Source organism: Lepus europaeus, chromosome 6, assembly GCF_033115175.1.
Source record: "Lepus europaeus isolate LE1 chromosome 6, mLepTim1.pri, whole genome shotgun sequence".
In the NCBI taxonomy this organism is placed as follows: domain Eukaryota; kingdom Metazoa; phylum Chordata; class Mammalia; order Lagomorpha; family Leporidae; genus Lepus; species Lepus europaeus.
In genome coordinates, this window is record NC_084832.1 from 97,122,050 (window position 1) to 97,265,172 (window position 143,123).

At 45.3% G+C, this 143,123-nt stretch overlaps 3 protein-coding genes and 1 long non-coding RNA gene across 9 annotated transcripts; 2 read left to right on the forward strand and 2 right to left on the reverse strand.

Moving 5' to 3' along the window:
* Positions 1-39,961: 39,961 nt before the first annotated feature.
* Positions 39,962-63,148, reverse strand: KLRG1 (killer cell lectin like receptor G1). Its single transcript, XM_062195427.1, has 5 exons — positions 63,054-63,148; positions 59,134-59,225; positions 56,796-56,965; positions 40,403-40,503; positions 39,962-40,073 (listed from the first exon to the last, which is right to left on the reverse strand). Exons 1-5 carry the CDS (start codon positions 63,146-63,148, stop codon positions 39,962-39,964), a joined length of 570 nt encoding a protein of 189 aa, XP_062051411.1.
* A 12,717-nt stretch (positions 63,149-75,865) lies between these two features.
* Positions 75,866-86,459, forward strand: M6PR (mannose-6-phosphate receptor, cation dependent). Of its 3 annotated transcripts, none has more exons than XM_062194652.1 (7): positions 75,866-75,954; positions 79,736-79,909; positions 80,898-81,064; positions 82,542-82,651; positions 82,899-83,029; positions 84,506-84,632; positions 85,054-86,459. In XM_062194652.1, exons 2-7 carry the CDS (start codon positions 79,737-79,739, stop codon positions 85,174-85,176), a joined length of 831 nt encoding a protein of 276 aa, XP_062050636.1. In that variant the 5' UTR covers positions 75,866-75,954; position 79,736; the 3' UTR covers positions 85,177-86,459. The 3 variants fall into 3 exon arrangements, with proteins under 3 accessions (XP_062050636.1, XP_062050635.1, XP_062050637.1); XM_062194651.1 differs by lacking the exon at positions 75,866-75,954 and adding an exon at positions 76,183-76,325; XM_062194653.1 differs by lacking the exon at positions 75,866-75,954 and adding an exon at positions 76,451-76,549.
* Positions 85,521-114,695, reverse strand: PHC1 (polyhomeotic homolog 1). 4 transcript variants are annotated; one of them, XM_062194648.1, is made up of 15 exons: positions 114,608-114,695; positions 111,747-111,904; positions 109,113-109,223; positions 105,749-105,829; positions 105,088-105,237; positions 104,034-104,189; positions 96,786-97,278; positions 94,701-95,479; positions 94,069-94,216; positions 93,601-93,812; positions 92,959-93,073; positions 90,079-90,187; positions 89,756-89,906; positions 89,145-89,376; positions 85,521-87,598 (listed from the first exon to the last, which is right to left on the reverse strand). In XM_062194648.1, the coding sequence occupies exons 2-15, from the start codon at positions 111,858-111,860 to the stop codon at positions 87,444-87,446; spliced, it is 3,006 nt and encodes a 1,001-aa protein (XP_062050632.1). In that variant the 5' UTR covers positions 111,861-111,904; positions 114,608-114,695; the 3' UTR covers positions 85,521-87,443. The 4 variants fall into 4 exon arrangements, with proteins under 4 accessions (XP_062050632.1, XP_062050633.1, XP_062050631.1 ...); XM_062194649.1 differs by lacking the exon at positions 114,608-114,695 and adding an exon at positions 113,795-113,813 and having other exon boundaries at positions 104,034-104,165; XM_062194647.1 differs by lacking the exon at positions 114,608-114,695 and adding an exon at positions 113,795-113,813.
* LOC133761804 (uncharacterized) lies at positions 114,205-121,134 on the forward strand. The gene is made up of 3 exons (XR_009866224.1): positions 114,205-114,479; positions 117,171-117,302; positions 120,696-121,134. It is a non-coding gene; the product is annotated as an uncharacterized LOC133761804 (long non-coding RNA).
* The last annotated feature ends 21,989 nt before the right edge of the window (positions 121,135-143,123 follow it).

Consider the following 143,123-nt stretch of genomic DNA (forward strand, 5'->3'; position numbering starts at 1 on the left):
AATGATAATCAAGAGGGGACATAATTGGCTTTACGAGAAAAATCACACGATGTGTTCAATTTATGAAACTCATTGGGGATTCTATTGGGCATTATTAATAGACATTTGGATATATAGTTCCAGCCCTCAGCAAAGGAGTCTGATGAAGAGAACGTTACATATGAAGAATCTTCAAAAAGTCTATGGAAATACATTGCATGAAAAAACTATGAATGGATTTCAAAATTTCTGTACCAAAATAAATTTCTGTTTTAATTCCATTTTCCCACAAACTTTGTGAGGTACCCTTATACATACCTTGGCCTGTTTTCTTCATCATTTGATTTAGAAAGTGATTTTCCATTTGCAGTGGAGGCAATGTCCCCAGTCTGGACTGAAGCACCCATCCACTTAACCACTAAAAACTTTTCAGTTGGATTGTTGCAGTTCTGCATCTCAGAACCACACTCTCTTCCAGGCACCAGCTACATCAAATGACTTCATCGTGTGGGACCATCAATGCCTGGACTTCTTGCCTTCTATTAGGATAAACATGAAGGGCCACTCAGTTCTAGAGCCCCTTGTGTCATCTTTTAAAGCCATTGTTGGGTCTGCATCACAGTCCAACATTTTTCTCTGTCTAATCCTTTCTTTCTTACCCATAGGTGTTAATTTTGAGATTCCCTTCCTAAATAACACACTATATGCAAACCTACATCTGAAGATCTGTTTTCTGAGAAACCTGATCTACAACACAATCAGATGAAATGCTGGGAACACATCTTAGGAAAAACTGTAATATCATCTTTGATCTCTGTACTCTTTGGATGACACGTGTAATCTCTACATGTATCAATATCAGTCACTCCTACAAAGGAAGGAGTCAAAGTAAAATTTCTCAGCAGTCTATATCTCAAAAATATATGCTTCTACAATTCCTTGCATTTCAAATTTTGGTTAACTAATCCATTTATTTTTATTTATTTGAAAGGCAGAGAGACAGGGAGAGAAACCGAGAGCTTTTCCATCCACTGGTTCACTCCACAAATTTTTACACCAGCTGGAGTTGTGCCAGTCTAAAGTCAGAAGCCAGAAACTCAATCTAGGTTTCCCACTCCGGTAGCAGGACCTCAGCTGCTCAAGCCATCATCTTCTGTCCCCAGAGTGATGAATAACAGGAATTGGGAGAAGAGTGGAGACTCAAACCTAGATACTGCGATATGGAATGTGCGCATCACAAGCAGCATCTTAAACCAAATATCTTGCATCTGGCATTTCATCCACCACATTCTTCATTGTTGATTGAACAAGTTCCCGGGGTTCAAAGCAGCAGCAACAACTGATTAAAAGATTGGTTTAAAGGATAGGAGTACTGGGGCCAACATCATGGCCCAGCAGGTTAAGCCTCCTCTTGCAATGCTGGCATCTCATATGACAGCACCAGTTAGAGTCCCAGCTGTTCTGCTTCAGACCCAGCTTCCTGCTAATGCACAAAGAAGGCAGCAGGTGATGACTCAAGTACTTGGGTCCCAGGTGGGAGGCCCAGATAGGATTCCTGGCCCCTGTGTTAGGTTTGGAATAGCTCAGGGTTCTGGCCTTTCCTACCCCAAGAAAGGAGAGACAGAGACCGACCTCAACAGAGACAGGTTGTTTTATTTGAAGCAAAGATATTGGTGACCATCTGTTCTTGGTTAAGGAGGGAATTTGCCATTAGGCAGGAGTGGGGGACAGAAGGCACCTGGAGTAGGGGGCTCTTTGAAGCCTCAGGGAACTTTCCCATTATCTGTTTCACTTGATGCCCTGTGCAGCTTATCGGCTTTGCCATTTGCACTGCAAGGAGTATGAAAGGGTCTGGTTTGGCACCAAGGGCCTCAACAAAAGGGAGGATGTGGAGCAGAGAGTGGGGAAGGAGAAAGAAAGGGAGGAGGGGAAAGGTGCCACAGGTCCTTTACCCTGGATTCAACCTGCCCCGGTCCTGATTCTTGCAACCATTTGGGGATTGAACCAGCAGACTGAAGATCTCTCTCTCTCTCTCTCTCTCTCTCTCTCTCTCTCCCTCTCCCCACCCCCCTTCTCTCTGTCTCTACGCTATCACTCTGTTATGGGTAAAATGGTAGTGAAGAAAGGCAACCCCAGTTCTTGTCTCACATGAAAGAAGAATTTCCACATGGGCAAGGCAGAGAGCAAAGCACAATTTATTTAAGTCCAAAATCTCCTGCCACAGCAGCCAGGAGGGGGCTCCAAGAGAGGGAAACCCAAGAAACCAGTGGAAGTGGAGTCTTTGAAGCACAATTTCTGGGGAAAAAAATATAATAGCAGCTAACAATCAATCAGGGGGTGGGACAAAACCCATCAAAAGGCTGAATCTGTAGTCCTGTTTATCCAGTCTAGCTTGCTCATGATAAAACAAAAGGCCATCAGAGGCTATTTTCATGATAAACACAACCTCTTAAAGATAAAATCAGTACTTCCTTGTTGTTTTTGTGATAAAAGCTTTTGGGGAGAAGCAAGCATTCTTAAAGAGATTTCCCCTTTCCTCATTCCAACTGGGATCAACCTAACTGCCTATTAGTCCCTCTACCTCCTCCCCTCTCCGTCTTTCAAATGAAAAAAAATGTCTAACAAAAGAATAGTAACACTGAGGTGAATGTGGTTGAGTGGTAAAGTCAATGTGTCTAGTATCCAGAACTAGATATGCAGAATTAAAGTGATGAATAAAATAGGAAATATTTTTACCCAAATTTTAACACAAAATGCACAATTTTCTCAAGCTTCACAATGAATACTGGAAAAATAAGAACTATTTTTTAAATATTTATTTATTTATTTGAACGTCAGAGTTAGAGAGAGGAGAGGCAGAAAGCGAGAGTGAGAGCGAGAGCGAGAGCGAGAGCGAGAGAGAGAGAGAGAGAGAAAGAGAGGTCTTCCATCAGCTGGTTCACTCCCCAATTGGCCACAATGGCCAGAGCTGAGCTGATCCAAAGCCTGGAGCCAGGAGTATCTTCCTGATCCCCCATGCAGGTGCAGGGGCCCAAACACAAGCTTCCACTGCTTTCCCAGGCCATAGCAGAGAGCTGGGACTCGAACCAGAGCCCATATGGAATGCTGGCACTGCAGGTGGCGGCTTTATCTGATACAGCACCACAAAGGCCCAAAATAAGAACTATTGAAATGGGATAAGGCAGGTAGCTAGATTAGGGCCACAAGCTGGAAGCCACATCTCTCCTGCCCCATGCAAGCCTATCCACCCACCTATCAATCAAAAAGCAAGGAATAGCCCTGGGTGTTCTCCCCAGTGGACTACTTTTCCAAACACTGAATTCAGTGGCCACAGGATGGCCTACATGCTTGACAGAAGCTGTTGCTACTGTACTTTGTGTGGAAGAAACCACGCCCCTTTCCAAGCTCAAAAGAAGCCCAGCAACAGGGATGGGCTCTCCTTCTACCCATGGACCCAGAGGAAGCAGGGTACTGAAATCTCCCATCTTTCCCTTCCTGGCCCATTCTTCCTGAACAAGCCCATGTGTATGAGTGTGTGTATGTGTGAGTGTGTGTGTGTTTCTCACCTTTTAAATAAACTTTATCACTTTATATGTTGTATTTGTGCCTGTACTCAGACTACTTCTCCAAGTAAGATGCAAAAACCTGAAGTAGGAATTCAGACCCCACCTGGCCCACAACACTATGAGAGGTAACGGATGAATAGCATACTTCCTGCTCTCTGTCTGCAGTCTAATTTTAGATATAATCTTATAAATAAATCATTTGACATAAAAAACCAATTATGAAATGATATAACTACACAAAGTGGTAAAAGGGAGAAGTTAATAAAAAACCTTGCTAAGGGGTTGCATGATAAATTGTAGGCAATACCTGGATAATCTCGTTTTCAAGGTTAGAATGACTTTCCTGGCATCCTGCTTTCAGAAAAACTCACCTTTCCCTTTTCATTAAAATGTCAGAATCCATTTGCAACTAGATGAGTGTGAAACTCCTATTTATCTGCTTGCTGAACACGGATCTCCTTGTCACCACAAAAGCTACATCATTTATAGGAAGTCAATTTGGCTTCTTAGAAACAAGAAGTTACAGATTTCAAGGGTATTGGGGGGGCAGGTACTGGAAGTTTACAGTTTTATTCAGGGTTTAAGAAAAGAATTGTTGGGGGCCAGTATTGTGGCATAGCTGGTAAAGCATCCTCCTGCAAAGCCAGCATCCCATATTGGCACTGGTTCATGTCTCAGCTGTTCCACTTCCCATCCAGCTCCCTGCTAATGGCCTGGGAAAGGGGGCAGAGGATGGCCTGAGTGCTTGGACCCCTGCCTTTCAGGCTCTCCAACTTGGGAGACCTGAAAGAAGCTCCTGGCTCCTGGCTTTGACTTGGTCCAGCCCGGGCCATTGTGGCCACTTGGAGAGTGAACCAGCAGACAAAAGATCTCTCTCTATCTCTCCCTATCAGTAATTTTGCCTTTCAAATAAATAAACAAATCTTTTAAAAAAGATGCACACCTGAGCGTGACTTGGGACATATTCTGACCCCAGGCAAGCAGGTCCTCTCACTTAAACAAAAGGAAGCTACACTGTGTTGGGAGCCACTGTGCTGGGTTCCCTGTGTAGGCCTTTGTTCAGACTAACCTTGAACTGTGTTCCTGTAAGGAGGAGTCACTAGAAAATTCCATGTGTACAGTTCACTGATGTGGTTAGCGCCTGGCCATCTGGCTTCAGTGCTCTCTTTCTTGTACCTTGATAAGCATGTCTGCCAGCTGTGAGACCTCGCTGTAACTCCCTTTGTCAAATTGATTCTGATTCCTGTGAAATTATTCCTTTAAACTATGTTGTGAGATGACACCTGCTTGCCCTCGACTGTTACAATCCTTGCCTTGTATTATATAAGCTGCTTCCTTCTCCAATAAAGTGAGACCTTGATCAGAATACTGTCTTGGTCTCCCTTCTCGTGTCTGGTTTGTCTCTCCATTCAGGTCTGCCCTCCTCATGTCCTAGTTGATTACCCCGCGGGCCGGGGCACACTGTGTATAGGGCCACCACAAAGAAACAGCTAAGGACATTCTTGGGAATAACGGGCTTCCGCAGGATCTGGACTCCAGGATCTGGGTTGGTGGTCAAATCCTTGTGTGAGACATCGAAGGGCCCTGACACTGACCCACCTGAATGGACAGGAGAACAAACGAGGCCTTTCAAAAGATTATGGATCTACTGACAAAGGCCCCTGAACTAGGAATCCCTAAATCTAGACAAGCCCTTCACTCTGTAGCAGAAAAGCAAGGAATAGCCCTGGGTGTTCTCCCCAGTGGACTACTTTTCCAAACACTGAATTCAGTGGCCACAGGATGGCCTACATGCTTGACAGAAGCTGTTGCTACTGAACTTTGTGTGGGAGAAACCACTAAGTTGTCTTTAGGCCAGTCCTCCGATATTCAGATTCCATGTATGGGCATGGATTTGTTCTAACGTTTTCCCAGGTCTTTTTCTCAACCAAAGATAAGCATGATTTTTTTTAAAGATTTTATTTATTTGAAAGGCATCATTACAGAGAGAGAGAGAGAGAGAGAGATTTTTCCATCTGCTAGTTCACTCCCCAAATGGCGGCAATGGCCGGGGCTGGGCCAGGCCAAAGCCTGAAGCTCCATTTGGGTCTTTCACATGGGTGCAGAGGCCCAAGTACTCAAGGACTTGGACCATCTTCCACTGATTTCCCAGGGGCATTAGCAGGGAGCTGGATTGGAAGTGGAGCAGGAGACTTGAACCAGTGGCCATACAGGATATCAGCATGAGGCAATGGCTTAACCCACTGTGCACAATGCCAGTGTCCAAAGATAAGCATTTCAAGTTGGGACATGTAGAAGGTGTACAACGTGATAAGATTTATTTGAAAGGCAAGAAAGTGAATACACGTTAGCATGAGTGTGGGTTGCCTCACATGGAGAAATACCTGTTACAAGTGGGCCTGAGTTCTGTCCAAAGTGGGGAGGGACAGAGAGAGAGCACCTCAAACCATGATCCATGGTGAAAAAGAGAGAGCTCTTTCCTATTTTTAGCCTCTTTTATGAGGTAGGGATGGTGCCTCTACATATGTGAAGCCACCTGGGTATTTTATGATACCTGCATATGTTCCATGTGGAGCTTAATTTTCTATGTTTATGGCATCACTCTGCTTCTAGGTCCCGGATAAGATGCAGGAACATATTGGGAAGGTGGCATCTTGATTGACAGGTAAAGGGATAGCATTACACCCCAGGTGTGGGGGGTGGGAGGAGTGATGGCTTGCAGGGACTTTCCAGCTCACTCAGACCTATCTAGCTGCCTGCCTATTGACCCACACCAGGGACAAGGCACTCTAGAGGTTAAAGACCACCAGTGGTTAATAGAAGTTATTAGCATCACTAAGTACCAGGCTCTTCTTTTGGGCTCACCTGAAGTAACTCTGAAAGTGTACCAAGTCCTCAATCCAGACACTCTCCCACCATCTGAAGGTACTGAAAAAGAGATCTCACTCTTATATAGAGATCACAGAGCCGTTCTACTCCACTAGGCTTGATCGCTGAAATGAACTTCTGGAAAACCCAGAAGTTAAACGGTTCACTGACAGCAGTAGTTTCATAAAGGAACTAATGAAATAAGTTCATAATAGATCTTACTCAAGTGGTGGAAACCCAGGTACTGCACCTAACAACTTCATCCCAAAAGGCTGGCCTTATTGCCTTGACCAGAGTTTTCGACTGAGAAAAGGCCAAAGTCAATATTTACAGACTCCAAATGTGCTTTTCTGGTGCTATACACACATAAAACACTTTGCAGAGAGAAAGGCCTACTGACTACAAAAACTCTCCTATTAAACACGGGCAAGAGATTTTAACCTCTTCTAGGCAGTGTTAGAGCCTCTAGAAGTGGCTGTTGTCCATGGCAGGGGACACCAAAAGGAGAAGAGACAAAGGAATTGCTCCGGCATATAGGGCTGCAAAGAAGGCTTCCACTCAGGAGGTTTTGGAAATGGTTTTGATACTCTATAGAGGAAACTAGAAATCTCTACTATACCATGCCTGAGCTAGGCTCAGCAATGAGGTTACACTAAAGATTCCAGTGAGTGGTGGACTTCAAATCATAACCTCGTGCTCCAATGGCTTCTAAATAGAAGAAAAGATTATCAAAGAAATGCATGGCTCTATCTATCTGAAGGAGGGCCCCAATGCAGATATCTTCTTGTGTCTTTACAAAGAATGGACTACATGCTGTTACCGGGAAAGTAACCCCATACTGTCTCTTCTGTCTACAACATAACCATGGTGGTCACATCGGACAACCTCCCTTACCCACTTGTTTACCAAGAAAAGGAACCCACCTTGGTGAAGACTGGCAGATAGACTACCGGCAGCCCCCTAGCAAATGGTCACAGATACCCATTAGTCTTCACTGATATTTCACAGCATAGACTGACGCTTTTCAAACCCAAGCAGAAAAAGTACAAGAAGTATTTGAAGTCCTGCTATAGGAAATAATCCCATGTTTTGAGTTCTTGGGGTCTCTCCTAGGTGATTATGCTCTGAAGTAACTCAGCAGATAGCCACTGCTTTAAGATTGCCCTACCATTTCCATGTCTGCTGAAGATCCCAATCTTTTTTTTTTTGACAGGCAGAGTTAGACAGTGAGAGAGAGACAGAGAGAAAGGTCTTCCTTTTCCGTTGCTTCACCCCCCAATGGCCGCTGCGGCCGGTGCGCTGCGGCTGGCCCACCACACTGATCCGAAGCCAGGAGCCAGGTGCTTCTCCTGGTCTCCCATGCGGGTGCAGGGCCCAAGGACTTGGACCATCCTCCACTGCACTCCTGGGTCACAGTAGAGAGCTGGACTGGAAGCGGGGCAGCCGGGACAGAATCCGGCGCCCCGACCAGGACTAGAACCCAGGGTGCCGGCACCGCAGGCGTAGGATTAGCCTAGGGAGCCGTGGCGCCGGCCGAAGATCTCAATCTTCAGGTAAGGTCAGTGATAGGGGCCAACGCGTTTCCTTTGGAATAGCAAAGGCGGGCTCCAGCCTTTTTGGGTCTAAGTGTAGACTGGGAATTAGCTTTTTTGATTGGGTCCTGTGAGTTCCCACAAAGATCTCAGAATAGAGGCTAGCATTGAGATACTAGCAGGCTACCAGAGGGGCAATTCAAATCTTAATTTAGAGCCTCTTGCCCTTACATCATTTAATCAGTTCATCTCTACAGAGGAAATACAAGCTAAGGAAGAGTTGTGGGGGCTTGGTAAAGTAAATATCAAAGGACTTAAGGGGGAGGGGGCTTTAATATCAACTGCTTAACCTCTCTACGTCCATATCAAATGGGCATCTTGAAATTAAAATGTTCAAAACTTAAAATTCTTTCTATATCAGCTTATTCTCCAATTTTTGGTATCTCCATTATGGTAGTTTCATCACAATAACTTAGGCCAAAAACTCTTGAGTCATTTTGGTTTTTTTAATCTTAAATGCTACTTTTTTTAGATTTTTATTAATTTTTTTATTTTTCTTATTTGAAAGAGTTACAGAGAGAGGTAGAGACAGACAGAGGTCTTCCACCCACTGGTTCACTCCCCAGATGGCCTCAATGGCCAGAGCTGCGCCGATCTGAAGCCAGGAGCCAGGAGCCAGGAGCTTCTTCCAGGTCTCCCACGTGAATGCAGGGGCCCAAGGACTTGGGCCATCTTCTACTGCTTTCCCAGGCCATAGCAGAGAGCTGGATTGGAAGAGGTGCAGCCAGGACTAGAATCGGCACCCACACAGGATGCCAGCGTTTCAGGCCAGGGCTTTAACCCACTGTGCCACAGCACCAGCCTCTTAAATGCTACATTTAACTCATCAGAAAACCCCTTGATTCTTCTTTAAAAGTATATACACAACTATGGGGCTGACACTGTGGAGCAGCAGGTTAAAACCCCAGCCTGCAGTGCCGGCATCCCTTATGGGCACCAGCTCGAGTCCCGGCTGCTCCACTTCCAATCCAGCTCTCTGCTGTGGTCTGCGAAAGCAGTAGAAGATGGCCCAAGTCCTTGGGCCCCTGCACTCATGTGGGAGACCCAGAAGAAGCTTCTGGCTCCTGGCTTCAGAGCAGCTCAACTCCAGCCGTTGCAGCCATTTGGAGAGTGAACCAGCAGATGGAAGACCTCTCTCTCTCTCTCTCTCTCTCTTTTTCTCTCTGTAACTGTCTGTCAAATAAATAAATCTTTAAAGAAAGAAAAGTATATACACAACTAACACCTTCACTGCTGTCACTGTTTTAATTTAACAAATATTTTGTCTGCTATTTAAGTATTCTAATTGTGATCTTCATGCCTCTGCTCTTATACAAAGTGAATATTACACATTTTAATTCCAGACCTTGCTTTATTTTTCTTCAAAGCACTTCCCCATGAACTGAATGATTATTTAGCTGCTTATTTTTTTTATTATTATTTTTTTTACTTTTTTTGACAGGCAGAGTGGACAGTGAGAGAGAGAGACAGAGAGAAAGGTCTTCCTTTGCCGTTGGTTCACCTTCCAATGGCCGCCGCGGCTGGCGCACTGCGGCCGGCGCACCGCGCTGATCCGATGGCAGGAGCCAGGTGCTTCTCCTGGTCTCCCATGGGGTGCAGGGCCCAAGTACTTGGGCCATCCTCCACTGCACTCCCTAGCCACAGCAGAGAGCTGGCCTGGAGAGGGGCAACCGGGACAGAATCCGGCGCCCTGACCGGGACTAGAACCCGGTGTGCCGGTGCCGCAAGGCGGAGGATTAGCCTAGTGAGCCGTGGCGCCGGCCTATTTTTTTTTTTATTTGCTTCCATTTGAATAAAAGCAGCATGGGGGCATCAATTCTGTTGTATTCATTGCTGTGTCCCCAATGTCTAGGACATTGCCAGGCAGATAAGGGATGTTTAGTGCTTAATTGTTGGATTCATTAATAAATCAATGTGAGCAACACAGTGAAATATCAAAGGGGATCACATTAGGAAAGATGATCATAGGGGACTTCTCTGACTAATTTAGGACATTTCTTCAAGGCTTCTCATTTGTAGCTACAGAAGTGTTGTGGGGTTTGGAAGTTTCCCAGATGGATTTATTCCAAGTCCTTAGCATGAGAGAAAAATTCAAAGCAGACATAGCTAGAGTGCAAGAATGGGAGCAGGATTTATTTAAAGAGATTATATAGATAGTACACACTCAGGAGTGTAGGCAACTTCGTGAGGGAGAATTTCCCCCACCCCAGTTTATTCACCCCCTTCGTCAGGTAAGGAGTGGTGCCCCAACTGAATACACAAAGGGGATGGAGCTTGGGCAGGATGCGGTGCACAGAGTTATCTCTGGAAAGGGTTTGTGGCACCTCCACAGGAAACTCAGCACACACGTGTTCATCACGGCATCTTTGGCACGATGGAGGAGGCTCAGGTGCATCAAGGGAAAGTGGTTGTGCCAACTTGGCAGAGATGGAGTTGATGTTTTAGTGGTGCAGGCCTTTGAAAGGAGACAGCTAAGAGCCCCCTTGCTCCTTTGTTCACTAACTAGCTCCCTGCCCAGCCCTTATCAGCATTTCCCATGACAGATTCAGATATTGCAGAACTGATGTGAACATAGCAAATGCAAGAATTAAGACACAGAAACCCTCTAAGTTGGAGTGCATACATTCTCTGTAGTTGTGGCCTGCTTGGAAGGGTACAGGACTCTGTATGTAGGCCTCTAATTTTTATTTCTAATGGTCCAACATATACCCAGCTTGATCTTGTTGAAATTTTTCCTTTTTTTTTTCCCCAGGCAGGTCATTTTGCATCCTGGCATGGAGGCCAGCCTGAGCAATGAGTTTTTCATACAGTTTGTATTGTGTTATCCACCAAACATTTATCATGATTTAAGTTCTCAAGACTTTGCCTGTCTTCTCCATTGGAGCACAGTAGGAATATAACAAGAAGCAGTACGTAAACTACTGGGATAACTGTAGTGACAAACACATTGGCTATTGCATAGGTTCTAGGCAGGACCTGCATATCGATAGTGTCAGTCTTCACATTCAATCTGACAATTCAAAAATTAAAGAACAAGCTAAGATCTGGGTGGTGATTATATTTACACTTGGGAGGGCACTGTGATTATTATTGTTGCTATTATTTAATATTTGATAGTTGAAAACGCCACCATGTTGTTCTTATGGGGGAAAAGAAATAACTTATTCTTCTAGAATAATGATAGAATCTTTTTTTTTCTCTGTTTGTCAAGATCATTATTGATCTATTTATTTCCATTCAAGTCTGAGTCCCTTTTCTCATCGGTTATCTCAGAACAATTTCACACAGTTTATCCTTCCCTTTCTTTACATACTTCCTTCCTTTGAATTATAGAAAAAGTGTTGTTAACAACATTAATATCAAAATCACCAGCTGGCCAGCACCGCGGCTCAATAGGCTAATCCTCCACCTTGCGGCGCTGGCACACCAGGTTCGAGTCCCAGTCAGGGTGCCAGATTCTGTCCCGGTTGCCCCTCTTCCAGGCCAGCTCTCTGCTGTGGCCCAGGAGGGCAGTGGAGGATAGCCCAAGTGCTTGGGCCCTGCACCCCATGGGAGACCAGGAGAAGCACCTGACTCCTGCCTTCGGATCATCGGCGTGCCGGCCACGGCGGCCATTGGAAGGTGAACCAACGGCAAAGGAAGACCTTTCTCTGTCTCTCTCTCTCTACTGTCCACTCTGCCTGTCAAAAAAAAAAAAAAAAAAATCACCGCTTCACCATTGTTAGCACACCCACTGACTCCACCACTATCAATCTTCTCATGTGATTTTGCATAAATCTTGTTCACTGTCTTCTATTAGCTTTCTTGGGTGCTTTCTTTAAATTAGTTACATTGGAAAGTACAGTATGTAGCTCATTATGTGATCTGATTTGACAGTGGAGGACTGATGTGGAATATTATTTTCATGAGCCTGTGCGGAAATTCTACCTTCACTTGTTAGGTATGTTTTTTGTTTTGTTTTATTTTTTTTTAATCTATCTTAGAACTTCAAGCAAGATCCCAATCAGACATGTAGTAGCATTAGTTTACTTGGGTGCAAAAATTTAAAAATCCATGCATAGTTTTTCTATAATATGCCTTTTCCATTAACCTTTTGTAGCCCCCTTTCTCCCTTTCTCTCTCTGCAAGGCCCAAGGACCTGGGCCATCCTCCACTGCACTCCCTGGCCACAGCAGAGAGCTGGCCTGGAAGAGGGGCAACCGGGACAGAATCCGGTGCCCCGACAGGGACTAGAACCCGGTGTGCCGGCGCTGCAAGGCGGAGGATTAGCCTAGTGAGCCGCGGCACCGGCCTCTACTTTGTTTTCTTAGTGGAATGCTTGCTTGCACTTAGTCCAGTTTGTTGAATTGGTGCCCTCTAGTGGTTGTGAGATGACTTAAAGAAGAGGTTGCTTCTACTGTACTGGGATACACTTGTCCACGCGGAGAATGAAGGGCGAGGCTCTCCTATTGCTTACTTGCAAACACTTTGCTTTCCCCATCTGATACCTACACCAAATTCTATCTTTCCATACAATCATTACCCAAAAACTCATGGAACAAACAAGTGGAGTAGACACTGATGGGAGTTGGAAATACAAAAAGAAAAATCATTTTGCCAATGGTGAAATCTCCCCACCTGAACATGCCAAAACAAGCTTCTTTTAATTCCATTTCCATTAACTTTATGAAATTCCTTCATGTTAATTAAAATTTTTTTCCACTGGTTACTGCTGTCAAAAATTAGCATGCTCTCAAGATTTGATATATGTACTGTAGCTTTCAACAATCCAAGAGTATTATCATTGTTAAATTAAATAAATGTACATACTGTTCTATTAGCCCTTAGGCTTTTGATTTCCATTATCCTTTGGAATACAGAACAAAGATCCTATAAAATCCTACCATCACAATTGTTAATACTGCTCAAAATTATACTTTTCTAAGCTAAATCAAATGACTAATCTCTTAGATTGTTCAGTGATGCTGAACTGGTATAAATCCTGTTGGGAATATCTGGAACAGCAAAGGGTATTCAGACTTCAATTTTGCTATCACTGCACCTGTTAGATAAATTAGAAGATCTTAATCAAACTGTCAAAAGTTAAAGACAAAGAGAGAAACCTAAAGACAGTGAGAGAACAATGTCAAGGAAAACCAATTAGGTTAACATCAGACTTCTCAGCAGAAACCCTACAGGTCAGAAGACATTGGGATGATATATTCAAGGTCTTAAAAAAAAAAAAAAAACCTTCCAGCCAAAAATATTAAATCCATCAAAGCTACCCATTAAAAGTGAAGGAGAAATAAAGTACTTTCCAGATAAGCAAAAACAGATAATTCATCACCATCAGACCAGCCTTACAAGAAATTCTGAAGGGCACCCCAACATTAGAAGTAAACCTGAAAACACACGACACCATCAAATTCACTGCAGAACATGTAGAATCATTATCCAATCAACAAAATTACAAGTCTTAGTTCTTACCTATCAGTATTAACCTTGAATGTAAAAGGATTAAATTCACCAACCGAAAGACTTAGGTTGGCTAAATGGATTTTTAAAATCCCACTATATGCTGCCTACAAGGAACTCACTTCACAAAGGTACACACTGAAGGTGAAAGGTTGAGATGCTGGTGCTGTAGCATAGTGCATAAAGCCACTGCCTGCAGCACCAGCATCCCTTACAGGCAGAAGTCCAAGTCTCGGCTGCCCCACTTCTCATTTATCTCCCTGCCAATGCACCCAAGAAAGCACTGGAAGATGGCCCAAGTACTTGGGCACCTGCACACACGTGGGAGACCTGGAAGAAGCTCCCAGCTCCTGGCTTTGGATCAGCCCAGTTTGGGCCATTGAGGTCATTTGGGGCATGACCTCTCTGTCTCTCTGTAACTCTGCCTTTCAAGTAAATAAATAAGTCTTTAAAAAAGAAAAAAGAAAGTGAAGGGTTGAAAATGAAAAAAGACATACCAGGTAAATGGAAACCAAAAGCAAGTAGGGATAGCTATCCTGGTATCAGATAAAATAAACTTTAATCAAAAACTGTAAAAACAGACAAAGAAGGACATTATATTTTGATAAGAGGTTCAATTCAGCCAGAAGACACACATAACAACCATAAATATTTATGCATCCAACACAAGATCACCCAGATAGATACAGAAAATACTATTAGACCTTAAGGGAGTGAGAGACTCCAATACAATAATACTGGGTGACTGCAACACCCAACTCCCATCAATGGATAGATCATTCAGATAAAAAAATCAATAAAAGATACATCAGAGTTGAAACATACTATACAGAAAATGGACCTAACAGACATTTACAGGACACTTCACCCAGCAGCTACAAAACACAAATTCTTCTTTTTTAATTAATTAATTTATTTGAAAGGCAGAATTACAGAGAGAGAGAAAGAGAACGAGATCTTCCATCTACTAATTCATTCCCCAAATTGCAGTAGGAGCTAGATTGATCCAAAGCCAGAAGCTAGGAGCTTCCTGTGGGTCTCGTACATGGGTGCAGAGGCCCAAGTACTTGAGCAATCTTCCACTGTTTTCCTAAATACATTAACGGAGACTCAGATCAGGAGTGGAGTAGCCAGGACTCAAACCAGCATCCATATGGGATGCTGGAGCAACAGGCAGTGGCTTTATCTATTATGCCACGGAGATCTTCTCATCAACACATGGAATATTTTCTAGGATAGACCACATACTGGGCTACAAATCAAGTCTCAGCAAATTTAAAAAGATTGAAATTGTACCATGTATCTTCTCAAAACATAAAGGAATAAAACTAGAAATCAACAACAAAAAGAACAATAGAACACTCATAAAATACTTGTAAATTAAACAATATGCTACTGAATGATAAATGGGTCATTGAAGAAATTAAAAAGGAAATCAAAAACTTTCTTGAAATAAATGAAAAGGACAACACAGCATATCAAAACTTGTGGGATACAGCAGTAGCATTATTAAGAGGGACGTTTATAGCATTAAGTGCTTACATTAAAAAAGGGAAATGTCTTAAAGATCTAATGATGCATCTTGAAGACATAGAAAAGCAAGAACAAACCAAACCCAAAATCTGCAGGAGGTGAGAAATAATAAGGCTCAGAGAAGAAACAAATGAAATTGAAACTGAAAAAAAATACAAAAGATCAACAAAACAAAAAGTAGGTTTTTTGAGAAGATAAACAAAATAGATAAACCTCTAACCAGACTAACAAAGGAAAAAACTCAAAGAAATAAAATTAGAGATGAAAAAGGAGATATTGAAATATCTGAAATACAAAGGATCATAAACTACTAAGAAGAACCATCTAAAAAACTGGAGCGCTTCAAAGAAATGGATAAATTCCTGGATTCAGATAACTAAGATTAAATCAGTAAGATCAGGCAACCTAGACAGACCAATAACAAGCAACAAGATTGTAGCAGTAATCAAAAGTCTTCCATCAAGGAAAAGTCTGGAACCTGATGGCTTTACTACTGAATTCTACAAAACATTCAAAGATGAAGTAACTCCAATACTCTCCAAACTATTCCAAAATATTGAGTAGGATGGAACTATGTCAAACTCTTTTTATGAGGCCAGCATCACTTTGATATCAAAACCAAATTAGGCCAGCGCCGTGGCTCACTAGGCTAATCCTCCGCCTGTGGTGCTGGCACCCCAGGTTCTAGTCCCGGTTGGGGCACTGGATTCTGTCCCGGTCGCTCCTCTTCCAGTTCAGCTCTCTGCTGTGGCCCGGGAGTGCAGTGGAGGATGGCCCAAGTGCTTGGGCCCTGCACCTGCACAGGAGACCAGGAGGAAGCATCTGGCTCCTGGCTTCAGATTGGCACAGTGTGCCGGCCACAGCACGCCAGCCGTAGCAGCCACTTGGGGGATGAACCAACAGAAAAAGGAAGACCTTTCTCTCTCTGTCTCTCTCTCTCTCTCTCTCTCTCTCTATATATATATATATATATATATATATATATATATATAACTCTGCCTGTCAAAAATAAAAATAAAAACAAATTAAGACACGACACAAAAAGATAAATACAGACCTATAACGAACTTAGATGCAAAAATTCTCGATAAAATACTAGCAAATAGAATACAAAACCATAACAAAAAAGATCATACATCATGATCAAATGGGATTTATCCCAGAAATGCAAGTGTGATTCAACATTTGCAAATCAACAAATGTCATAAGTCATATTAATAGAATGAAGAACAAAAACAATATGGTCATCTCAATAGATGTAGAGAAAGCATTTGATAAATTCAACGCCCCTTCACAATAAAAATCTTCCACAAGGTAGACAGAGAAGGAATATTCCTCAAAATTATAAAGGCTATATATCACAAACCAATATCAATATCATACTCAACAGGGAAAAACTGAGAGCATTTCCCCCCAGATCTAGAACAAGACAAGGATGTCCACTTTCACCACTCTTATTCAATATAGTACTGGAAGTTTTAGGAAGAGCAATTAGGAAAGAGAAATAAGTAAAGGGCATCAAAATTAGAAAAGAGGAAGTCAAATTATTCATGTTTGCTGACAATATGATGTTGTACATGGAAAAACCTAAACACTCCACCAAAAAGCTATCAGAATTGATAAACTATTTTAGTAAAGTTGCAGGTTACAAAATAAATATATAAAAAAGTAGCTTTTTTCTATACTAATGATGAACTCAAAGAGAAACCAAAAAAGAAATCACAATCACAATAGCCACTAAAAAATCAAATATTAGAAATAAATTTAACCAAAGAAGTGAAAGGTCTCTACAATTAAAATTATCAAACACTGATGAAAGAAATCATCATGAACATAAAAAATAGAAAGATAATCCTCATTCATGGATCAGAAAAATCAATATCAACAAAAATGCCTATACTACCTAAAGCAATCTACCGATTCAATACAATCCCTATCAAAATACCAATAGCATTCTTTATAGAATTAGAAAAGTAATCCTAAAATTCACAAAGAATCACAAAAGACCCAGACTATCCAAAGCAATCCTGAACAAGAAAAATCAAGTTGGAAGCATCACAATACCTTACTTCAAAGCATACTAAAAAGCTTCAGTAAACAAACAGCTTGGTACTGGCATAAAAACTGATCTGTAGATCAAAGGAACAGAATAGAGAGCCCAGAAATTAACCTACATACATACAGCCAACTGATTTTTGACAAAAGTGCTAGGACCATAAAGTGGAGTAAGGATAATCTCTTCAACAAATGATGCTTGCAAACTGGTTGCATATGTGCAGAATAATTAAATTAGATCTACACCTCTCACCATATACAAAAATCAACTCAAGATGGATCAAAACCTAAATTTAAGGCCTGAGGCTATGAAGTTGCTTGATGAAAACGTAGGGGAAACATTCTAAGACTTTGTTGTAGGGACTGACTTCTTGGACAAGACTCACAAAGCATAGGCAACAAAACCAAACTGAACAAACGGGAATATATCAAATTCAGAAGCTTTGCACAACAAAGGAAATGCTCAGTAAAGAGACACCAACAGAATGGAGAAAAAATTTGTAAACCATGTATATAACAAAGGACTAACATCCCAAATATATCAGCAACTTCAAAAAAAAAACTCAACAAAAAAAACAGCCAATCCAGTCGAGAGCTGGACAAAGGACTTCGATAGACAATTCTCAAGAGAAGAAACACAAATGGCCAACAAACATGAAAAAATGCTCAGTATCACTAGCTATCAAGAACATTCAAGTCAAAACCACATTGAGATATCACCTCACCCCTGTCAGAATGGTTAAAATCAAAAATGCAGAAAGTAACAAATGCCAGAGAAGATGTGGTTGAAAAGGGAACACTTACACACTGTTGGTGGGAATGTACATCAGTGCAACCACTGTAGAAAACAGTGTGGAGATTTCTTTAAAAACTAGAATTTGTTTCGCCATATGATCCAGTAATCCCACTACTGGATCTACACCCAAAAGACTTGAACACATTGTATAAGAGATGCCTGCACCACTATAAGGAACTATTGAGCCAAAATAAAGGAACTAAGACTAATGCTAGCCGCATTTTTTTCCTGCTTCTGTGTAATAGCTATGCTTGCAGGACATGTGTTGTCTTTAGAGAACAAAGAAGAAAGAAAAGCTTCTAACTCTTATCCTGTTGTGACCTATTCCCCCAACCCCTTATCTTGTTTTATTGCTTTACTGCTGCCCTGCAGCTCTTCTTCCTGTTGAAACATACCAAGGTCTTGTTGCCACCCCCCCCCCCCCGCCCTGATGGAATTTTCCCAAGCCCCTCATCCTGTTACCCTGCCATGCTCATCGACCCCTCCTTCCCTGCTTAATTAAACTGCTTGCTTGAGCTGATAAGGAAAGAAGAAAGACTGCAGAGCATGGACAGCCCGTACCATCCTCCGCCCTGCTTCCTCAAGCTGATAAGAAGAAACTACCCTCGACCCCCATCCCAAGCCCCTTACCTTGGCAACCATTGACTTACCCAATAAAATGCTAGTAACCTGTAGCTTGCCCAATAGAATTGTAACACAGTTAAGTATGCTAATATTGTAGTTTTAGCTTTAAATACTCTGTAAACCTATTGTTCGGGCCGCTCGCTCTCTATCTGCACCTCACTACAGGGTGCTGCTGAGACGGCCCATTTGCAAATGAAATAAACTTTCCTCTTGCCTTTGCATCGATTGGAGTGGAGTCTGTGTTTCTGGGGTCCGGTTTGTGGGACGCCTGCTTAAGGGGTCTTACACCACCAAGTTTACAACAGCACTGTTCACAATAGCCAAAATTTGGAATCAACTAAGATGTTCTTCATCAGATGAATGGATAAAGAAAATGTGGAGAGCGTAAAGATGGTGGGAGCTGCAGGCTTCTCAGGGCTAGGGAGAAACAGTGAGGAGAAGCACAGGAGATACACACTCGACAGAGATTGAGAAAGAAAACCTGCCAGGAAGCCCCATGGATGGAGGAGAATCAGCTTGAACCAGCATGGTGAGTGTTTGCCTGAACCCAAAGAGCTCAGAAAACCGAAGTCCCCAGAGCTGGCAGCATGTTTGAGACAAGAGGGAGGGAGTAGCATGGATGGCAGCAATCCGTGGGTCACGGGTCTGGTCAAGAACCCAGGGAACTGCTGGCTGCTGGTGGACACCTGAGGTCCAAGTGGAAGTGGAGAGAGTCGGCCGATTCAAACCAATTTCTCTAAAACAAAACCCACCACCCCACCAAGAATGGGTGGATACCATTTTAAATCAGGACTACAACCAGAGGAGCCTGCACATGAGCACATAACAGCCCACTGAGATGGGACGCCTGAATGCAGCACTGGTGGCAACAGTGGGCAGGCATTAAGCCAGTGACTGTAGTGTAAGACCTGGAGCTAGGAATGGAGGGTACAGCCTGCAGCCCCCACTGTATCAGAGACAGAGCATTAGGTGGCTGGGCAACTCTCTGCTAAGGCCTGGGAAAGCAGTAGAAGATGGTCCAAGTCCTTGGGCCCCTGCACCCGCGTGGGAGATCCGGAAGAAGCTCCTGGCTCCTGGTTTCGGATCGGTGCAGCTCCGGCCGTTGCAGTCAATTGGGGAGTGAACCATCGGATGGAAGACCTCTCTCTCTCTCTGCCTCTCCTCTCTCTTTCTGTATAACGCTGACTTTCAAATAAATAAATAAATCTTTAAAAAAATCGATCTTAGTCAAAAATAAGAGTGGGAATAAGAGAGGGAGGAGGAAGGGGATGGGAGTGTGGGTGGGGCGGTGGGCACAATGGGACGAATCACCATGTTCCTAAAGTTGTAATGATGAAATGTATGACGCTTACATTCATTAAATAAAAGGTTCTAGGGTAAAGAGAGAGAGAGAAAGAGAGAGAGAGCGAGAGAGAGAGAGCGCGCCTCAGCCCCTGGGAGTGCGGGCATAGGAAACAGAACTCAGGACCCGAGAACCTGCCTCTCCTCTCATACATTTCTCTCCCTGTCAGTCTCCATTTTCCTCCTTCTCCCAGCCTCTCCCTCTTCTCTCTCCTGAGCACCTCTTCTCCCATTTCCCAGCGCCGCTGCTTCCTTTGGCCGCTCTCCCTCCCCTCCAGTCCGGCTTATCTCAGCGGTGTCAGCCTGCACGCCCTGCGCCGCCACAGCCTCGGCCACAGTGCCCTGGCTGCGGCCCCTTCTCTGCCGGCAGGAAGCGGAGCCACCACCCGCAGCCAGGACGGGGAGGCCCCAGCGCCCTGTTCTCGCCCTCACGGCGGCTGTGAGTCTCCGTGGCGCCAACGCGGCGCCTGAGGCGGGTAGGAGGCTGCGGCTCCCCAGTGACCCGGCGCTGCCCGCCGCCCGAGCAGGCAGACGAAGGCAGGCAGGGCGCAGGCGGCTGCAGGCGGCAGGGAGAACCTGCTGGAGAACCCTGTGCTTTGCCCCGAGGAGCTCACGGCCATCGTGCAGAACCAGCAGAGTCTCACCCACACGCAGCGTCACCGCACTGACAAGCAGGAGCGGCGACCGGGCGAGCTGAGCGCCGAGAGCCCTAGCCTGGGAGAGCAACAGCTGCGGCAGCAAGCCCGCCCTCCGCCGGCTCTGTCGCGGGCCTCAGAGCCACGGACGGCGCCAGGCGTGTCCGATCCCGCCCGCGTTCAGCACCGCGGACAGCTCACAGCGCAGCCCCGGTCAGGCCCCAGCAGCAGGGCTCGGGCACCGCAGTCGCCCCGGCAGCCCGCGGGAGAGCTCGCGGCCGGCGCCAACTAGGACAAAGAAGCACAAATTCCCCGCCGCCCTGGACAAGAACGTCCTGGGCAGGAGACCTGAGTGGGTGGGGCAGTAGAGAAGGGGCAGTTGTGGAGGGAGAAAGGGAAGCAAATGTATATAAGGAGGAAGTGGGGTGTACGGTGTACCTAGCGGTGGGAAGGGAGGGTATTGGGGAGGAAAGAGGTGACATGCTTGGGACTAGAAGAGGAGATTTGGGAGAAAGCAGAGAATAACATCGGGTTTGAGGTCTGAAAGATGTTGCAGCAAAAGAAAGTGTCCAACCCATCCCGGGGAAAAGGTGTGAAATGGTATTGAAGAGTATGGAGTGACCTCTGTCACCAACCACTCCCCACACAACCTCCCACTTAGGCCTGGCCCTCCCCACACACTCCATTCCAGAAGGGTCAGAGCAGAGATATTACCCCAGTTTCACTTTCCCAGTGTGGACCCTACCTGCAGACTACAGATGCCGGTATTCTTGGGACAAAACATTTGCTCAGGAATCAGTTGTTTTAAATAAGTTTCTTCCTACCTGGCTGGACCTCGTGCTCTTACCCAAATCTGTCTCTGCTCTGAAGTAGACACAGAGGGGGTTATTTTGACATTGGCTCTCAGCATCTTTATCTTAATGCCATTCTGGCACTCCCAACTCCCTGCGATTTACATCTCCCCCAACTGTCTCTGTTCTGTAGGTGTTTTGGACTGACTGGGGACCCTGAAAAGTGGGAAAGGGGAACCTAAGAAGCTTCCTGAGTATTTAGGGGGTGGCCTTGTGTCTCTTCGGCTCAGAAATGACAGGAGAAAACAAGGCCCACGGCTGGGAGAGAGTAAGATTGAAGACCATTGCCATCCTGTTCTAAAACAACTTTGAGATTGCCAAGGTGGGGGGCAGGGCCAGAGACAAAGTTGGAGCACCTAGGACTCTCATTTACCTACTGTTTCAGATCTCTGGCGAAGGACTCTCCTCCCACCTGCCTTCCACCTCCCTGGCTTCGTCTTTGTGGAAGACTGTCCTAGGCCATGGAAGTCATGCTCCAGGGGCTCTCTCTTGAGCCACATGGGTCGTGGTCCTTTTTTACTGTCCCACAGAAGAATTTGGTTCATGCTAATGATGCTCTGTGAGTGATGTACAGACCCAACTCACAGCTCAGAGAGATGTCACTAGGGGTCTTAACTCCAGCCCCCGACCAATGCTGTGCCTCTGTGGCCTTGATATGAGATAAGGTAGCTAGTTAGATTCTGGCCACAAGTTGAAAGACACACCTCCCCTTCCTGACCATCTAACTGTCAGTCAAATAACCCCTTCACCTGGGACCCAAGGTAGGTACCATGTAACCACTGTCCTTCCAACTTCATAAAAAGAGACTAGCAACTAGTAGGGGTTTCTCTCTCTCTCTCTCTCTCTCTCTCTCTCTCTCTCTCCCTCCCTCCCTCCCTCCCTCTCCTCTCTCTGCAGAGGAGGATGAGACAGGGTGCTGAGGCCCTAACTGTCTCTCTACTTCTCTCCCTTTCCCTTCCTGGTCCACTCCTGAACTATGCCCACAGGTGTGTATGTTGTAATGTGTATTTTTACTTCCTCACCTTCTATAAATAAATGTTTATTAATAATTGTTACCACTTCGTGCACCATATATGTGCCTGTACTTAGAATGCTTATCTAGGTAGGAGGCAAGGACATGGAATAGGAATTTAGACTCCACCTCTCCCACAACAGCCTCAGTCCTCAGAGTCACAGATTGCACCTGAGGTTGCTGTTCTCACCTCCCATCCCCAAACACTGCCCCTAGTGAAAGTGTCCTCTAAAAACTCAGTAGGCAACACAGGCCTAGGACAAAAGTGCATCTTGATCCCTCATCCTGTAACCAGGAGGGCCAGCCCAGGTCATCTCAAGCAGGAGGTCCCTGCACGCCCAGACAGATCTCCCTGGTTGCAGGCATTGCCAGATTCACCATCATCAACTGGTGCTGGTGGCCATGGAGAGGTGGATGGATAACCAGGCTGAGGTGTCCCTGGCCACAACCCAGCTGATGAGTACAGTCATGAGACAGCAAGGCAGAGACATGGTGATGGTTGTGTGACAATCATGACAAAGGACCTGCCTTGCAATTAGGAGGCCTGCGTTCTCACCCAGCTCTATTACTAACCAGCTAGAGAGTCTTGGGTAAGTCCCTTGTCCTGACTTTAACTGGCTCACCTGTACTATGTAAACTTGGACTAAATTTTCTCTGGGCCCCCTGAGCTCTGATGTTTGTAATCCTGAGTTTGTAATGGCTTCCTGTCTTCAGAGCCAGTTCCCCAGTTAATGATAAACTTGTGCAGGACTATAGGCAGCAGGAGGGCCTAACTGCCAGAACACAAGGAGGCATTATTGGGAGGGATTCATCCCAGTTCCCTGGGGCTTCAGGGCATTAGACTGCGTTGCAAACCGACAAGTTCATGAGAAGGCTCTAACCTTTAAATATGTATACATTTTTTAGGCTAACATAAAAAATGGGAAGATTTCACATAAAAATCTTCATTTCCTACTTCATCAGAAAAAAAAAAAAAACTTGAAAATGGAGTCACATAGGGGAAGTTTCTAAGTGCCCACTGTGCATTTTATGTGGGACATGGACTCTCTCAGGCCCTCTTACTCTGTATGATTCCTCTGATACCCAAAGACTCCACCTATGTATGTGACATCTCTGAGGTACTGCACTGGAATGGGCTTCCTAGGAGCCACATACCAGGAATCTAAGGGAGGAGACAGAACCCTGTGGTGCTTCTTCCTCAGAGAGTCTTGCCCCTCCTGAGTTATCTGTGAAGCCCTCAGTGGCCTTTGGGGCTATAGGCAGGCACTTGCTACAGAAGGCCTTGGCCCCAGTTTCTGGAATTCATTCTATGGTCCCTGCTGAACTGTCTGACCTCAGGCATGCCAGAACTCTGCCTTGAGTTGAAAGTCACTGGCAGGATTGCTGCCAGGCCCTTTGAATTTGGGGAGAGCATCCTCAAACAGCTCAACTCACAGCTGCAGCCCAGCATGAGTGAGACAATGCAGGCCATGTGCTCACTGCCAGGCAACTGCACCCATACTGTGCTGCCTCTGCTGCTCAACATGCCCCTGCCTTGGGACTGGTGCCTCTCCCATGGCCAGGGGCTCTCTCTGTGGCTCAGTCAACCCTCCCCTGCCCAACCCCACATCCTGAATGAAATCACTGCCCAACAAGGCTTTCTCTTGCACTCCCTTCTCTTTGGTCCCAGTCAAGCCTCATCTCCATGTTCTCTGGTCAATTCCTCCTTGGTCTTCCTTCCTCTGACCCCTGTCAAGTGGCTCTTCATGGGTCTGAGACCAGAATAGTCTTAGGATCATGGTCATTAGGGTCTGTGACATAGCTGTCCCTGGGTCCAGCAAAACTAATCTGGCACCCAGTGACAGAGGACAGTCAGCTTCCTGAAGGTGCACATGGACATCCTGGAAACAGTTATTCCAGAAGGGACTCTCAGGAGATGGACTTCGAGCTGTGGCGGTCAGTACACAGTACAAAAGGAGGCCTAGAACCTGCTGTTTGTGGAACATGAAGGTTGAGATAAAGATCAAAGGGCTTGGCCAGGGGAATCTAATGGGCCTGAGATGAGCACTTTGGCCTCATTTTTGTACTTTTCTAAGAAGTAGAAGGTGGAGGAGGAGCAAGCATCAATCCCTTTGATGGACTTGCCATTGACATGCAGGATCTCCTGATTCCGGGGTTGGCATGATTTTGCTACAGCCCTGGTGGTGGGGGTGGGGGTGGGGTGGGGTGGCATGGAGGATTGGGGTGGACAACCCGTACCAAAGGCCATCTTCTGCTGAGTCAGTTCCCCTTTCATTCTTTTTTTTTTTTTTTTTTCCAGCAACATTGCAGTTTATTTGAGTCAGAGACAGAAAGAAGGAGACAGAGAACGGGGCAGAGGAATAGTGCCCACCCACTGGTTCACTCACCAAGTGCCCTGCCATGGCCAGGGCAGGCCAGGCCAAAGCCGGGAGTTGGGAACTTGATCCATGTCTCTCATGTGAGTGGCAGGGACTCAATTGCTTGAGCCATCTCCTGCTGTCTCCCAGGATGCACTTCAGCAGAAAGCTGTTATCAGGAGCCAGAGACTTGAACTCAGGTACTCCGTCAGAAATGGGATGTAAGCATCTGCTAGAACAAACACCCCTCCCCACTGCCCCACTTCTAATTGTAATGGCACGTGGGAGAAGAGAAAGCAGACTGCATATGTGCCCCCCGACACTCCTCTCGGCTAAGATGTGGGTTTTCAGTCTTCGGATTTTTTTTTAAGGTTTATTTATTCATTTGAAAGTCAGAGTTAGAGAGAGAGAGACAGAGAGAGAAATTTTATTGACCAATTCACTACACAAATGGCCAAAACGACAAGGGCTGGGCCAGGCCAAAGCCAGGAGCCAGAAGCTTCTTCCAGGTCTCCCATGTGAGTACAGGGGCCCAAGCGCGTGGGCCATCCTCTGCTGCTTTCATAGGCACATTAGGAGGAAGTGGAGCAGCCAGGACTCAATTGGCGCCCATATGGGATGGCAGCATTGTAGGCAATGGCTTTACCCGCTGCACCACAGTGCCAGCCCCTTTGTTGTGTTTTTACAAGCCTGAGTCAAAGTGAGCTATGCCTACAGGGCAGGGTCAGGGGAAACAGGCTCAGATTCCAGCCCAGATTTTGGGGGGTAAAGGTTTGTGACCCAGGCCTGGTCACCTCTGCTTCCCTATCTTCCAGGTCACACACGTCTTATGAGAAATGTCATCTGAGCCCCTGTGCCAAGAGGCCGTACAGGAGCTCTTCCCATGTCTGTTGCTGGCTTTGCTATGGCACCTATCCCGGGTGATGGCACAGAAAGTTCCCATGTAGATGGTGATTTACAGAGTAGAGGGGACTGGGGGCAGTAAGGAGAACTGTGACCCTACTAGGTAAGGCTCATGGAGAAATTAAAGCCGTCAACTCCTGAGAGCCCTGGACAGTTAGAAAGCAGTCAATTCCTGATGCCCTTGGACTCCCAGGAAGTGAACAGTAGAAGAGGGAAGGTGGAACATGGGTGTGGATGTTGCAGTGACATGCGCTAGAATATTCTCACAGTTTCCCATTTCCCATCCATTTTTGCTTGTATGCCCTCATTGCCTGACTCACACCCAGATCATTTGCATGTCCATAATGGTATGCCTGAAGAGATTCAGGGTCAGACTGCCTCCTTGGAATCAGGCTGCTTAGCCTCTGTCTTGGCTTTGTCACAAACTGTCATACAGCAGTAACTACTAGAATCCCATTACCTCATCTGTAAAATGGGAGCTGGGCTCCTACATAAATGGTTGCCATACTCTTGAAACTCTAGAATATCTGATCCAATGAAATCTTATATAGAAATGAAAAATAGGGGCTGGCATGTGTCATAGTGGATAAAGCCACCACCTGCAATGTTAGCATCCCATATGGGTGCCGGTTCGAGTCCTGGCTGCTCCACTTCTGATCCAGCTCTCTGCTAAGGCCTGGGAAAGCAGTGGAAGATGTCCCCGGCCCTTGGGTTCCTGCACCCTTGTGGGAGACCCAGAAGAAGCTCCTGGCTCCTGGCTTCAGATCCGCGCAGCTCCAGTTGTTGTAGCTGTCTGGGAAGTGAACCAGCAGATGGAAGATCGTTCTCTCTCTCTGCCTCTGATCTCTGTAACTCTGACTTTCAAATAAATAAATAAATCTTTTTTTAAAAAAAAGGCAGTTTTAATGAGGATGAACATAGAAAATTCAAAACATAGTTAACCGAGAAAAGTTATATTAGGAATAATGTTATACCATACTATGACTTGAGTTAAATACATGTGTGTATTTGTATAAGGATGTACTTATACATTGTTCTATGTAAGCAGAATATATCTGATAAGGCACACAAAAAGTCAACAGTGTTTTTCCCCAGGAAATGAAACTGGGTGGGCGGGGCATCAGGGGTGGGAGCAGACTCTGTTTTCCCTGATAGAACCCTCGGTAACATTTTAATTTCCTACTGTGAGCACGCCCATGTTCAAAACATGGTAATGATTGTAAGGACGCAGCACTGTAGGGACTCTGCTTGACATTACTTCAGCCACTTTGGACATAATCACCATCTTGCTCTTTAGGTATCCCTAGAGGTCATCCCAAGGCTTTATCTGATGCCTGGTTTGTTGCTATTTCTTGAGAAAGTCCAGGAGCACGTACGTGAGCCCGGGGCCGCTTCTGTCCAGCTTAACATGCAGACCCATTAACACTGACTGAGATTTCTTGGATCCATTGTCTTGCGGTTGCCCAAGACCACACTTTCGTCCATGAGTCCCCCCAATAAATGAAAGCCCATGTCATCGTGGATCTGTCCTCTTTCTTTGGTCTCACAACACCTTCTGCCTTTGGTGGCCAGTTTCTCACACACCAGGATATCCCGAAACAAACACACAGGGAACAGTCACAGACTGTGAAAAGAGCTTTCCAGGAACCAAGCAAGTGGATGATTAGACACAGGCTCAGAGCTGGGAAGCATTTCGCCCGGTGCCACACAGCAAGTATTAGAAGCAAGAATTCAAATACAAGTTTGTCTTATTGACTCATGGGTGTTCTTCCCAGTGTTCCTAACACTCTCAAGTAGGGATAAGGCACGACTTTTAAAAAGAAAGAAAGAAATTTTTATAGAGTGTCACACTTCACTTAAGAACAGAGATGTGTTCAAGAAAGTGCACCATAGGTAATTTTGTCACTGTTTTCACATCAGAGTGTAGCTGGATGGTACAGTACCCAACCTGGCCCCTTGATTCAACTATGACACAGGCAAGTACAAGGTGTATGAGGCTGCTGTCAGTGTCATACGATATATTGTTTCACAGCACATGTTATTTCTATAGAAGCAGAAAGCATCTCTAAAACAATGATTAAAATACCGTATATATATATAAACTAGTGACAGTCATTTTTATCATAAAGTATTATGTGCTGTATACCATTGCATTGCTGCACTTTTTTTCAGACAAAATATTATAGGCTTATTTAAAACTTCTCACCTTGTGTATCCAAAATGTTCAATTTTTTAACTGTAGCTTACAGACATACAAAATAGAAGTTTGCTTCACTTTGTATTACATATTTATCAAGGCAAGAAACTACATAATAAAAACATTTGTTCTGCTTTAGGCATCCTTGGGAATAAACCATTGTACAAATTATTGCACATCTAAAGCTACAGTGCATCGAAACGTTAAAGAAATTAAAGTAGGTGTGTTTACCTGAACTAGGTCGTACATGTAGATCGGAAGACAACAACACACCGTCCTTGTCAAAGCAGGCAGCAGCTTCAGAACTTGGGCTTCCTCACTGGGCACCTATACCACCAGGACTCACCAAGCACCCTCATTCGGGCTATGCACACACATTTTCTGTAACTGAATTTCTTCCTCGTCTAACATGGGAACAATGGCTTTTAGAAGGCAAAGAGAACACAAGGTGATCTTTGTGCTTACATGGCACCAAAGCTCGATCCACGGCAATTCTGGTCTTCCCTTGCCCCAAGGCTTGGCTCTTCTGATACCCTGATATCCACAACTTCCAGGCAGGCCCTGGGCGGTCCTCCTGAGTCCAGAAACACTCAAGTTGAATTAGAATTGGAATGACAGAAGATCCGGCCGCAGACCCCACAAGCCCTTAGATTTTTGTCTTCTGGATTCCTCCTCTCTCCTGATTATCAATTCAGGAGTTGACTCCTTGGGAACCTGGCCGGGAGTGTAGTGCTTTCTGGCTGTGCTTCCCTCGCGTCTGGAAAACAGTGCGAAAGGCGAAAAATACTGAATTCTCTTCCAGCAGCGTGGGTCCTGGCCACTGGCTGGGATTTCAAGCGCCTCTTCCTGAGTAAGGCGAAACAATCCGACCCGAGAAACGCCCGAGCCCACCTCTGGCACTGGAACGGCCGATGCCTGGTCGGTTCATCCGAGCGACTTCCACTCACAAGCCATCCCGGTGACGGCGGCACGGTCCCCCACCTGTGTGGGTTCGCAGGTGTGCCTGGAGACGAGAACGCTTTACGTGGACTTTGCCACGGCCCGCGCAATCGGAAGTGTGGGTGGCCGTCCCTTTCGGCAGCCACGACCTACTTCCCCTCTTTGGCTTGGACTCCTCCGCGAGGCAGGAACCGGATGCCACAAGCTCTTGGTGCCGGAGCGGCTGTACCTGCGGCTGCATCTGGTCGGGCAGGAAGGGCGAGTGCTTGAGCCCAAGGTGGGGCTGGAAGCCCGGGGGAGGCGACAGGGCGGGGTGACAGTGCCCGCTGCTCCGCAGTTCCTCGGGGCCCCGGGGCCGGGGTAGTCCTGCTGGGGAGCTGCCGCCCCAGGGGGAAGTCGTGTGCAGTCGGCCGCTGGCCGTGGCTGAGATCCAGGGGCCCATTGCGCAAGTGGGCCTCTAGGGGCCGGCTGACGGCCTCGGGCTTGCTTTCGGGCGCTGTGGGGCGCCGCCAGAGCCGCCGCTGCCAACACGGACGACCGCGGGGCTGCCGGAGGGGCGCTCACTGCCTTCAGCCCTACAACCTGGCGGGACGGACACGGGCTCCAGTTCCGGCTGCAGGAAGCCGCCCGGCGGGCTCAAGTCGTGGCCGTCCGCCAGCGTGGAAGGGAGCCGTGGGAGGGGGCGCAGGCTCCAGGCCAGGGTCGCCCCCGGGTCGCGCGGGTCCGGTGGCTGAAGCTGGCAGGCGGGGCGCGCGCCGGCGGGGAGGCCGAGGCTGAGCGGACGCCGAGGAGGACGCGGAGGCGGCCCCGAGTCTTGCGCCGCCAGGGCGTGCGGGCGGCCGGGGGCGGTCGCTTCGTGCGGGAGCGCTCCTCCCGCCGGCGGTTACCGGGCTCCCGCGGGGCGCAGTGTCTTCCGCCCTCCCGCCGCGCCACACGCGAACGCGGGGAGGCACGGGAGCGGCCAGCCGCGTCACACTCGCCCGGGGGCCGCCTCACGCATGTGGGGGCCCGGGTGGTCCTCAGGAGCCCGAAGCAGCCAGGGTCCCCGAACCCCAAAGTCAGCGAAGGAGGGGGGCGGGGCTTAAAAACGAAGCCACAACCTTAATGGCCCGGGATGCGGCTGCTTTCGATTAAATACAAATTGAAGACGTCTCTTTAAAATTCTTTTGTAGACAGTTATTAGTGATACACTCTTCTTTTTTTTTTTTTTTTTTTTTTTTTTTACAGGCAGAGTGGATAGTGAGAGACAGAGAGAAAGGTCTTCCTTTTTGCCGTTGGGTCACCACCCTCCAATGGCCACTGCGGCCGCCGCACCGCGCTGATCCGAAGCCAGGAGCCAGGTGCTTCTCCTGGTCTCCCATGTGGGTGCAGGACCCAAGCACTTGGGCCATCCTCCACTGCCCTCCCGGGCCATAGCAGAGAGCTGGCCTGGAAGAGGGGCAACCGGGATAGAATCCGGCGCCCCAGCCGGGACTAGAACCCGGTGTTTCGGCGCCACAAGGCGGAGGATTAGCCTGTTAAGCCACAGCGCCGGCCAGCAATATACTCTTATAGACAGTGAGCAAGGCGCATAGGCAGGTCCGGTGGCCACGCTGCCCTCTGGGCGGCGTCCCCGACCGGGATCGTGGTCTCTGTGGCCGGAGAGGCGGTGGCGGGCGGCGCCGCCGGGGGAGGACGGGCGCGGCGGCGTGGAGTCCTGGGGGCTGCGCGGGGCCACGGCCGAGGGCCCAGGGGAGCGGCAGAGGGTGGGCAAGGGGCGACTTGGCGGCTCCTCTCAAGGCCCTGGAGCTGCCCCACTGCTACGCTCGTGTACAACTGGCAGAGCAGCCAGCGCCATTATACACAGGTAAGTAATGTGTTGGAAACGTCACCAGTCAACAGGGATTTCTCAGCTTCCGCCTGAGGCCACTGTCACCCATGAGATCCTTAGTGGACAGAGACACTAGTAAGAGGCACAGGACTGCATTTGATCTCAAGTTGGGGGAGGGGGGATGGCTTCATCCCATCTGGCCACCCACTTCTCCTCCTCCTCCTTGTCACAGTCTTCTCCCTAACAGAGATCCAACACTTCCGCCCACCACGTAGTCATCAGATTCTCCACTCTTGAGCTGTACCAGTACTCACAACAGCAAGAATGAGTTAAGGGTTGAAAGTAAAATAAAAGTAAAAAAAAAAATTTTTTTTAAAGTGAAATAAAAGATATAAACTTATAAGAAAGCATTTTGGAATAATTTATGTATACTTCCAGGTAAGCGATTTTGGGTGGAACTCTAGAATCTAACCATGGGGGTAGGGGAAATGAGTTCTGACTTCAAAGTAGTAGGGTAGGGCAATGTCTGGAGGAGAAATTGCTCAATGAATACAAATCTTCAGTTAGATAAGAAAAATAAGTTTAAGAGGCTTCTGGACAACATGGTGGCTATAACGAATAACAGTGAATAGTATTCTTAAAAAGTGCTAAACAGGGGCTGGCATCCTGGCATAGCAGGTAGAGGTACCACCTGCCACCCTGCCTCTGATACGGCTGCTGGTTCCAGTCCTAGCTGCTCCACTTCTGATCTAGCTCCCTGCTAATGAACCTGGGAAAGCAGCAGAAAACAGCCCAGATGTTTGGATCCCTGCCACCCACATGGGACATTGGGATGGAGTTCCTGGCTCCTGGCTTAGGCCTGGCTCAGCCCCAGCCATAGCAGCCATCTGGGGGAGTGAACCAGCCAATGGAAGATCTCTCTATCCCTTTCTGTGTAACTCTGACTTTCAAATAGATAAATAAATCTTTTTTAAAAACTACGTGTAACTATTGCTAAATGAGTGGATTTTTAAGTGTTCTCATCACAAAGAAATGATAAATATGTGAGATGATGCATGTTAATTGGTCCAATTTAGTTATTCCACAACATACACATATTTCAAAACATGTACACAATAGGTATATCCAATTCTTATCTGTCAATTTAAAAATACATAACTTTTTCAGCCGGCACCGTGGCTCAACAGGCTAATCCTCTGCCTTGCGGCGCCAGCACACCAGGTTCTAGTCCCGGTCAGGGCACCGGATTCTGTCCTGGTTGCCCCTCTTCCAGGCCAGCTCTCTGCTATGGCCCGGGAGTGCAGAGGAGGATGGCCCAAGTGCTTGGGCCCTGCACCCGCATGGGAGACCAGGAGAAGCACCTGGCTCCTGGCTTCGGATCAGCACAATGCGCCGGCCGCAGCGGCCATTGGAGGGTGAACCAACGGCAAAAGAAGACCTTTCTCTCTGTCTCTCTCTCTCTCTCACTGTCCACTCTGCCTGTCAAAAAATAAAAATAAAAAAACATAACTTTTTATTTACAGTATATGAATATAAACAAAAAACTTTTCATAAGGTTTAAATGAAAAAATAACAGAAAACATTTGCAACACATACTAACAAGGAGTTATTATCACTGATGTGCAAAAAGTGCCTACAGATTAATAAGAAAAAGAAAAAAAAAAGACAGTTAAAAACCTGACAATAAATGGCCACAAGATAAGAATACATGACTCAGAGGAAATACAAATAACTCACTTGAGAAGATGCTCAAAGACAACAGAAGCCAGAAAAGCAGAAACTAGAATGAAGATATGTCACTCCTCCTCCCTGCAAACAATAAAAACCCAAAATGTAGGCCATTCGGAGCTTGAGGCGCTGAGAAGGGGGAGGACCGCCTGTACCCTCTTCCTTTGCTACTGGAAGTAAAATCACTTCAGCTTTTTAAAAAAATAACTTGGCAAGCCGGCGCTGCGGCTCACTAGGCTAATCCTCCGCCTGCGGCGCCGGCACACGGGGTTCTAGTCCCAGTTGGGGCGCCGGATTCTGTCCCGGTTGCTCCTCTTTCAGTCCAGCTCTCTGCTGTGGCCCGGGAAGGCAGTGGAGGATGGCCCAAGTGCTTGGGTCCTGCACCCGCATGGGAGACCAGGAGGAAGCACTCGGCTCCTGGCTTCAGAATGGCACAGCGGCGACCGCTGCAACACGCCCGGACGCCAGCTGTAGTGGCCACTTGGAGGGTGAACCAACGGAAAAAGGAAGATCTTTCTCTCTGTCTCTCTGCCTCTCTCTCTCTCTCTCTCTCTCTCTCTCTCTCTCACTGTCTAACTCTACCTGCCAAAAAAATAATAATAATAACTTGGCAGTGCTTTTAAAAATTCTTAATTTGTCATCCATTCTACTTTTAGGAATCTTAGAGAAATCAGGCACATGTACAAAAATGTTCACTAAACCATTTTATTTCATCTCCTACACAATGACTCTCAAATCTTTTCCTATCCAACATGTTCCTCATTTCAGGGTGCCTACTATTTGGGTTTCTTGTCTACTTCTGGCTACATCTATTTCTTACATGTGTTTCCTTTCCCTGAAAAGCCCTGCCAAATCCCCACTCTTCATTGTTCTTACCTTTTGACCTCGTAGAACTACAGCTAATCGGATACAGGCTGTGGCCAAGAATCACGCCATAGCAACAGACCACAGCTGTTACCAAACCCAGATGAGTCCGTTTGCCTACATGCATCAAAAGGCCAAAATACAGAAGCCATGATCTTTTGCAGAGAGCAAGGTTATTACAAGGTTGCCGAGTGCAAAGTCAGGAGTGATGCTCAGATCTGACTCCCTGAGCAGGGGTCTGGGGAAAATTGCCATGGATTAAGCAAGGGGCAGCTGGTAGGCAAAATCCGGGCATGGCAATTTCTCATTGGAAGGACTTGGCATCAGCCAGCACAGTGTAGTGGTGTTTGTGTAGCTCTCCTAAAGAAGGCAGGAAGTTAAAAATATGTGTATGATTAGATCCATTGTTAAAGCACAGTGTGAGGAAACCTGTAAGAAAAGAGTGAGTAAACACAGTAAGAGGTGTTTGAGTTTAGGACGCCAAGGGGAATAAAGGTACCATCTGACCTGAGAAAAGCACAGTCCAATATCAAAATCGCTAGCAATGTGCAGCCTCCTTCCTCTCCTGGGCGCTAGGTGGCTCCCAGCAATGTTGTGTCTCAAGGCAGAGGGTCCTAGCAATGTTGTGTCTCAAGGCAGAGGGTCCTCTCTTCTTTTGATGATTATCCCAAAATTCAGCTGTCACATGACCTCAAACCCCTCGTTTCCTCCCTCATTCTTAGCACATGATCTCGTCTTTCATTTCACTGAGACAACGAAGCTCACCAATCCTCACCCAGCCTTCCTCCTTCCAGGGGGAGGAGGTCACTCTGCACTCAAGTCTGCTCCTTCCAGATGCACACTGGGTCTCACATGCAATTGCTGCCTCAAGGATCTTGGTCTACTAAACATCCTGTCTCTTGCGTGATTTTGAGTCTCTCCCTTTCAACTCTCCCTTTCACTTCTAGTTATAAATATGTGACACTCTTTCCCACCTACATTTTAAAATATGGTGACCCAACATAGAACTCCTTGTTGAGATATTATCTCGTTACTTCCTGCCATAACCAAATTTCTCAAAAGAATTTTCTAAACTCAATGTTTCCACTTCCTTATCTTCTATTCATTTGTCAGCTCACTGAAATTTCACTACCAACATCATACCAGTGAAGAATGATGAACAATGATCTCTATATTGTCATTTTGATCGAATGCTCCCCTCTTTCTTTACTGGCTTTCTAGCTCTGTGGTATTTCATGCTAACGAGTGCTCCCTTCACCTTGAAAACCACGACAGCTTTATTTTTAATAACCAAAACTAGAAACAATATCAATGTCCATCAACAAATGAATGGCTAAACACTAGGTGATAAAGTCATATAGTGGAATTTTAGCAACAAAAAGGAGTATTGATACAACAACATGAAGAATCTCAGAATAATGATGGTCAGTGAAAGGAGCCAGGCCTTGGGGAGAAGAAGTGTGCACACTTTATGATTCTGTGAAACTCTATCTATGTACGAGGGCTTTGACTTGCGGCACATCAGGTTGGGTCCCAAATGCTCCACTTTCCCATCCAGCTCCCTGCTAATGCTCCTGGGAAGATAGGGGAAGATGGCCCAAGTCCTTGGGCTCCTGCGACCCATGTGGGAGACGCAGGTGGAGTTCCAGGCTCCCAGCTTTGGCCTGGCCCAGCCATGAGTGTTGTGGCCATTTAGGGAGTAAACCTGCAAATGGAGGATCTCTTTGTCTCTCTCTCTCCTCTAACTCTGCCTTTCAAATAAATAAAATTAATCTAAAACAAACAAACAAACAAAACACCTCCATGTACTCCAGAACTGTTGAAGATGCAATCTAATCTGCAGTGACAGGAAGGAGAGCATAGGAGCCCTTGGCACACTCTCTGTCTTGGTTATGGTGATGGTGTCACAGCTGCATGCACATCAAAACGTATCCAGCTTCACTCTGTAAATACTTTCCGGTTGTTGGACATCCATTGTGCCACAATCAAGAGGGAAAAAGAAAGAAAGAAATCAGAAAGCTCTTTGGTTGGAGTCTTAAACAAGTAGAGCAGAGTAGTGCTGTTTCCAGAAATGAGGAAGACTTGGAAACAGGAATGTGCAGAGAATATTTATCCTAGTATTGCTTGTGGATCTGGGGATTCAGAAGCCAGCTAGGTATCCATCATTAAGAGAACGGGACAGGGGCCAGTGCTGTGGCACAGCAGGTTAACGCCCTGGCCTGCAGCGCTGGCATTCCATATGGGTGCCAGTTCTAGTCCCGGCTGCCCCTCTTCCAATCCAGTTCTCTGATATGGCCTGGGAAAGCAGTACAAGATGGCCCAAGTCCTTGGGCCTCTGCTCCCACAAGAGAGACCCAGAGGAGGCTCCTGGCTCCTGGCTTTGGATCAGCCCAGCTCCGGCCGTTGCGGCCAACTGGGGAGTGAACCATTGGTTGGAAGACCTCTCTCTCTCTCTACCTCTTTCTGTGTAACTCTGACTTTCAAATAAATAAATAATTTTTTTTAAAAAAAAAGAGAGAGAACGGGTACATAAAGGGGAGACTGTGGCAGCAGAAAGTATGACTTACACACGTGGCAGAGAACCACGTGCCCAGACCTCGAGAAGATGATGCTAGTGGAAAAAAAGCAGAACAGTGAGAACTATTTTTAAATTATTTCATTAAATGTGAGGCAAAGAAGAAAGCTACGAATTTTGTAGGAATGCAAACATGTATGTTCCTGTGAAGGAAAGAGGAAGATAAAGGGGCATACAGGAAGGAGAACACAAGTAAACAAAATATGAGACAGACATAAATGGAATGTTCGAGATGTTGACTCCACAAACTGAGGCATTTGATTAATCTTTATACTTAACATCCAAAAAAGTGCTTTTTAAAGTACGAGGAAATAATTAAACATGAAATGGATACGAGTTTAAGTTTTTGCTACACTTCAAAGATTGGGGCCAGCACTGTGTCACAGCAGATTAAGATGCTGCTTGTGATGCTGGCATGTCATCAGAGCATGGTTCAAGTCTTGGCTGCTCTGCTTCTGATCCAGCTTCCTGCTAATGTGCCTTGGAAGGCATCAAAGCATGGTCTGGGTGGTTTGGGCCTCTACCACCTACGAAAGAGTTCCTGGCTTCTGGCTTCAGCCTGGCCCAGCCCTGGCTTTTGCGGCCATTAGGGGAGTGAATCAGTACATGGAAATCTGTCTCTATCTTTCTGTCTCTCCCTCTCTCTCTGTCGCTCTGCTTTTCAAAGATTTATTTATTTACTTTAAAGTCAGAGTTACACAGAGAGAGAAGGAGAGGCGGAGAAAGAGAGGGAGGTCTTCCATCTGCTGGTTCACTCCCCAGATGGCTATAATGGCCGGAGCTGTGCCGATCCAAAGCCTGGAGCCAGGAGCTTCTTCCAGGTCTCCCATGCGGGTGCAGGGGTCCAAGGACCTGGGCCACATCCTCCACTGCTTTCCCAGGCCATAGCAGGGAGCTGGATCAGAAGTGGAGCAGCCAGGACTCGAACCAGTGCCCATATGGGACGCCGGCACTGCAGAAGGCGGTCCTACCCGCTACGCCACAGTGCCGGCCCCAAGCAAATATATTTTTTTTAAAAAAGATTATGCAATATCATTTACTTTTCTTACTGAGCCCTCAGATATATATTTAGAGAGAGAGACAGAAAGCAAGCTGTGACCTTGACAGAGGATTTTCCCTCTCTGAATTTTTTCATTTTTGTTTTGTCAATGCTTTTATCTTTAATGTCTTTTTATTTTGTATAACGCTCACCAAAGGAATCAGCAAAGCTCAAGGAAAAAAATTAACTTCTTATTCAAACTTTACTTCACCAGGCAAGATAGAAGATTTGAGTCAACTAGTCCTAACCACTAGTAAATAAACCAGAGGAACAAATAAATGAGAAATAAGCAGTTACTTCCAACATTCTTATGGGAGACAAAGCAGTGAACTAGATCCAATTCTGATGACAGATAAAGAAATCAAGTCAGGAGAACTGAACTCTGTCCACAGAGGACAGCTGAGTACACCCTGCCTGCTTGGGTGAGAATTAAAGGGCCCACTCCATCTGTCTTTGAATAAATAAATGAAATCATTTACCCCACAGAAACCAAGCCATTGCCCAAGTGGAGTCACTATTATTTTTTGTTTTAAAGAAAAATAGAATTTATTCAAGTTGGAAACCTCCTGCCCAAGGGGCAAAGAGAGGGGTCCCAAGGGAGAGAGACCCGGAGTCACTATTATTTCATTCCTAACAAACTGGGAGTCATTAGCATCATATCCATAACTAAGCAATATTCCTACCCCAGAGCAAGAGGGGCACAGCAGGTTAAGCCACTGCCTGCCATGCTGACATCCCATCTGAGCAATGGTTCCAGTTCCAGCTACTCCACTTCTGACCCAGCTCCCTGCTAATGCACCGGGGAAGGCAGTCGAGGATGACCCAAGTACTTGGGTTCCTGCCACCCACATGGGAGACCTACATGAAGTTCTGGGTTCCTGGCTTCAGCCTGTCTCAGCCCCAGTTGTTGAGGCTCGTTCTCTCTCTCTCTTCCTCTCTCTCTTTCTAACTTTGCCTTTCAAATAAATAAATAAATATTTAAGAGAGAGAGAGGGAGAGAGAGAACATGAGCAGAGATTTTGTTTCCACCACTTCCTTCTGTGAGCCTAATTTCAGATTAAACTGGGCCTTTGCATTTTATAGTCAACTCTTAAGTGCTCTTATGAGTGGATTAGAGAGAATTACGATAAACTTTTTCCTGTTTTAATCCCTCTAATTTATGAGCTAATAGGAAAAACTAGAACAAATCTTCATAAATTCTTGTTTTGTATTCATTCATTTATCTAATTTCCACTGAAGGTAAGTACTGTCTTAAGTGTTTGGGTTACAGTGGTAGATAGACATAGTAGTCTATGTCTTAAAAACATTTGAGGGGCCAGCATTGTGGTGTAGCAGATTAAGCCTCTGCCTGTGACCCCGGCATCCTATATGGTACCAGTTCAATACCTTGGTGCTCCACTTCCAATCCAGCTCCCTACTAATGCTCCTGGGAAAAGAGCAGAAGATGACTCAAGTGCCTGGGTTCTGCACTCACATGAGAGACCCCAAAGAAGCTCCTGGATCCTGGCTTTGGCCTGGCCCAGCCCTGGCTACCGGGGTTGTTTGGGGAATGAATCAGCAGATGGAAGATCTCCCTCTCTCTCTCCTTCTCTCTCCTCTCTCTATAACTCTGCCTTTCAAATAAATTTAAAAAGAAAAAATTTGAAAGACAAGGGTAAGGAGATTACTATCCAGTGTCATCAAATCTACGGAATTATGGTCTCCTTCAATATGCCTGTTATACCTTTGAACAACACTTCCTGGGGTGGGCATTTGGCATAGCCATTAAGACACTGTGTTCTAGGGCTGGTATTGTGGCATAGCAGGTAAAGCCACCACCACCTGCATTTCTGGCATCCCATATGGGCACTGATTCATGTCCAAGCTGCTCCACTTCTAATCCAGTCTCTGCTAATGGCCTGGGAAAAGCAAAGGAAGACAGCCCAAGTGCTGGGGCCCCAGCTACCCATGTGGGAGACCCTGAGGAAGCCCTTGCTTCCTGGCTTCAGCCTGGCCCAGCTCCAAAAATTGTGGCCATCTTGGGAGTGAACCAGTGGATGGAAAATCTCTCTGTGTGTCTCTCCCATTCTCTCTGTAGTTCTGATTAAAAAAGAAAAAAAAAAAATGACGCCGTGTCCCACATCAGAGGGCCTGGCTTTGACTCTCAGCTCTATTCCTGATTCCAGCTTCCTGCTAATGCAGACACAGAAGCAGCGGTGATGGCTCAAGTGGTTGGGCCCCTGATATCCATGGGAAGATCTATATTGAGTTCCCAGCTCTCAGTTTTGGCCTGGCCCAGCCTGGCCCTTTCTGACATTTGGGGGAGTGAACAAGGAGATGAGAGCATTTGTGCTCTCTCTCTCTCTCTCTCTCTCTCTCTTTTTCTGCCTTCAAACAATAAAAAAAAAAAAAACAGTTAAACTGCATTTTATCTCTTTACATCTGTCCAAATTCTACAAAGTAGAAGTAATAAAATGTATCTTATTTTGAAGCATTAGTGTCTAAAAGAATTTGGGGGACTCAACCACATAATCTAGTTCTATAAACTTCATCTATGAAAATGCCTTAACAGATTGACCACTGTCACGAAATTAATACACAAATCACACATTCAGAGCATGGCAAGGATGCCATCACACATTGGTTTATTCACCCACACCTTTGCATGCTCAGAAAAGCCAAAATCAGTGAAGCAAGTCTTCATTAAGTGTGAAGCTCTGAGAAGCAGAAGCGCCAACTGTCTTCTCACGCTCTCAGCAATCTATGTTCTCCCCATGAGTATTCTTCTTTGGAATAATGCATTATTTGGAAAGGGTCATGGTTAGAATAAAAATACAAGGTCAAGAAGTATCATGCCAACGCTTCAGTACACATAAAATTCCTCTAGTTCATTAGCAAGAGTAAATACTTCCACATGCTGCATTGGATTGGCTTAGAACATAACAGAAAAAGGTGTATTTTTTACAGAGATAGTGGGGGCAGTGATGAGGGAAACAGCATCAGTCTCTAGCACAAGAATTACTAATACAAATGTCAATCTATTTCACAAATTTGCCTAGATCCTGTCTTTAACTTGCTAATATCTAAAGAGTCTCAAAGGAAACTCAGCAGTAAATCACTGATCCCCAGAAGCTGCATTAACCTTACATCTAATACTGTATCTGAGTAGCTTCAGCACTCCCAGAGGACACATCATGGCAGCAGCCAGTTCTCTCTTCGCAGGGAGATGCGGTGGATCTGAGGGTCAGGGCAGAGTGGCTGTCATCAAAGTCTGGCCTTCCTACAGATCCACCGTAAGAGAACTTCACAGCTAGAGGCTTGGAGACCATGTATGTTGACAGAACCACATTTCTGTACTGAGCTATTAGAAATAATCCTGCAAGAAATCAGAAAAGTCAGTCATCAGAGGTGACATGCACTGGAAAGGAGTTCAAAGGCATGAAGGGATAAAAGTTGAGAAAATCTTTCTCCCTTTCCAGGCCTTTCCACTCCCAAAACCAAAATTGCCCATTAGCTCTCTTGAAAATGCCACCATTTCTTTTATTTTCCCCACCCACTGTGCATTCTTCCCCCTCTTTCCTCCTTATTCTCCTTATCCCTCTTTCCTCTCCATGTATTCTCCTCAACTTATTTCCCAAGCCACACGATTTTTCTTCCCTTTTCCTTCTTTCTCATCTTTGTGTGCATCCCTTTGAAGTCCCTCACCTTGAAAAGTTTAGAACTGACCCATCTTCCCACCTCCAGCCGTCATTTTTCCGCAGACCAATCCAGTGGAAGTCCTGACTGAGGAAACCGTTGAGTAGCTGCTAAGGGAGAGATTGAACATGACGAAGAAGGGTAAGGAAGATGAGAAAACCAACGAGTTCCAGTGTCACAGCCAAACAATGGTTCCTCACTCCCTCACTGATCACCAAGGTTAAGGACAGAAAGGTTGTGTCTCCTCCTCAGAACATGTAAGTTGAAGCCCTAACCCCCAGTGTGATGGTATCTGGAGGAATCCTTGAGGAGACAATCCAGTTTAGATTAAGTCACAAAGAAGAGATTAGGGTTCTTTTTTCCCCCAAAGAAACCGTTTATTTAATGAGTACAAATTTCATAAGTACAACTTTAGGAATATAGTGATTCTTCCCATCATATCCACCCTTCCATCCTCACTGCCACCCCACCACTTCCCTCTTTCTCATTCCCAGTCCCATTCTCTATTAAGATTCATTTTCAATTAACTTTACACACAGAAGACGAACTCTATACTAAGTAAAGATTTCAACAGTTAGCACACACACACACACACAAACTGTTTGGGAACAAGTTTTACAGTTAATTCTCATATACAACTCACTGGGAACAGAAGTATTGCATGGGGAGTAAGTGCACAGTGACTCCTGTGTTACTTTAACAATTAACACTCTTATGTATGACCTCAGTGATAATCCAAGGCTCTTTACATGACCTGCCAAGGTTATGGAAGCCTTTTGAGTCCACAGTCTGCATCAGTATTTAGAAAAGTCCATAATCAAAGCAGAAGTTCTCTCCTCCCTTCAGAGAAAAGTATATCCTTCTTTGATGGCCCCTTCTTTCCACTGGAGTCTCACTCACAGAGATCCTTCATGTAGGACTTTTTTTTTTTTTGCCATGATGTATTGGCTTTCCATGCCTGAACTGCTCTCCTGGGTTTTTCAGCCATACCAGAGTGCCTTAAAGACTGATTCTGAGGTCAGAGTTCTATTTAGAGCAACTGTCATTCTGTGAGTCTGCTGTGTGGACTGCTTCCCATATTGGAACATTCTCAACTTTTTAATTTTATCTATTATTATACCAGACACTTGATTTTATTTATATGATCCTTTTAACACTTAATCTTGCCAGCGCCATGGCTTAATAGGCTAATCCTCCACCTGCGGCTCCAGCACCCCGGGGTTCTAGTCCTGGTTGGGGTGCCGGATTCTGTCCCGGTTGCCCCTCTTCCAGGCCAGCTTTCTGCTGTGGCCCAGGAGTGCAGTGGAGGATGGCCCAAGTCCTTGGTGCCTGCACCCACATGGGAGACCAGGAGAGGCACCTGGCTCCTGGTTTTGCCGCGGCCATTGGAGGGTGAACCAATGGCAAAGGAAGACCTTTCTCTCTGTCTCTCTCTCTCTCTCTCACTGTCCACTCTGCCTGTCAAAAAAAAAATTAATCTTATCTGTATGATCAATTTAACACTTAATATGATCACTTTAACATTAAAATGTCCATTCTTCCAAAAGCAATTTACAGATGCAATGCAATACCAATCAAAATACTAAAGATAGTCTTCTCAGAGCTAGAAAAAAAGATGTTGAAATTCATATGGAAACACAGGAGACCTCGAATAGCTAAAGCAATCTTATACAACAAAAACAAAACCAGGGGCATCACAATACCAGATTTCAAGACAGTTATAACAAGGCAGTTATAATCAAACCAGCCTGGTACTGGTACAAAAATAGATGGATAGACCAATGGAACAGAATAGAAATTCTAGAAATCAGTCCAAGCATCTACAACCAACTTATATTTGACCAAGGAGCTAAAATCACCCCCCAGAGCAAGGAAAGTCTCTTCAACAAATGGTGCTAGGAAAATTGGATTTCCACATACAGAAGTATGAAGCAAGACCCCTATCTTATACCTTACACAAAAATCCATTCAAAATGGATTAAGACTTAAATCTATGACCTGATGCCATCAAATTAGTAGAGAACATTGGGGAAGCCCTGCAAGACATTTGCACAGGCAAAGAGTTCTTGGAAAAGACCCCAGAGGCACAGGCAATCAAAGCCAAAATTAACAAATGGGATTACATCAGATTGAGAAGCCTCTGTATTGCAAAAGAAACACTCAGGAAAGAGAAGCGGCAACCAACAGAATGGGAGAAATTATTTGCAAACTATGCAACTGAAATAGGATCAAAAACCAGAATATATAAATAGATCAAGAAACTCCACAACAACAAAACAAACCACCCAGTTAAGAAATGGGCAAAGGACTTAAACAGACATTTTTCAAAAGAGGAAATCCAAATAGCCAACAGACACATGAAAAAATGTCTCTCACTCAGTGTGTGTGTGTGTGTGTGTGTCTGTCTGTCTGTCTCACTCTGCCTGTCAAATAAATAAATCCTTCCAAAATTTTTTAAATTAAGGTATATATTGTGAAAAAATGCATAGATTTCAAAAATCTTTTGAACCCAAATAAACTTCTTTTGATTCTATTTTTCCACAAACTTTTCGAGTTTCAATTATTTTCTGATAATTGCTGAATTAGTTCAACATCTTTGGAAGAAAAAAACTCTTTTTACCTAGAAATTGAGGAAGTGTTGCAGTTGATTTCTCAACAATGTTGCAGTGGATTCCTTTCTGAGAGGAGGAGCGTGGTGGGGGCAAGAGGCGCGGAGTCACCACACAGACCCCGGGAGTCGGGTGAAAGCGGGCTTGAGGCAAGCAGCCCGTAAACTAGTTTATTTCAGTTGGTACAACATCTGATATAGCCAAGACCAGCCAATCCGGTCAAGGGGCGGTCTATGCCCCAACCAATCACAGCCTGTTGCCAGGCTGGGGCTGGGCCAGGCTAATGCCAGGAATTAGGAACTCCATCTGGGTCTCCCAGGTGGGTGGCAGGGGCCCAAGTACTTGTGCCGAAATTTGCTCTCCCAGGTGCATTATAAGGAAGTTGGATTGAAAGCAGAGCAGCTGGGGCTCGAACCAGCATTCCAAAATGGGATGCCAGCATTGTAGGTGGTGGCTTAACCTGAGTCACAACACCAGCAACACAATTTATATCTTTAAGAACTTTTTGAAGACCCTCCTATTCATTTAACTAACACTAAATCCTACAACACAATTCATCTTCTTGGATTTATTCTTTATTTTATTTCATTTCATTTATAGAGGTAATTTCCTTAGTTTATGAACTTCTTCATTTGAATGGCAGACTGTACAGAACAAAGTGCCTTTTACCTCTCTTCTATTGGATAACACTGCACATAAGTGGTGTGGGTAACAACTTTTTTTTTTCAAGATTTATTTATTTATTTGAAAGGCAGAGTTAGAGAGAGAATGAGGGAGAGATAGAGATCTTTCATACGCTGCCTCACTCCCAAAATGGCCACCAGGCCTGGGGCTGGGCCAGGCTGAAATCAGAGGCCAGGAGCTTCATCTGGGGCTCCCACATGGGCACAGAGGTCCAAGGTTTTGGGCCATCTTCTGTAGATTTCCCAGGCACATTAGCAAGGAGCTAGATGGTAAGTGGAGCACCCAGGACGTCAATGTTTATACATTATTTACATACACACACACACACACTTTTCTAGGAATTATTTTTTAGTTCTTTTTTTATCTCTTTGAAAGACAGATGTACAAAGATCTTCCATCTATTGATTCACTCTTCAAATCCCCACAGTAGTGGGGACTGTATCAGGCTGGAGCCAAGACCCAGGAACTTAAACTGGGTCTCCTAAATGGGTAACAGGGACCCAAGTACTGGAGCCCTTCACTGCTGCCTCCCAGAATACACATTCGCAGGAAGCTGGAATCAAGGCATTCCAATATGGGATATAGGCATCCCAAGCAGCATCTTAACCACTGTACTAAACGCCCAGCTCTTGTAGCTAATATTTTAAAACTGAAGTTAGAATATTATTTAGGGGCCAGCCCCGTGGCACAGTGGGTAAGGCCACCCCCTGCAGTGCTGGCCTCCCATATTGGCACCGGTTTGACTCCCAGCTGCTCTACTTCCAATCCAGCTCTCTGCTATGGCCTGGGAAAGCAGTAGAAGATGGCTCAAGTCCTTGGGTCCCTGCACCTGCATGGGAGACCCAGAAGAAGCTCCTGACTCTGGGGAGAAAACCAGCAGATGGAAGACCTCTCTCTCTTTCTCTCTTTCTTTCTCTTCCTCTCTCTGCCTCTCTGTAACTTTGCCTTTCAGATAAATAAATAAATATTTATTTTAAAAAAGTAATAAAGAAAAAACTCCAATGTTTAAAAAAATGAATATTATTTGGACACAAAACGTATGCTTTAACTTTTCCAAAATTAACATGACTTATGGACTGTATCTGAGTTATTTAAACCCATATTGAGAAAAACAAATTATCAAAACCACTAGATTGCTCATATCTTTTGATTAACTAGCTTAATTTTACAAAATGTAATATGAAGAAATGATTACACAAAAATAATTCACATAAATATACCCATAGCTCTTAATAATTGGAAATAAGCAGAAATTTCTCTAAGAATATGAAAAATATTATAAAATGATACACTAATATAAAATTCTTCAATATGACTTTTTTATTTTAAGATTTATTTATTCATTTGAAAGTCAGAGTTACACAGAGAGAGAAGGAGAGGTGGGGGGGGGGAGATCTTTCATCTAATGGTTCATTCCCCAGTTGGCTGCAATAACCAGAGCTGCACCGATCTGAAGCCAGGAGCCAGGAGCTTCTTCCAGGTCTCCCACGCAGGTGCAGGGGCCCAAGGACTTGGGCCATCTTCTACTGCTTTCCCAGAGAACTGGATCGGAGGTGGAGCAGCTGGGACTCAAACTGATGCCTGTATAGGATGCCAGCACTGCAGGCTGGGACTTTACCTGCTACACCACAGTGCTGGCCCCTCAATATGATTTTCTAAAAATAATTGTTTTTACAATTTTTGAAAGTCACCTGGAATAATTTAATGCTTGGAAAAAACAGGATTTTTTTCATACTTTTTCACATACTTTTTCAGATGAAGCATTCAAATCGATGAACGTAATTTTTAATCTGAAAAAAGTACAATACAGGGGCTGGCGCTGTGGCATAGTGGGTAAAGCCATCATCTATAGTGCCAACATCTCATATGGGCACCTGTCCGAGTCCCAGCTGCTCCACTTCTGATCCAGCTCTCTGCTATGGCCTGGGAAAGCAGCAGGAGATGGCCCAGGTGCTTGGACACCTGCACCCACATAGGAGATCCTGATGAAGCTCTTGGTTCCTGGATTCAGCCTGGACCAGCCCTGGTTTATGTAGCCAATTGGGGAATAACTCTGCCTTTCAAATAAATAAATATTTTTTAAAAAAAGTACATGGGCGCCAGGTTCTGGTCATGGCTGCTCCTCTTCCAGTCCAGCTCTTTGCTGTGGCCTGGGAGGGCAGAGGAGGATGGCCCGAGTGATTGGGCACCTGCACTGGCTTGGGAGATCAGCAGGAAGCACCTGGCTCCTGGCTTTGGATTGGCGCAGCGTGCGGGCCGTGGCGGCTATTTGGGGGGTGAACCAACGGAAGGAAGACCAGACCTTTCTCTCTGTCTCTCTCTCTCACTGTCTAACTCTACCTGTCAAATAATAAAAAAAAAGTACAATACAGAGTATTCATAAGTCTGAAAACAATTTGATCTCCTGATTTCAACTTAGAGGTATTTCAACTGAAAACATGTCTGGAAATTGAATAAAAGCACATTACTTGAAAATAAATTAATATTTTTTAAGATTTATTTTATTTATTTGAAAGTCAGAGTTACACAGAGAAGGAGAGGCAGAGAGAGAGAGAGAGGTCTTCTATCCAATGGTTCACTCCCCAAATGACCGCAGTGGCCAGAGCTGAGCCGATCCGAAGGCAGAAGTGAAGCTTCTTCCAGGTCTCCCATGCAGGTGCAGGGGCCCAAGGACTTGGGCCATCTTCTACTGCTTTCCCAGGCCACAGCAGGGAGCTGGATTGGAAGTGGAGTAGCTGGGACTTGAACTTGTGCCCATATGGGATGCCAGCGCTGAAGGCCACGGTTTTAACCCCCTGTGCCACAGCACCGACCCCTATAATTAATATTTTATAGGCTTGTAGCCTCTAGCATTTACTAGAGGTCTTCAGAAATTTCATGGAAAATGTATATTATAAAAAAAATTCTATGGATTTCTAATTTTTAGACAAAAATTTACCTTTTAATTCCATTTTTCCATGACCTGCTAGAGAATTAATAACCTAATTCTCTAGCAATATTTTCCAATACTAGAATACCAGTTTTTTGTTTTTGTTTTTTTTTTTTTTGACAGGCAGAGTGGACAGTGAGAGAGAGAGACAGAGAGAAAGGTCTTCCTTTGCCGTTGGTTCACCCTCCAATGGTCGCCACGGCTGGCGCGCTGCAGCCAGCGCACCGCGCTGATCCGATGGCAGGAGCCAGGTGCCTATCCTGGTCTCCCATGGGGTGCAGGGTCCAAGCACTTGAGCCATCCTCCACTGCACTCCCTGGCCACAGCAGAGAGCTGGCCTGGAAGAGGGGCAGCCGGGACAGAACCGGCGCCCCGACCGGGACTAGAACCCGGTGTGCCGGCACCGCAAGGCGGAGGATTAGCCTAGTGAGCCGCGGCGCCGGCCAGAATACCAGTTTTAATAACTCCAGTTATTTAGCTCCATTTAACACTTAAATTTTTTATATCCTCTTTCTGTTCAGACTAAAGCATGATACCGAGACTGTCACACATAAATCAAAATATTGTGTAAAATTTGCCTTGAGAACAAAAGAATAACAACACTAGTTCAAGAGACTCAGCAGGTCAGATACAAGTCAATTTGCTTCTATAGAAGTTGACAAAAGCTGCAGCAAGGAAAAAAAAAAAAGCCAGAGAAACAAGCACAATCTCACAGGAATATGCGTGGTAAAACCTGAGGTAAATATTTGGTACAGCGATTAAACTGCCTCTTGGGACACCCACATCTCACATGGGAGTGCCTGGTTCAACTCGGCTCCTCCACTTCCCATGTAGTTTCCTACTAATGTGCACTCTGGAAGGCAGCAGTAATGGCTTAAGTACTTGGGTCCCTGCCACACACATGGGAGACCAGATGAAGTTCTGGGCTCCTAGCTGTAGCCTGACCCATCCCTGGTTGTTGTATGCATTCGGAGAGTGAATAAGTGAGTGGATGATCTCTCTGCCTCACTCACTCTCTCTCCCTCCCTCCCTCCTTTTCAGATAAAATGCAAATAAAGAAAGATAGATTTTTAAAAAGAAATAAACTTACCTGTGGATGCTATTAAAACTATCTGATTATTCTGCCTTCTCCAGTACTGACTTAAACCAAGGAGTCTTAAGAGAAAATGAACTCACTGTGGAAATGCAACCAATCTAACTCTGTTCAGTTTACACAACAGTAGATGCAAAAGCCAGGAAACAGAAGGAGAGAAAGGAAGGACAAAACTCCTCTAACACCCTTCACTGCCTCTGGGTACCTCAGAGAAACAGAAATACTGCAACCCCCAGAAAGTCCGCACCTTAGTCCTGTCCACACTCGTCTCGTTACCACACTGTGTGATTTACAATAACGGCTGCATCACAGTCTACAGTGGCAATGTCTCGCATAATGACTTGCTACTCCGGGGTGTCAGTATTTGCCAAGCAATGTTACCCACTTCTGCTGTTGACTTCAGTCAGCTCAAGTCCTCCAAAGCAGCTATGTCAGAATGAGAATAGTTTCCACAAGAAGGTGCAGAAAACAAGGCCATAACATTACCATTTCCTAAGCAATAGGCCCCACGGCATGCAGCCACCCAGCTTAGGAAGAGCATAAAAGAAGAGAAGTCACAGAGGTGGAAATATTTGGAGTTTATATTTACATTTCAAATGATGAGTGTTGTTTTGCCAGAAAACAAGACTCTAGATGCTTTAATCTTTTCTTAAAATAAGAAGTTTTAGGATTTAAGAATTATACTGCTTTAGAGTAATTACCTCTTTGCATTTTCCCAAGGGATGTTCCTAGAGCTGAATTCTTAATCAACTGTTCTCCATGAGCTGAATCCACCCAATAGAAATACCGATATCAAAACACCAAATGTATGAAATTTGCACTAAAAACCAAACTAGAATTTCTGCTTCCTTCATATATGTTATTTATTTCGACAAATGAAAATCTGATTGACTTTTATTCTAGGTGTCCCCAGGATATCAATTCCTTGTATGACCTTGAGATGCCCTAGAACTAACAGAGTTCCCCAAGAGACCACTGTGGGCAGGGGAAGATCTGAGAGCCTGCAGAAAGTGAAACCCCACCCGGTGAGCTTTGTGTAATATTTAAGATCACACACACAGTCTCCTTCCTTCCATCCCAACTTTCTGCACATTGGTTCTCAATCTGGAATTTATTTAATTCCAATCAATGATCACAGTCTCTGTCCCTATGATCATGGCTCATGTATAAAAATCTGCTTCCTCCTTGTTGGACCTTGATGTTTCTGGGCTCAAGGCTTCATTTATTAAGATCTGTATTTTAGGTCTAAGCCCTCCCTGTTATACTCATCATTCTCCCACCTCCAACATATACATGTGTGCATGTCCATGGGCACACACACACACACACAGCTGTGCAAGCCTCTGGCTTGCTCTAACTGAGTGAAGGACTTCTGAAAATTTACCTGCTAAAAAACTAGGATCTTAGGGAACTCTAGTAAAACAGTTCCTGGAAATTGGGCCGAAACCATGAGTCAAGGGCAGGCAGCTGCAGTTCGAGATAAGGCGCCAGATAAAGGCATGGGAAGCACCCAACCGCCCCTTATCTGTAGGTCCCGGCAGACAGCAAAAGTATGCAGGGTATTTACTGCACACCCCCGCCCTGCTTGCTTGGGAAACTGCCCGAACTGCCCCCTTCCTTAGCCCCTTACCCAGTAACCATTAACATATCCAATGAAATTGTAACACGACTAAATATGCTAATGTTGTGGTTTAAAGCTTTAAATACCCTGGAAAACTGATGTTCGCTGCTGCTCTCTCTGCACTACACTAGAGGGTGCTATTGAGACAGCCCATTTGCAAATGAAATAAACTTCCTCTTGTTATTACAGCGGTTGGAGCGGAGGTCGTGTTTCTGGGGTCCGGTCAATTTGTGGGACGCCTGCTTAAGGGGTCTTACATTTCTTGGGGGCTCGTCCGGGATTTGGAACCCCAGATCCACCCTCCATCTCCCAACCGGAGGTAAGTCTTTTCTGTTCCGTGTATTTTTGTGTGTTTTATTGTTTGTCTGTACGGGCGATAGAGCGTCCGGGCGATAGAGCGCCGAAAGAGTGGGAAGCTGGTAGTAGGCAAGGACAGACGTGTCCGGACCCCTGGCTTCAGCCGTGGGGGGACGCCCCCAACGGTGTATTGGGGGGAAGGGAAGGACTTTGTCTCCCTCCTCCCCCGGGGAAAGGCTGATAGAGCGGCCGACCCCATCTGAAGTTTTGTTTCAGTTTTGTTTCGTCTGGGAAAGGCTGATAGAGCGGCCGACCCCATCTGAAGTTTTTGTTTCAGTTTTGTTCTGTTCTGTTGTCGCGCGCAGTGTCTCTGTTTATCTTGTGATTGTGTTCTGTGTTACGGTTTACTTGCCTTTTGTCATTAACATGGGACAGGGACTAACTTTGAGCCTTGGCTGGACTGCGCACTCAGCTCTCTGCGTCTTTGCTGGGCCGCCCGCCTGGCCTGGTCGGGTGTGGCCTCTCCGCTCGAGCCTCCCTCCTTCCTCCTCCCCCGAGTCTCTCAGGCTCTGTCTGGAGAGGTGCCCATCCATCCTTACAGATGTCCCTTCCTAATAAACCTTGCTGTTTTGCCTCCCGCTGCTCTCTGTCTCACGCCTGAATTCTTTCTTGCGCGAAGACAAGAACCCTGCAACTTTGAGAAGACATCGGAGGTCAGTATTCCTTCCCTCAAGCGGGACCGGATCTGTGGAAGTGACCGTTGAGTGTCCGGCACCCCACAGCTCTCCAAGAACGCGGAGTCCCCCCGGCCACGGCTTAGCTACGGCCGAAACTCCAGAGGGATTGTAAGGAACGGGAGGGCGATTAGGAAGGCTTTTGGTAGCTTTGGTACATCTTAAAGTTTTTGTGAGCTATTACTGTTGCTAGGCTTTGATTGTCTGAGGACTGAATCTGGAAAGGAGCTCAAGTTAACTATCTGTTTTAATTGACTGTTTGCAGTAGTCCTAATTGATCTGGCTTTGGCTAAATTATAGGAGGTTCCCAGCACTCTTGGTGAAATGGCGCACCTACCCAACCCCACGGCCAGTCCTGCCAGGCCCCGGTGTGCGCAGTTTTCCCTGTAAATGGGGGACCACAGCCTTTCTCTGCACTCTAGTCCAGTCCACGTGGCCTGCTGCACCCAGGCAGGCATAGCCAGATATCCCTATGGAAAGCGCCCCCCCCCCCCCAGGGCTGCTTTTTTTCCCTCTCCTGGAGGAATTTCCAACTCAATACTACTGCCGGCCTCACCTAAGGGAGCCAGAGCCTTAAGCCATTAACCCTTTCCAACCTGATGGGTTTTTCTCTTTGCAGTAAATGGAAGCCTAAGCAATGGTTCATATGCTGATGTCTAGTTCTTTTCTGTGCTGCTGTCCCTGACTTATCTGATGAGATAAGTGCCTTGAAGGTTTCACGTTTTTCTATTGCCATTATGAGTCTTGATTGGGAAAACTGCAACGCAAAGTTGTTTATGTTGTTTATCTGTTTTCAGTGTTTAAGTGATTACCCAACTGATCAGAAGTGTACTAATTGTTGGCTAAACCGCTTGACTCTGACAGCTTAAATTCTAAACCGAGTCTTCCAACTTTGGGCTTCCAGTCGGATCCCTGGAACTCTCAAAGGATGAGACTCTAAAATTTGTTAAAGTAACAGCTGCTTGAGTCAATTCAAATTATGTAAAATGTATTAAAATGTAGTAAATGGTGTCAGACCTATGCTGTATTCATGTTTTTGCTTTCCAGCTAGAGTGGTCTTATAAAAATAAGAGTAAATTTGTGTGTATACAAGCCTTTATGTTGCTAACATTGGTTCAGAGAATTAAGTTAATGCCAAAGCCCTTTGGTTTGCTTGGTAGCTCACTTGCTCGGTTTTACATGTCTTTGATATGCTTTAAACACGTTTCTCTTAACGATGAAGATCTTTTCAAAGTTGTGTCCATGTTTGCTGTATTCTTATGTTACTTAAAAACATAAAAATGTGGCCGGCGCCGTGGCTCAACAGGCTAATCCTCCGCCTTGCGGCGCCGGCACACCGGGTTCTAGTCCCGGTCGGGGCACCGACCCTGTCCCGGTTGCCCCTCTTCCAGGCCAGCTCTCTGCTGTGGCCAGGGAGTGCAGTGGAGGATGGCCCAAGTGTTTGGGCTCTGCACCCCATGGGAGACCAGGAGAAGCACCTGGCTCCTGCCATCGGAACAGCGCGGTGCGCCGGCCGCAGCGCGCTACCGCGGCGGCCATTGGAGGGTGAACCAACGGCAAAAGGAAGACCTTTCTCTCTGTCTCTCTCTCTCACTGTCCACTCTGCCTGTCAAAAAATAAAAAAAAAAAAAAAATAAAAAAATAAAATAAAAAAAAAAAATAAAAAAAAAAAAACATAAAAATGTAATTTTGACTTTTAATTCAAATAATGGTGTGGTATTCAGTAATAACTCGGTGTCTTAAGCCATCTAGGCATCAATGCTAAGCAAAATGTAAAAAAATATATATATATTGTACTTTTCACATCTTAAATTCGATAAGAGAGAGACTGTTTAAGTTTGTTAACATGTATTCTCATAGATTGTCTATACATAACAATTCAAGACTATGTAAAAGTAACTACAGGTGTAAAGTTTCAGAAGGTGTGAGCAAGTCATAAAAAGTTTTAAAAGGTTTACAACTTTAAAATTGTTTAAGTTAAGTGCTAATGCCAAAATTACATTGACCTAAAGTTAAAGTCTGATCTTCTGTTACAACAATGAGGTTTTAAAAAAAATTGTCCACTAATGTTAGTAAATATTGGGAAATGGTCTAAGTCGTAAATCTTGGAATCTGTTTTTGCAAAAACTGTAATGTCTATTTTAACAGTGTCTGCTTAATCGGTTGCTCTGCCATTTCTAGAGTTAGGTCCTGTAAGCTCTTTTTGACTCTGTTAAATAGTTCTAAATTATGTGAACCCTTATGTTTAAGGTTTTATTTCTGGTTTATTCGACAAACAAGAAACATAGAATTCATGTTCTGCCAAAGTAATCTATTGTGTACTCTACTGTATCTGTTAAGTTCATATTGATGAAAAGTATTGTTAAGTATTATGATCAGATCTGGTTTAAAAGTGTAAAAATCACCCTGACTAATGAATGGCTATCATTTCAGGATGTTAAGGAATTTTATTTTGACCAGGTACTCTTAAGTTCTCTTGGCACCTTTAACAGACTTTCTGAAAATCAGAGTTCTAAATTATCCGGACTTTTGACATCCCCAGAGGGCCCCTGGACATGTCAAAAGAGATATCTCTCATCTTGCAGAGATAATAACCAATCGGCTGTTTAGATTAAAAGTGGTGCCAAAATGTGAAATGATGCTAAACTTCAGCTATAAATGTGTTTCTTTCTAGCTGCTCCAGTCTCTGGCTCAGAAGCCAGATCCTTTAAAGAGGGACTGATGAAGTCTCCGTCCAGCTAATGCTGAACAACCAGGCATTACTAGTTCAAATGTATTACTAGTTTAAATGTGGATCAAATGGGAGGTCTAGCCAAAAGGGAGAGAGTGTTCCAAAAGAGACTTGGAGACAATGAGAGATGGTTATGCGGCAGGTGCTAGAGAACCAGATTCCAGGAGTCCAAGAAAACTCTAGTGTCCACAGGCTACACGGTGAAAGCCCGGAAGCCCAGGAAGTCAGTCTGGAGACCCGACTCAGCTGCCTCACTTCTCCTCTTTTCTCTTCCAGAAGGGAAGTTACTACAGTTCTGCAGGACTCTCCACTGTGATGTACGGTTTGATCCCCTGACCTTATGTAAGGAATGGTTGACCTTTTCTGTAATAATGCCTGGCCACAGTATGGAGGACCAAACAGCATAGCCAAAATAAGAGGTTAAACTATAAAATAATGTGACAGCTAAATTAATTTTTCAGTGTACGTGGTAAGTGGGCAGGACTCCCCTTTTAGACCAAATTGAGGGATGAATAAAAAGTTGTACTGATGACCTTAAAGTATGCAAGCAGGTCACCACAGTTGATCTTACCTAAAAGGTCATAGTTCTCCTCATGGGCACGGTCTTAACTCGCAGGAAAATACTAAGTGTCAGAATTTGCCCATGACCATAGTTTTTTAGCTCACCCTGATATTAAAAAAAAATCAGGGTTGGGTTGAGCACCCCCTTGACTGACATAGAGGCTGCCTCCTTGGTCTATTTCATTAGAGACCAGGAGAACGAGGAGCAAGCTAGCAGCAGGAGCGATATAAGGATAGGCAACAGGCTAATCTATGGCTTTCTGCACGGTGATCTGCCGTCAAGGAGACCCAGCAAGGCCAGTGCACCCCAAACAGCACCTGTTGCTGATATAAGGAGCCAGGGCATTGGGCAAGCAGCTGTCGAGACAGAAACTGTCTTCTGTCAGCTCTGCCAAGAGCACAGCCACTGGACACGGAACTGCCCTGGGTGTCGAAGGACTCCTGGTTCAGAACCGCAGACCTTGTGGCCCCGAGCTAAAAAGCCTTTAGCTCTGCCCAGCCTCTGCCTAGATTCTAGCTCCAGCCACTGCTATTGAGGGGATGGCCTAGGGTCAGTGAAACGCAAGTTGCCTATTTGTACCAGCCTCCTATTAAAGCTCTCCTCCTAGTCCAGCCAGGTAATGCAAGTCAACAGGGTGCCTCCCTTAAAGGAAATTCGCATCACCCCTGTATAGGTCTGGGCCTCATGCACCCAGCCAGGCCTTAAACATCTATCCAATAGTATTAAGCTTAGAGAAAGTCCTCCCTGCCAGTTCCTAAAAACAGGACTTTCAGTAACAGCTAACTCAGTCCTGCACCTATTCGGACAGGTCCTCACTGAGGACTTAAAGGGACTATCTCTTGAGGGGGGTGCACAATAATCCATAATGTAGATGATTAAATGTAAATAATTTGTAGTCTGTCTCCTTTCCCAGTCTGAGACTCTAGTCTAGAGTCTTAACTTCCTAGCAAAACTAGCTACTAGGTATCTGGAGAAAAACAAAGCATTGGTAGTCCATTAAAGTGTTAAATATTTAACCCTTATTCTCTCCCCTGGGGAGAAAAAGCCAGCCCCAGAGAGGATATGGGCCATGCAACAAATTCATGCCAGTTCCAGGGGAAAGTGGTCCCCTCCACTCCTGTACTGAGGCTATAGACTTGATCTGTGCCAACAGAAGGGACCTAAAAGACAGCCCCCTGACTAATGCAAATAAAGTTTGGTTTATAGATGGAAGCAGCTTTGTCAGACAGGACCTGCTTCTCAGGGTATGCAACAGTTACAGCATGGCACGTTATTGAAGCGTGCTCTGCCCCCAGGAACTTTTGCTCAGCTAGCAGAACTGATTGCCTTAACCAGAGCTCTAGATCACACAAGGGATTTTTAAGGCATCTTCACTCTGCATGGAAACCTTAGTCTTCTGGTGAGGTAAGAAGAGCCAACCAGGCTCTATGGAAAACATCAAGTATAAAAGTGTGTACTTGGTAAAAAAAGGTCTAAAAGAAAAGAGTGTTGTTGGTAAGAAGGGCTAAAAAGGAAAGAGCTTTTTAAATAAGGAAAGGACATGGTTTGTAAGAATGACTTTATCCTGATGGCTAGTTTACTCTAGACTGGAATGGAAATGGTGAAATGTTTAAAGTAAGTTAAAGAGGGTGTGTGAAAGTCACAAAAGGTTATAAAAAGAAGAAGTGTTAAACATACTAACTACTGCTCCAGGGGGTATCTGTGCCATACTCCAGGAAAAATATTGTCTCTGAGTCAATCAGACTGGACAGGTACAAACCCAAATTTGTACTTTTCCTGGACAATTCCAAACAGCTCCAGGACCAGGCCAAGCAGGGCTGGGATTTCTGGCCTAACATCTGGTCATGGAAAACTTGGCTATTTCCTCTCCTTGGCCCAATAACTTCTGTAATCTTGCTGCTTCTCTTCGGACTGTGTGTTTTTAATGCCCTTGTTCGTTTTGTCTCTAGCAGACTAAGAGCTGTTAAACTCCAAATTGTCGTCAGATAAGGCTTCCAGCCCATCCCACTGGACGACCTGAGCAGCCCCCTGGACCGAGCAGCACAGCCTTTCTAAGGCTACTGTCACATACCATAAGACAGATAGCAAGGGGAAATACCCAAATCTCCCTCGACGCCCACATGCCAGCTTTGAAGAAGTTACAGAAGACAGAACTCCATCCATAATCCCAAAAATTTTGGGTATTCCTCTTGAGGGGAAATGTTAGGTAGGAAGTCAGTCATGAGCTTATGTGTGTGTGACAGGCCTAAAGAGAGGACAACTATATGCATCTGCATCTCAAACACCCTGCTCCCTTCCTTTGTTTCAGACCTTCAACAGAGGATATAACAGAGACAGGGGTTAAGGGTGATCCCTAAAATTTTAAGATTAAAATTGGCCAAAAACAAAAAGGGGGGAATGAAGGACTTCTGAAAATTTACCTGCTAAAAAACTAGGATCTTAGGGAACTCTAGTAAAACAGTTCCTGGAAATTGGGCCGAAACCATGAGTCAAGGGCAGGCAGCTGCAGTTCGAGATAAGGCGCCAGATAAAGGCATGGGAAGCACCCAACCGCCCCTTATCTGTAGGTCCCGGCAGACAGCAAAAGTATGCAGGGTATTTACTGCACACCCCCGCCCTGCTTGCTTGGGAAACTGCCCGAACTGCCCCCTTCCTTAGCCCCTTACCCAGTAACCATTAACATATCCAATGAAATTGTAACACGACTAAATATGCTAATGTTGTGGTTTAAAGCTTTAAATACCCTGGAAAACTGATGTTCGCTGCTGCTCTCTCTGCACTACACTAGAGGGTGCTATTGAGACAGCCCATTTGCAAATGAAATAAACTTCCTCTTGTTATTACAGCGGTTGGAGCGGAGGTCGTGTTTCTGGGGTCCGGTCAATTTGTGGGACGCCTGCTTAAGGGGTCTTACACTGAGAATTGTTAGGTCGGTCAGTGTTAAGAGTAAATAGTGGAGAAAGGAGAAGAAGGCAGGGTGGATGATGAGGGGAAAAAAGAGGAAAGAAGAGAGGGAGGGGGACAGCTTCCCCCAGGATCCTTTTTGTTCCTCAAAGGAGGCCACATGATAGGTTTGAATAGCATTCACACACACACACAACACACACACACAGAGCTACAATTTCTCAACACTTGCATTTACCATTTCCTGGTTGTCCGCAAACATAACGAGATGTGAGTCTTCAGCTAAGCAGAATCTCAGACTAGAGTTCCAGTCTTTTTTCTCCACTGAGAAATAGTAACAGTGGTTCCCATATCTCATCCAGAGGTCTGGGCAGCCAGGGCAGCTGACACAAGTGGAGGGATTGGAGCCTAGAAAGGAAGAGGACTTGGTTCGCATCTTAATGCACAACTTGGTCTTGGAAATTATACAGCACATGAAAGGGAATATGGTAGTCCCAGCGTCTTCCCTGCTCCATCACCTTTCAGGTTAAGGCTCAGAGTAATGCAAACTGAATACCTCATAACATCCAACTCCATCCCAACTAATGTGCATTCCACAAAGCAAGGATGTGACCATGACCAAGGGAGCCAAGAAAACAATGTAGTGCAATCTGCCTGCAGGCTATGGAGCACATCACTGTGCTAGAGACTTCTATGCCCATGCGGCATATACATACCAGATAAAGTAACTGCCTTCACAGGATACATATCCGTGTCCTGTCCCTATACGTTCAGCACATACAATGTGTAGCTTCATGACGTACACCGCTTAAATCAGGCAGAATCATTCAGAATGCCAACCTCAGCCTCATACCCCTCAATGGTGGACAAGAAAAGGAAGGAAACTAGAAAGAACAAACTTCACTAGAACGGAAGCTTCTACCTTTTTGTTATCACAGATGTGATTATCACTTGGGTATTGAATAAACATACTTATATTTCAACAAAAAGAACTTAGTTTAGTTTTTTTTTTTTTAAATCTGAAAGACAAGCATATCAGATGCTGCATGCAAAGTGATAGAATTCTCCTTACTAAGCTCTTTTAAATAGAAAAGAGCCTCTTTTCTTTAAAATGGCTGTATTAAGGGGCTGGCATTGTGGTATAGCAAGTAGAGCCTGTGACACCAGCATCTCCTACAGGTGCCAGTTCAAGTCCTGGCTGCTTCACTTCTGATGCAGCTCCCTGTTCATGTGCCTTGGAAAGCAGCAGAAGATGGCCCAAGTGCTTGAGCCCCTGCACCCACATGGAAGTCCCGGATGGAGTTTGGGGAATGAAGCAGCAGATGACAGATATCTCTCTATCTCTTCCTCTTTCTCTCTCTCATAAATAAAATCTTTAAAATAAACAAATAAATAATGCTAACTCACACAGATTTACTTTTTCTAAAAATTCTGCATTACAGTTCTGTCAAAATGAGGGAGAATCAATTAGCTTTTGCGGTCATTTCTACCCAAGATTCCTTTTTTTTTTTTTTTTTGACAGGCAGAGTGGACAGTGAGAGAGAGAGAGAGAGACAGAGAGAAAGGTCTTCCTTTGCCGTTGGTTCTGATTGCCTACTTCAATGAAACACATTTGCAGAAACTCCCCCAGTGAGCAGTTTTACAGTAGGCAATTATGAGCCATTACACCATGCCAGCACATGTAGATACACAGCTGCAGGAGAGATTACATATCTACCGTAGATTTGGGAGTTGGAAGGTGGGGAGAGCAATTCTCTTAATGTAAAGATTAGATAATCTTCCGTGGGGAGACCTGCTATGGCACCAGTGTAGGCTTCTGGAGGCTGTGTTAGGTTGGCACCTTATAGGTTTGTAATTTTTCCATACCCACCTTATGTCAGCAATTCCCAACTTCCCTGTGAATCTCCCTCTGTTCGGGGTACAGCTTGGCTCTATTGTCAGTTCTGAGGCTGAACCCTCAGAATCTTAAGAAAACATTTCTATGTAACCTGTCACTAACGATCCTCCCTCAATAATGTAAACCTAAATTAGGACCCTAGATAGTGAAACAAACTAAGAGTCCTCCAGATCACCAGATTTAAGAACTTGCAGGAGCTAAACCTAGAAAAGTGAGTTCTAGAAAATGTGAATGCACCTAAATGGCAATTTAAAAAATTAGAATATGTTCAATTAAATTACGACATATATGAAAAGTCATAACTCATTATTTTATAATTTAATTATCACAATAAATATGGTAGTAAGTAGGAAATGTTTATAAAATAATATAAAATTAAAAAGCAATATGCAAGATTATAAGAATATTACAATCAGAATTTCTTCTCATCTTGCTTTGGGTAAAAAAGGATGGGAGAGCTTTTAAGAGAACTTGATTACAATTCTGTATGGGAAATAAACCCTTATGCAAATTCAAGCAATTGAAGATGAAAAGACTTTTCCTATGAAAGAACTGTATACAGCTGGTAATTTATTTTGTTTGATTATTTTATATTTTTCAAAATTTCTCCTATGTCCTATTGCTTACATAATCTAAAATGGATACATAAAAGATTAAACTTGCTTTAGGTAGCACTTACCTTGGCACGAAATCCACTGGTACAGCAGCAAACTTGCAAGAACTGCTGCCAGAAGCCCCAAAACTATTGCCACAAGGGAAAAAAGAGAAGGCCTGGAAGAAGCTGCAACAGAATCCAAAGCAAAATCTCAAGTCAGAAGAAAGGTCAAAGGAGCAGAGAGGGTCAGGAAAGTATGCCAATTTGGCCTGGTGGGAACTGAACTTAGACCATAAATTCTTTCCGAGATCTGCCAGGATATTGCCCTAAAGTCCAAGATAACCACTGAAATTTACCTCAAGAAGCATGAAATATTTATCAAGTTAAAGAATACTTTTTCTGGGGCCGGCACTGTGGTGTACCAGGTAAAGCTGCCATCTGCAGTGCCGGCATCCCAAATGAGCACAGGTTCAAGTTCTGGCTGCTCTACTTCCTATCCAGCTTCCTGCTAACATGCCTGGGAAAGCAGCAGAGGATGGCCCAAGTGGTTGTGCACCTGCATCCACATGAGAGACTTGGATGAACCTGGTTCCTGGCTTCGTCCTGGCCCAGCCCAAGCTACTGCAGCCATCAGGGGGGTGAACCAGTGGATGGAGCTCGCTCGCTCTCTCTCTCTCTCTCTCTCTCTGCCTCTGCCTCCCTGTAACTCTGCCTTTCAAATAAAAAAAAAAAAAAGATCTTTTAAAAAAAACAGAATACTTTGTCCTTTGAAACTGCAGCTGTGTGGTCTCACGCTTTGGTGGTAAAAACATAAATTGGGACAGCTTCCTTGGTAACTTGGCAATGTCTGCCAAAATTGCAAAGGCGTTTAATCTTTGGCCCAGCAATTGCTTTTTTTTAAATATATATTAAATAATATATATATATGGCTATTTATGGAAGACATATTTGTAGAAAGAAAAGATTGAATTACAATCCAAATAACTGTCAGTAAAAGATCAGTCAATTATATCATTCTGATATATCCATAAAGTGAATATTCAATATCTAACAGAAAATAGAGACATTTTTATTTATTGATATGGAGTGATTTTTAAAATATATAGTTAAGGGAATGAAAACACCCTGCAGAACGGGTGTATCAGTATCTCTGTAAGCACACTCAAGAATCCCACAGTGTTTTTGCTTCTGGAGTGGGGAAATGAGTCACTGGAGACAGGGATGAGGGGGAGATTTTTTTTTTTAAAAGATTTATTTGTTTATTTGAAAGGCAGAGTTGCAGAGAGAGAGAGAGAGGTCTTCCATCTGCTGCTTCATTCCCCAAATGGCCACTATGGCTGCAGCTGGGCCGATCCAAAGCCAGGAGCAAGAAGCTTCTTCCAAGTCTCCCACGCAGGTGCAGGGGCCATCTTCTACTGCTTTCCCAGGCCACAGCAGAGAGCTGGATCAGGCATAGGCTTTAACCGCTACGCCACAGCACTGCCCCCGAGGGGGGATAATTTTACTGGTTTTTTTTTCTCTACATTTAGAATTTGAGTCATGGGAATGTATTACCTACTTAAAGTAGATAATAAAATTTAAATGAAAATAAAGTAGCCTATATCTTACATAGATTAGAAGATTCTTTTTGCTTTGTTTTTGGAAGAAAAATGAGTTTAGGTTAAGGTCATGTTTAGGGATGGAATGTTATTTCAAATTAACTATGTTGTGGGGCCTACACTGTGGCATAGCAGGTAAAGCCAGCAATGGGCACCAGTTCAAGTCTCAACTGCTCCACTTCCAATCCAGCTCCCTGTGATGCACCTGGGAAAGCAGCAGGAGATAGCCAAAGTGTCCGGACCCCTGCACCCGTGTGGGAGACCCAGAAGCAGCTCCTAGTTCCTGGCTTCAGATCAGCTCAGCTCCGGCCATTGCAGTCAATTGGGGCGTGAACCAGTGGATGGAAGACCTCACTCTCTCTTTTGCTGCCTCTGCCTCTCTGTAACTCTGCCTTTCAAATCAATACATGAATCTTCAACTTAACTATGTTGAAGTTAACAACCTATATCTAAGAATGCTATTTTTTACAGTTGAAAATGGTAGTATTTTCCCCAAACTTTTATTTCAAAATCATAGATGTCTCACAATCTGATAATATAAAATTGTATATAAAACAAATAAAAAAACCCTATAAAATAAGATTTAAATCCAGATTTTGATTCCTTTGTTTGGCACATTTTAGTTAGGAAATTAATTTTGCCTATTCGGGCCTCATTTTCCTATTTAAATTTTAGATAAATTATTCTATAAATATGTGTGTATTTGTGACATAGTCTGAACTTCTTAAAAGAAATTTATACTGGAGCCAGCACTGTGGCACAGCAGGTTAATGCCCTGGCCTGAAGCGCCGGCATCCCATATGGGCGCCGGTTCAAGATCCAGCTGCTCCTCTTCTGATCCAGCTCTCTGCTGTAGCCTGGGAAAGCAGTGGAGGATGGCCCCTGCCCCTACGTGGGAGGCCCAGAGGAAGCTCCTGGCTCCTAGCTTCAGATCGGCGCAGCTCTGGCCGTTGTGGCCAATTGGGGAGTGAACCAGCGGAGGGAGGACCTTTCTCTCTCTCTCTCTCTCTCTCTCTCTCTGCCTCTCCTCTTTTTGTGTAACTCTTTCAAGTAAAATAAATAAATCTTAAAAAAAAAAAAGAAATTTATCATGAGAGATGTCTTTATGAGAAGAGAGTTCTGCATGATAAATATTTGAACTAATGAATGTAAAAAGATTTCTAGTGACATAAAAATATAATTGCACTGTGAAAGACCATTTAATTAAATAGGTATGTTATTTCCAATATTATGCTAAAGGAAAGAATGGTATCAAAATATAGTGATATCTGTTTAACCACTACCCAGTTCAAGAAAGTGAGTAAAGTTATCTTTGCACTCGAACTATCAAGTTCCAACTTATCACCCGTTGTGTGACTCTCACTTGATGCGTTAAGATATACATTGCTGTTGATGTAATGTTTCTATGCCTTAGAAATTAGCACAGATTCAATAGAAAAGAAGAAAAAATACAAGTAAAGACTTTCAATGCTTTATAATTTATAGTAACAAAAATAAATCTAAATGCTCAACTATACTGGAATGATTTAGCCAATTATGGCAATTAGAAACCATATTAATAAGACTATGTAGCCAAAAAGAAAGAGAAACCATTAGAAACTATATTAATAGACTATGTAGCCAAAAAAAAAAACCATTAGAAACTATATTAATAGACTATGTAGCCATAAAACCATTAGAAACTATAATAAGACTATGTAGAAAAAAGAGAGAGAGAGAGAGAGAAGGCTTATGGAGGGACTGTAAAGCATACACTTTCTGGGCGCTTACTGTCTCAAATACAAAATCAAGTATTAATTTTCCCATTTACACTATTATGTACCTCTCTGAGGTAGCACTTTCTCAAGGCTCTGTGTAAAAACAGCTTTTGTTTTTTTGTCTTCAAATCTCAAAAGAGCCTCAAGGACTACTTATGTGTAGTGTTCTTTATGTATTTTCTTCCTTGGCTCAACACTGGAGGTTAAAACTCCCAGATATGTGAATTAGTCTCTTTCCTGACAAAATCCTACCATTATCCATTAGCAAAATTGTTGGCATTCTCCTCACTTCATAGTCAGAAAAAGGGAAATAACTTGAATTTAAACAGCCAAAGATTACCGCGAACATGACTAAAGAGATTAATAAAGTCATCCCAAGCAAGTTCTTATATCAGTTCAGGAACAATAAACAATAGCATTGCTCTAGCTTGGCTTTCTTAGGTGAGATCAAAGAAAGCAATGTTTAGAAAATAATTTCCCCGAGACCTCTGATCAGATCCTGTACCATACACCTGGTTTTCATATTGTAATTCTTGACTTCAAACTTGACAAAAAATATTTCTTCAAATCATCCTCACTGCTTCTGTACCCTCTATCCCAAACTTACTCAACTCCCTGTTCATCCATAACCCTAGTTTTCCATAATAACTTGGTTGACTCACCTTTTTGCTGCGGTCTGTCGCCACTCTGGGCTTGAGTTCCAGTAGGCAGCTCTAATATGGAATAAATGACACTGTCAGCCATCTCCATGCAGTCTTTTTCACATTCAGTGGACAGAGTTAAATTACAGAAGTGTGAAGAAACAGTCCCATCAGTGAACTGCTAGCAGGAAACTTGACAAAGGCAGAAGTCATTTTTCCGGAAATGATTCAAATTGCAGGGGCTGTCCATATTCTATATTGTTAGTTTTTTTTGTTGTTCCACCAGAGTCTCTAGCTACTCATTCAATTGATATTAAACTGAATCCCCACCTAATTGTATTTAGCAAACAAAAATTGCTCTCAAGTTCTTCAATTTTCATTATGAAAACTAAAATAAAAATGAAAGTGGTTCCTGACTATTAATCCTCTGTCCATTGTGTTTTCTTCACCTTCTTGCTAGAAATCAGTTGAATGCAAATATAAGGTCTTCCAGTCTGTTTCATTATTCTATATTTCTGTTTTCTTGTGTGTATCATATTGTTTTCGTCAGCTTTGTAATATATTTTGGAATTAGGAAGTATGACACCTCCAGTTTTGTTCTTTGGTTATTTAGGGTCTTTTATAATTCCATGTGAATTTTTGGATTTTTTTTTTCTATTTTAATAAAGAATGCCTTTGGGATTTTGGTAAGATTGCACTGACTCTGTAGATCACTTTGGGTAGTTCTATGGTCTGATTGTTTATATGTTGAAACTTAATTGTCAGTGTGATGATATTAATATACAGAGCCTCTTGGAGAAAATTCAAATCAAATGGGATAATATCTCATACCTGTTAGGATGGCACTATCAAAAAGACAAAAGATAATTGTTGGAGAGGAGGTATAGAAATGTGGCACATCTGTGGAAATGTAAATTGGTTCAGTAATTGTGGCAATCAATACGGAGATATCACAAAAACTTCAGAATAGAACTACCACATGATCCAGCCACCTCTTTTTCAGTACATGTCCAAAGGAAATGAAATCATTATCTCCAGGAGCTATCTGCACGCCCATATTTATTGCAGCCCTATTTTCAATAGCTAAAATATGGAAATAACTTACATGTCCATAAATGGGTTTAAAAATGTGGCATACGTACAATAAAATATTATTTAGTCTTTTAAACAAAGGAAATCTGGGGCAGAAATATGGCACAGCAGGTTAGGCTGCCACTTTGGTTACCTGTGTTCCATACTAGAGCGCCAGTTCAAGTCCCAGCTCCCTGCTTATGTTACTGGGAAGCAGCAGATGATGCCTCAGGTACTTGAGTCCCTGCCACCCACGTCGGAGACCCGGATGGAGTTACTGGCTTCTGGCTTCAACATGACCCAAGCCTGGCTCTTGCAGCCATTTTGACAGTGAACCAGTGGTTGAAAGCTCTCTCTCTCTCTCTCTCTCTTTTTTTCTCTCTCTCTCCCTTTCTCTCTTTTCCCTCATCACCCCCATGTTGCTCTGCCTTTCAAATGAATAAATTAATTAATTTTTTAAATATTAAAAAGGAGATATTTCATTTGCAATAATACTGATAATTCTGAAGAACATTATCCAACTAAATAAACCAAACACAGGAAGACAGGAAGACAGTGTGCGAAAACAATTACATGTGAAAAAAAGAAATGAAAGGAAATGTGTGTTGATGGCTATGCTGACTAGCTTGTTAGCGATTCCTTCACAGTGTGTGCATACTCATATATCAAAACATCAAACTGTAGGCATTAAATAGCTATCATTTTTATTTCTCAATTATATCTCAATAAAGTTTCAAAAAAAGCCTCTCCTAAACAACTGTTTGACAAGAACAAAATTAAAAAGGAAATAATTATAAAAAAGTTTAAAGGGCCGATGAAGAAACAGAACACAAATTACCGATATCAAGAATGAATGGGGGGGGGGGGTCGGCGCTGTGACACAATGGGTAAATGCCCTGGTCCGAGGTGCCAGCATCCCATATGGGCGCTGGTTTGAGACCTGGCTGATCCAGCTCTCTGCTATGGCCTGGGAGAGCAGTGCAAGATGGTCCAGGTCTTTGGGCCCCTGCACCCATGTGGGAGACCCAGAGGAAGCTCCTGGCTCCTGGCTTTGGATTGGTACAGCTCTGGCTGTTGCAGCCAACTGGGAAGTGAACCAGCGGATGGACACAGTGGTTAAGACGCTGCTTGGGACTTCTGCATCTCATATCAGAACGCCTAGGTTTGAGTCCCTTTCTGTTTCCAGTTCCAGTTTCCTGCTAATGCTTGCCCGAGGAGGCAGCAGGTGATGGCTCAAGTCCTCAGTCCTTGCCACCTGTGTAAGAGACCAGCATTGAGTTGATGCCTCCTGGCTTCAGTCTGGTCCATTCCCAGACATTGCAAGCATTTGGAGAATGAACCTATAGATGGAAGATCTCTCTCTGTCCCTGTGTGTGTGCATGTGTGTGTGTGTCTCCTTGCTTTTCAAATACAGAAATTAAAAAGAAAATCACAAACACAAATCTCCTTGAATATAGATGCTAAAATATTTAATATTTAATAAATATAAATAAATATATAATATATAATAAATAAATAATATTTATTAAATGTTTAATAAATATTTAATAAAATGCCATCAAACTTATATTCAAAAATATAAGTCATCATGACACCATGTAGTTTATTCTAGAATGTGTAACGTTGGCTTACCATTCCAAAATCAATCAGTGTAACTTACCATATCATCAAAACAAGACAAAAATTGATCTTGCCAACTTAAAGCAGAAATAAAGCACCAAAAAAAATTCAAGACTCATACTGAAAAAATGTGTTATGCAAAAACAAGAGAAACATTCTCAACTAAATGATAGTTTTTAAAAAACTAGTAACATACTTCAGGTGAAACATTAAAGTTATCCCAGTAAGATTAGGAACAAGGATGTCTGATTTCACCAACTCTATTCAACACAGTACCGACATCCTACAGAGGAAAAAAAGTCAATAAAAATTGAAAAAAAAAAAGAAGTGATTTTATCAGTGGAGCTACCAGAGCTCAAAGTTTGCCCTGAAAAAGACCATAACTACTAAATCAATTTCTTGGGGCTGGTGTTGTGGCACAGCAGTTAAGTTACCACCTGAGAAGCAGATGTCCCATATGAACAGAGGTTCGAGTCCTGGCTGCTCCACTTCCCATCCAGCTCCCTGCTAATGGCCTGGGAAGGCAGCAGAAGATGGCCCAAGTGCTTGGGCCTCTGCCACTCACCTGGGAGACTGGATGGAGTTCCTGGTCCCTGGGTTCAGTGGGGCCCAGCCTGGGCCATTATGGCCATTTGGAGAGTGAACCAGCAGATGGAAGATCCCTCTCTCACTCTCTCCCTCTCTCTCTCTCTCTTCCTCTCTTTCTGTAAAGGCCCCTCAAATAAATAAATATACCTTTTTAAAAAAATCAATTTCTTGGGGCCGGCACTGTGGCATAGCTGGTAAAGCAGCCATCTGCAGTGCCAGCATCCCATATGGGTGCTGGCTCGAGTCCCAGCTACTCCACTTGAATCCAGCTCTCTGCTGTGGCCTGGGAAAGCAGTAGAAGATGGCCCAAGTCCTTTGCCCCTGCACCTGCATGAGTGACCTCGAGGAAGCTCCTGGCTCCTGGCTTTGGATTGTTGTAGCTCCGACCATTGCAGCCATTTGGGGAGTGAACCAATGGATGGAAGACCTCTCTCTCTCTCGCTCTGCCTCTCAAGTAAATAAATAAATAAATATTTTTTTAAAAATCAATTTCTTTAGTGGCTAGTGGGATATTCAGACTATTTTTCCTTGAGTGAACTTTAGTAGTGTCTTTCAATGAACCTTGTTCTTGTCATTTAAGTCAGAGGTCAGCTAACTTTTTCTGCAAAAGGCTACATAATTATTTCAAGCTTTTCTGTCAATTTAGCCTCTCATAGATATTCACCTGTGCCAAGGTAGCACAAAAACGGGCATAAGTAGAATGTAAACAAATAGGTTTGTCTGTGTTCTGATAAAACTTTATTTGCAAAAACAGGTCACCAGTTACATTTGACCCACAGCCATACTTTATCAATAACTGATTCAGGTTGTCAAATTTATTGCCATATTGTTGTTCATAATATTACCTTATTATCATTTTAAAACACATTATTAATTTTATTTGGTTATAAAATCAAAATTATAAGCACTTATGTATAATTTATTTCAACAATGAAATGCTTTTATTATTTATTTATTTATTTATTTGAGAGGCAGAGAGAGAGCTCCTATCTGCTGGTTTATTCCCCAAAAAGCCTGCAATGGCCAGGTGAGGCTGGACTGAAATTGGGAGCTTAGAAGCCAATCCAGGTCTTCCATGTGGGTGGCAGGAGGTCAGCTCTTGAGCCATTACTGCTGCCTCCCAGGGTGAGCACTAGCAGGAAGCTGGAGTCAGGAACCAGAGCCAGGAGTCAAATCTAGGCACTGCAGTGTGGATGTAGGCATCTTAATCACTCGATCAAAACTGTAATGTTTATGTACACAATTCAACATGATTAAATCAAATTGATTACCATAGCTATTGACTATCATCACCCTGTTGTGCAATAGATCTCAAAACCTATTCCCATCCCCCATCTATCTGAAACTTTGCACCCTGTATTGGCGACTCTCCCACTTTCCCTGTCACCACCCGCCCCCCTCCCCAGAGTCTGCTAACAATTCCACTCTACTTCTATGAATTCAGCATTCTTAGATTCCCCATATCTGAGTGCTTGGATTCAGGTCCTGGCTTTTCTGGTAGGCAGCAGGTAATGGTTCGTGCAGTTGGGCCCCTGCCATCCATGGGGGAGATCTGGGTTGAAGTCTGGTCTCTTGGCTTCTGCCTAGTCCAGCTTCAGCTGTTACAGGAGTGAACCTTTGAGTGAACCATCAGATGGGAGATATCTCTATATCTCTCTCTCCACCCCCCTCAAATAAACAGAATAAATAAATAAGTTGCTTAAATGTGCCCCTAATTCAGAAGTTTTTAACAGCTTTTTGGTGGGATATTTAGGATTTTCTATATATAACTTCCCTTCTTCCTTGCCTGTTCAGATACTTTTTATCTCTAATTCTTGATTGCTGTGGCTAGGACTTCCAGTGCTATGCTGAAAAGAAGTGGTGAGTGTGGGCATATCTAATTTATCATTGTGTATTCAAATATTTCCCACTTTTCCCTTCACTTTCATTTTTTCTAAATATATGGAGTTTGTTTTATAATTACTGTTTTAACACCCTTTCTGATAACCTCATTATCTTTGTGGTTCTGGGTTTGCTTCCATTGACTGATTTTTCTCCTGATTACAGGTGATATTTATCTCCTTCTTTGCAAGCTGTAATTTTTGGCTGGATGCCAGGCATTATGGATTCTATGGTGTTGGATGACTAATATTTTGTGTTCTTTTAAAAATTGTTAGCTTTTGTTATGGAATATAGTTGGGTTACTAGGTAACAGTTTGATCTTTTTAGATACTTGCTTCTCATCTAGAAGTGTGAATAGTTTGAGATTTTATGATGGAGGCTTAAAATTAACAAAGGTATCAACAGAACAGAATAAAGCACAAAGGTAGAGCCACATTAAACAATCAACTGATTTTCAACAATGCTCCAAAGGATTAAGGGAGAAAAAAGAGCCAACACAAACGCTACTGAAAGAACCTCCACCAAATACAAAAGATTTATTTAAAATAGATTCCATACACTTAAAAGATAAAATTACAATACATTTTAGAAGAAAACAGCTACAAACCAAATGATCATCAAAAGAAGCATGGAGGGGCCAGAGTTGTGGTCTAGCAGGTTAAGCCTCCACCTGCAACACAGGCAGCCCAAAGGAGTGCTGGTGCAAGTCAATGCTGAACTTCTGATTCGACTCCCTGCTAATACGCCTGGGAAAGCAGTGGAAGATGGGCCAAGTACTCGGGACCCTGAACCCAAGTGGGAAACCCAGATGGAGTTTCTGGCTTTGTCCTGGCACAGCCTTAGCTGTTTCAGCCGTTTGGGGAGTGAACCCCAACAGATAGAAGATCTCTCTGTGACTCTCTCTCTCTCTCTCTCTGTAATTCTCTCAAACAAATAAATCTTAAAAAAATAGAAAAATAATGGATAAACAGACTGAGAAGTATTCACACAATGCAATAGTACCCAGTCTAAAAACAAAATTCCTGCTACTAACACATGCAAGAACAGAATTTTTTAGGTATTATGTGGAGTGAAAGAAACTGAACAAATGCAAGAGGTTCACAGTATATGATTCGGTACATGTGAAGTTCTAGAATGGTCAAAACTAATCTATGCTGAAAGATTCAGATCAATTGTCGCCTCCAGGGCTAGTAGAAATGATGGAAGGGGGCATGAAGGAATTTTCTCAGATGACTGACATTTTACGAATCATTTTTTAAGCTTTATTTATTTATTTGAAAGTCAGAGTTACACAGAGATAGAAGGAGGGGCAGAGAGAGAAAGAGAGAGAGAGAGGTCTTCCATCCGCTGGTTTACTCCCCAATTGGCCACAACAGCTGGAGCTGTGCCAATCTGAAGCCAGGAGCCAGGAGCTTCTTCCAGCTCTCCCACATGGGTGCAGGGGCCCAAGGACTTGGGCCATCTTCTACTGCTTTTCCAGGCCGTAGCAGAGAGCTGGATCAGAAATGGAGCAGCTGGGACTCGAACCAGCGCCCATATGGGATGCTAGCACTGCAGGCAGTGGCTTTACCTGCTATGCCACAGCGCCAGCTCCAGACATTCTATAAATCTTGATTTGAGGTGGTGACAGTTACAATGCAATTGCCAAGATTCACTCAGCTGTATACTTAATGGTAGTACATGTCATAATAAATAGTGCAACGCAAACATGGAACATCTTACTGGCCTAAAGGTAACCAGTTTTCCAAAACCCGAAGTGGACGTAGCAAACGGATACCAGAGCCACCTCAAGAGGTTCTCACTCGGTGTTCAGCAGTGGCCCATTCCCTGCAGCACTGTCCCTGCCTGGTGACAGGGGGTAGGAGAGGGAGGGAGGTGGGGAGCAGAGGGCTGCCTGTTCCTGTGGTAGGAACCACACCCTCTCTCCAGGGAACTGAATCCAGAACCTTGTGGTTGGGGGCAGGAGCATTTCCTTTAAGTTATTTCCTTACTGATTCTTTAGTTGCTTTTAATAGCTTCTTTTTATAGTTGCTACTTCTGTATGACACAGTCCTCTTTTACCCCTGTTAATAACTGGCCATCTTTTCCTAGAAAACAATTCTTCATACCAATTTTTTCATGTTAAAAACCACAGGTATGGGCCGGCGCCGTGGCTTAACAGGCTAATCCTCCGCCTTGTGGCGCCGGCACACTGGGTTCTAGTCCCGGTCGGGGCGCCGGATTCTATCCCGGTTGCCCCTCTTCCAGGCCAGCTCTCTGCTATGGCCCAGGAAGGCAGTGGAGGATGGCCCAAGTGCTTGGGCCCTGCACCCGCATGGGAGACCAGAAGTACCTGGCTCCTGGCTTCGGATCAGCGAGATGCGCCAGCCGCAGCGGCCATTGGAGGGTGAACCAACGGCAAAAAGGAAGACCTTTCTCTCTATCTCTCTCTCTCACTATCCACTCTGCCTGTCAAAAAAAAACAAAAACAAAAAACAAAACAAAAACAAAACAAAAACCACAGGTATGGTATTATCCATCTTCTGATTGGATCCTGACTTAGACAAGCACTCCTCACTTCTCTTGTGTTCCGTTCAAAAAAGATGCATACATATCACCTGCATCCCGTAGTGGAATGTGTGGGTCTGAACCCTGACTTTGCTTCTAATTCCAGCTCCCTGCTAATGCAGACTGTAGGAGATAGTAGGTAATGGCTCCAGTACTGGGGTCTCATGTGGGAGACCAGATTGAATTCCAGGCACCTGGCTTCATCTTGATATAGCCCTGGCTGTTGTAGGCATTTGGACAGTGAACCAGCAGATGGAAATAGTCTCTCTCGCTCGCTCTCTTTCTCCCTCTGTAGTTTTCAAATAAAACAATATAAATAAGAAAAAATGCATACATAAATATATTCATGAGGGGCCGGTGTGGTGGTACAGTAGGCTGGGCCTCCACTGGTTCAAGTCCAGGCTGATCCTCTTCCCCTCCAGCTCTCTGCTTGTAGTCTGGGAAAGCAGTGGAGGCTGGCCCACGTGCTTGGGGCCCTGCAACCACGTAGGAGACCCAGAGGAAGCGCTTGACTTCTGGCTTCCGATCAGTCCAGCTCCGGCCACTGCTGCCATTTCAAGAGTGAACCAGGGATGGAAGACCTGTCTCCCTTTCTCTCCCTCTCTCTGTCTGTAACTCTGCCTCTCAAATTAATAAATAAAATCTTAGGCTGGTGCCGCGGCTCCTAGGCTAATCCTCCACTTGCAGCACCGGCACCCCGGGTTCCAGTCCCGGTTGGGGTGCCGGATTCTGTCCTGGTTGCTCCTCTTCCAGTCCAGCTCTCTGCTGTGGCCCAGGAAGGCAGTGGAGGATGGCCCAAGGGCTTGGGCCCTGCACCACATGGGAGCCCAGGAGGAAGCACCTGGCTCCTGGCTTCTGATCAGCATGGCGCGCCGGCTGTAGTGCACCAGCCATAGCGGCCATTTGGGGGGTGAACCAACAGAAGGAAGACCTTCCTCTCTGTCTCTATCTCTCACTGTCTAACTCTGCCTGTCAAAAAAAAAAAAGGAAGAAAATCTTAAAATATATATATATATATATACACATGAAGAAACATTAGAAAAACCCAAAATGAGAGATATTCTACAAAATGAGTGCTTCTATGCCTCAAAATTTCAAGATCAAATGACACTTACTTGTAATACGTGACTCTGACATGGCTTTTGAGGTTAGGGAATGGGAAGCCATCATAAAGACCATTCATTGGGACAGTTGGTGAGATTCTGAATACAGACCACTGATTGAATAACGTATGAGTTATAGTTCCTAATTTTGGCAATTTGTTAAAGAGAATGCCCTCGTTCTTAGAAAACAACAAGGAGGCCGGCGCCATGGCTTAACAGGCTAATCCTCCGCCTTGCGGCGCCGGCACACTGGGTTCTAGTCCCGGTTGAGGCGCTGGATTCTGTCCCAGTTGCTCCTCTTCCAGTCCAGCTCTCTGCTGTGGCCTGGGAAGGCAGTGGAGGATGGCCCAAGTCCTTGGGCCCTGCACCCGCATGGGAGACCAGGAGAAGCACCTGGCTCCTGGCTTCGGATCAGCGAGATGCGCCGGCCGCAGCGGCCATTGGAGGGTGAACCAACGGCAAAAAGGAAGACCTTTCTCTCTGTCTCTCTCTCTCTCACTATCCACTCTGCCTGTCAAAAAGAAAGAAAAAAAAAAAAACAACAAGGAGCCTTCAAAAGATTTGTGTAAAATGCATTATTATGAAAAAACCATGCATGGATTTCAAAAAATTTTTATGCTAAAGTAAACTTTTAATTCCATTTTTCCATGAACCATCAGATGGGATGAACCATCAGAAATATCTTTATACACACTAATGTATTTAGTGGTAATGTGAAACTCTCAAATTGTTAAAAAAAAAAAAAAAAAAAAACTGGGGGCAGCGCTGTGGTCTGGTAGGTTAAAGTGCCAGCCTGCAGTGCCGGTATCCCATATGGGCGCCGGTTCGAGTCTCAGTTGCTCCTCTTCCGATCCAGCTCTCTGCTATGGCCTGGGGAAGCAGTAGAAGATGGCCCAAGTCCTTGGGCCCCTGCATGCACGTGGGAGACCTGGAAGAAACTCCAGGCTCCTGCCTTCAGATCAGCCCAACTGCAGCCATTGCGGCCATCTGGGGAGTGAACCAGCGGATGGAAGACCTCTCTCTCTGTCTGCCTCTGCCTCTCTGTAACGAACGAATGAATGAAAGAAAGAAAGAAGGGAGGGAGGGAGGGAGGGAGGGAGGGAAGGAAGGAAGGAAGGAAGGAAGGAAGGAAGGAAAGAAGGAAGGAAAAGAAAGAAAGAAAGAAAGAAAGAAAGAAAGAAAGAAAGAAAGAAAGAAAGAAAGAAAGAAAGAAAAGAAGAAAAGGAAGAAAGAAAAGAAGAAAAAGAGGAAGAAAGAAAGAAAGCTATGAACAGCAGGTTATCTTAAGGTTTTTGTTTACCCTCTCCTAGGGCTTGGCAGGAACTCCAAGGTCACCTAAAGGTCAAGATGTCAGTTAGGTCCCAAATGCATCAAGCAGAGTCCTTACAGTGAAGTATTTGCTATCAGAAGGTTTTGAAGAAACGAAGCGTTTATTCATGAAGGAAACATAGCAGGTCTTAGGGAGCGTATGCGTTAGTTGTGTTTTGCTCTGTGGTTTTTTCTTCTTTTTTAAAGATCTGTTTATTTGAAAGGCAGGTGACAAAGAGTCAGAAAGCAAGAGATCTCACTTCCCAGAAGCCCACAGCATCTGGGGCTGGCTCACACCGAAGTCAGGAGCCAACAACCCCATCCGGGTCTCCCACCTGGCGACAGGGACCCAAGCGCTTCAGCCATCACTTGCCGCTTCCCAGTGGATGTGCAGTAACAGGAGGCAGGATCAGCCGCAGAAGCCGGATGCAAACCAGGGCACTCCAGTGCAGGATACGGGCGTCCCAAGTGGCTGCTCAATCCACTGCACCACAAACCGGCCCCGTTCTGTGCTCTCTGATGGCAAATTAGTTTTACAATAACAAAGATAATTAAACATAATATTAAATTAACCAAAAATTATCTTAGGAAACATCCTCAGATATGATTACTACTTAGCCTGAACTGCACGTCCCGATTAAACACAGAGGGTATGTGGTGAGTACAGTATGAAGTGTTGAGATCAGGAGTCTGCAGGTGGCAGGCCTTAATTTGAACCCTACAGGTGTGGGACCCAGGCTAAGGCAGTCACACCGTTCGTCTCGAACCACTTGAATTCACTTATCTGTAAAATGAAGCTAAGATACAAGGGCCCTTCAAAAAGCTTGTGGGGAAAATGGAATGAAAAGATGTTTTTTTGAAATGCAAAAGAATTTGAAATCCATACCTGGCTTTGCATAATACACATTTTCCACGTACTTTTTAAATTGTTTTTTATTTATTTGACAGAGTTGTAGACAGTGAGAGAGACAGACAGAGAGAAAAGTCTTCCTTCCATTGGTTCACCCCCCAAATGGCCACTATGGCCAGAGCTACGCCGATCCGAAGCCAGGAGCCAGGTGCTTCCTCCTGGTCTCCCATGCGGGTGCAGGGCCCAAGCACTTGGGCCATCCTGCACTGCCTTCCCGGGCCACAGCAGAGACTGGAAGAGGAGCAAACAGGACTAGAACCCTGCGCCCATATGGGGATGCCGGCGCCGCAGGTGGAGGATTAACCACGTGAGCCACCGCGCCAGCCCGTCCACGCACTTTTTAAAGACCCCTTATAGACAATGGATTTCACATTTTTTTTTTTTGCACCGAAACAAACTTCTAATTTCATTTTTGCACAGATTTCCAGCCGTTCCTTCGTACTGCCCCATGAGGTGGGTGTGAAGATTAAGCGACTTTCCTTGAAAGCACACACAGGTCAACACAGCACTAGGCAATGGTCAGGTCTTTTTATCAGTGTACTCCAAACACTGTGCGAGTGTCTCCAACGATGAGAGAAACGGGAACTCCGGCTCCTAGAGAGAGAGAGAGAGGAGAGGGAGAGAGGAGAGAGGGGGGGAGAGAGAGAGGGAGGGAGGGAGGGAGGGGGAGAGGGAGGGAGAGAGAGGGAGGGGGAGGGAGGGGGAGAGGGAGGGAGAGAGAGGGAGAGAGGAGAGAGAGAGGAGAGGGAGAGGGAGAGGGAGAGAGAGGGGGAGAGAGAGAGAGGGAGGGAGGGAGGGGGAGAGAGAGAGAGGGAGGGAGGGGGAGAGAGAGAGAGAGGGAGGGAGAGAGAGGGAGGGAGAGAGGAGAGAGAGAGAGGAGAGGGAGAGGGGAGAGAGAGAGAGGGAGGGAGGGAGGGAGAGAGAGAGAGAGGAGAGAGAGAGGGAGGGAGGGAGGGAGAGAGAGAGGGAGAGAGGAGAGGGAGAGAGGAGAGGGAGAGGGAGAGAGAGAGAGAGAGAGAGAGAGGGAGAGAGGAGAGAGAGAGGAGAGGGAGAGGGAGAGAGAGGGGGAGAGAGGAGAGGGAGAGGGAGAGAGAGGGGGAGAGAGAGAGAGGGAGGGAGGGAGGGGGAGAGAGAGAGAGGGAGGGAGGGGGAGAGAGAGAGAGAGAGGGAGGGAGGGAGGGAGGGGGAGAGAGAGAGAGAGAGGGAGGGAGGGAGGGAGGGGGAGAGAGGGAGAGAGGGAGAGACGCAAAACCAAAGTACCCGAGCAAGGCCAAGCCAGGCACAAGCAACCGGCCGGCGCTCCCAGGAAGGAATTCGGTCCTGAAGCCAGCGCGTGCGGGCAGTCGGCAGCAGCAGGAGCCTTCGAACCGAACCCCAAGAACGAGCCGGACGACCCAAGGAGAACGCAAGGGACCTCAGCAGAGGCGCAGACGGACTAACGCCGGGAAGACACCTGCCTGGGGCCAGCGGGCCACGGGAGCCTGCGGAACCGAGGGCAGGGGCACAATCAGGACAAAAGCAGCTACAACGACCCTACAGCGCCTCGCCGCAGACGTGAACAACCACCAACGCGGCCGCTCCGCCCTCCCACGCCGCCGAGGACCCCGAGCCTCCAGACAGCAGAACAGCGCCTCCTGCAGGCGTCGACGATAAGGAGCTGCGGAAGCGCCCGGAGCCGGCCTGCGAGAACTACAACTCCCAGAGAGCCACGCGGGGCCGGCCGCTGCCGTACTCCTGCTTCCGCCCTCGCCGGGAGCCGGCCTGTCACGTGGCCCCGCGTGACCCCCCCCCCCCTCCCCCGGCGTAGCGGGGGCGCAGGAACCGAGAGGGCCCCGAGGCGCGGCGCTGGGACCCCATTGGTAGAAAAGCAACCCCGAAAAGGTAAAAGTCAATTGGACAGTCTCGGTCGTGATTGGAGTCGTTGGGACAAAGGCGGAGCTACACGCCCTAGGATACTGGCCAATCGGCATCCAGGGTGGTCGGGGAGACCGGGAAGGGGAAAGGGGAGACATGGCACTGCGGTCACATGCCGCGGGGTCTAGTGGGAGGAGCAGTTGCCCAGCGGCGGCTTGGCGCTTCCTGTTTCCGGTTCCCGGAGCGGGGCCCAGCGAGGCGCGAGGGGGACGCTGGCCTCGGACGCGGGCGCTGGGAGCCGGGTCTGCTGCTGGGCCCTCGCTGGCCCCGTCTCCCTGCCCCGCACGGGTGTTCGCCGGGGGACGCTGAGCTTTGCCTGCTGCCTTTGCCCGCGCCACGTGAGTATGAGGGACGTGGAGGAGGCGGCGGCGGGCTGGGGGCGCTCGCAGCTCGGCGTCTGTGACAGGAGCTGGGATCGCCGAGCTGATCTCTTGGCCCTGGGTCCCGCCAGAGGTCCGGCTGAGGACCCGTGGAGCAGCGTGGAGGCGAAGGCCTGAGGGCACAGCCTTTCCCCGAAGCAAAGCACCTGCAAGACCAGAGGCAGGGAGCGGCAGGTCCCCAGGTGTGGAGTCCCGGTGGGGGTGTTCCTGGGGGTTTGCAGGCCGTGCGCCGAGCGAGGAGGTGTGGCGGCGGCGTTTGGGGGGCGCCCAGGCTCCGAGCTCTTGCAAAGTGCGGGCGCTAAGCCGGAGCGAGAATTTCTAGAACCCGAGTGTGGTCTGGAGAAAGATAGGGGCATGGAGGCATTGTTCAGGCACCGCCGTGCCTTCCTCGTTGTAGGGAGCCTCAGCCCTGGGGACAGAGAGTTACTTCTTTGAGGCTGTTTGAGTTCTTCCCAGATGGGGTCTTTGAGCCAGTTGGGGCCGCTCTTCTCGGGGCGAGTGCCGCCGGGGCTGCCACGTGAGCAGTGAGCCAGCGAGCCGCAGGGAGACGCTCCACTGGAGGCCCAGGGCAGAAACCGCTTCCCCGTTCCCAGCTTAGTCATGGGCCAGCCCAGTGAAGACGTTGTTAGCCTTGCCAAGGGGTTCGTTAGAGCATAAGGAAGTCGAAGGGGAACCCGTCAACCTCGTGAAGTCCTGCCCCTTGTCTCCAGAGCATCCAGAAACTCTGTTGCCTCGAGACTCTAACTGTAGCCTCTGCCCAGGCCTTGCATTTCCTACTCCTTCGGCTGTGGCCCTGTGTTTGCCAGTTTTCCAGCAAGTCTCTTCACGCCAATTAACCCCACGCAGGCTTAACGTCTGTGTGGCCGGGTAACGGAGAGGTAACTGCAAAACCTCAGTTTCCGTATCTTTAAAACTGGAAAAACCATCTGCTTTTCTGGGTTTGAAGATACATGAGCATATTCAGAGCATGCGGCGCCGAATCAGAGCAGCTAAACACGTAGCCGGTCCCCAAGCAGGAAAGGAGGAAACGCATTTCTTCTCATCCTGACTTTTTGAACCAATAAGCAAGTGCAAGAGAGTCCAGCTCCGCCTATGCTGCCTGCAAGGTGTTCGCCCTGCGTCCCTTCTGGGTTTGTGTGAGATTTCTTTGTCCTAATTTAGGAAAAGAGATCAGCAGCCATTACCAGATAGAGACTTCAAAGCCAAAGAGCGCACCATTCGGTGGGACCTTTCCCTCCAGAAAACTGTTGCCAGGGGAGGGGAGTGTCTTGACGCTCCGAAATGTTGACGTTTTAGTTTAGGTCCTGAGAGAGCCCCCTGTTGCTAGTGAATCCACAGGTCAGGCTGAGCAGCCGGGAACTTGGGGAAGCGGGAGTTTGAGGTCTGAGTTCTTTATTCCACCCCTGTTCGGTCCAGTGTGTCAGGAGTCACTTCCCCATTGCCTCTTGCTTTGTCAGAACACACACACAGCACTGTCTGCCTGCTCTCTCGCTCTCTCTCTCTCTCTCTCACACACACACACACACCCCCGAGAAATCACTATGAAAGGAGGTGTAGTTGTGTAGTGGGTAAGCATAGACCATGGGCTTTGGAGCCAGATTATGTGGCTTATTCCACTTGCTGTGTCTCAACTTTTTAACCCATAATATAGGGACAGTTGTTGTATCTGCTGTGTAAGGTTGTTCCCAGGGTTCATTAAGTGCTTCATGCAGTGCCTGGCCAAAGGCAAGTACTCTGTTTCTCACTATGGTGGTTTGGTATTTTAAATGTGTGAAGGGGGCCATGGACCTCTTAGCTGGCTATGATTATTCTTTGGAAAAACATTAGTAAGTTATTAATATTACTGTAGTGAATTGATATGTGGAGTACGTGAAATCAGGTAGATAACTTCTCGAAGATTTGGTCCCTGAGAGGAGTGTAGGAATTGGGTCAAATGTCAGTTGTTTAAGGGAATAGGAACTCAGGGTTTGAGCTTCCATTTATGCATCTCTTTTATTTATTTATTTATTTGAAAATCAGAGTTACAGAGTGAAGGAGAGAGACAGAGAAAGACGTCTTCCATCCACTGTTTCACTTCCCCAGATGGCCGCAACAGCCAAGGCTGGGCCAGGTCGAAGCCCGGAACTTCTTCCAGGTCTCTCACACGAGTGCAGAGGCCTAAGTTCTTGGGCCATCCTCCGCTGCTTTTCCAAGCATGTTAGCAGCGTGATCAGAAGTGGAGCAGCCAGGACCCGAACTGGTACCCACATGGGATGCCGGTGCTGCAGGCAGTGGCTTTACCTGCTGTGCCATAGTGCCAGCCCCCATTTTCCCATTTTTAAGTTCATTAGTACCCATTAAGTTTTGTCTGTTTCAGGTTTTATGTTCTAAAACTGCAGTGGAGTCAGTGAACTACTAGGATTTTATTACAAGTGAGAAAAGTTTTGAAGAGTTAACTTTTGTGATTAGGAAAGTTAGTGGTGCTGTTATAATAAGCAGTGGCCTGAGGAGTCACCCACCGACTCCAGAGCAAAGTCTGGAAAGATGTGCGCTGTGTGAAGAGGAGTCTGAGAAAAGCAAAGGAGTCTGGGAAACAGCCGTGTCTTTCCAGTCCTAGAGGCGTACACGCAGCAGATGAGTTGAATTTACTCAATTTTAAGGTGGCTTGGTGATTCCCAGGCGTTGTCCTCAACTGTAGTTACTGGAAATCAAGAAACCCTGGCCGTTTGGGACTTAAGAGGGGCTGCGGACCACTCATTTTCATCTGTTGAGTTTTCTTTTTCCTGTAACTTCCGTGTCTGAATGGTGATGAAACGTTACAACAGGTAAATGTCAGCTTGTAGCTGTGTGTGGCTGTGTTTACCTCTAGTGAATGTGAGGGTCGTTAGATGCTCCTAGATGTGATATGAGAAACAAGAATGCAAAGTATTCAAGTTTCTTTCTCTATTTTATATCTTCCCAAATAAGTTGCAAATAAACATTTTCAGGTATCTCTTTGAATCTTAATTTTGCTGTTTTTGTACAAAAGTCCGCTGATTTAAGCTGTACTTGTGAAGAGGCAGTAAACTTTGAGTAATGAGATACCTCAGTGTAAGTTTTCACCAGACAGTGAACTCAAGGATGGCTGCACCCAGCTATAATCATTCAGTAATTCTTTACCCGTTTCCGTCTCCTCATCCCATAGTTTGTTCTGAAGCACTCACCCATAAGTTATAGATATGAGTTTCCTGCTACAAGTGTTACTGTCACAGAGATACTAAAATGTACCGTTTGTTGCATATGCCAGAGCACCTTATACTCTCTCCATAGCCAAGTGCCATTCATTTTGCTTTCTCTGTCCCTTCTCTCCGTATTCCATGTGCCCTCCCCCACACACCCACTCCCCAAAGGATGTTCCCCTTCCACAGCTGCTGGAGAACAGGACTGCTGCTCCTGCTGGCTGTGGCCGTGAGAGAGTCCTGGCAGACAGAAGAAAAAACCTGCGACCTGGTGGGAGAAAAGGGGAAAGAGTCAGAGAAAGAGTTGGCTCTGCTGAAGAGGCTGAAGCCACTGTTTAACAAAAGGTGACTGAGAAAATATCTTTATTAAAACACCTCTCCTTCTTACTGATTTTGTTTCGGGACTATTATAGTGGGAATGTGTGTCTCCTAACCCGCTGTGGGCGATGTTCTGGCCTGATCTTCAGCCACCCAGGTCTTATTTGCCCTTGAACACCTTGCACTTTTTTACAGTGCACAGCAAATTCTCAGCCTGGCTTTTAGTAGCAATGTGCAGTTCTCTTATCTTTCCCTGAAGAGTAGCTGTTTCCAAGACGGGCTCCATGAGCCCAGCTTGTAGAAATTCAGGCATTGTTCACTACCTCCCTAAGTAGGATTTCAGAGGCATCAGGTAAATTTGTTTGGCCTATCCATGTTTGTTTGTTGTTTTTTGTTTTTTTGTTTGTTTTGTTTTTTTTGACAGGCAGAGTGGATAGTCAGAGAGACAGAGAGAAAGGTCTTCCTTTTTGCCGTTGGTTCATCCTCCAATGGCCGCTGCGGCTGGCACATTGCGATGATCCGAAGCCAGGAGCCAGGTGCTTCTCCTGGTCTCCCATGCGGGTGCAGGGCCCAAGCACTTGGGCCATCCTCCACTGCCTTCCCGGGCCATAGCAGAGAGCTGGCCTGGAAGAGAGGCAACCGGGATAGAATCCGGTGCCCCAACCGGGACTAGAACCCGGTGTGCCGGCGCCGCACGGTGGAGGATTAGCCTGTTAAGCCATGGCACCGGCCCGGCCTATCCATGTTATAAACGTCAGGAATCTCCAGATGACCCCTAAGAAACATGGGCTTTCTAGAAATATCTAGAATAAGTGTCTTAGGTTATTTTAATCATTCCTCATCAACAATTAGGATGGCCTGGCAGGGTCATGAATCCCTCATAATTCAACAAATATTAATCCAGTATTGCGTTTAGCCATGTCATGTAAGGCATCGAGCTTGCCTGTTCATTTGTGTAAGTGAAGGGAAGCTGACAGCTGGTAACTCTCGCCTTCCTGCCCGCTTCTCCCTGCAGCTTTGAGAGCACCGTTGGCCAGGGCTCAGACACATACATCTACATATTCAGAGTGTGCCGAGAAGCTGGCAACCACACCTCTGGGGCAGGCCTGGTGCAGATCGACAAAAGTAACGGGAAGGAGACGGTGGTAGGGCGACTCAATGAGACTCACATCTTCAATGGAAGTAAGACCCTCCCTGTTGATTGACTGTTGCTCCCACGGCAGTCCCTTTGCCAGTCCTGTATGTTGGCCTCTCCGGTCTCTTGAGTCTCTGTTATGTATGGGCAGACTTAGACCCCTAGATGGCTTGTTTCCCAGCTGCTCTGGAGTCACAGGTTGGGACATTTACGTGTTTGAAATTGGTGAGGATCTTACAAAAAACACAGAATCTAGCCAGAACTATGTGGCCCATGGGGCTTTTGTTACCCAGATACTAAAAGTGTTCCATACTAGGCTTGAAAATACCAACAATCACCACTTCTCAACAGATTAGTCGAAGTTTGCCGCTGAATTTTAGGAAGTGATACACTTTTTTAAAATTTTAATTTATTTTATTTATTTGAAAGAGTTACAGAGAGAGGTAGAGACAGAGAGGTCCTCCATCCACTGGTTCACTCCCCAGATGGCCGCAACAGCCAGAGCTGCGCCGATCCAGAGCCAGGAGCTTCCTCCGGGTCCCCCACATGGGTGCAGGGGCCCAAAGACTTGGGTCATCCTATACTGCTTTCCCAGGCCATAGCAGAGAGCTGGATCGGAAGAGGAGCAGCTGGGACCAGAACCGCTGCCCATACGGGATGCCAGCGCCTCAGGCCAGGGCCTTAACCCACTGCACCACAGCACCAGCCCCCAAGAGATAAAGCTCTTTTGCAAACCAGTTTCCCTACTTAATTGTGCTTTAGTGGTAATGTTTTTCAAAAGTCCTAAAATCATTTGGATAGAAAAAACTTGCAGTCTAGTTCATGTTTTAAACTGAGAAATATCAAAATTTCCAGTGCAGATATTTACTCCTGTAAAAAAAAAATTATAATAAAAGGCACTGGACAGAGTTTGGGATTGGAGTGAGATGACTGAGTTCTTAGCCCAGCTCTTATTTCCTACTCCTGTGACTTTGAAGTCATTTTCACTTTTCTTTTCTCAAATGCAAAATTGAAAGCAGAACCCTTATATTATTCACCTGCTATGACTGTTGGATCAAATGATACTTTGCAAAAGAACTTGGAACGCAGTAAATACTAAAGAACAACACATTCCAGCTTTAAAATTGTCTTCTCTGGATTTATCTGTGGCTAATTTTAAATCTTTGGGTTCCCCTCTGCCCAGCAGTTGTGTGGAACCTCTTTTGCTGTTAGTAGGCGTTGAGAAAATGTGAATCATATTAAGGTGTAAGTTTTTGCACTATCAGTTGCCTGCCTTTAAAGTGGAGAATGAAGATTGTTCTTACATGAATGTCTGATTCTTAGTTGTCTTAAACAAGGGAACACAAAGCTTTGTAAAGAGGCAAGTTTTAGCTTGGCATTTCTGGTGTACAGAGCTCATACTGATAAGGGTTATTTTAATTAAAACCTGCTTCACTGCTTGCTTAATGGCGTCGTGCCACATTACCCAGATGTGCCTCTGCTTTTCCCATCCCTCTTAGCACCATTTTCCTTGTCCCTACTCAGGTGACTGGATCATGCTGATCTACAAGGGGGGCGATGAGTATGACCGCCACTGCGGCAAGGAGCAGCGCCGCGCGGTCGTGATGATCTCCTGCAATCGACACACGCTGGCGGTGAGGCGCTGGGCGGGTGGAGGGAGGAGACTCAAGGGCCCGACCCCAGCGGGGAGGGGTTGCCAAAGGGAACAAGATCCCTGGGGAGGGACGTGAGGAAACCAGCTGAGACTTCCCTGTGTTGGACATCAGTCTCCATCCACGTGGTAGCTAGGCCACTGAGCCCACAGGAAGCAGGTGATTGTTAGACGAGAGTCAAGAGAAAACCCTTTAAGACATCTACTGTGTTCTGTCCTCTGGTCACCAGGACAACTTTAACCCTGTGTCTGAAGAGCGAGGCAAAGTCCAGGACTGTTTCTACCTCTTTGAGTTGGACAGCAGCCTGGCCTGTCCCCCGGAGGTCTCCCACCTCAGTGTGGGCTCAGTCTTACTTGTTACGTGAGTACCTTCTCTTCCTGCACAGGACTTGCTCTGTCTCCTTATTTTCCCTGAGGTCTTTGTCTACCTGGTGGTACAGTGTTACAGTTGGGTGGCAAAGAGTGATTGAGAATATTCTGTGTAAATTTTTTTAACAAAATACTGCATTTATTGCTAATATTTGCATTTGGGGATGCTTTATTTTCCTGGAAGGCTGAATAGTTTTTAATACTATCCCATTAGGTTATTAGAATTTTGGAGAAATGAAATTTTTTTTGGTTACAAGTTAGATTCCATACACTGGGCTATGTTGTGTTTTTCCCCCAAATTTTCATTTCTTTAGAAACACACTGTAATCTTGTCCATTGGGTTGTGCCCCAAATGCCCACAGTGGCCGGGACTGGGCTGGGCCAAATTTGAGAGCCAGGAACTCAATCCATGGCTCCAGCGTGTGTGGCAGGGACCCAGTTACCTGACCCAGGATCTGCATTAGCAGAAGCTGGAGTCAGGAGCTGGGGCTGGGTATTGAACCAGGTACTCGGAGGTGCGTGCAGGCATAACCCGTGTCTTTTTGGCTTTTTTTTCCCCCAGATTTATTTATTTATTTGAAAGGCAAAGTGACAAAAATGCTCTTCCATCCAAAGATGGCAGCCTGGAGCTCCATGGTGGTCTACTACATGGGGGGCAGGGACCCAAGCACTTAGATCATCATAGTGTCTTCCTGGGCACTAATAGGATGTAAATTGGAAGTGGAGCGGCCAGGACTCAATCAATACTCCAGTATGGGATGTGAGCATTGCAAGTGGCCTCTTAACTCCTACACTAAATGGCTACCCCGTGCCATGTTTCTTGGTGAACATTTCCCTCTCCCAGACTGACAGCAGTGTTAACAGATTTTCTAAGAAAGCTATCAGCCCATTCTCATATCACTACTATTTTTCTTTCCACAGAATGTAGCTTAGAAAAGAGCTAACTTTATCTCTTGCTGTTAAATATAGATGTCTGTCATTTTATTTATTTTTTTAAGGCTTATTTCAAAGGCAGAAGGGGAGAGAAAGAGAGAAAGCTTCCATCTGCTGGTTCATACCCAAACGGTCGCAGTGGCTGGGGCTGGGCTAGGCTGAAGCCAGGAGCCTAATACTCCATCTGGGTCTCCCACGTGGGTTGCAGGGGCCCAAATAATTGGACTCTCACACTACTTTCCCAGGCATATTAACAGGGAGCTGGATCAGAAGTAGAGCACTGGGAGCCAATACATGTCCAGGTCCCTGCTAATGCACCTGGGAAAAAGCAGCAGAAGATAGCCTAAGTGCTTGGGACCCAGCACTCATGTGGGAGACCTGGATGAGGTTCCTGGCTTCAGCCTGGCCCAGCACTGGCTGTGTGGCATCTAGGGAGTAAACAAGTAGATGGAAGGTCTCTCTTTGACTTCTGGCATCGCAAGCTGATTAACCTTCTGAGCCACAATGCTGGCCTGATGTCTTTCTTATTCTATAGGTTTGCATCACTGGTCGCTGTCTATATCATCGGGGGCTTCCTGTACCAGCGACTGGTGGTGGGAGCCAAGGGAATGGAGCAGTTTCCCCACCTAGCCTTCTGGCAGGATCTTGGCAACCTGGTAGCAGTAAGTAACAGAGCAGCTGGCTAAGTCTGCAGCCTGCATTCATGGTTAGGTGACCAACCATCTTGTCCTCACACTGAGGGTGTCTGGGACACAGGCAGAGGCTGCTAAAACCACAGAAGTCCCAGCAAACCCAGCCCCAGTACAAAGTGGCAGAGCAGCAGTTTCTGGCCTTGCTAAGACACAGCTGAAAGACTGACTCTGTCAGTTAGATGCTGTCTCCCACATTTGATACAGCTCTGAAGGGTGCTTAGGTGGGGAGGTGAGCCCCAGTTAGAAAAAAACGTTTGTTTCTAATGAGTTGATCTAGGCTAATCCTTGAAGAAAACTAGCTCTTGCCACATTCTTAGACTGTGAACACACATACTTTGTTGTGCCCAAGGTTGGGTATTCCACAGTATTTTCCTTTTCTTTCCCCCTACAGGATGGGTGTGACTTTGTGTGCCGTTCCAAACCCCGAAATGTGCCTGCTGCGTATCGTGGTGTGGGGGATGATCAGCTGGGGGAAGAGTCAGAAGAAAGGGATGATCATTTATTACCAATGTGATTGACTGCACTTAGTCCAGCCTCCTCAGTCCCCCAAACCAAAGCATACTCAGCCAGTTTTCTCAAGCAGTCTCCACTTGTCTCATCTCACCCTTAGCATTCCTCTTGCTTTCCTGTTCGCTTTTGATTTGTATTCTCTTCCCACTAGAACTGCCTTCTCCCTGGTTCCCTGTTGTCTTTCCTCCAGCAATACAGGTGTGATACTAAGGCCTGTGAAGACAGGCTACTGGATTATCACTTGGTATCAGAAAGTACAAGTAGGATAATGGGCAAAAGGGGTTGGCAGACTCCCTGGCCCTTTCTTTTTTAAACGCATCTTTACGAGCTTTTGAGACACTGGATTTCTTTAATTAAAAAAAAAAAAAAGACATTATTTATACAGGTTTGATTGCTTTCATGCCATTACTCTGTACCCTACACTAGTCTCTATGAGAACCTGGATGTAATTTCTTGCTGCTTGGAACTCCTTTACAGTGATCACTTGGTTGCAGTCCAAGTGCTCCCATATGACCTGAGCCTGGGATGTTCTAGACTTGCCTCTCCCACCTGTGGGATTAAGACAGGAAAAACAGGAAATTTCCCAACTACAGGATTATAGGATGCACCACATCATTTGTTGGTGTTGGGGTGACTTTATAGTTGGAATTGTGGGCTTGTAGGTATTGGTCTACATGTAGCCAAAATGCCTAATTCAGAAATCCAGGCCGTCGGGAAAGGGAAGGAAACTGGCCCAGCCTCCTGTGCTGCAGGGACTCCAAAGTCTCTTTACCTTGTGGTGGGATCTCTTGTTTTCTTCCCCATTTGTACAGTTTCCTTGTTCCTCCACCAGTATTTCTAAACATGCTGCACTTTCTTCACAGGCATGTGGCTTTGACTTTTTTTTCTTCACTCTTCTGGAAAGGGAATGGAAGCAGAAGTGGGACGTTTAGGGCTGTGCCAGCCTCTGCTCTGAGCAGAGTGGCTGCTGCACCCGTCCCTTCTGCTGGCTCAGGGAAGTGTCCCCTCACGTTTCTGTGGGGACGGGTTTTTAATCCTCTGATGCTCGCATCTTTCTGTTGCTATTTCTGTATAGTGAACCTCTGGGCCACTGCAGAGTAACATGGCTCCACTGGACACAAAAGAGGAACGGAATCCACAGGCAGGGCCTTTTTTGTAAGCCTTTAGAGAGGCAAATGAAAATTCATCTTTGGACTTTTCAATACTATTGGAATGACTTTCTTTCTAAACAGGGAAAATAATGTTATAAAAGCATCTTTTTTGTTACATGTTTGCATTCCTCCCCCATCTTGGTGTTTTAAAATGCAAAAAATACACCACTTTTTGTACAAAAATATGTAATATTAAAAAACAAACAAGATGTGTTGGCCTAGTCATTTGCGTGAAAGATACTGAAATGGAGTAAGACAACTGAGACCAATTTTCATCCTTTTACTGAGGAAGAAAAAATATTTAATATTTTTGTTGTATAAGGAACAGTGCCAAGGCAGGTACTTACTTACACTCCTGACCTTGGCCGCACACCCTCCAGTTTTATAAAGCTATAGGACAGAGCAGAGTGGGAACTGAAAAGAAAGGTAGAAGACAACAGATAAATCGGAAGGGAGCAAGGGGATGGAGGAAGAATGACAACGGCCACATGTGTGCCAGTCAAACACTTTCAGTCCCTGCAGCAAATCAAAAAGATGCCAACCAAACCTTATACTGGCTGGTGACTCTGCCATGGACACAGGAGGAAGTCATCAATACTAGAAGTAGTGACCACAAAGAAAACTCTGAGCCACAACTACAGTGGAACAATCCAGAGGGAAGACGGGACGTACCAGATTTTGCTACTTGTGTCACACAAGCTAGGAAAAGCCTTACCTCTCCCATTGGGGAGGCATATCTACACTCCCCCCATTCCTTGCCTTACCGTACACTATATATTCCTCTGGGAGAACTGAGACCCTGGCTAGACGCTCCACTCCAGGATAAGGCTGAGCGGTCCTAGTTCTGCACACCACCTCTTTGCAGTGATTGGATTCAGGCAGGCGGAATGGTGAGAATTGTAAAGATTTTAAAAAATAAAGTAGAACCCAGAGAAAATGTCAAGCTGCCGCATGTAGCACCAGCAACAAATTCTTGCATTTCTCTTCCCTGTCTTGGCAGTCCCCCTATAGAAGGTTACATAATCGGAACAGTGCTCTCTTCCCTGCAGTCTGCTGGTACCAGGCTATAACCTGGACAGTAGGGAGGGCCTGCCCCAGGCTGGATTGTGCGAGAGCCATCTTAGGTCTCCTTAAGGACGTTTATCTTGGCGCAGATCTTGAGGGCAGGGCCCAGTTTGATGTTCATGGCACTCATAAGATGCTCTTCCTTAAGTAATAAAAGGGCCTGTCCATCAATCTCCTGGGAGCGAAATTCCTCTGCAATCTCTTGGCAACCTAGAAGGAAATGATGAGAACTTCTATGAGAACCTGCATGGTGGCACCAGAGGATAGAAGGGGCTAGCATTAGTTAACGCAAGGTATTTGTCGTAAGTCCATTAGTATCAAATTCTGACACATCAAGGTGTGACAGCAAATTACAGTAATTGACTGTTTCACAACAGAGCCAAGAGCAAGTTGGTCATTCAAATAGCATGGGGAGGAGGGAGAGGGACAACAAAAACACATGAATTCTTTTAACTTAAGAGATTTGTCTCAAAGAGCCCAGGATTCAGTCCAACACCAAGAAAGGTAGGGTGACTTACAAACTAGACTGTGTTAAAGGGAGTAGGGCAACAACGACCTCTTAGTTTCTACTGCTCTTCCCCAATGGAGAAAAAAATCCGGAGGCAGATGTTTAGTCTAGTGGTTAAAATGCCCCTATTTGGGGCTGGCACTGTGGTGTAGTGGGAAAAGCCACTTCATGCAGCACCAGCATCCCATATGGACACCAGTTGGAGTCCTGGCTGCTCTACTTCCAAGCCAGCTCCCTGCTGGAAAAATCAGTGGAAGATGGCCCAAATCCTTGGGCCCCAGGCTTTGAAGCTCTGCTCATTATGGCCATTTGGGGGATGAACCAGCAGATAGAAGATTTTTTTTTTAAAGATTTATTTATTTACTTGAAAGAGTTAGAGAAGTCTTCCATCCACTGGTTCATTCCCCAACTGGCCACAGTGGCCAGAGCTACACTGATAGGAAGCCAGGAGCCCAGAGCTTCTGGTCTCCCACGCGGGTGCAGGGGCCCAAGGGCTTGGGCCATCTTCTACTGCTTTCCCAGGCCATAATAGAGAGCTGGATCAGAAGTGGAGCAGCTGAGACTCGAACTGGCACCCACATGGGATGCCACATTGCAGGCAGTGGCTTTATCAGCTACGCCACAACACCAGCCCCCTAGATTTTCTTTGTCTCTGTCTCTGCTTCTGCCTCTCTCTAACTCTGCCTTTCAAATAAGTAAATCTTTAAAAACAAATTAAACGTTCCTGTCCCACACTGGAGTGCCTGGGTTTGATAACAAGCTCTGGCTCCTGATTCTGGCTTCCGAATGTGGAGTCTGGGAGGCAGTGATGATGGCTCAAGTAATCGCATACCTGCTGCCCACCCAAGAGACCTGGACTGAGTTCCCAGCTTCAGCTCAGCCCAGTCCCAGCCATTTGGGGAGTGAACCAGCTGATGGGAGGTTTGTCTTTCTGTCTCTGTGTCTCTGCCTCTCAATTTAAAAAGTAGCTATAAAAAATGCATATATATTTTACCCAAAAATACTTTTTAAGAGATAGTGGTAAATCATAAGATAGAAAATCTAACTTTGTAACCTCATTGAGAGAAGACAACATCAACCCATAAAGAAACTAGGAACCAGGCTGTGTACTGTCTAGAGCCTCGGGACTGCCACACTCAGGCCCCACTGCTTGAAGACCCACACTTAATGTTCTCTCTTTCAAAGGCCCATGTGGGATGACCTAAGGGAACTGAAGACCTGGGTTCTGTTGGGAGAGATGCTCAGTACCTTGGAGAGAAGCAATGAACTCATACACCTCCTCTACACTCCAGCGGCTGGGATTACTGGACAGGAACACAGGGTTGATGCCATGTAATTCCGGTGTAGGTGGAGCTGTAATGGGATTCCCCAGGTCACGTTCTCCATGCCCAGCTCGTACTGACAATGGCCCAGGAGATGTTGGGGAGAGTGCTTCATCATAACTGGAATTATCTGAACCCCGGCTGGAGTCCTCTTGACCCTACAGAGAAACAACAGGTCAGGAGTAAGTGTGTTCAGTTTCCCTCTGCCTTACCCAACACTCAAGGTTAGGCACAGAGAAAAAATTTATCTTAGCACACGAGAAATAATCTGCACAAAGCCCCAGGTGCCTTTCAGGGACAAATTTATCACTCCCTTGATTCTCCTCTTGTACTAAAAATTGATCTACATTTTCTCTACTCAAGTACAGGGTAAGGATTAATAGACACATGAACCAGTGGCCAGGTGAGAGGAACAAAGCAGGTCAAGGTGAAGGAAAGTTCCAGTCTCACACGCATTTACCTAAGCAGAGGAACTGCCCTGGAGGCAAAAAAAAAAAAAGTCCATTTTTAAGGTAGCCGTCTGGGACAGCAGCTCACCCGGTGGCGTTTGCCCTGGATCTTGGCCCGGGCAATGTCAGAGGAGCTGCGTCGGGGTCCGCGCCGGCGCACACGAGCATAGTTGGCTTCTTGAAACTCTTTCATTTTTTTCCTCTTCAGCCGGAACTGGTGGCTACAGCTCACATTGTACCTATGGGTCAAGGCGTATACACGATGTCACCCTAAATGTGACTTGATTTGGGGAAAGGAATGAAAGCAAGGAGGGAGCCACGAAGTAGCAGTCGTAAGATGATCCTGGGAAAGGGAAGTGACACTAACAGAGAACCCCGCGGCTGAGGGTGAGAAGGGCGCCCCTACAGTACCTCTTAGCACAAGTCATGGAACAGAACCTCTTGGAGCCACGGAACTGCTCTGCAGGGGCGTACTTCCCACAGTACTCGCACTTCAGGAGGCTCGCCTTCTTCTCCAACTCTGGAAGTCACGGCATCAGTGGAGAGTCACCCTGGGGTTCTGCGGCCCTGCAGGCCAGCATGCATCATTCCCAGAGCTAGATCCTAGTTATGGTCAGGGTCTGCCCCCAGAGACTGTACAAAGTTAGAAAACCAGGAAGCCTTGTCCATCAAGAACATTACCAACTCCTCTTTCCACCATCTTGGTGTCCACAGAGGACTGACAGGAATAAGACTTCTAAAAGCAAACACATCTGGCAGGCTGTGGTACAAGGCCATTTGTGCTGGCTATAAGCGAGATCACCAGAGCCAAAGGAAACAGTTTTTTTTTTTTCTTCTAAGATTTATATATTTATCAGGGCCGGCACTGTGGTGTAGCGGGTAAAGCTGCCACATGCAGTGCTGGCATCCCATAAGGGCGCTGGTTCAAGTGCCGGTTGCTCCACTTCCGATCCAGCTCCTTGCTATGGCCTGGGAAAGCAGTGGAGGATGGCCCAGGTCCTTGGGGTCCTGCACCCATGTAGGAGACCCAGAAGAAGCTCCTGGCTCCTGAATTCGGATCGGCCCAACTCTGGCCATTGTGGTCAACTGGGGAGTGAACCAACGGATAAAAGACCTCTCCCTCTCTCTCTGCCTCTCCTTCTCTGTGTAACTCTGACTTTCAGATAAATAAATAAATCTTTAAAAGAATATTTATATGTTTATTTAAAAGGAAGAATTACAGGAAAAAACAGTGACAGATCTTCCATCTGTTTCACTCCCAAAATGGCCACAACAGCCAGAGCTGGGCCAGTCCTAAGCCAACAGTTTCTTCCAGGTCTCCTATGAGTGCAGGGACCCAAAGACATGGGCCATCTTCCATTGCATTCCCAGGCCATAGCAGGGAGCTGGGTTGGAAGTGGGACACCCAGGACTCAAACCAGCACCTATATGGAATGTCAACTTTACCTGCTATGCCACAGTGCCAGCCCCACAGCTCTTTTTAAAATTGAAGGTGTTGGCCGGCGCCGTGGCTCAACAGGCTAATTCTCCGCCTGTGGCACCGGCACACTGGGTTCTAGTCCTGATCAGGGCGCCAGATTCTGTCCCAGTTGCCCCTCTTCCAGGCCAGCTCTCTGCTGTGGCCCGGGAGTGCAGTGGAGGATGGCCCAAGTGCTTGGGCCCTGCACCCCATGGGAGACCAGGCTGAGCACCTGGCTCCTGGCTTCGGATTAGCGCGGTGCGGCGGCCATTGGAGGGTGAACCAATGGTAAAAGAAGACCTTTCTCTCTGTCTCTCTCACTGTCCACTCTGCCTGTCAAAAAAAAAAAAAAAAAAAAAAAAACTGAAGGTGTTGGGGCTGGCGCTGTGGCATAGCAGGTAAAGCCACCACCTGCAGTGCCAGCATCCCATATGGGCGCCAGTTTGAAGCCGGCTGCTCCACTTGCAATCCAGCTCTCTGCTGTGGCCTGGGAAAGCAGTGGAAGATGGCCCTAGTCCTTGGGCTCCTGCACCCACATGGGAGACCTAGAAGAAGCTCCTGGCTCCACGTTCCTGACTTCAGATCAGCGCAGCTCCGGCCGTTGAGGCCAACTGGGGAGTGAACCAGCAGATGGAAGATCTCTCTGCCTCTCCTTCTCTCTCCGTATACTTTCAAATAAATAAATAAATCTTAAAACAAAAACAAACAAAAAAAAACACCTGAAGGTGTTTATTCTCAAGATGAAATAATTCTATCTGGGCAAGAGATATACTTGTATTTTCAAGGAAAAGAAGAAGACAATGACTCCTAGCAGTAAACCTAATAAAACCAGAATGATCTGGGGAAAGTAATCCACACTCATGGAAACAACAGTGGCATGGTATGTGCCGAATTCTGAAGCAAGCTTCCTGTGAGAGCCACTGGACACAGAATCCATGCAATGCTATTCTCAAGGATTTAAACTATTGACAAGCAGATCAATGAAAGAAGGTCTGCTTTCTTATTAAAAAAATAAAAAATTATCAAGTCTTTAAAGTCTTCCTAATCTGAGGCTATACTATGTCCATTTTAAATGTCTAATTTTATCCTACATAATTAATACTCAGAGTTCAGATACAATTCATTTCTGAATAGGAGAAAAGAACTAATCACTAATGCCTAAAAAATATAAGATCCCTTTCCCAAAAAGTTTCCAAAAATAGGCAATAAATATTAAACAAGACTCCTTAATGTTTGTTACAGGATCTAGGATAAAATGAGAAATTAAGAATACAAATATCACAGTGTTGTGGCACAGTGGGTCAAGCACTACCTGCGATGCTAGTATCATAGAAGAGTGCTGGTTAGAGACCCGGCTGCTCCAGTTCTGATCCAGCTCCCTGCTAATATGCCTGGGAGAGCAGCAAAGGATGCCCCAAGTACGTAGGCCCCTGCCAATCATGTGAGAGACCCAGATGGAGTTCTAGGCCCTGGCTGGGATTTACCCAGCCCCAGCCATTTGGGGAGTGAACCAATGGATGGAAGATGTTCCCATACCCCCCAGTAATTCTGCCTTTCTAAGAAATAAATCTTTAACAAATAAATAAATATCAATGTCTTATTTTAGGTCACCTGAAAAACATGTCCTTATAGTAAGGAATAATTCAATAGCTTACTTTTGCTTGAGAACTCCTTTTGAGTGATTCCACATGCTCTGATATATAATATGGCTTCTATGTATAGACAGACTTCATATATTTCCTACTTTAAAATAAATAATTACTATTTTACAGTGACTCTTCAAACACATCTCCATGAGCCTCCTTTCTGCTCACAGGTCTCTAAATACTCACCAGCAGAGGGGCTGTCCCCTCCCAAGGGGTCACTTGAAGGATTCTCACTGAGCCCCGCTGGAAGGCCGGTCTGCAGCGGCTTCTCAGACTCCTTCAGTAACTGAGAACAGCCCACCTGTCCCAGAAACAGTCTACAGTTAAGTTAGCCTAATCCTTTCTGCCTCTTCACCACTTTCTCCAACATTTCCCACTGTCATATCTTTGGGATCTCTGAGTTAAGGGCCAGGTCTGGTTCACAGAGAATCATGTTCTATGTGACAGTCCCGAGTCTCTAACTGGTTTTGCTTTTTTCAGATAAGCTACTGGACAACAGGTTCCTACCCTGGCTCCCTATTTTGTCTTACCTAGAGCTGATTTTGCAACTCAGAACCTAGAAAAAGTCCCTTAACTTCTCTACTGTAATTTTCTTTAATATAAAATAATCTAGTTTGTTTTACTAAAAATTACAGCTTTAAAGGTTACTTTCTTCCTTTTCTTCTCCTCTTCTCCATTTTCTAGTCCAGTTCCCTTTTCCTTTCCTAACTTAACAAACACAACTGAATCATTCTGTATAATTAAACAGTTGTGCCCTGGGGGAGTTAGAAAAGACAGCCATCAGACCAAGTCCCCATTGGACAGTCCCACCTATGGCGCTGCTCTCACCGGGAAAGGTTCTGCTCCTTCCTGGATAACAAAGCCTTCAATGATGTGCGTGAGAATCTGAGGTTTCACAATGGCCTGTGGGGGTTTTGAGTCACCCATTTGTCTGGAGACCATGGCAAGCGTAGGAGGTGGTGCTGATGGGGCAGGGGTCAAGGCTACTAGTTCACTGCTTGGGGTGTTAGCATTCACATTGGCCACTGGTTCAGCTTTCTCTGGAAAAAAAAGAAACGCGGATTAAGAACAGATATGGGATAGCATAAATGACCCATCTATTAGCTGAACCAGCCTGTTCTCCCACCACATACAAGTTCATCCGTCATTCACCTGAATGACTCATATGTGGGTTTTCTCAATAGTCTACCACGTTCAGGCCCATTTTCTGTCGAGCCAGATTTATCTTTTAGCTCTTTCAGAACATTTATCTAATCTCAGTGCACTCCAACAGCATTTTAGAAGTCATTTACTCACCTCCAAGACTGCTCTTCTCCTCCATGACCTTTGGGCTCTCTGCTGCTGGAGATGCCTTGGCAGGAAGTATTGAACCCAGTGTGGGCACATCGTCTCTCTCCTCCTCAGACTCAGCCTTGCGTTTAACAGACAACGTCTGAGGTTTACCCTATTTGTGAATAGGAAAGAAACCAAGACTTGGAAGATAAGGGACCACAATTACTCCCATAGTTTCACAGAAAACTTAGTTCTAGACTCCCAATTTGTATACTCCACATGGTATACTAAAATTCCTCGCCACCCCCAAGAAGTTTTAATTTCTCTATGAGGACAAAGGAAAATGAAGTGTTATTCAGTCCTGACCTAGACCTTGAATATGGACCAATCAAGAAGTGTCGTTTCCCCAGAGACTGATTTGGTTAACAGTACTTTGAGGTAACTTAGTACACATACAAAAACCCAGAATGATTTCACCAACACATTTAGGAGTATGAAGTTCAGGTGTTATATTTGTTAACATCTCTCTTGTATAAAAGGAGCAAATACCAGTAATAACCTCCATTCTTTACTCCTCTACATAAACTCTATTTCCACTAGTCCTAGGTCCACTCTCACAGGTGACAGTCCCTTCAAAGTCATCAGACATCACTTACCGGCAGGTGCACAGACTGCATGTAGAAGGCAGCAGGGACCTGGGCTACAACAGGTGAGGTGGTAGTAGCACCACCCTTTACCACATGTGCTGTCCCTTGCACAGGAGCAAGGGTCATCCCAGGGGCCAATGCAGGAGGGCACTCCTGCAGCGCACCAGGAGCCTGGGATGAAGGTGGCGAGGAGGCCAAGTGGGTTTGACCAGGCTGCACTGCACCTGGCATCCCCCGAGAAGTAGGTACAGCAGCTGCCAGCTGTGCCAGCCCCAAAGCCTGTGCCTGGGCTGTACCTGGCTGCCGGGTGCCCACAACTTGCACAGGGATATGGGGGGGTGGTTGTTGGGTAGCTGACATCTTAGCAGCTCCCAACTGAGGAGGTTTGATAGGTGCTGCAGGTGGTTTGGACTGGATGGGAATGGGTGGCTTAGGGGCTGGGTCAGGTGGGAGGGACAGGGGTGAGGACTGAAGCATCGGTTGAACAACAAGGGTTTGGGCTTGTTGCTGGGACTGAGAAGGGGGGACCTGCTGAGTAGGTGGGACCTGTGGAGGCTGGGGGGCAGTGAGGGTTGTGGTTTGCTGCTGCTGCTGTTGCTGCTGCTGCTGCTGCTGCTGCTGAGCCAGCTGGAGGTGTGTCGCTGTGTGCAGGAGCTGGGACTGGCGGTGCTGGAACTGCTGCTGGTGGTGAATGGCAATCTGCTGCTGGATCACCACCTGCTTCTGCTGCAGGTGGATCTGCTGCTGTTGCTGAATCAGTGAGTGGGGCTGGATCTGCGTGTACGTGGCTATAGGAACAATCCCAGGATGGAACCAAGGGAAAAAAGTGCAGAAAATAATCACTCTTAATTATAAGTAAATTTAAGCTGCACCTCATCCAAATTCTTGCCACTGAGTCAGGCATTACCAGCTACCCTCTAGTCTCTTGTCTTCAAAGACCTCAAAGAAAGACTCCCTTTCTCAATCATTTAATAATCCTCAGTAATTTCTTATGTTTATTTTCTTTGCTACACTTAAATATCCTATCTTTTAAAGCTGTACTTAGCAAAATAGAATTCCTGGCCTCTCCCCGCTCCGCATGATTATTAAGACTTGGAATTTCACAAAGGCTGAGTCCAGGTTTTATTCCTTTTCCCTTCCCTAGAACCCAGCTCCGTGCCTGACACACAAGAATCACTTACTATTCAATGAAGAAAGGTCGTAGAGTTAGAGGTAACCAACTTCTTCCCACAAATGCCTTGATTGTTAACAACTTTCCTGTTAGGTCACCACCTGAGAAACCTCCAGAGTCAGCAGCAGCTCTAGCCCCAAGCTTCCTCAGTGTCCTCCCCTGTTACCTGACAATCTCTACCTCTATATTTTACCAGACTGTCCAGAGAACACACACAAATTGTATGAAATGAAAGCACTCTGGAACTACAACTGCCAGAGTAAGTAAATACCAATGATTAGTAATAACTAATTCTTAATTTTTTGTGAGCAAATTACCGAAATACATCAACAGCTAAGGTGCTAGAAACAAAGACCACCAACAATGCCAAGTAAACTACACATGCCTAACTATATCTTACCCACAGACTGAAAACAAGTATCAACTATTCAGGGTTACTATTCTATTTATTCTTTACTATCCCTTACCATTGATACTGATGAGCACAAGTTGACTATATTAAACCATGGCTCTATTTGCTAATCTTTAGTGCTCTAAGGCATTTATACCGCATCTGCTTTACACTGTACTAACTACCATTAAACACAGAATGAGAATTCACCTGTTATACTAAATTTTAAGTAGCATGAAGACCAAAATCTGGTTTTCCAAGATAATTCTATGAGGTCAGGTCTACCTAAGAAGGTAGACAAGGCAATCTGTTGGCTGCCTGGGGCCCAGTGGGAACAGTGAAGATCTGCATCTGTTACCTATCCTCGTATGCCTGAACCACGTTCAAGGAAGGCTGATGGAACTCTCTCTCCTTCCAATGTTTCATGGCCAGGAGAAACAGGAAAACAAAACAAAAAAAGCAAAGCAATGTACTCCAAAGACTTCAAACAAGTTTTGAGAGAACAGTGACTTTAAGAGTGGTGACAGCTTACCTGAGCTAATAAGTGTCTGGCTGGGGGCAGGTGTAGCTGTCCGTGTCAGGTTCATGCCTACGTTCTGCTGCCCACTCCCGTCTGCCTCTGCCTTCTTGGCCGCTGCACTTTCTGCCTCTGTCTGGCTGCCTTGGCTCACAGTCACTGTTTGGGCTGCAGGCAAGGGCTGTACCACTCCTGTGCCCTTCCTGGGACAGCTTCCACCACCCATTCCGGAGGAAGGCAACTGACCCAAACCTGCAGGCGCCTGGCCACCTCCACCTGGGCCCAAGGACCCTGGCATGCTACTCCCACTGCCTCCACCAGCTTGACTAAGGTTGAGGGACTGGCCTGAGGCCCCAGACGAGGCCTGTGCCACAGCCAAGGCCTGGTTAGAGGCCTGGGAGAGGCTCGAGACAGGGGAGGCTCCGGGAGGAATGGCCTTCTGAGTGGAGCCTTGCATCTGGGGCCCTTGGGCTGAGGTCTGCTGGTTCCTCACTGCCAAGTTCTGAACCTGAAAAAACAAGAAAAAATGGATTGAGGAAAGGCAGACTGGTTGCATTAAGGCTAGATTTCTGTAAGATTATTAGATTTCTATATTATTATTAGACTTTGAATTTCTCAAAGCAGCAAACATGGCTACAGTGTCTTATCATACAACCTACCTCAACTCAAATCCCCACCTATACAAAATACATTAAAGGCCTCTAGTCACCCAGAGAGGATATCAGGAGTCATACCTGATTTTTCACTTTTCTTTTTTCACTACTAAGCCTATCACCAAATTTGGTTATTTATTCCCTTTAATGTCTCTTCAATTTTCCCTGTCCTCTCCATTCATTCACCATCTACCAGACACCTGCCTGTGCTCTGCAAACCTCACTGCATACTGAGAATGCAGGGATGAAAGGAACAGTCCCTACACTTTCTATGAGAAAAGACGAGAGAATCACCAATTATGATGTGGCCATATGCATAAATACAGAGAAGAAAGACCAAGTCAGACTGTGGAGATCTAGGAAAACTTCCTGAAACAAGTCAAGTCTGATCAGAGCCTCAGTAGGTATCAGTGAAGGTGAGGCAAGTTGAGTCTAGGCAGATAGAAAGGTGCTAGATCATCAAGGACCTGGTGTGTTAAGGAGAGTCTGAATGTGACACTGTAAACAGCAAGTTTATCTTTTTATTTATTTTTATGTTCCCAGCATCCAGCAGGGTCTGGCACAAAGTACTCCAAATTATAGATACAAGGAATGAAGTCTGTCTAGCTGACTATTCAAGCCTTGAAGAGCATTAGTATAGTTACAACTATTTTTTATATATTTCCTTTTTTTATGTATTTGAAAGGCAGAGTTACAGAGAGAAAGAGAGATGGAGAGAGTTGAGATCTTCCATCTGCTGGTTCACTCCCCAAATAGACACAATGGCCAGGACTGTGCCAGGCTGAAGCCAGGAGTCTGAAACTCCATCCAGGTTTCCCACATGGCTGGCAGGGGCCAAAGTACTTGGGCCATATTCCGTTGCTTTCCAAGGCACAACAGCAGGGAACTGAATTGGAAGTGGACCAGCCAAGACCTAAACTAGCGCTCACATGAGATGCCAGCATTGCAGGTGGCAGCCCAACCCACTGCACCACAACACAGGCCCCTTTTTAAATATTTCTGATGGAAGTGTGGGGAGAAAATTTGCCATCACATCCTGAGGTTGAACATTCACACACATCCTCTAATTGAGAATTCCACAAGACAATCTCTTGCCATGTATAACCTGAGGCATGTACAAGAAGTGTTCACAGCACCATTACTCACAGTGACAAAGGCTTGGAAACACTAGAATGACCATCTACAAAACAGAAAATGAATAAACAGTAGTTTGTTCACACAACAGATTACATAGAAATTCATGAATTATAATGACTATAGCAAAAATTTTAATCTTATTCTCCAGGTGGACATTGTGGCCCAGCGGGTTAAGCTGTCTATATCCCATATCGAAGTACCTTGGATTGAGTCCCAGCTCCTTCATTACTTATCCAGCTTCCTGTTAATGCATCCTGAGAAGCAGGGTATGATGGCCCAAGTGCTTGGGCTCCTGCCAACCATATGGGAGACCTGAATGGAGTTCCAGACTCCCAGCTTCAGCCTCACCCAGCCCTGACTATCGTAGGCATCTGCGGAGTGAACCAATAGATGGAGTATTTCTCTGTTTCTCTGCATTTCAGGTAAAATACATAACAAAAAGAAAGCATCTCAAAAAGATTACATATAGAACAAATACCTTTTAAATCTAATACACATAAAAATACATATGGTATCTGGGATTTGTTTCAAAGTAATCCATGGGCAGAGGGGGAAGGGCCCAAATAGATTGGCCATGAATTGATAATTGTTAAGAGCTCCATGGCAGGTACATAGGGATTCATTTTTTTTTTTTCTTTTTGTGTGTGTATTTAACATTTTCCATAATAAAAGTACATTTTAGAAATATATAGTCAGAGCCAGTGTTCTGGCATAGCAGGTAAGGCTGCTGCCAGTGTGGCATCCCACATGGGCGCCGGTTTATGACACAGCTGCACCACTTCTGATCCAGCTTCCTGCTAACACGCCTGGGAAAGCAATGCAGCATGGTCCGAGTACACCTATGTAGGAGATCAGGAAGAAGCCCCTGGCTTTGGCCTGGCCCAACCCCAGCTGTTGAGGCTATCTGGGGAGTGAACCAGCAGATGGAAAATCATTCAATCTCAATCTCTCTCTCTCTCTCTCTCTCTCTCTCTCTCTCTCTCTCTCTCTCTCCCTGTCTCTTCCTCTCTCTGGTAACTCTCACTTTTAAATAGATAAATAAGGGTCCAGCACTGTGGTGTAGCAGGTAAAGCCGCTGCCTGCAGTGCAGGCATCCCATATGGACGCCAGTTCAACACCCAGCTGCTCTACTTCTGATCCAGCTCTCTGCTATGGCCTGGGAAGGCAGTGAAAGATGGCCCAAGTCCTTGGGCCCCTGCACCCATGTAGGAGACCTGGAAGAAGCTCCTGGCTCCTGGCTTCGGATCAGCCCAGCTCCAGCTATTGCAGCCATCTGGGGAGTGAACCAGCAGATGGAAGACCTCTCTCTCTCTCTCTCTCTCTCTGCCTCTCCTCTCTGTGTGTGTAACTGTGACTTTCAAGTAAAATTTTAAAAAATCTTTAAAATAAATAAATAAATCTTTAAAAGATATAGAAAGTGAGATGCAATAAACCTGTATAAAAAGGGAACAAGGGGAAGGATAAAGCTACAATAATCATTACCATTGGGTAATGGCAGTCAGTGAATGGGTCTGGGGATTGCTTACCACATTATTAAAAAGCCACCAAATAAATAAATAAAGCTGGGTCATGAATACATCAATGATGACTGTCATGAGCCAAAGATGATGATCAAATTCTGTATACCAGAAATACAATTTAAAACATTAGTAATGACATATTTTCTCATTTAAAAATATCTATCCTGGGGCTGCTGTTATGGTGCAGCAAGTTAAGCTGCCGCTTGCAATGCTGGCATCCCATATCAGAGTGCTGGTTACAGTCCTGGCTGCTCCACTTCTGATCCAGCTTCCTGCTAATGCACCGGGAAGGCAGCAGAAGGTGCCCCAAGTACCTGAGCCCCTGCCACCCACGTGGGAAACAAAGATGGAGTTCCTGGCCTGTGGCTTCAGCCTGGGCCAGCCTGCGCCACTGCAGCCATTTGGACAGTGAACTAGGGAAGATTTCTATCTCTCCCTTCTTCTGTGTCACTCAGCTTTTCAAATAAAATTTTTTTTAAAATAATTATCCTGAAAATAATGTGGAAAAGGATGACAAGGAGGGAAGGCTGAATTCAAGACCATTTAGAAAACCATTCCCGTAATCCAAATGAAAATATTAAGAACCTGAACTCTGGCACCAGCAGAAAGAGCAAGAGTAGCTCATGAGAGTTAGGTACAAGAATCATCAGGACTGGGTGCTGGAGCACATAATATTATCTGGGAACTACAGCTTTTCTAATCAGCTCCCTGTCCACAATGGCTATTTCAACTTTCCTACTCTCCCTATACTCAGGGAGTATATCACCTTCTGTTTCTCTCCTCGCACTCTTCACCTCTACAAAGAAAACAGGAACTATTCTTTTTTTTTTTTTTTTTTTTGACAGGCAGAGTGGACAGTGAGAGAGAGACAGAGAGAAAGGTCTTCCTTTTGCCGTTGGTTCACCCTCCAATGGCTGCCGCGGTAGGCGCGCTGTGGCCAGCGCACCACGCTGATCCGATGGCAGGAGCCAGGTGCTTCTCCTGGTCTCCCATGGGGTGCAGGGCCCAAGCACTTGGGCCATCCTCCACTGCACTCCCTGGCCACAGCAGAGAGCTGGCCTGGAAGAGGGGCACCGATCCTGTCCCGGTGTGCTGGCGCCGCAAGGCAGAGGGCGCCGGCCAGAAAACAGGAACTATTCTACAAGCATTCTTTCATGAGTTCCACCACCAAGTCTATATGTTTGCCTGTCCCCATTACCTCCTCTTCCCTCCCTTCCATCCTTTCTCCAGTCAAAGGCAATCCTTCCCTACGCTCAGGGTCCCATGTGCTCCTGCCTCCTCAAGAAGCCCATCCTGTCCCTGTCCCTTGGCTCCTCAGCCTCTCCCTCCCTCCCATCACCACACTGGACCACACATCCCCCTCCACCAGCTTTACCCTGCTTTCCTGTCACTGATGAGCTCGTAATTGTTCCCATCATCTGTCACACTCATACTATTCTGGATTCAACCCCCACCCTACTGAAGCAGCTCCCCCTCTGTTACCAATACATCCCTCCTTCTTTCCCTCTGTACTATATTCAAGAGATGAGTACGCCCCCTTCCACACGCATGTCTTTTAATATTCTGCCCACTGTCTTTAAGACACTACCCAATCTGAATTCTCCATTCTCCCATCTCACCATCACTGTTGTGTACTCCCCTTCGTCAGTCCACCACCCTCCACCCAACACTCAACTGCTCTTCTAAGGGCTCATCCTAGCCCTCAGGGTTCCATTTTAAATGCTTTCTTCAATCCTTATCATCTTCCTCAGCAATTCTAAAAACGCCCTTGACTTCTGCTATGTTAACATCTCCTCATGTATGACTCACATGTACTTCTAAGTCTGCACATCCACAACAGAACTTCACTCCATCGTTCATCACCTCATAAACGGCACCACCAGTCACCCCACTGCAGTGTCTGATCTCAGGTCTCATCTGGCATCTCCCTCAATTCCCCCTTCAATGATTCTTCTAAGTTATTCTCAAATCTATACATTTCTACCAATCCAAACACTCTCTTCCTTCTACACTGTTGTAGAACTGTTATTCTCCCAAATCTGCACTCACCCATTTCCATTTAATCTCCACAGGGGAGTCAGCAGGGTCTGTATAAAACAAAACACACAAACCTCTGCACATCATTTCCCTTTTTAAAAACCTTCTATAGCTCCCCATTGTCCTGTACATAAGCCCCAAATCCTAAACACAGCCTCTGAGACTCTTCAAGATGAAGTTCCTCTCACTCTGCCAAACTCTGGGAAACATGCCTTCTTTAGTTATTCAAACCAATCAAGCTCCTATCCTCGGAGCCTTTGGACACAGTGTTTGACTGCCTTCAACACTCTGCTGTGTCTTTACCTGGCTAACTCCTACAGGCCCAGATTAAATGTCACCTCATAGAGCACTTGGTATTTTCTAATTAGGTAATTGTTATACCACTCAGGCAACAATTTGTTTAATGTCTAGAGCTTCATTTATGGCCCACAATTGCCATAAATGTAACAACCATGACTTTCTTGGGCATCCAAGGCCAAAGAATGTCTGATACATTAATAATAATAAAATTAACACTCTCAAACACTCATTATGTCCAGGCACTGTTCAAGGAGTTACAACATCAACTCATTCAGTCCTCACAACACACCCTGAGGTAGGTATATTGTAATATCTACTGTACAGATGCCCAAGATCATACAGTAAGAAGTGAAGCTGGAATCTGACCCAAACATCAGATGCATGCCTTTAACCACTACTCTCTGTCCCACAAACCAATACTCAAACATATGATGAAGAGATGGATAAATGAAAGAAAAGGATATGAAGCAGGAACAACCTCACTACGACCATACTGTCTAAAACAAAGGTCTTCCCTTATCATCAGATGACCCCAGAGGTCTCTGAGCAAGTTCTCCAATCAGGAATATGTTCCTAGATGACTGTTTCTGAAGTACTTTCCTTATTCTATGAAACTACTGTTCAACAGCCAGTAATGGTCCCTAAAACTCATTTATATGCCTTTTGGGCTCCTCCCTAACAATGACCTCCTCTACAATCAGGCCCATTACCTTCAATTTATCCACCCTCTCACCCCCGACCACCACGCACACTCATATTGACATAAATGAATGGTGACCTTACACTTGCTATTCTCTCCAATTTTCTTCTTATTCCAAATGAAATTCTATACATCCTTCAAAACTCTTGTCAATTATCCTGCAAAGGAAATCAGCCAACTCTTCTCTAACCTCTTGTGTTGCCCAAAGCCGGTATCAGTTAAGCACTTTTGTTCCTTAAGCTCTTTAAAGATTTGACTCACATTTCTTTTCAATCCTCCAAAACTTCTAGAACTATCTGAGCACATCAACAGAAAGAGCTTGACATTTACCTGCTCTCTGGTAAGATTAGAAGGATGAGATAATTTTGATACTGTAAGATCTATATGTACAAAGCTAAAAATTAAAACATATATTTTGGAAATAAGTCATGGGAAGTAATGGTGACTAAGACTTTCACTGGGAAAACAGTGAACAGGAAGAGGAGACCGAAAGTTGAGAACTAGAATTAAGCAGAGGGAATCAAACAATGTTCCGGCAACTCAGCCAGATCAGCTTCAAACCTAAAAACAGAATTCCCTGGGCCACCCCTTACCTTCAGGAGATGGCACTGAGAGAGAGAACTAAGACTCCCTGATAAAAACTGAGCCACAGAGGACTAAAAGGATGGTCAGGAAATTTATCCTGTACCGAGAATAAGACTTCCCAGATCCACAAGGCTATTTTCAGGCAATCTACCTTCCTTTCTAACTCAAGTCAACTCAAAAGTTCAAGTTTCATGGCAATTAATGTAAGGGAGAACACACAAAAAATAAGAATTCTGGAAAGTGCTAACAGACAGAAGGATGGACCCCGGTGTGTGGTCATCCCCTTCATCCTCCCCAGTGTCCATCCACAGGTAACGTGGTTGCCACTGACCTGATCGGCATCTGCATGGACTCCGGGAGACTGAGCAGATGGCACCTCCTGCTGGACTGCAGCCACTGCCCCATTAGGCATCAGGATGAGTTGGGAGGCTAGAGGCACATTCCGGCCCAGGGTCCGGTTTACCTGCAACAGGTTTCCCAGCTGTGGCTGGCAAGGAGAGGAGGAAGAGGAAGAGCAGAGAGGAAAAGAGGAAAAGAAAAGACAGAAGAAATGGAAGGGAAGGACCACAACACAAAATAAACAAAGGATATTAAACAGCTAAGCCCTGCCCCTTTCCACACCAACCCAGGACCTCTTAATTCTCCATAAGTGATGAATCATCCAGAAGAAATCTAGAATACGGAGAACCTCACAGACTGATAACAGAGAGTCAAACATCAAAGAAGTTCAGATGTGGATTTGAGAACAAGCACTAGTAAATAGATAGGCTGAGAGGCAACACTTAGAATTTGTGTACTTGATGGGGCCGATGTTGTGGCATAGCAGGTAAGGCCACCGCCTGTGACTGACATCCCATGTGGAAGCCAGCTGCTCACTTCCAATCCAGCTCCCTGCTAATGTGCCTGGGAAAGCAGTGGAAGATGGCCCAAGTGCATGGGTCCCTGCACCCATGTAGGAGATCCAGAAGAAGATCCTGACTCCTGGCTTCTGCCTGGTACAGCCCCAGATGTTGTGGTCATTTGGGGAGCGAACTAGCGAATAGAATATACGTCTCTCTCTGTCTCTCTGTCTCTGTCTCTCTGTGAAACTCTGACTTTCAAATAAATAAATCAGAATTTGCGTAGTTGAGCTGTAGGTTTAATGGTTAACTAATACTAACTCAGCTAAACTTTAAAGTCAACATCTTCTAAATTAGAATCTCACTATAGCCTATAGGCTACCTGTAAATACTGAGCAACACTTCTAGAGAAATTAAGGCATGGAAAGTACATCAGCTTATCTCAGAATATCCGAGTACTATGGTTAAATAAAATAGCGTGCAATCACATCTTTGCCAGTGACAAAAAAATCAGGCCCCTGGGACACGTGCTGTCTGTGGACTTACCCGTAGATACATCTGGGCTTGGGACTGGTTGAGGGGTGGGGAGGTGGTGTTCCCCAGTAGCACAGACTGGGTCAAGGTGGTGGCACTGGGAGAGCTCACACTCTGGGATCGGCTGATGAGCTGTGCAGCCGACGTGGTGGCCAGATTGATCTGTGTGGAACAGAGAGGAACCAGGGCTTAGGAGGAGAAATAGACATGACTGACACATTCAGAGACACTATCAAGGACAGAGTATCTCACTTTCATGGAGTCAGAGGGAAATGATTATTAATGACTTCTTACCCAAAACTGTCATCCTACTTACTCTGGATTATTATCAAAGTGGGAGATTTAAAAAAAAAAAAAAAATCCTAAGCACTAGTGTTAACTGTTGAGAAAACAATCGAGTGAAGTGGAACAGATTTCACTCCTCACTGAAGTGTCCAGAGATTCGTCCCTTTCCTTTGGTATCTTCTCCTTCCCCAGGATTCTCCACTTAGACTTCCTCAGTACAGACTCCTCTCCAGATCCAAGCTGGTTACTCTTCCTTTCACCATTCTTCTCTACACAGGAGCAGTGAGCGATGCTCAATAAACTCTCTCAGGTCAGCTAAACAAAGTGGTTTCGCCCAGGGACGAAGACCCAGCAAGAGAATCCTTTAAGCGCGAGAGGCAGTACTCACTGAGGCCTGGGTGGTGGTAGCCTGCTGCTGGGTGGTGCTGGTGTTTGGGGAGCTGGCCTGCCGACTGGCAGCGATGGTGGCCTGTGGAAAGGAAAGGCGAACAAGAAATAGCAGACCATAAAGGAAAAAACTCTGAGTCTTCCAATAATAAATCACAGGCACAAAACACACAGAGACTTTGGGCAAGAAGAGACAGATCCTACTCTGGAGTAAGGAAACGTACATTCACGACCCCAGTAACTCTCACATTACTATATATGCAAACCCAGCAACCCTCAACGTGACCTCCTGGGCAGTCAGGAACCGGGCTGCTCTCTGTCCTGGCTCCCTCTTGCTTTTAGGTTGATGAGTCTGGATTTGAATGCTGTAAGGCACATATATATTTTCTACAATGCACATTTTTAACAAAGAATAAAGCAACTTTTTTAAAGTAATCTTTTCTTTTTAAAAAAATTTTTAAATTATTTACTTATTTAAATTGTTTGAAAGGCAGAAAAAAGACAGAGATCTTCCATATGCTATTTCACTTTCCAGATGCCTGCAACACCAGGGTTAAACCAAGCTGAAATCAACAGCCTGGAATGCAGTCTAGGCCTGCTGCCTTGCAGGGCATGCATCAGCAGAAAGCTAGAATCGGAATTAGAGCCAGAACTCAAACCCGTTGTGGGTGTGGGGGTCAGGACATTTATTATGGTGTGGGGACTAAGAGCCCCAGCCAGATGCAGAGAGACCTACAGCTAGACTTAGCCTAGGTTCTTGTTTCCCATGTATAAGAATAAAACCAGGAGAGGAAAAGCAGGATTTACTGAAAGGCAAAGGGATACTACACACTCAAGAGGTGAGTGCAGGCAATCTTATGGGGAATTGCCTTTTTTTTTTTTTTGACAGGCAGAGTGGATAGTGAGAGAGAGAGACAGAGAGAAAGGTCTTCCTTTGCCGTTGGTTCACCCTCCAATGGCCGCTGCGGCCGGCGCATCTCGCTGATCCGAAGCCAGGAGCCAGGTGCTTCTCCTGGTCTCCCATGCGGGTGCAGGGCCCAAGGACTTGGGCCATCCTCCACTGCCTTCCCGGGCCATAGCAGAGAGCTGGCCTGGAAGAGGGGCAACTGGGATAGAATCCAGCGCCCCAACCGGGACTAGAACCTGGTGTGCGGGTACCGCAAGGCAGAGGATTAGCTTGTTAAGCCACTGCGCCGGCCGGGAATTGCCATTTTTATTCATGAATCTTATTTAACCCAACAGATCTAAAATATTATCATTTCAACATGCAGTAAGTATTTAAAAATTACTGAGATATTTTATTTTTCTTCATTCTAGGACTTTGTACTCTAATCTTTTTATTCAATATAATTTTTAATACATCAGTGACCTTTCTTGCATTCATTTCTAAATTCCAGAATATATTAACAGGATATAAATACTCAAATTAAATTTTTTTCTTAAACATAGGACTTTATTATTCACAGCAGAGCAAGTATCAAAAACATCAAGTTTACATCAACTTGGATCCCAAGTCCCATGGGAGCAATGGAGTGGGCTCAGATGGATTCCTGCACACACACACACGCATCACCAGCTTATAATAGAAGAACACCAACCTCAGAGGACACACTGCTTTTGTAATAAGCAGTAAGCAAACTTACTTTGTCCCAGAGCGAATGTAAACTAATATTACTATATCATCGTTTTGATTTTTTTTTTTTAACTTATTCTGATTTTCATAAACAAAGCTGAAGGGGCAGGTGCTGTGACATAGCAGGTAAAGCCAACACCTACAGTGCCGGAACCCATATGGGCACCAGTTCTAGTCCCAGCTGCTCCACTTTCCATACAGCTCTCTGCTATGGCCTGGGAAAGCAGTGGAAGAAGGCCCGAGTCCTTAGGCCCCTGCACCCGCGTGGGAGACCTGGAAGAAACTCCTGGCTCCTGGCTTCAGATCATTGCAGTTCCAGCCATTGCAGCCAACTGGGGAGTGAACCAGTGGATGGAAGACCTCTCTCTCTCTCTCTCTTTCTCTCTCTCGCTCTCACTCTGCCTCTGCCTCTCTGTAATTCTGCCTTTCAAATAAATAAATAAATCTTAAAAAAAAAAAAATGCAACAAAGTTAAAGACTTGAGTTTACCACTAGTGATTCCTTAAGTGGAAAGAAGGGAAAAGCTTATGTTGCTTCTTTACCTTTCCAAAAGCCCTCTCATTAGGATCATTTTTCTTAGATGGAAACACATACAGCAGTTCAGTGAAACGATATATGAACGTTTCCTGTTTCTGACCAGAAGTGATTAATAAGTATAACTAGTATGGTCTTCCTTCTCCAAGTAAAGGTTTCCTTATAGAATTAGTAAGACTGTATCTTCTGCCCTAACATTCTCTTGATTTTTTATATTTTAAAATACATATAGATATTAGGAGCAGTCATTCTTTTGACATTTTATATTAAAATATATATATTTATATTTAGGAGCAGGCATTTAGCCTAGGAGTTAAGATGCCCATATGCCAAATTGGGAAAGCCTGGATTCCATATTCTGCTCCATTTCCTAATTCCAGCTTCATGTTAATGCCTATCCCAGAAAGCAGCAGATGATGGTTCAAGTTATTGGATTCCTGCACTCACATGGGACAAAGACCTGAACTTGGTTCCGAGCTCTCAGCTCAGCTCAGCCTAGCCCAACTCATTCCTATCATTGTGAACACAAGGGAAGTGAACCAGCAGACTGGAGCTCTCTCTCTTATCTCCCACTTGTGTCTATTTGTCTGTCTGTCTCTCTCCCTCCAAGTTTAAATATGTATGTGTGTGTATATATATGTATATGTACATATATATATATATAAAAAATTATAGTAGGAGAATGTAATTCTAAAGTTTTCTCTGCAGCTACAAGAGAACAATCAGGAGACTTTGGGGTTATATTAATATTTATTAAGACATTAATATTTACTAATATGTTTATTAAACATTTGTTTTTATGTAATAGTAAAAGATGTTATTTCACATTCACTTTGTTTAAATTTTCTTTTTTTTTAATTGGCCCACAGTAATCATACATGTTTAGGAGGTATGGCAAGTTCTAAACTCTTGTAGCATACCTCAGTTTGGACTAGCCATACTTTAAGTACTCAATAGCTAGAGGTGACTAGTGGCTACACAGTGGACAGAGCAGGTGTATTTCTAAAACATGATTCTCCAACAGCTCTTCTGGAGCCCCAGAGGCTAAGACCCATCCCTCCTTTGTAGGAGGAAGAGGCAAAGGAGACTCTGTCCTCAGCCTGGTTGCATACAGAATAAAGCATGCCCCAAAGTCTCCCCGGCCCACCTGCAGTTCTTGTCCCCTCCCTCTCGGGCCAGCTGGCTGCTGACCTCTCACCTGCTGGACGGCAGCCAGGCTGTGCAGCTGGGCATTACTGAGCTGCTGCTGGAGCATGAACTGGTGGAAGTACTGCGCCGCATTGGGCTGCCGCTGTAGTGCCTGCAGAGCCTAGGAGGAGAGAGACGATGAGACATTCAGAACGTGCAACTCACTCTATAATCATGTGAAAGAGAGTTATTGGCAGGACAGAAATCACAGGAGATTGGACACTGGGCTAAATCAACATCTTTTGTTTGTGCATTTTTATATTAGAACCAGTATGTGTACAAAGTCCTCTAAAAACCATTGAAACAATCCATGATCTATTCTCGTGTAAAAAAAAAAAAAAAAAAAAGGCAACACAGCACAATTCACATGAACTCTTATTTCCCAAACTTTGACCTAGAAAAACACCATATAGTGAGAAATAAATAAGTTGAAAATAATTGTGGTGTAACGGATTGAGCTGCTGCTTGCAGTACTGGCATCCCATATGGGTACCAGTTCAAGTCCCAGGTGCTCCACTTCCAATCCAGCCCCCTGCTGATTAATATGCCTGGGAAAGCAGCAGAAGATGGCCCAAGTTCTTGGGCCTCCACACCCACGTGGGAGACCCAGATGAAGCTTCTGGCTGCTGGCTTAACCTGGCCCAGCAGTGGCCGTTGCAGCCATTTGGAGAGTGAACCAGCAGATGGAACGTCTCACTCCTTCTCTCCCTCTCTCCCTCTCTCCCTCTCTCACTCTGTACTTCTGCCTTTCAAATGAATAAAATAAACCTTATAAAAAAAAAGAAATGGGGTGCTGATTAGTATAAAGAAAAGAAAATGGAAACAGGTATTCAGCCTAGCAGTTACATTGCTCACGTACCACAGTACAGTGCCTTGGTTCAGTGCCCAGCCCTGGCTCCCGACTCCAACTTCCTGCTAACACAAACCCTGAGAAGCAGTGGTGACAGTTCAAGTAATTAGGTGTCTTGAACCCTGAGTGAGATCTGAATTGAGTTCTCAGCCCCCAGCTCTGGCCATTGCCGATATCTAGGGAGTAAACAAGCAGATGGGAACTCTCTGCCTTTTCTGTCTCTTGGTCTCTCTGCCTCTCAAGTAAAAATTAATTTATGGCTGGCGCCACGGCTCAATAGACTAATCCTCCGCCTTGTGGCGCCGGCACACCGGGTTCTAGTCCCGGTTGGGGCGCCGGATTCTGTCCCGGTTGCCCCTCTTCCAGGCCAGCTCTCTGCAGGCAGTGGAGGATGGCCCAGGTGCTTGGGCCCTGCACCCGCATGGGAGACCAGGAGAAGCACCTGGCTCCTGGCTTGAGATCAGCGCAGTGCGCCAGCCGCGGCAGCCATTGGAGGGTGAACCAACGGCAAAAAGGAAGACCTTTCTCTCTGTATCTCTCTCTCACTATCCACTCTGCCTGTAAAAAAAAAAAAATTTAATTTTTTTCAAAGCAAAACTATATTCCAGGTATATTTAGTAAGGGTGATAGAGGCCTAAAGGGTTGGAAATAATGAAAAAAGAGCATAAATAGTGTCTTCTGAAAGATTCAATCAGATAAATTCTCAACTAATTGGCATTTTCAAAAATTGCAGTATAATGCTAATACATGTTTATAAATGTGATACTGTAAGGTAGGCACTATGGTGCAATGGGTTAGGCTGCTGCTTGCAACACCTACATCCCATGTAAGAGTGCCAGTTAGAATCCCAGTGGCTCTGCTTCCAACCCTGTTTCTTCTGCTAATGCATCTTAGAAGGCAACAGATGATGGCTCAAGTGCTTGAGCACCTGAACCCATGTGGGAGACTCAGCTGGAGTTCGGGGCTCCTGGCTTTAGCCTGGTTGAGCCCTGGATGATGTGGGCATTTAGGAAGTAAACCAGAAGATGGAAAATCTCTCTCTCTCTCTCTCTGTCATTCTACCTTTCAAGTAGATGAAAATAAAACAAAATAAACACTTTAAAAGGATACTAGCACTTTTAGTGTTAAATAGATATTACCGTACTCTTATTCCTTAATTAAATCTATTATAAAATGCATAGTTAGGCTAGCAATCAAAATATTTTGTTAACAAATAGGCCTCATTTCCAAACACAGAATTTTACTGTCTGTCTACAAGTTAAGTCTGTAAAGAGGTCTATGTTACTTTGACTACTCAGGGTGATATTCAAGAAAGGACGAAGACTAAAAAACTGACAATCGCAGGAATCGGAACTTTTTTTCTGCCAAGGGTCATTCTGATATTTACAACATCACTCACAGGCCATATAAAATTATCAGCTTCAAACTTAGCCTGCTATGGAGTTAGTGAATTTCGAGTCCTGCCTGCATGTGCCTTGGCAAGGCCAGATCAAATGATTTTGCAGGTCAGAAATGACCCACAGGTCAGAAGTTCCCCATCCCTGATCTATGAAGAGAAAAATGGCTAGAATCTAGCTAGATGGACCATTATTAAAAAAAAAAAAATACTGAGCTGAAAGAATGAATTTCGTTGTTTGCTTATAAACATCTAAGAGTCTCAGAACCAGAAAGAACCTTAGTCATTAACTAATCCAACTCTCCCCATCCGGCTGGCAAGGAATTGTGGACAATCTTCCAGCATCCTTGCCTACTCCAAGCCAATACAGATGACAGCCCCCCAGAGATGAACCTCACCTGCACTGCTTGTCGTTCATACAGGGACATCTGAGCTATCTGGGGCCGAGAGCTGCCCCCAGAGCTGGAACTGCCATTGGTGGAGTTGGAGTTCTGCTCACTCTCGGTCTCCATGATAGTGTTCCAGAGTCCCCAAGGGTGGCGCTCTGACTCAAGACCTGGACAGAAGCATTGTAAAGAATTAAAATTCATACCTCAATCCCCACTGTTATTTCACGTCATTATTCAAGAACACGGTAAGTTATCTAAGCATCTTCTTCTTCCATAACCCACGATCTCCTTGATCTCAGAACTCCCAGATCTGCAATATGCTCTTACAACCACATCTTCCCCACACCATCTTCTATTCAGTTTCTCAAAAGAAACAACCTCTACATGTCTTCTCATGGCTGTCAATAAATAAAATGGACAGGATGTTAAGATGGTGCCTGACAATACCAAAGCCACCTTACATTCCAACAGCACTTTTCAACAGTTTAAAATCTTCCAACTTAAAATTGACCATCATCTTATTTTTATCTGCATTTGCATCCTTATCATCTTAACAACGGTCGCCAGTTACTGGAGTTGCTAGGGACTTCACCTGCACTCTCACACAGTGCTGCATGGTACATTATCATCCTCATTCTACAACTGCAGAAATGAGATTTCCTGAGGTTAAAGAGGCTGCCCTAGTAAATATCAAGTCTTCACACTAGTACATTTTCCTTCTTCAAACCAAAAAGTCTGTGACTAAGGCAGTGTCACGAAGTGTAAGAACTCATCCCCGTGTTACGGAGGTGAGACTTAAGATAGATATTACATGGTTCCTGGAGGGTCACAAAACTACAAGGCAGTAGAGCTAGCCTCAGCCCTTATACTAACTGCTGCTTGGTTCCAGCTCAGGCTACTAATACTAACACTTCATTTTAACAAATGATACATGGTATGAAACATTAAATATACAACAATGAAAATCTTTAAGAAAGTAAGATTCAACTTTTTAGTCTCTCAAGTGTCAGAATTTACCCTCAGGGACCACACTAAAATCTGTAAGAAGATAAATATGAAAACACTGCTGAGAACCAAGCAAAGAGATAGGAGATGAGAAGCAAGAAGAAATATTCTTCCAGAGGGGCACCAAACGACAATAAACTTTCTTTGCTCATTCTTTTTTTTTTTTTTTTTTCTCTCTCTCTCTCTCTTTTGCTAAACTTACACGTTATATGTGCCACTTCTGAGGCACTGGGCCACTAAAAATACCAGGTCACCAAAGCACTATTTAGTTCAGGAATGTAAACCTCAAACCAGAATTTCTACTAAGGACTGTCAACAATTTTATTAGGGTGAATGAATTTATCTTAAGGATTGCATCCAACAAATAAAGAAGCAAATTAACAAAAACCAAACTGCTAAGTCGTGGCAACAAAGTTGAAAAGATTTCTCATTAGTCCATTCCCATTATCATCTGATCACAGCATTCTCCCCCAAGAACTCTACCCATCCCTTCGGTTTCGCGTACACACGAACACACGTACACAACCCCAAAAGTGCACGGGGGTGGTCCTAGCAGCGTCAACACCAGTCTACCTTCTCCCCACAGCTTTTGCCAAAATATTAAAGATACAGACCCATGAATCCTCATAATCAGCATGTGAAGAGAAAAAGGGGGTAAGGATTAGAGGCAGTTCCACATAGTTGTGTAGATTACTGGACTTAGCTGACTGAGCCCCCATGGGGATGGTAATTCCTACTTCATGTGTGAAAAAGCTCATAAACGGTTAAAAAAAAAAAAACTCCCCCTCCCCATGGAAATCTCATTAGTTTTGGGTTTTTGTTTTGTTTTACAGATTGTGAAATAGACTAGAAATGGAAAAGGATATGAACTTAAAGTCTCTGGATAAAGCTAAGGGCATCTGTCAGCAAAACCCGGGTTGTTAGATTAGAGGCACATAAATCTATTCATTTGTTGTGACTGCAGGAGTAAACACAGATGAAGACAAACACTTTTGCAGGCACAATGCATTGTAACTTTCAGAATTAAACTGTAAGAGAAGAGAGAAGCTGACCAGTAGGAGCCCGGAACAGCTAAGCCCTGGTCCTCCGGAAAGGTAGCATCTGGGGGGTGTGAGGGTTAGGTCTGGAAGGCGCAGGAACTTCTGGAAGGGAGCTAGAAAGGGATACTGAGGTGCACCTGGTGGTACTGGACCTACTGGGTCAAGAACTGGAGGAAGTCAATATCCCCAAGCATGAAACTCGCGCCTTGCAGAAAGGAAGGGGCACGGGAAGGGGTAGAAGACACGGGGCTGGTTCCAGGCAGAGTGTGCCAGAGAAATGCAAGTAATGTGAACAGGGACAGTGGGCGCCCAGGGGTCCTGGTTCTCCCTAGAACCTGGATGCAAAGGATGCTCCAAAGCGAAACGAAACCCGCCGGGGCCAGGGGGCGGATACAGGGGTGCCGGGAGTGCGCTGACCCAAGGGAGCGGGGAAGAGTGCACGGGCTAGCAGGAGACAGGCAAGGAGGGACGCAGAAGAAACTGGAGGCTGAGGAAGCCAGCGGACCGCGAGCAGCAGGGAGAGGACCAGACGGCATGCTCGGGTGGAGGGACCCCAGTCAGCGCCGGAGAAATGAATGAGCCAAGGGGCAGTCAGAGGCGACGGGGGTGACGGACAGCCAGCCCTCAGCGCAGCGAGAGGAGGAGCGAGAAGACCGGGACAGGCAGCGCCTGGGGACCGCAGCGCCGAGCGCCCGAGGTAGGCAGGGAGAGCCACGGGGGAGGTACCTGGGGCGTTACACACACCGAGGCGGCTGGAGCGGCAGCCCCGCGCGGCCAAACCCCCAGAGGTCCTGCCCCCGCCCCAGCCCGCGGGCGCCCGGTTACCTTCGCGCCTGGCTCGGCACCCGCGTCCTCCGAGGGGGCGTCCACCTCATGGGCCGGGGTCCCCCCCAGTCGCCGGGCTGGGCAGGGGGGGGCTCGCTGGGCCTCCGCGGCGGGCTCCCCTCGCCTCCTCCCCTTCCTGGAGGGGCGGGGGCGCCGAGGGCGGGGTGGGAGGTGCCCGGCGCGGCCGCCGCTCCCCGCCCCTCCCGCCGCTCCGGCTGCCGGCCCGGCCGCGGCTCTGCCAGGCCTCGGGGCTCGCTCGGGGCCTGTCACTTCCTGCCCGGCCGAGAGGGTGGGGGCTGCAGGCCGGGGGCTGCGGGCCGGGCTGGAGGAGGGGGCTGGCGGGGAGGTGCTTCCGGGGCAGCCGGACCCCTCCCCCGTCCCTCCCCCTCCCCTCGGCGCCCTCCTCCGCCCTCCCTCCCGCGCGTCCCTCGTTTCCTGCCGGCGCCCGTTGCCATGACGACGCCGCTCCCGGGCCTCCGTGCTCCAGGCCCCGGGGTTGTTGTGGTGGTTTTTTTTTTTTTTCCCCTCTCTCCCTCTTTCTCCTCTTTTTTTTTTTTTTTTGCTCCCCCCTTCTTTCTCTCCGAGTCCTGCTCGCCGGTGGGAGGGACGAAACTAGGAAAGTGCTGGCCTCTAGTGGGGAACTCACCTCTCGGAGAGGAGTGGGAGATGGGAGAAGGGAGGGAAGTGACGTGAAAGGGAGAAAAGAAGGTGTTTTCTGGAGCTTGTGGGAATAAGGGCTGGAGAGAAAGGATCAAAGGGACGGTGGGCAGAGCGGGCGGGAGCGCGGGGCAGCGACCCTGGCCAGGCGCTGGTCCGCGGGAGGAAGCGGAGGGAAACTTTGAAGTGAGGCAGAGGAGATGTCATTGTCGAATCCCTCGCCTCGACTCCGAGAAGGCGGGAAAGATCGCTGCGCTGAAACGGCGAGCCCGTTCGGGGCTGACGTGCCTTGTAAAAGCTGCAACCTAATGGAACTTGCTTTGCGTGCCATTGGAGTCTGCAGGTCCCGGGCTTTCCGTGTGCGGCTGCGACCGTGTCCTGGGTTTCAGTGTGCACGGAGGAGGACGGCGAGAACCGGGGACCGGCGGGGTATACAGAGATGCAGAACAATGGGGCTGTGTTTGGGAACACGGCGTTGGCCGGGGCCAGCCTTTGTCATGCCACTCCGTGTCAGTTTATCCGTTTTTAATGATTCTCTCTGACTTTGAACGTTCAACAAATATTTATAGAGCACCTACCATGTGCCAGGCAGCTCAGATTTCATCCGTGCACAAAACAAAGATTACCGCCCTGGTTAACCTCTCCAGAGGGGCCGGGGGCCGTCTTGTGGCTTAATAACCGGGACTGGTGCTTTTTCTGTGGGTATCAGTCTTTTCCTGATCTCTGTTCCAGCCAGACATTTTCTGTGTCAACCCACTCTGCAGTGTCTCCATTCATGTCCATATGATTTGTTTTTAGAGGGGGGAAAAAAAGAGTGTTCTCTTTGTTTACAAATTAGATCTGTTTAGATTTGTATTGCCAAGGGTTTGGAGTCTCGCTTTGTGGTAGCCAGATTTCTGTCAGAGAAAAATCTCTGCCAGGCTTCTGGGAACCAGTCAGACAAGTATGTGAGAGAAGAAACCAGAGGGCAGCCAAAGGACTAGGAAAGCGAAACCAGGGGGTGTGCGGAGGTGAAAGGGTATGTTGCAAGGCCACGGATGACTGTATTGGCTGGGGATGAATTGAAAAAGTTCTGGCAGAGAGAACTAGTGGGAGACTTGTCACTGCTAGGTGTCTTAACGAAGGTCTGCAATATATGCCAAGAATAAGAAATCCAGATGGCATAGGGTATGCAGCCGTTTGTCCAATAGCCTATAGATAACCTTGTACCAAGTGGGTACGGGGCCATTTCACATTTCAGCCCTAGTGCAAGTGGAGCCGAAACATTACCATAGCAGAGAGTTACCTTCCGCCTCTCGAGTTTCTGTACTTTATGGGTCATCAACTCTTACATCTATTAGGTGACATTAGGGAGTAAGATAGGGATGCATCATTTTGAGTATCTGACATAAATAAGGCCTGGGAGGAATCCGTCACAGAACATACTATATTGCCTATGGGTCGGTAGTTTAATTTTCATACGTAAAGGTGTGTGCCAAGTATTTCACAGTACTCAAGTTCATTTCATTGCTTTCCAAGACAGACCAGTATTACCGCTTCCAGGGTCACAGGTCTAAGGACTATCAAAAAAAAAGTAGCCTTAAAAAATATATCAGCAAATTCAAATTAGAGGAAAACTTCCAACCATAAGAAAGTTATTTATATTAACAAAATCAGCTAGAGACCTGGCACTAAAGGGCTCACTTGGGCTACACAAAGCAAAACAATTTGGGTTACCTACAGAACTAACAGCTGACCTTTTTTTTTTTTTTTTTTTTTTTTTTTTTAGTTTCACTGAACTTTCTCATTTTCATTTAATGATTCTGCTGGAATTAGTCTTTTCTTTTTCAAACTAAACCGTTCTTCTGAATAGAGGCCGGGTAATTTCTTTACTCTGCATAACACTGAAGGTCATTTGCCTAAACAGGTGAGAAGGAAATGCATTCAATCAGTGGTGTAGAAACCTACGGAGGCCCTCCCACAAATACTTCCCTAAATGAGGAAAGGTCAAGATTTGACAGGAAAGCAACTACTTGATAGCAACTGAAGCAAACAGAAGGTAAGCTGGTATAATTTTCCACATCAACTGAACATTGAATAAGTATTCCTTAAATTTCTCCCCGACACCCAGCGTTGTGCAATACCTTGTAAAGAGATGGCCTATACCCTAGAGGTGCTAGTATCATTGGAATGTATCTACAACTAATGTGTGGCAGTGAGAATGTGTGGCAGTGTTTTTATGCAAATATGGATAGGATGAAGTAGAGAAGAAAGTAGTAATTTTCACTCTAAAGCACAGCATTCAACTGCAGACCTGAGCCACCCCGTACTCATCCTAACCCCGTCCTGCCACAGTCCTGTATGCCACTTTAAGTTCTAGTTGGGAGAAAACAAAATGAAGACTAAGAGGGTATATAGACTCTTATTTTTTAAAACAAAAAAGAACTTTACAGTTATTCATGTGCCATAATTTTCAGTGGGTCAAGCCACCACTTGGCACACCCACATCACAGGACAGAGTGCCTAGTTCAAGTTCCATCTGCTCTGTTCCTCTGATCTGGCTTTCTGTTGCTGCACACACTGGAAGCCAGCAGACGGACTTGGGTTCCTGCTAACCTCGAGGAAGACCAGGATGGAGTTCCTGGCTCCCGACTTCAGCCCGGCCCACCCCTGCCTGTTGCAGGCATCTGGGGAGCGAACCAGTGAATGGGAGATGTTCTCTCTCTGTCTGCCTTTCAAATGAATAAATTTTTAAAATCTTTTTTTTTAAAAAAAAAAAAAGGATAAATATAAGAGGAACATTCCATAATCACTGGCAACTGGAAGATATCCAATAAATAGTAGTTAACTAAATCAATTTTCTATATTCTTGCCCTTCTTTCAAATCAAAGAAAGTGAAATTAGAAGATATAATTTATCCCTCAACACTAAAACACCATAATGCCCTTCTTCAAAGCAAAAATTTAAAATTAACATATTGGTTGGTTTCAGCACAATCCTCCATCCTTCCATGCCCTCAAAAGGTACAGGTATATCCACACATCCTCAGTAGTGTAAGCCTGACAATAACATAGGCTTCATCATGAGGATAACATTTGGTAGTTGTTGGAAATAAATGAGATATTTATAAAATAATTCATACTGTCCCTGAAATATAGCACAACCCAGTATATTTTCATCATTACCAAATATATCTAAACCAGTCTAAGTTTTGTTTTTAAGATTTATTTATTTATTTGAAAGGCAGAGTGACAGAAAGGGGGAAACAGAAAGATCATCCATCCACTGGTTCACTCCCCAAATACCTGCAGCAGCCAGGGCTGGGCCAGCCAAAGTCAGGAGCCAAAAACTTCATCCAGGTCTCCCACATGGGTATCAGGAACCTCAGTACTCGGGGCCATCCTCCACATCCTTCCCAGGCACATTAGCAGGAAGCTAGATCAGAAGCAGAAGAGCCAGGACTCAAACCAGCACTCCAGTGTGAGATCTAAGTGTCCCAACCTGCAGCTTAACCACCACCACACAACACCTGCGCCCATTCTATTTTATTTAGCTCATCTCACAACTTTTAGTAAGTCCCAATTTAGTTAATGGATGTATGCATTAATAAGTAATGAATTTATTATCCATTCTATATGAAAAAAGCATTCCTTCCTGCATACTAAATTCACCTCTTGTAAGTTTCAAATGTGTCTTACAGGGGTGAATGTTTGGCACAGCAGGTAAGAAGCCTCTTGGGACATCTGCATCCTATATTGGATTACCTGGGTTCACGCCTTGGCTCTGTTCCCTATTCCAGCTTCCTGCTAATGTCTACCCTAGAAGGCAACGTGATGGCTCAAGTGTTGGGGTCCCTGCCAGCAATGTGGGAGACCCAGATTGAGTTCCAGGGTCCTGGTTTCAGCCTGCGCCAGCCCTACCCATTTGCAGAATAAATCAGTGGATGGAAGATCTTCCACCACCGGCCCTTGCCTTTCCTTTTGTTTTGTTTGTTTGTTTTTTCTTTTCTTTTTGACAGGCAGAGTGGATAGTGAGAGAGAGAGACAGAGAGAAAGGTCTTCCTTTTGCCGTTGGTTCACCCTCCAATGGCCGCTGCGGTCGGTGCATCTCGCTGATCCGAAGCCAGGAGCCAAGTCTCCCATGCGGGTGCAGGGCCCAAGCACTTGGGCCATCCTCCACTGCCTTCCCGGGCCATAGCAGAGAGCTGGCCTGGAAGAGGGGCAACCAGGATAGAATCCGGTGCCCCAACCGGGACTAGAACCTGGTGTGCCGGTGCAACAAGGCGGAGGATTAGCCTGTTAAGCCACGGCGCCGGCCCCTTGCCTTTCAAATAAATAAAAAGGTTAACTTCTGTCTTTTTTATTTCATAAATGTGAATTTACAAAGTGCAACTTTTGTATTGTTGTGGCTTCCCCCCCCCAACCTCCCTCCCTCCCGTGGCCCTCCCCTCTCCCACTCCCTCTCGCATCCCGCCCTTTATCGAGTTTCATTTTCAATTACCTTCATATACTAAAGATCAACTTAGTATATACTAAGCAAGGGTTTCAACAGGCTGCACTCACACAGCCGCACAAGGTATAGGGTACTGTTCGACTAGTAGTGTTTTTACGTTTCATAGTAAAACACATTAAGGACAGAGATCCTACGTGGGGAGCATGTACCCAGTGACTCCCGTTGTTGATTTAACAATTGGCACTCTTATTTATGACGTCAGCAATCACCCGAGACTCTTGCTATGAGCTGTCTAGGCTATGGAAGCCCCTTGAGTTCACCAACTCTGAACTTGTTTAGTCAAGGCCGTGTCACAGTGGAGGTTCCTTCCTCCCTTCAGAGAAAGGCACCTCTCTCCTTGATGGCCTGTTCCTTCTGCTGGGGTCTTGTTCACCAGGGTCTTTCATTTAGATTGTTTTTTGCCACCATGTCATGGCTTTCCATGCCTGTGAGACTCTCATGGACCTTTTAGCCAGATCCGAATGTCCCAAGGGTTGATTCTGAGGCAGGAGTGCTGTTTTGGGCATTTGCCATTCTGAGTCTGCTGTGTGTCCTGCTTCCCCCGCAAGATCATTCTCTCCCTTTTAATTCTATCCTTCATTATTTGCTTACACTGGTCTTATTTGTGAAATCTCTTCGACAAATACCCTATCTTTTTGATCAGTTGTGTATTTATACTTATCACTTTACCAAGTGCGCTGGCATTGGCACCTGCCTCCTTGGTAAGATTGAGTTGAAATCCCCTGGCACATTTCTAGTTCCACCATTGGAAGTAAGTCCGAGTGAGCTTGTGCCAACTTATATATCTCCTCCCTCTCTTATTCCCACTCCTATGTTTAACCAAGATCACTTTTCTGTTAATTTTAAACGCCTAAGAATGATTGTGCATTGATTACAGAGTTCAACCAGTGGTCTTATGTAGTAATTTCTGTCTTAAGAAAATATGTCCTCTGGTCTTCAGTTTCAGGTACAAATCCATGTTGGGTCCAACCACAAGATTATACTCCCTGGGTTTATATGTCCTAGGCCAAGAAAGCCAAGGACATAGGAAGAACTTTAAAGGAAAAACTATTTAAAGTATACTTAGGGGCCGGTGCTTTGGCGTATCAGGTAAAGCCACCACCTGCAGCAGTGGCATCCCACATGGGCTCCGGTTCATGTTCCAGCTGCTCCACTTCTGATCCAGCTCTCTGCTATGGCCTGGAAAAGCAGTGGAAGATGGCCCACGTCCTTGGGACCCTGCACCCACGTGGGAGAACCAGAAGAAGCTCCTGGCTCCTGGCTTTGGATCGGCGCAGCTACAGCCGTTGGCGGCCAGTTGGGAGTGAACTGGCGGATGGAAAACCTTTTTTTTTCTCTATCTCCCCCTCTGCCTCCTCTTCTCTCTGTGTGTAACTCTGACTTGCAAATAAATAAATACATCTTTTAAAAAATAATAAGTATACTCAGAGCTCCTGCTCATAGCTTCATATACATCATTGCATTAAACCTTCTCAGTAACCTTTTCAGCTAGTTATATGAATCCTTAATATACAGATGAGGAAATTAAAGCTCATGAAGTTTCAGTAAATTGCTCAAGGTTCATAGGGTAATCAAAAATTTAGTCAGAATTTAAATCGCTATCTGACTCCAAAGATTGAAACTACATTACAACCTCTATAGTGTGAAAATACAGTAGTGCAAAAGATCTGTTTAAAATGCTTAGCACACACAGAAATGTTTGCACAAAGGAGGCTGGCATTAAATAGGAAAATTGCTCCATGTATCAATCTACAAAGATACTGAGGAAACATATAAGCAAAAATAAATTAAAAAGAGGGGGGAGGGCCGGCACCATGGCTCACTTGGCTAATCCTCCGCCTGCAACGCCGGCATCCCATATGGGCGCTGGGTTCTAGTCCCAGCTGCTCCTCTTCCAGTCCAACTCTCTGCTGTGGCCCCGGAAGGCAGTGGAGGATGGCCCAAGTGCATGGGCGCCTGCACCTGTGTGGCAGACCAGGAGGAAGCAACCTGGCTCCTGGCTTCGGATCAGCATAGAGCCGGCCATAGTGGCCATTTAAGGGGTGAACCAATGGAAGAAAGACCTTTCTCTCTGTCTCTCTCACTGTCTAATTCTACCTGTCAAATAAGTAAAAAAAAAAAAGGGGGGGGTGGGGTGGGGGAGGGAATAGATACACAAGTTCTGTGTCTTTTTTCCTCTTGTCCTCTTGTTTACTAATAAATCCTGGTAAGCAGACAATGACACTGCCCCACCACCACCGAAGATGTCTTCAATAATAACCTGTGACTATGCCGTGCTACATGGCAAAAGGGAACAAGTTCGGGCCCAGCTGTTGCGGCCAACTGGGGAGTAAACCAGAGAATGGAAGACCTCTCTCTCTCTGCCTCTCCTTCTCTCTGTGTGTAACTCTGACTTTCAAATAAATAAATAAATAAATCTTAAAAAAAAAAAAAAAGATACGGGGCCTAAGTCTTCCCACCATTTTTCCTTCTCCCACTCCCTTCTCCTGGACAAAGGGTTTGCTGGATGTGAAATAGGTCAAACTTTTCCCAAGGTTTTATTATCCAGTGTTGTCACTCTGCATAGCCCACTTGGCTCCAAGCAGGGAGGATTCTCCTGGGGTGCTTTCTTTGGGGGAAGGCTAGGACCACCTATTGAGTAAGTTATTGGGATATGGGCAGGACTTTGTAGTACAAAATACTGAGCTGCTGCTTCCAAGGCAAGCATCTGACACTGTTGTATTATTGTCTGCAGGTACTTTGTTTCCTGTGGGCCCCTTTCACACACACAGGCTAATTTCTATCTTCCTACCTAACATTGCCCCATCAAGAGAATGTTCCCATAATGTTATGGAGTTAAAATGGGTGAAGCTCTGTCTACTGTGTCTTCTTCAAGTTGGCATATGGACATAGAGCTGGTTATGGGCATTCTTCTCCTGCTATCCTATGGTGTTTGAGAGTGGCCTCAGAAAAGACTGCCCTGCTGATCCAGAGGGCTGGCTGTATTGTCCAATGGGATAAGCCGGAGGCCCTGCCTCACGACCATGTGGGACTGGATGGCTTGTATTCGCTGGTCCTTTTCTCTCCTGGCTGGCTCTGCCAAAAAGATGTTAGCAGAGATGGCTGGAATAGACTCTTACCTCCCCATAAGAAAACAACTTCAGATGTCACAGAGACTAGTGATAAGTGAGGTAACAAAGTTTAGTGAAGAGAATACACCTGACAGATCAGGTGGGCACTCAGCAAGGAACCGAGGGCTGAGAGTCTGATTGCTATTATTAAAAACAGCTGAAGCATATGGCAGATCATGATAAGGACTTTGTAAGAAGGTTCTACCTACCCACGGGTTCCACTTCCCCATTTACATTAATTAACTGTGCTAGATGATTTTTACTTTTTATGCATTTCAGGTTTACATTGATCCTGAGAAGTCATCATTGCAGTTGCTTCTGTAGACTTGGGGGTAGTTAATGAGCCCATACTCAAAGTCTGTCTTCTCATCTGCCTTCCAAAAAGGAGCCAGATGCAGAGAGGAACCACTGTGAATTAATGGTACATTCCCAATTTACTGACCTTCCTTCTCTCTTGGTATCCATAACTCAAATCATGTGCATAGTTCCTTGGGTTGCATGCTCCTAAGGTTGCTTGTGTGAAAACACGTTAGTACCTGCCATGGACTCCTGGCTTTGGTCTGGCCCAGTCTCTTGCTGTTGCAGGCATTTGAGGAGTAAACCAGCAGATGGGAGATCTCCCTCTCTTTCTTTCTCTTTCAAATAAAATGAAAAGAAAAAGAGCAAACAAAAAGACTGACAACTCAAAAACATACATAAACAAGTAACACAGACACACTGGGTTTATAACAAGCATCATCAACGCTGCAAAACATGAAGAAAATGTGGTATTTATAAAGTGTGCTGAGAGAATCGGATATTCAGCTCTTGGTGGATTGTAGATCTAAATGTAAAAAACAAAACTGTTCAAAGACAGTATAAGAAACCATATTAATGACCTTAGAGTAAGGAAGGTGTTCTTAAACAGGTTATTACATGTACTAACAACAAAAGAAAATATTGGAATATTGGACATAAAATTAAGAACATTTGTTTATTAAGACACAGTTAAAAGGCATGCTACAAATTCATATCAAAACCACAGTGAATTACCCTTCACATCCACTAGGGTAGCTAGAATAAAATAAACAAATAAACAAATAAATAAATAAAAGCAGACAATATGGGGCTAGCGTGGTGGCTTGGCAGGTAAAGCTGCCACCTACAATGCCAGCATCACATATAGTTGTCCATTCATGTCTTGGCTTTTCCACTTCCAATCCAGCTCCCTGCTAATGACCCAGGAAAATCAGCTAAAAGATAGCCTAAGTGCTTGGACCCCTACTACCCACATGGCAGACCTAGAAAAAGCTCCTGGCTCCTGGCTTCCATCATGTCCAGCTCTAGCCACTGCAGCCATCTAGAGAGTGAAGCGGAAGATGGGAGATCTCTATAACTCTGACTTTCAAATAAATAAATAAATCTTAAAAAACAAACCAACCAACCAGCAGGGGTCAGTGCTGTGGCGTGGTAGGTTAAGCCTCTGCCTGCAGTGCCAGCATCCAATGTGGGTGCCAGTTTGAGTCCCAGCTGTTCCACTTCCAATCTAGCTCCCTGCTAACAGCCTGGAAAAGCAACCAAAGATAGCCTAAGTGCGTAGGCTCCTGCACCCACATGGAAGACCCAGATAAGACTCCTGGCTCCAGCTGTGGCCATTGTGGCAATCTGGGGAGTGAACCAGCAGATGGAAAACCTCCCTCTCTCTGTAACTCTGCCTCTCTAATAAATAAACAAATCTTAAAAAAAAAAAAAAAAAAAGGAATGAACTATTGATACATGCTACAACATGGATTAAATCTGAAAAAGACTGAAGTGAAAAAAGTCAGGCCAGCACCATGGCTCACTTGGCTAATCCTCCGCCTGCGGTGCTGGCACCCCAGGGTCTAGTCCCGGCTGGGGCACCGGGTACTAGTCCCGGTTGCCCCTCTTCCAGTCCAGCTCTCTGCTGTGGCCCGGGAGGGCAGTGGAGGATGGCCCAAGTGCTTGGGTCCCTGCACCCGCATGGGAGACCAGGAGGAAGCACCTGGCTCCTGGCTTCAGATTGGCACAGCGCTGGCCGTGGTGGCCATTAGGGGAGTGAACCAATGGAAGGAAGACCTTTCTCTCTGTCTCTCTCTCACTATCTATAACTCTCTCTCTGTCTCTCTCTCACACTGTCTAACTCTGCCTGGCAAAAGATTTTAAAAAATTTAAAAAAAGAAGTCAGACAAAAGATTGCATATTGTGGTTCCATTTATAGGAGATGTCCTGAATAGGCAAATACAGAGATAATAAGTAGATTAGTGGTTGCCACGGGAAGAAAAGAGTAGGAGTAACTGTTAACTGGTACAGGATCTCTTTGGGGGTGCTAGCAATGAAATGTCCTGGAATTAAATATTGTTGAGAATTGTCAAAGCTTGTGAATGTACTAAAGTCCAATGAATTATATACTTGAAAATATTTTAAAAGGAAAGCCATGAAGTGGGAGGACATATTTGTGTACATACAAGAACCTGTGTACATCCAGAATATATAAATAATTTCTAGAAATAGAAGCCAGCGCTGTGGCGCAGTAGGTTAAATCCCTGGCCAGAAGCGCCGGCACCCCATATGGGTGCTGGTTCTAGTCCTGGCTGCTGCTCTTCTGATCCAGCTCTCTGCTATGGCCTGGGAAAGCAGTAGAAGACGGCCCAAGTCCTTGGGTCCCTGCACCCACATGGGAAAACCCGGAGGAAGCTCCTGGCTCCTGGCTTTGGATCAGCACAGCTCCATCAGTAGCAACCAATTGGGGACTGAACCATCGGATGGAAGACCTCTCTCTCTCTCTCTCTCTCTCTGCCGCTCCTTCTCTCTCTGTGTAACTCTGACTTTCAAATAAATCTTAAATAAAAATAAAAATAAAAATGTCAGAGAACTCCAAAGAAAACCAGGCCAAGGACTCAAGCACAAAAGAGTATAAGATATCCAACTAGCCAAAAACACAGAAAAAGTTTCTCAAGCTCATTAGGAATCACATTAGAAATGCAAATAAGAAACAATGAAATAAAGAGGTACTTCAAAAAGTTTGTGAAGAAAAGGAGATAAAAGATAAGTTTCGGGGCAGGTGGTGTTCAGTGGGTTAAGCCACCGGCACCCCATATCTCAGCGCCAGGTCAGATCCTGAATGCTTCACATCTGATCCAGCTTCCTGGTGATGCACCTGGGAGGAAGTGGATGATGGCTCAAGCGCTTAAAAACCCAGTGTGAAAGGTGACTTGAAAGTTTAAATTGTCTACAAGGGATAGTACGCCCGGGTGGTTATAGACTATAGGTTATTTTGCTTGGTTGTTTTAAAAGCAGGGTCTGTTCTTCATAAAAATAAATGTTGATTTGTAACTGGCGTATTTCTGGCTTCTGTACCTCTACATGTTTGATAACGGCCAAGGCCACCAGACTATGGTTCCTCCTGCCTTCTCCCGGCTGCAGCCACAAGATAACACAGGTGGCATCAGGGTCAGGGATGCAAGGTCTGACCCCGACCGGGAATAATTCAGTCATTCAATTTTTCAAAGACAAAAAAAAAAAAAAAAAAGTTAAAAAGAAACTGGCTGATTGGGTAATGGCTTCTTGCTTCTGTATACCTGCTTTCTGCTTGTACAAGCCCACACATAACTAAATGACAGATAAGAAAAGTAGGTTTTGCCTTTAAAAACCCCTGCCACTGCAACTACGGACTTGCAGTCGCCAACTGGCTAATACAGACTCCTAGTTTGACCTCAAAAATCTCTCTGTGTTTTTTATTTGTACTCCCTACAACATCAGATGGAGTTCTGGGCTCCTAGTTTTGGCCTGGCCTAGCCATGACTCTTCCAGGCATTGGGATAGTGAACCAGAGGATGGAAACCCTATCTCTCCCCCACCCCCTCAACTATGAATATGTGTGTGTGTAATAAATAAACATTCTTAAAGGGAAAGGCAAGTTTATTTTGGTGCAAAAATTTTGAAATCCATGCATATAAGAGGTCTTCAAAAATTCATGAAATTATGAAGACTTACACATGAATTTCAAAGTTTTTTGCCCCCAAATAAACTTATTTTTCAATTCCATTTCTACATGAACTTTTTGAAATACTTTCTTTTTTTTCTTTTTTTTAAGGATATATTTATTTATTGGAAGTCAGAGTTACAAAGAGAGAGGAAAAGACAGAGAGAGAAATCTTCCATCTGCTGGTTCATTCCCCAGATGGCCGAAATGACCAGGGCTGGACCAGGTCAAAGCTAGGAACTTCATCCAGGCCTCCCATGTGGGTAGCAAGGTCACAAACACTTGGGCCATCTTTCACCTGCTTTTCCCAGGCAGTTAGTAGGGAGCTGGATCAAAAATGGAACAGTGGAACATTAACTAACGCGAATATGGGATGCTGGTGTCACAGGTGGCAACTTTAGCTGCTACACCACAACACCGGTCCCTCGAAATGCTTTCATGTCATTACACATTTTCCAAATAAGCTGAACTTTTAAATCTGATGGTGCCAGATCTCAGCCTGGAGCAGAGCATGACTCTTTCACTCTGATGGTGGAAGTGTAAAGTAGACATTGACGAAAATAAAGATTCAAGTGTCTGTGGCTCAGTCATCTTACTCTTACAAACGTGCACATCTGCACACACGTACAAGGATGTTCACAACAGCAGCAAGTGCACATCAACGATAAGGTGGACAAATAAAGTATGATCTGTGCACACCATGGAATAAAATACAACAATGGAAATTGAGAAGGTATAGCCACATGCAGGAATATAGATGAAACTTAGAAACCTAATCTCAAGAAAGCCAGTAGAAAAGAATACCTACTGTTTGAAATACTTGTCTATTTATACCAGGTTCAAAACTAGACAGAAACAAACTTTGATGTTTGGAAGCACAGACGAAGGGTCTTCAAGAAGTTCGTGTAGCGTTCCGTGTTGTGGCACAAAGTTTAAGCTGCCACTTGGGAAGTGGGCATCCCATATAAGACTGCCAGTTTGTGTCCTGGCTGCCCGACTTGTGATCTAGCTTCCTGCTAATGTGCCTGGGAAAGCAGTGAAGGATGGCCCAGTCCTTGGGCTTCTACAACCCATGTGGGAGACGTGGTTGGAGTTCCTAGCTCCTGGCTTCAGCCTGGCCCAGCTGTGGCTATTGTGGCCATCTGGCGAATGAACCAGCTGATGGAAGAAGTCTGTCCCCTTCTCTCTGTAACTCTTTCAAAAAAATAAATAATTTTTTTTAAGTTTGAGGAAAATTCATGTTATAAAAAAACTGATCATGGATTACAAAAACTTTTTGCACCAAAATAAACTTATCTTTTAATTGCATTTTCCATGAACTTTTTGAAGTTCCTTCATGTAGTTATTTTAACTATGAAGTAAAGCAAAGAAACGATTACTGGCAATGTCAAGACAGAGCTCATTTCTGGGAGCTGAGAAGGGGGTTTAATGAAGAAGAGGAGCTTGGGGCTGTAGGTTACTGGCAGTCTATTTCTATACCTAGGGATTTGTTTCATAAATGTTTCCTTCTTATTAACCAAAATTAATGTTTGGACACTTTTCTTTGGAGAAAACTAAAGGCTTCCCAGCAAGGAACGCCACATTTAGAACCCATGGCTGTGAGTGATAGATCTGCTACTTATCATAGGCATTTGTGGTGAAGGTTTCGTGTCTATCTGTTGACATTTTTGTGGTCACAGTGGGAACAGGAAAGAGGGAGCTAAGTAAATAGTCATCCATTTCTGCAGCACCTCTGTTTCGTGATGAACTTTTGTGGTTTCTAACGTATTCTCCATAAGGGCAACACAATTATAAGGAGTTAACATCAGAGTTCAGAGAGTCATCACGTGCAAAATTAAACTTTTAATCTTTTTAATGTTAATTTATTCAATTCTTGTATTTGAAAGTCAAAGCAAGACAGAGAGAGGTCTTCCAACTACTGGTTTACACACCAAATGGCCCCAACAGCCGGGTCTGAGACAGGCTGAAACCAGGAATCAGGAACTCCACTCTGGTCTCCCACATGCGTGCCAGGGACCCAAATATGTGAGCCATCATCTGCTGCCTCCCGGGTGCATTAGCTGGAAGCTGGATTGGAAGCAGGATTCAATCACAGGCAGTCTGATACAGGACGATGGGTCCCAAATGGGGACTTAACCTGCTGCACCACAGTTTCTAACCTTAATTGTTAATCTTAAAGTAATTATTAAAATTTAAAATAGGAAAAAAAATTTTAAATAGGGGCCAGTGCTGTGGCAGAGTGGGTAAAGCCACTACCTACAGTGCCAGCATCCCAACCTAGAAAAGGTGGGCTTCCCTGTCCTCCCCCACTAAGGGTGAGGGGCATTAAGAATTGTAAAATGCTACAGTCAGCCTGATTGAGCCAAGGGACTTGGGCGCATTTTTGTGCCCTGTATCAATTTTTGCTTTTTTTTAAAATTTATAACTTAACTCTGGGTCCAGGGTCATTGTTAGGAAAAGAGTTGCAGATTGGTGCCTCCTCACACGGGGCACCAAAATGTTAGGGAAAAACTTGCAGAATAGAGAGGAGGCAGTGTACAAATTTACAGCCAGACCGAATTTATTCAGAGAAAATAAATCCGTAGAAGTGGGTGACCAACTGCCCGTGTGCCCATGATGAAACATGTAGCAGAAGGCCCGGACCCCAGGGGCCGGGCCTTTTTATATTTTAAGAGGGCTGGGGGTGGGGGAGGGGAAGGGGCAGCAGGCAGAGGGGAATTCCTGGAACTGGTCTTTCAGGTGTTCAGAGCAACTAGTCTTTCAGGTGGCTGTAGGGTGAGGTATGAAGGCAATAGGGTGTGAGGCCCAATTGAGTTTCAAGGGCAAGGAATACATTCCAGTGTTTCTCTATTTTGGGCAATGAGGGAGAATGGCTGAGGCTTATGTCCTTGTTCCATCACTCATAGCAGTGGTGATCTCTCAGAAGCTCTCTTCTCAATCAGGGCAGGGTCTGTGAGTCTGCAGTTGGGTCTGCTACTGGCTTCACATGGGTGTGATGGGCCCATGACCATCTTCAACTTCACAGATGAGTGAGCTATATTAATAGTGGTAAGGGCCTACCCACTGGGGTTGGAGCTGATCTTTGTTGCTGTGGATTCGTTCTGAGAGGAGGAGCATGGTGGGGGCAAGAGGCGCAGAGTCACCACACAGACCCCAAGAGTCGGGTGAAAGCAGGACAGAGGCAAGCAGCCCGTGGACTCGTTTATTTCAGTTGGTACAGCAGCTTAAATAGCCATGGCAGCCAATCCAGTCAAGGGGCGGTTTATGCCCTAACTAATTACAGCCTATTGCCAGGCAGTATCTGAAGCCATCCAATCACAGCCTGTTACCAGGCAGGCTCTGTTGCCTGGTGGTTTCCCAGGGGGTTTCCGAAGCCACTCCTGAGTAACTGACGCTGGCTTGCCAGCAGCCATCTTGGCATGGCCTTCTCATTCCACCACAGATCTTTGGGTGGGTTTCTCTAACTCTGGAGGAATAATCACTCTCCCAGCTTTAAATGATGGAGGGGGCCATCTGTAGAGTAGAGAATGTGGTTACAACAAAACAAATGAATAGCACTAAGGGTTAACTCCAGAGATTGCACATACCTAATAGTGTCCAATTCTCTCTTTTTTAAAATAATTTTTAAAAGATCTATTTATTTATTTGAAAGGCAGAGTTACAGTGAAAGAGGAAAAGAGGAGAGACAGAGAGAGAGAGAGAGAGAGAGAGAGAGAATGAGAGAGAGAGGGAAATAGGTCTTCCATTTGGCGATTCACTCCCAAAATGGCAGCAACTGCTGGGACTGGGTCAGGTCAAAGGCCAACACTCAAATGGGATGCCAGTTAAAGGCAGTGGTTTAACTTGCTGCACCACAATGGGAGCACCAATAGTGTCCAATTCTTTCCATTTTAAATTAGTTTGTTCACCCAGGCACTGAGAATAGAGGAAGAGTGTCCCCTATAACAGCCCATAGGGCTCAATTAGAGCCTGCTTCCAGGAGCACATTTTAGCTGTTATCTGTTTCAGGAGTGGTCCGTCTTCTCTGTCTTCTCATTGTCTGAAGTCTCTAGGAGGTGTGCAAGTTCCATTGAGTTCCTGGCACTTTGGATACTTCTTGCAAAATACTAGAAATGAAGGCATTTCCATGATCTCTCAGAATCAAGAGGTACAATCCAAATCTGGGGATGATTTCCTTTAACAGAGTTTTCACCGCTTCTGATGGCTTTTCTGAGTGAGAAGGGCACACACCTCCCCAGCTAGCGGAAGAATCCACTCCCCCAGCTTGTACTCCCTGTTGGCATAATCCTGCCTTAGGATGGGTTGTAACACAAATATGTATGACTCTCTGTATGGTTCTCTGCATTTTTTTTTTTTTTATTTGACAGGTAGAGTTATAGACAGTGAGAGACAAACAGAGAGAAAGGTCTTCCTTCTGTTGGTTCACTCCCCAAATGGCTGCTATGGCCAGTGCTGCGCCGATCTGAAGCCAGGAGCCAGCTGCATCCTCCTGGTCTCCCATGCGGGTGCACGGGCCCAAGGACTTGGGCCATCCTCCACTGCCCTCCCAGGCCACAGCAGAGAGCTGGACTGGAAGAGGAGCAACCGGGACTAGAACCCGGCACCCATGTGGGATGCAGGCGCCGCAGGCGGAGGATTAACCAAGTGAGCCACGGCGCCAGCCCTGCATATTTTGACTGGTTATGTATTTCTGAATGGATTGGAGGGTTGCATCCCATCCATAGGGGGTCTCTTCAATGTATAATATTAATTATATCACCCACCAAGTGTTTGAGCACCAAAATTATTCTTCCAGAATTTACTAAACAGGAATCAAGTTTTTGATTGGTGGGATTAAAACCCCATTCCTGGGATCAGTCCAGGTCCATTAGGGAATAGTCTGGCTTGACATGAGTTGAGTCCATATCTACAGTGAGTGCCATCACTAAAGGGTTTTTAGGGGCTGGTGCTGTGGTTTAGCAGGTTAGGAGCGGAGTGAACTGTGGAGTGAACCAGTGAATGCAAGATCCCTCTCTCTCTGTAACTTTCAAATAAAATAAATTGCTTATTTTTAACAAAAGGATTCTTAGTTTTTGCTGTGGTTATGTCTGCGATTTCCTCCAGGAGGCGTGGAGGCTGATGCCGGATGCTCGGGACCATGTAACTGCTACCTTGCTGGGCTCCTGCACTGCTTCCAGAAACTAAGATTTCCAGAGCAGGAGTTACTCTTCCTTTTCTTGAAATCAACTTTTTATGTTGCCTTACAAATCGCTCTGTGGGATATAATACAGAAAAAGCAGGCTTAAAATCAGTATCAATGTCTAACCTCTTACCTCTTCCAAGTTAGAGGGCACATGTGAGAGCTGTAAGTTTAGCTTTCTGGATAGAGATAACTGATGGCAATACTTCCACTTTCAAAAGTCTCCTGCAGAGTTACTACTGTGTATCCAGGCTTTTGATTTTCCTGGCCCACGAAGCTGCTTCCATCCATGAAGAGTTCCAGATCTGGAGTCTCTAAGGGTACACTGGTTAGGGTAGCCTGCTGGAATACACCTGTTCAATAATTTATAAATAATCACGCATGAGTTCCCCAGAGGGGGTTGGCAGCAAGGTAGCTGGATTTAAGGATGATACAGTTTTTTTTTATTTTAAACAAGATTTACTTATTTATTTGAAAGGCAGAGTTACAAGGAGAAAGGGGGAGAAGGAGAGTCAGAGAGAGAAATCTTCCATCCATTGGTTCACTCACCAGATGGCTTCAGCAGCTGGAGCTGTGCTGATCTGAAGCCAGGAGCCAGGAGCTTCTTCCGAGTCTCTCACGTACTCCCAAGCACTTGGGGGCCATCTTCTACTGCTTTCCCAGACCATGGCAAGGAGCTGGATCAGAAGTGAGCAGCCGGGACTCAAACCAGCACCCACATGCGATGCCAACAGTGCAGGCAAAAGCTTCACCTGCTACGCCACAGCGCCGGCTTCATACAGTTTCAAAGAAGGCGTGCTCTATTTCCTGAGGCTGGAATACTCTTGTGCACCTTGCCCCTCCACCTATGTCGTTCCTTCCTGTCCTTCGGCGCGTAACAGGTGAGGCCTCTGGGAATTCCTCCTTTGGACTTAAGATTAGGTTAGTTCCATCACTCAACTCTCTTCTGGCGAATTCGTCCCATTCTTCACTGTACGTTCTCTTCCTAACTAAGCCCTAAGCCCTACAAGAGCCCTGTGCAGACACCCTGTTTGTCCTGGCCTAGCACAGCACCCCGCAGTTAGTGGGTGCCTACCAGATCGGTATTTAATGAAGACCTTGCCAGTTCCCTGCAGATTTCAGTGCTTTGGAAGAAGTATCTCTGTCTCCTGCCACATAACCCTGTCACTGGGCTCTACAGATGGAAAAGAGGAGATCAGGAACAAGATAAAACATGTCCCACAGGTTTTTCCCAAATCATAATCTGTTAGATAAATTTCTGAGGGGGGAAATACTAGTAGAATACTTGAAATAGTAATTCTATTCAACACAAAAGATTAAAAATATACATACTCTAAAGAAGTACATAGTGAATAGCCATTATTTAAGGAATATCTCACAGTTTCTGAATTTCTACACAGGTAAAAGATCACATTTATTTTTTTTTTTTTTTGAGGATTTATTTATTTATTTGAAAGGCAGAGTTATAAAGAGGCAGAGGCAGAGGCAGAGAGACAGAGAGACAGAGAGGTCTTCCATCCATTGGTTCACTCCCCAAATGGCTGCAATGGCTAGAGCTGCACTGATCCCAAGCCAGGAGTCAGGAGCCTCTTCTAAGTCTCCCACATGGGTGCAGGAGCCCAAGGACTTGTGCCATCTTCTACTGCTTTCCCAGGCCATAGCAGAGAGCTGGATTGAAAGTGGAACAGTGGGGTCTTGTACTGGCACTCATAGGTAAACCAGTACTACAGACAGCAGCTTTACCTGCTACGCCACAGTACAACCCCTTCTTTTTTTTTAATAAATAATGTTTTTAGATTTATTTTCTTTTTTGAAAGAGTTACAGAGAGAGGTAGAGCAGGATGGGAGGGGGGGTTGGGTCTTCCATCTGCTGGTCCACTCCCCAAATGACTGCAATAGCCAGAGCTGAGTTGATCTGAAGCCAGGAACCAGGAGCTTCTTCCAGGTCTCCCAAGTAGGTGCAGGGGCCCAAAGACTTCGGCTACCTTCTACAGCCACAGCAGAGAGCTGGATCAGAAGTGAAGCAACTGGGACTAGAACCAGCGTTCATTTGGGATGCTAGTACTATAGGCCTGGGCTTTAATCCCCTACACCACAGTGCCGCCCCCCCCCCTTTTTTTTTAAATTTATTTTCATCTACTTGAAACGTATAGGGGGGAGAGAGAGAGGGAGAGAGAGAGAGAGAGAGGGCTTCCATCCACTGGTTCATTCCCCAAACGCCATGACTGGTCCAAGCTGAAGCAAAGAGTCCAGAACCCCACCCAGGTCTCCTTTATAGGTGCCTCTCAGAATGCAATAACAGGAAGCCGTATCAGAAACAGAATAGCCAAAACTGAAACTGGCACTCCAGTATGGGATGCAGGCATCCCACATGGTGACTTAACCTGCTAAGTCTCTGTGCCACAATGCCTTTCCCTCTGTCCCCAAAGATCGCTTTTCTTTCTTTCTTTTTAAAGATTTATTTATTTATTTATTTGAAAGTCAGAGCCACACAGAGAAAGGAGAGGCAGAGAGACAGAGAGAAGTCTTCTACCCAATGGTCACTCCCCAACTGCCTGCAATGGCTGAAGCTTTGCCAATTCGAAGCCAGGAGCTTCCTCCAAGTCTTCCACGTGGGTGCAGGGTCCCAAGGACCTGGGCCATCTTCTGCTTTCCCAGGCCATAGCAGAGAGCTGGACTGGAAGTGGAGCAGCCGGGTCTTGAACAGGCGCCCATATGGGATGCCAATGCTTCAGGCCAGGGTGTTAACCTGCTGTGCCACATCACCAGCCCTCAAAGATCGCATTTCTTAAATTTACATAGTATGATTATATATGCACAGAAAAGTTCTGAAAATATATACACCAAACTGAGAACCATCGACACCCACCTAGCTTACCGTCTACATTTTCTACCATCTCCATCAATGTGACTGAAGTTCCAGGAAATGCCCCCAGAAAAGAAAAACTGCCAACAATTTTGCTGTTCACTTCAGGAACATTCAGAGAACTGGTTGTAAACTCCTTTGCTTTTCAATAGATGGCTGTCAAGTGGTCATTCTCCAAGATTTTTGAAACCCTCACCTTGCTATGTCTAGAATCCTAAACTATGAGGCTTACCCAAACTCAACCAAAGCCCTACACTGAAAGACCCATCTTAAACCAGATCCTTGTAAATATCCCCACCTTCCCCTCTTTTCCCAGATGCTACCCTTCCCAGGGTTTGAATAAACCCAGCTTTGCTGTATCAGTGGGATTTGGACTGGTATTTTCAAGGAGCTAGCATCTAGCAAAACTAATAGCAGTTAGTACTGTGGGGGAGGGGATGGAGAAAAGAGATGTAGTAGGCATCTTTTTGTACCCTTGAATTTTTAACAAGGAGTATCTTTTATTTTTTAAGATTTATTTTATTTGTTTGAAAGACAGAGTGGCAGAGAGAGAGGGAGAGAAATATCCTCCCCTTGCTCATTCACTTCCCAAGTGGTTCCGACAGCCAGGGTGAAGCCAGGAGCCTGAAACTTTATCCAGGTCTCCCACATGGGTAGCAGGGGCCCAAGCACTTGGGCCACCTACTGCTGCTTTCCCAGGTGCATTAGCAGGGAGCTGGGTCAGAAGCAGAGTAGCTGGGACTTGAACCAGCACTTTGATAGATTTCTATAAGTGAATGTGATTTCCAATATTATAGATATTGTGCAACTAGTAAGACATAGGATTGTGTGTGTATATGTATAGATATAGATATATAGAGTATGATGTCTTGAACGATAAAAGAGAGGAGATACAAATATATATATTTATTTGCATATTATACATGCAAAAAAGAAACACTGCAAAGATAAATAAGTATCAGAAACTTACAGGTGAACCAGGAAAACATTTACAGGATAGAACTGGAGGTGAAACATTTCTAAATGTATCTCTTGTTATGTAATTTTTACTTCAAAAACCTGAAAATGTATTACGTACTTAAAAACTGGTCCAAAAATAAATAATGAACTAAAATGTACACCACTAAAAGGTAGTTTTTAAGTAAACCAAAGAGAGGTAAAAAAATCATTTCAAGTAATTTTAAGCATAATATTTTGATGGTATATTTTGAGTGGGATACATAGTGAGGATTCATAAAGACACAAAATTGTATTAAATTCCATTCGGTAGTTTGTTAGTGGTAATATTTGAGCTTTTTTGAATATTTTATGTATATTATAAGAAATCAAATAAATAATGAAATTAAGAACATTTGAAAGTAACATTTTCAATATAAGACAAAGCAAGTAAAAGCATAAAAATGAAAGAATATAGGAAAAACTATGCTCTATTTGAATAAAATATTAGTATGGGCCTTTTAGTTTTTAATCTCAAAATTAAATATTTTCTAGATTTGTTCGCTGAAAATGCTAAGAAGAAAATGTAGCCCATAAAAATGAAAGAATATAGGAAAAACTATGCTCTATTTGAATAAAATATTAGTATGGGCCTTTTAGTTTTTAATCTCAAAATTAAATATTTTCTAGATTTGTTCGCTGAAAATGCTAAGAAGAAAATGTAGCCCATAATCAGTCTTCACTGATAGAGATTATGATCTCTAAATACTTTTGAAAAGAAGTAGGAGACCCTAGAATGTTCCATTGTGCCAGAAAAGAAGCTATAAAAGACTAATAACACATATCCAAAGACACAGAGACAAAGAAGAGAATCCCTATGGTTAAAAAGGGGACTATCTGGGGTTGGTACTGTGGTGAAGTGGGTAAAGCTGCTGCCTGCAGTGCCGGCATCCCATACATGCGCCGATTCGAGTCCCAGCTGCTCAACTTTTGATCCAGCTCTCTGCTATGGCCTGGGAAAGCAATGAAAGATGACCCAAGTGCTTGGGGTCCTGAACCCATGTGGGAGACCTGGAAGAAGCTCCTGGCTCCTGGTTTTGGATTGCACATCTCTCCTGGCTCCTGGCTTTGGATTGGCACAGCTCCAGCTATTGCAGCCATTTGGGGAGTGAACCAGTGGATGGAAGGCCTTTCTCTTTCTTTCTCTATCTCTCTGCCTCTGCCTCTGTAATTCTGTCTTCCAGATAGAGAAATAAATCTTAAAAAAAGAGACTATTTGAATATTAAAAAGAATAATGAATGCTATTGGTTGAAACGTGCTGATTATATAAAAGTTCAAAGATTCAAAATACTTAGAAACAAAAACAACTCATTGAACACCACTGGATGTAGCTAGAGGAAACAGAGCTCACCATACTACAAGTAAATAATTAGAACAATTATTATGCCTTTCCTCTTGAGTTATATTTCAGGGTTATCAAGAAGTCCTAGAAAATGAGAAAAAGAATCCTTTATTACAAGAGAACTGCAGCTAAATCTGTGAAGAAAAGATCAGTTTACTTTAGTAAAAGAAGGAGTTTGAAATCCATGCATAGTTTTTTTTTTATAGATTCATTTTATTTATTTGAAAGGCAGAGTGACAGAGAAAAAGAAAGAGGCAGAGGCAGAGAGAGTAGATCTTCCATCTACTGGTTCACTCCCCAGAATGGGCACAATGATCATGGTTGGGCCAGGCCAAAGCCAGGGGCCAGGAATTCCATCTGGATCTCCCACATGGTTGACAGAGGCCCAAGAACTTGGGCCATCCTCCACTGCTTTCCCAAGCTCATTAGCAGGGAGCTGAACTGGAAGCGGAGCAACTGGGACTCAAACCAGTGCTCATATGGGATGCCAGCATTGCAGCACTAAATCGGCAATTTGTATTTGTATCTCTGGGGCAGAGACTTCCCCAGTGCCCAAAGGCTTCAGTATTCGGACCTTTGACTTGCTCGGTCGTCTCCACACGGACTCTTTACTGAGAAGGGGCAAGTATGAATCAAAGCCCCGCGTTCACTTCTCTTGCTGTCTCCCTTTTCACCCATTCATGTCCACTTCTGATCCAGCCCCCTGCTGACCCCTCCCAGCTCAGTCCAGAGTTCTGGAGTGAAAACGAAACACAACACAAAAAAACCTCTTCATTACCAAAGATAATTTGAAATAGTGTCACTTTGTATAGGTACATTAACACAAAATTCTTTTTTAAGTCTAGATTTACAGTTCTTTCAACTGAAATGAAAGAAGACCTAATCAAATTGAGCACTGACAGATCATTAAGCGTAATTTTTGATGAAAGATTATTATATGACTTGAAAGAGTTCAGAAAACTTGAAAGGGTTCAGAAAAACTCAGTGACATTGCTAAAGCGCGGTGCCTTCCATCCCTACTTACTTATTTATATAAATCACATTTCTCAAAGTTTGCATCCATAGAAATTAAAAATAGGAGTAAAGTTACTTCTGATCCCTATCTATTCTAGAAATAAGTAATAGCCATCTACGGATGTATGTACTGATTGGGAAAAACACCAACCACATCCACGTCATTAAAAGATATTTCCAATTTTATTTTGCTTTTTATGTCTAATATTTATTTATGAAAATCTGCTAACACATGATTCTTTTAAAAAATGTTTGCTGCTTTGATCTATTTTGCATTCATAAACTGCAATATTAAATCAGTCCGTAAGAAGTCTTGAACACATGTGAGCCTTGTAAAAATCATACTTTGATATTTCAAGTTATGTAGGAACTTGTGGAAAATTTGATAGAATGATCAATAAACTTAAGCATAAAAATATATTAGATAATATTCTATGATGGGGGCCGGCGCTGTGGTACAGTGGGTTAAAGCCCTGGCCTGAAGCACCGGCATCCCATATGGGCGCCGGTTCTAGTCCTGGCTGCTCCTTTTCCGATCCAGCTCTCTGCTATGGCCTGGGATAGCAGAAAATGGCCCAAGTCTTTGGGCCCCTGCACCCACGTGGGAGACCTGGAAGAAGCTCCTGGCTCCTGGCTTTGGATCGCCGCAGCTATGGTCATTGTGGCTATCTGAGGAGTGAACCAGTGGATGGAAGACTTATCTCTCTATCTCTACCTCTCTCTGTAACTCTGTCCTTCAAATAAATAAAATAAATTTTTAAAAAAATATATTCTATGTTGAAAGTGAATGAAAATATGTGTTAGAGTGCAAGAAACAATGTAAAAATTGTGACTGTTGAACTTATTTTTTCATGTTCACTTTTAACAGATTATGAGCATCAAAATTGTATGGACTGTAGATTATAACGGTTAATGTTGCTAAGTGATACAGCAGTTTTATTCTAGCCAGTATTCTATCAGAAATCATATCCTTTCAACTATTTAATTTAGTATGAAAATTTTAGATGTTGGGGCCAGTGTTGTGGCATGCAGATAAAGCCATCTTTTGTGACACTGGCATCCCATATGGGCGCCAATTCTTGTCCCAGCTGCTCCACTTCTGATTAGCACCCTGCCATTAGGCCTGGGAAAAGCAGAGGAAGATGACCCAACTGTTTGGGACCCTGCCACCCAGGTGGTGAGACTTAGATGGAGCTCCTGGCTCCTGGCTTTGATCTAGCCCAGCTTTGGCCATTACAGCCATCTGGGGAGTGAACCAGAGACAGAGGGATATCCCTCTGTCTCTCCCTCCTCTCCCCGACCCCTACCCCTCTGTAACTCTGACTTTCAAATGAATAAATAAAAATGCTTTTTAAAAAAGAAAAATTGGGGGCCGGTGCTATAGCGTAACGGGTAAAGCTGCCCATGTCATGCTGGGATCCCATATGGGCGCCAGTCGAGTACCTGCTGCTCCACTTCCGATCCAGCTCTCTGCTAAGGCCTGGGAAAGCAGTGGAAGATGGCCCAAGTCCTTGGGCCCCTGCACCTGCATAGGAGACCTGGAGGAAGCTCCTGGCTCCTGACTTCGGATCAGCCTATCTGATTTTAACGCCCACTTGGGGAGTGAACCAGCAGATGGAAGATCTCTCTCTCTCTCTCTCTCTCTCTTTCTCTCTCTCTGACTCTCTCTCTCTCTCCATGTAACTCTGATTTTCAAATAAATAAATAAATATTTTAAAAAAAGAAAATTTATATGCTGACTGAAAACTTATAAGGGAGCATATGCTTTTCAAACATTGTTGTAGGATGAATATAATTTAAAAATTTCTAAATACACTACCTTTTCTTTAAAAGATTTGTCTGTTTACTTGAAATTCAGAGTAGTAAAGAGAGGGGAGGCAAAGAGAGAGAAAGGTTATCCATCTGTTGGTTCACCTTCCAGAAGCCAGAATTCCATCACCTGCAGCCTCCCAGGCACATTAGCAGGAAGCTGGATGAGCAGGGCTCAAACAGGCACTCCAATGTGGGCGTGCCATAGGGCCGCTTAACTCGCTGAGCCACAGCATCCACCCCAATAAAAAATGTGTCAATCATGTTTTCTCTCATCTTTGTTACAGAAAACATAATTGGTGGTTTTGATTAGTCAATCTAGAATTTCTCAGGAATGTGTGATGGACTGAATTACATTTCCCTAAACTGTAGACGCGGAAGCCCTAACCCCTACTCGCCCTGCATTAGAGAAAAGAGGTCATTAGGGTCAAATAAGGTCATGGGGTGGGCCTCATCCAACGTGAACGATGTCCTCCCAAGTTGAGGACCAGGGATGCGAGTTCTCATAGCCAAGGCCATGAAAAGACACTGAGAACGTGGCCACCTGGAAGCCGGGGCCAGCGGCCAGGGGTGAAATCATACCTCTGATTTCCAGCCTCCAGAACCATGAGAAACCGCTGGCCTATGGCCTTTTGTTATAGCTGCCTCAGCAGATGAACGCAGGATGTTTCCCTATGCAGTGGTACAGACCCTAGAGAAAGTCCCATCCTTTTTCACTACGGCAGCTGTTCTCATTATCCAAATACAGGATCAGGTTCAGCATTAGCAGCTGTCTGTATCAAAGCCGTGTTTTTATCTCAGAAGGTAAGGCTCTCTCATGAGTCAAGTGTCATCAGGTCCATTTCAGAAGCGGCAGAAGTGCCCCAATTACATCCTTCTCCCGCCACACTATCATCTCTCTGTAGAAGGCAAGGAATGAAATGCGGTGTTTTCCCATTTACAAAATGTGACAAGACTCTTGCCCAGAAATGAAGAGACAGAGAAATTCGCATGGAACCTCATGGTGCCTCTTCCCAACACTATTTGCAAAACACAAATTCCTTATATCATTATCTTGAATTTTCTCCTTCAAAACTCAGTTTTGGAACAGCTTAGAAAACTGTTGGTTAAGGATGGGGAGCTTTTTTCCTGCCAAGGGCCATTCAGGTATTTACAGCATCATTCGCGGGCCGTGCAACATTATCAACTTAAAAACCAGCCTGCTCTAGAATTACCGAATTTTGAGTTCCACCCACTGTGGCCAAGGCAAGGCCAGGCCCAGTGATTGTGCAGGCCTCGTGTGGCCTGTGTGCTGGATGTTCCCCATGCCTGCTCAGATAGTGTGGTGGAACTGAGAAGGGTCCCTTTACTATCACCAAGGAGAGGGACTCATGAAATCGAGGAATCTGGGGTCAGTGCTGTGGCATAGCAGGTAAGGTGCCTGCAGCACCAGCATCCCGTATGGGCATGGATTTGAGTCCCAGCTGCTCCACTCCTGATCCAGCTCCCTGCTAATGCTCCCAGGAGAGCAGCAGAAGATGGCCCTCAGTAAGTCTGCCTTTCGAATCAATAAATAAATCTTAAAAAAAAAAAAAAAGAAAGACAAAAAATGGAGGAATCTTTCAGTATTATCAAGGAAAGGGGCTGTGGTGGGGTGGGAAAGACAGCACCCTTGACTCTCATCTCTCTAATGTCTTCTTGTTTCCCTCATTTCTTTCAAGTATTACCTTATCTATCTTTTCTGCTATTTTTCACTTCTTGTTTTTTGTTTTTTTTTCTTTTACCCTAGTTATTTTCCTTTTCTCAGTTATTCCATCAGGAAACTTGCGAGAGGACAAGAAGTTATCAAAGTAGTGAAAAATATGAGGGTAGAAAAGAATGGACCGTTTATGGGCGGACTATCCAGCTACATGCATAGATTGACGGCACTCTTACTTGTGATTTGTCATCTAGTACCAGGGCACTTCAAAGAGTTTGTGGAAAATGAAATTAAAAGATAAATTTATTTTGGTGTAACAAATTTTTAAATCCATATGTAGTTTTTTCGTAATACACATTTTCCATGAGCTTTTTGAAGAACTCTCATTTGCATGGATTTCATAGTATCTTGCACCAAAATAAACATATCACTTTAAAAAAAACTAAAGACTTATTTATTTGAAAGATAGAGTGGCAGAGAGAGGGAAGGAGGAGGGACAGAGTGACAGAGGGGGAGAGAGAGAGCTTCCATCTGCTTGTTCACTCCCCAAATGGCTGCCACGTACAGAGCTGTGCTGATCTGAGGCCAGGAGCCAGGAGCTTCTTCCAGGACTCCTATGTGGATGCAGGGTCCTAAGGACTTGGGCCATCTTCCTCTGCTTTCCCAGGCCATAGCAGAGAGCTGGATCAGAAGTGGAGCAGCCAGGACTACAACCGGTACCCATATGGGATGCTGGCACTGCAGGCGGCAGCTTTACCTGCTACGACACAGCGCCAGCCACAGAGGGCCTGGTTTTGTAACAGAACTTCCTAGTATCAACCCATGTCTACACAACTATCACGGCACAACTACCGCTGAGCTTCTTGATGATGCCGGTGTCTGTGTTCTGGTCTGCAGATTGTCCTCTGGGGGCCCCCACGGAACACTGCAGCGCGACCTCGTCTCTGAACCATCTGCTCGTCTCAGCTCTCCGCCTCAGCAGTTCTCTCGTTTCCATTTCTCTCTGCGAGAGCAGCACTTTCCTCAAGCTCCTAAGTGCATCTCAGTGCCATTTACTAGGACAGTTTCTTGGGAAATTGAGCCCAGGTGGATAAACTCTCCCACAGCCAGCTTCATGTTCCACATTGAACACCTCAGAACTCTCCTGGCTCCTGCTGGAATATGGTATCTGTGTCCTCCAGCTCCTCCTGGGTCGAGTCGGCTCCTCCTCCTTGAGGTCCAGCACTTTTCCCATCGGGTTGTTATGTAACTGAGCCCTGTTTGTGGGTGCAGTGGCCCGTGGAGAGATAGGATGCACATTGCTAGGGGGCTGCGCGCTCTTTCCAGGGAGAAGCCTGTGCCTCATCTTCAAGCAAAGGAGAAATGCTGGCACTCAACAGGGAGGGGTGGAA

Excerpts from the sequence above, each read along its gene's own strand:
- KLRG1 (XM_062195427.1), bottom strand. The coding sequence starts at position 63,148 with ATGGCTGACAGTGTCATTTATTCCATATTAGAGCTGCCTACTGGAACT. Across the intron at positions 56,966-59,133 it reads CCAGTGGATTTCGTGCCAAG|GCTCCAATCCCTCCACTTGT; the intron begins GTAAGTGCTACC and ends CTTCCTTTCTAG. Across the intron at positions 40,504-56,795 it reads TTGCGGACAACCAGGAAATG|CAGCTACTCAACGGTTTCCT; the intron begins GTAAATGCAAGT and ends TCTCTCCCTTAG.
- M6PR (XM_062194652.1), top strand. The coding sequence starts at position 79,737 with ATGTTCCCCTTCCACAGCTGCTGGAGAACAGGACTGCTGCTCCTGCTG. Across the intron at positions 79,910-80,897 it reads AAGCCACTGTTTAACAAAAG|CTTTGAGAGCACCGTTGGCC; the intron begins GTGACTGAGAAA and ends TTCTCCCTGCAG. Across the intron at positions 83,030-84,505 it reads GGCTCAGTCTTACTTGTTAC|GTTTGCATCACTGGTCGCTG; the intron begins GTGAGTACCTTC and ends CTTATTCTATAG.
- PHC1 (XM_062194648.1), bottom strand. The coding sequence starts at position 111,860 with ATGGAGACCGAGAGTGAGCAGAACTCCAACTCCACCAATGGCAGTTCC. Across the intron at positions 105,830-109,112 it reads GCCTGGCTGCCGTCCAGCAG|GCCACCATCGCTGCCAGTCG; the intron begins GTGAGAGGTCAG and ends TCCTTTCCACAG. Across the intron at positions 90,188-92,958 it reads AGGGGACAGCCCCTCTGCTG|AGTTGGAGAAGAAGGCGAGC; the intron begins GTGAGTATTTAG and ends CGTGACTTCCAG.